Here is a 141,762-nt window from a genome sequence, read left to right as displayed (position 1 = left end):
TCAAGTGGTTCGGCAGTTAGTGAGTTTATACCCAATTTTTGGGTAAATACTCAAAATAGGGGTACCTTTGTATGGGGGCTACCAGTAAACGTGGACCTACATACATAAAATTTTGCATGGACATTTGGTACCCAAAAAGAATACTCTGTGCCAAATTACAGCCAATTTGGTTGTAAAATGTGTCTAATAGGCAAAAAATACCTTAAATCGGGAGATACGGTTATATGGGGGCTATATCAAAACTTGGACCCAGGGACCCCATGTTGGATTTCTATATTTGCTTTGTCATTAGAAACATGTGTGCAAAATTTTGACCGCCTATGTCAAGTGGTTCGGCAGTTAATGAGTTTTTACCCATTTTTCGGGTAAAAACTCGGGTATTTACCCAAGTATTTACCCACGTCTTTAAAGTATCGTACAACTATCTATTCTAAATCGATTTGATAACAGAAACCCGGAAATAAGGTGTAAGATGTTGTATTATTGGCCGCCTATGTCAAGTGGTTCGGCAGTTAATGAGTTTTTACCCATTTTTCGGGTAAAAACTCGGGTATTTACGTAGGAAATGCAACTTCAATAAATTATATAGTCAATATACCCATATATATATATATATATATATATGTCTAAACAAAGGCTGGTAAACACAAACATATGTACATGTATACATACATATTCACACAACTTATTTTTCCGCTGCATCTGAGAATGTAAATAAAAAAAAAGTGATTATTCACACAGCCAATTACTACAACAACAAAAAATTAAAAAAAAAGAAGATAAGTAAATAGAAGTGTGGTACTTACCTACCTTCCAGCACACAGCCCACCACTTGGTGCGAAAATATATATGGGAGCTATATCTATGTCTGGACCGGCAAATTTCATGCAAATCGAAAGATATATACCGCCATTGGTGCCCACTTACCATAAATCGGACGAAAATATATGGGAGCTATATCCTAATTTGACCCGATTTTTCGAAACTCGACACACATCATTCAAAACTCAATTCAGTACCCTATGCAAATTTTCGTGCAAATTGAAAGATATATAGGGACTTTGGTGCCCCTTTTACCTTAAATCGGGCGAAACTATATTCGGGAGCTATATTTAAATCTGAACCGATTTTCACGAAACTTATCACACATCATTCTGGACCTAATTTAGTACCTTATGCCAAATTTCGTGCAAATCGAAAGGTATATAGCAACATTGGTGCCCCATTTACCTTAAATCGGACGAAAATATATATGGGAGTTATATCTATATCTGAACCGATTTTCGCGAAACATAGCACACATCATTCTCGACCTAATTCAGTACCTTATGCCAAATTTCGTGCAAATCGGAAGATATATAGAGACTTTGGTGCCTCTTTTTCCTTAAATCGGACGAAACTATATACGGGAGCTATTTCTAAATCTGAACCGATTTTCACGAAACTTAGCACACACCATTCTGGACCTAATCCTGTACCTTATGCCAAATTTCGTGCAAATCGAAAGATATGTAGCGACATTGGTGCCCCATTTACCTTAAATCGGGCAAAATATATATATGGGAGCTATATCTAAGTCTGACCCGATTTTCTTCATTTTCAATAGGGTTCATCCCTGGGCCAAATAAGTGACTTGTGCTAAATTTCATTCAAATCGGAACATAAATGCGACCTGTACTTTGTTTACAATTTAACATCTACTGAGGGACGGACTGACGGACATGCATAAATCGACTCAGAAAGTGTTTCTATGCATATTCTCAAAAGGAACCATGGGTCTATTCTTCGAAAATATGGATTTTTTTTTTATACACACATATGTTTTCTTCAAAGTTTTTTTTTTTTTTTTTTTTGAATCCACATCTATTGCATGACTAATTTCATTTCCCCCATAATGTTAGAATTTAATTTGTCTAGCTTTTCAAATCAAATATTTATCTGAGGATGACCCATGGCGGTGACCCTATCTCACACCATAATTTTTTGTTAAACAGTGTAGTCTATTGTATTCCACGATGTTAAAAAAACTTCAAACCAAACCCAACAACCATGTTTAAAAAAAAAATAATCTGACTGCAGCAGATAAGGAAACAACTGATTCTTGCAGTGAATAAGTCGGTCATACAGTGGAGTTCAAAATTTTAGTAACAAGTAACAAAAAGATGGTGATCAACTTTGAAACTATCAATGAAAATTTTAAATTCTCCTTCCCCTTTATTGCAATTTCGTGGACATATTCAAATTCAAATTCTCCTTCCCCTTTATTCTCGGGGACACTTGCACCTTGCTTCACTTTTGCCCACCACTGTATGGTGGTGCTGTGTGCTGGAAGGTAGGTAAGTACCACACTTCTATTTACTTATCTTCTTTTTTTAATTTTTTGTTGTTGTAGTAATTGGCTGTGTGAATAATCACTTTTTTTTTTGATTTACATTCTCAGATGCAGCGGAAAAATAAGTTGTGTGAATTAATGTATTTATCATTTATAAACAAATAAATATATGTATGTATGTATACATGTACATATGTATGTGTTTACCAGCCTTTGTATAGAAATATAAATATATATATATGGGTATATTGACTATATAATTTATTGAAGTTGCATTTCCTACGTTCAAGGTCAGTCTAGGTGACTGCTTGTAGGTGTTTGAAAGCAGCGAAGAAGAAGAAGAAGAAGAAAAATTGATTAGCCAAAGATAACCGAGCTGATAAAAAGTAGGGGAAGACTGATAAAGCAAGGAGGCTTTTTCTTGGTAAAATATAGGCGTGTTGAAGGAAAGTACTTTAGTGAACTTTTGATCTTCAAAATTGGTAAATATCAGCTGTTTACACTGGGCGACTTTAATAGGAGCTATGAAAAAAATTTTTAAAATAAAATCCACCACTCAGATAGGAGCTTAACAAATTTAAAAAATCCATGCCGAAGATAGAAGCTTGAAAAAATAGTTTACCAAAAAACCATGCCTCAGGTAGGAGTTTGAAAAAAAAATAAAAACCCCCACCTTATATGGGAGCTTGAAAAAAGTCCTCCCTGTTATAGACTTTGAAAAAATATCCGAAATAAAAAAATTACGAAACCCCCTGAATTTTTTTTTTCAAATTGGATTTTGCTCACCTGATGAAATTACACAGCAGCGGATATTATTTTCTTTTCTACTTCTTGTTCTTCTGTCTGGCATGAATCACATCGGAACTTATCTAAGCAATAAACAAAAAATAATGTCATTTCTGAAGTGCAATGCTTATCATAATCGGTGTCGAAATATGAGGAGCGATTTTTTTTTCAAATGCGAAATTTAGGGGTTTCGCAGAACAAACGCTAAAAATTGAAAAAACCAGTATTAACCAGTATTTTTATATATCTGATCAATTACAACAATTAGGGAGCTACCCAGACAAATACATAAGATTCTATTTTTATATTAATGGGTACAAACAAAATTTATTTTAAAACATTAAAATAAAAAAGTAAAAAAAAATAAAAAATTACTAAATTTTTTGAATTTAAAAAAATTTTTTTTATGAAGTTGACATGGATTTTTTTAAAAATATTTTTTTAAGTTATAATTATCCACAGATAAGGATTTAAAAAAAAAAATATTTTTTGAAGTAACAATAGGCCTGGATTAAGAAAAAATATTTTTCTAATTTTTTTTAATAGGTGTGGATTTAAAATAATTATTTGTATACCCTTCACCATACTGCGGTACAGGGTTTAATGTCTTTGTGCATATGTTTGTAACAGGCAAAAGGAAACGAGATGGCTCATTTTGGGAATATGCATAGAATCACTTTTTAAGCCCGTCCGTCTGTCTGTTAAATTGTAAACAAAGTACAGGTCGCATTTATGATCCGAATTGGATGAAATTTGGCACAGCTAATTTGTTTGGCCCAAGGACGAACCCTATTGAAATTGGGTAAAATCGGTTCAGATTTAGAGATAGCTCCCATATATATTTTCGTCCGAATGGTGCACCAAAGTCCCTATATATCATTCGATTTGCACGAAATTTGGCATAGCGTACTGAATTAAGCCTAGAATGATGTGTGTCCAGTTTCCATACTTATGTATGCGATGTTTTGTTGGAACCGATTCAGATTTAGATATAGCTCCCATATATATAGTTTCGTCCGATTTTTTGTGAATGATACACCATACTCCCAAAATTTGTCCGATTTAGGTATAGCTCCCATATATATAGTTTTGTCCGATTTTGTATGAATGATGCACCAAACTCCCAATAATTGTCAGATTGGGACAAAATTTTGCACAGAGTACCGAATTAGGTCCAGACTGATGTCTGTGAAGTTTTGTGAAAATCGGTTCAGATTTAAATATAGCTCCCATATATAGTTTCGTCCGATTTTTTGTGAATGATACACCAAACTACCAAAATTTGTCCGATTGGGATAAAAAATTGCACAGAGTACTGAATTAGGACCAGACTGATGTCTGTGAAGTTTTGTGAAAATCGCTTCAGATTTAAATATAGCTCCCACATATAATTTCGTCCGATGTTATTTAAATTATGCAACAAACTCCCAATATTTGTCCGATTGGGACAACATTTTGCACAACGCACCGAATTAGGTCCATACTTATGTATGCGAAGTTTTATTGGAATCGATTCAGATTTAGATATAGCTCCCATATATATTTTCGTCCGACTTAATGCAAATGGTGCACCAAAGTCCCTAAACATGCTTCGATTTGCACGAAATTTGGCACGGCGTACTGAATAAGGTCTAGAATTATCTATGTTAAGTTTCGTGAAAATCGGTCCAGATTTAGATATAGCTCCTATATATATTTTCGTCCGATTTTATGCAAATGGTGCACCAAAGTCCCTAAACATGCTTCGATTTGCACGAAATTTGGCACGGCGTACGGAATTAGGTCTAGAATGATGTATGTTAAGTTTCCTGAAAATCTGTCCAGATTTAGATATAGCTCTCATATATATGTTTTCGTCCGATTTAATGTAAATGGTGTCGTCCGATTTTACACAAAATTGACACAAATTTTGCACAACGTACTGGAGTTAAAATAAACTAGAAGTTGGATATAAATGCTTCAGCAAGGTGGGTCCAATCGGCACAAAATTCTGAACTACGTCCTGAAGTTACTATAACATAACGTGTGGCAAGTTTTGTTCATAATTTTGTCCCTGGTCCTTCAAAAATTCGACATATGTTAGTATTCATCTGCTGGACATACCGAAAGTGGTGAAGGATATCATATAGTCGGCCCCGTCCGACTTTACTACTTTTCTTACTGGTTTTATGTTTTCAATATTTTTTTTTTTAAGTTTTCAATAGGCGTGGATTTTCAAAGTTGCTATAAGGCGTGGATTTTAAAAAATTAAATTTCAATAGGAGTAGATTTTTTGAAAAATATTTTTTTTAAGTTTTCAATAGGCGTGGTGTTAAAAAAAAAGTTTTCAATCTAATTTTTTTATATATGTCTATTTTAGAGAATTCAAAATAAATAATTTCCCTTTATTAATTTATCAATTATTACATCGATATTTCATAGAATTTCACAATTGATTGATAGATAATGCGGCATTGACGAGCAGTCAAACAGTCGCTCACAACTGCATTCTGCATTAGACCAATTAATAGTTTGCAGTGCACTGCAGGGCGGCAGCCTGTGGTGTGGGGTGGGGAGTGCAGTTCGAAAACAGCTGCAAAAAACACGTGTGGTCACTGACACATCGACAACCGGACGGTTAAAAGAAGCAAAATACAAATATCAGCTGTTAGGTTCCAATACCAAGCAGGGCATACAATATAGGTGCTGGTGTGTGTGTGTCTGTGTGCGACGAGTATCGGTGTGTGTAATGACGGATCCGCTGGTTTGTTTCATGTTAGACAGATAGTCGACGAATTCGAAAAATAATTATTTTTGCAAAATATGTGATTATTGTCAGGTAGGGTAGATTGTTCGATTTTTTCTGGTTACAAATAATTTCAAAATTATTTTCATCTCTGACATCAAGCGGCAATGCAACGGTATTTTTTTTGTTATTAAATGAATTCCTAAATTTCAGTTTCAAACCAGTTTCCAGTGGATAAAATTAAAAATTTGTCATGACATATTTTTGGTTTTTTGTTTTTTTTTTTTTTTGTTGGGGAATCTCCCCATAGAAGCTAAAAATTATAGTCGGCACGTGGATTGGATTTTTATATTTGACCTGAGAGATGTTAGGTCAGAAATTAAAACCTGTTTTGTTCAGGTTTCGTAGTTTGATCCTTAAAGAAATTGTGGGGCATTAGAATTGGATCTGATGTCCTCAAAAATATGGCTTTGAAATTTCGCAATTTTTCTTTCCTTCTTCCGAATCGAATAATTTATTTTTTTTTCAATTTTACAATTATACACATGCATACATACATACATACATTTGATTTATGGCTCTGAAACATTGTTTCAACTATTTTATAGGGGATCAATAAAAATTGTCGACTACTACTCTACTAATTTATGACAGTATATTTTTATTTATAGAAATAAAGAGCAATGGGTAATTTGATAAGATACAAAACCTAGGGCACTAAAATGTAATGAACTTGATGGAAAATATTTTTTTTAAAAATCCAAGCCCAGTTTCAGCCATGCCTGGGATAACTTCACTTCTTTATACCTTTCACCGCACTGTGGTACAGGGTATTATGTCTTTGTGCATATATTTGTAACAGGCAAAAGGAAACGAGATAGATCCATGGTTCCTTTTGAGAATATGCATAGAATCACTTTCTGAGTCGATGTATGCATGTCGGTCCGTCCGTCCATCTGTCTGTATGTCTGTTCATGTTAAATTGTAAACAAAGTACATGTCGCATTTATTATTCAAATTGGATGAAATTTGGCACAGCCCATCTATTTGGCCCATGGACTAACCCTATTGAAATTGGGAAAAATCGGTTCAGATTTAGATATAGCTTCCGATTTAAGGTAAATGGTGCACCAAAGTCCCTAAATAGCTTTCGATTTGCACGAAATTTGGCTCAGCGTAATGAATTGAGCCTAGCTTGATGTGTGCTAAGTTTCGTGAAAATCGGTTCAGATTTAGATATATCTTCCATATATAGATTCGTCCGATTTTATGCAAATGGTGCACCAAAGTTCATAAATAGCTTTCGATTTGCACGAAATTTGGCACAGCGTACTGAAATGAGCTTAGAATGATATGTGCTAAGTTTCGTCAAAATCGGTTCAGATTTAAATATAGCTCCCATATATACTTTCGTCCGATTTGAGGTAAATGGTGCACCAAAGTCCCTATATATCTTTCGATTTGCACGATATTTGGCTCAACGTACTGAATTAAGCCTAGAATGATGTGTGCTAAGTTTCGTGGAAATCGGTTCAGATTTTGATATAGCCCCCATATATAGTTTCGTCCGATTTTATGCAAATGGTGCACCAAAGTCCCTAAAATTTTTCGATTTGCACGAAATTTGGCACAGCGTACTGAATTGAACCTAGAATGATGTGTGCCAAGTTTCGTGAAGATCCGTTCAGATTTAGATATAGCTCCCACATATATTTTCGTCCGATTTAGGGTAAATAGTGCACTAAAGTCCCTATATATCTTTCGATTTGCACGATATTTGGCTCAACGTACTGAATTAAGCCTAGAATGATGTGTGATAAGTTTCGTGGAAATCGGCTCAGATTTAAATATAGGTCCCATATATAGTTTCATCCGATTTTATGCAAATGGTGCACCAAAGTCCCTAACTACCTTTCGATTTGCACGAAATTTGGCACAACGTACTGAATTGAGCCTTGAATGATGTGTGCTAAGTTTCGTGGAAATCGGTTCAGATTTAGATATAGCTCCCATATATAGTTTCGTCCGATTTAAGGTAAATGGTGCACTAAAGTCACTATATAGCTTTCGATTTGCACGAAATTCGGCACAGCGCACTGAATTAAGAGTAGAATGATGTGTGCTAAGTTTCGTGGAAATCGGTTCAGATTTAGATATAGCTCCCATATAGCGCACTGAATTAAGAGTAGAATGATGTGTGCTAAGTTTCGTGGAAATCGGTTCAGATTTAGATATAGCTCCCATATATAGTTTCGTCCGATTTATGGTAAATGATGCAAAAAAAAGACCCTATGTATACTTCGATTTGCACGAAATTTGGTGTATGGTGCAAAATTCAGTCTAGAATGATGTGTGCTTAGTTTTGTCAAGATCCGTTCAGATTTAGATATATCTCCCATATATATTGTCGTCCAATTTTATATAATCTTTGTCCGAATAACACGAAATTTTGCTCAACGTATCAAATTTAGACTTGAATGACGTTATTTGGTTTTGTTGAAATTGGTGCAGATCCAGCCATAGCTTCCATATGTATTTCGAACGGTTGTCTGATCAAGGGATCGAGGGAACATTGACATACAATTGTAAGGATACATATATACAATATACCCAAGTGGTGAAGGGTATCATATAGTCGGACCAGTCCGACTTTACTACTTTCCTTACTGGTTTATTTTTTTTAATCCCCGCCTAATGATAACTTCGAAAAATATTTTTCAAAATATCCATGCCTTTGAATACCCTCAACAAATATTTGTTAAAGAAATCCACGTCCGGGGATAATTTCAAAAAATATTTTTTAAAAAATCCAAGCCTGTGGATAACTTAAAAAAATATTTTTTTATAAAATGTCCTCTTTTAAAATACTAGCAGTGGTTAGTATTCGCTTCTTGAACTTGATAATCAATAACACTTTTCAACTATCAGATATTTATTTTCGATAAATAGGCCAATCGACCACCCCACTCACCCCTCTTTTGGTATACATTTAAACTGGAAGCAGGGCCGTAGAATAAAAAAAATATGTAGAGGGTTATAATGTCCAGAAAATGCCAACTACAGGAAATTTCCAAAATTCTTTAAACATTTTGTGACCCTCTTCTCAACCCCTATCGAAATCCGCCCCTGCCACCAAGACACCTGCACAAATATACCAGCAAAAATTTGCCAGACTTAGTGTCGTTATTGTTGGTCGATTTGCTTCTTATTATTGTTGTTGTATTTGCTGTTAGTACTTGTAATTACCCTACTTGTTGACAAGATGTCTGCCAATCTACTCGTCGCTTTTTATTGTTTTTGTTTGATTTGCTTTTCTCATTTTCATTTTTCCTCTGTTTCCATTTTGTGTTTTGTTTTTTCTATTATTTAATTGTTTTGCTGTTGTTGTTGTTTTATTTGTTCGCCTTTGTAACTTCGAAAAAGATTCTATCAACATTTGGTTCCTATCATCGTATTCGCCAACAAACAAAGACCCTAGAAGCTTAAGCAGCAGAACCACTAGCAGATAGGTTGTGACGGAGAGGCAGAATGGCGGGTTGGCTGAGGCAAATGTTAAAATGTGCAATGTCAATCATAAGCGTCATCATCAGCCATCATCTGCCACAAGGAGCGAGCAGAGAGAAGACGCACCAAGATCTTAGGGGAAAAAATTCTATAAAACTATCCAACCGCCCGTCAGTACCCGTCATACTGGGTACACGTGAGCAGCAGCAGCGGCAGTGCTAGTCATATGGCCCGACTAGGCCAATACAATTACGACTGTCATAATACCGCCAGCCAGCCAGGCAGCCATTCTGTCTTCCTTTTTTTTTTTTTGCTATTCCCCATTTGATAAGAAAACCTCAAGCATTTGTTTTTTTTTTTTATTTTATGAGGCGAAATATATTTATGGTTGTGAGTTTGTACAACCGACCACAGCAACACAATGATGAAATAGGTGAGGGACAGAAAAAAATGGGGTTAAACATAGATCATTATTTTTTAATTTAGGTTTTCAGAACTTTAAAATAAAAATTTTTAGGGGTCAATTCGTGGATTTATAGGGACTTTGGGGCATCATTTACCGAAAATCGGACGAAAATATATATGGGAGCTATATCTAAATCAGAACCGATTTTTACGAAACTTAGCACACATCAATCTAGGCTTAATTCCGTACACTGTGCCAAATTTTGTGCAAATCGAGAGATATATAGGGACTTTGGTGCACAATTTACATAAAATCGGACGATACTATATATGGGAGCTATATCTAAATCTGAACCGATTTTAAGGAAACTTAGCACATATCATTCTAGGCTCAATTCAGTACGCTATGCCAAATTTCGTGTAAATCGAAAGACATATAGGGACTTTGGTGCCCCATTTACCCAAAATCGGACGAAACTATATATGGGAGCTATATCTAAATCTGAACCGATTTTCACGAAACTTGGCACACATCACTCTAGACTTAATTCCGTACGCTATGCCAAATTTCGTGCAAATCGAAAGGTATATGGGGATTTTGGTACACCATTTACGTTAAATCCGACGAAAATATATATGGGAGCTATATCTAAATCTCAACCGATTTTCACGAAACTTAGCACACATCATTCTACACTTAATTCAGTAGGCTTGCCAAATTTCATGTAAATCGAAGCATATATATAGCGACTTTGGTGTATTTACATAAAATCGGACGAAACTATATATGGGAGCTATATCTAAATCTTAACCGATTTTCACGAATCTTAGCACACATCATTCTAGGCTTAATTCAGTACGCTGCGCAGAATTTCGTGCAAATCGGAAGGTATATAGGGATTTTAGTAAACCATTTACCCAAAACAGAACGAAAATATATATGGGAGCTATATCTAAATCTGAACCGATTTTCCCGAAACTTCGCACACTTCACTCTAGACTTAATTCCGTACCCTGTGCCAAATTCCGTGCCAATCGTAAGATATATAGGTACTTTGGTGCATCATTTACCATAAATCGGACGAAACTATATATGGGAGCTATAGCTAAGTCTCAACCGATTTTCACGAAACTTAGCATACATCATTGTAGACTCAATTCAGTAGGCTATGCCAAATTTTGTGCAAATCGAAAGATATATAGGGACTTTGGTGTACAATTTACATAAATCTGACGAAAATATATATGGGAGCTATATCTAAACCTGAACCGATTTCCACGAAATTTCGCACACATCACTCTAGACTTAATTCCGTACGCTATGCCAAATTTCGTTCACATAGAAAAGTATATAGGGACTTTGGTACACCATTTACATAAAATCGGACGAAACTATATATGGAAGCTATATCTAAATCTGAACCGATTTTCACGAAACCTCGCACATATCACACTATACTTAATTTCATATGCTGTGCCAAATTTCGTGCAAATCGAAAGGTATATATGGACTATGGTACACCATGTACATAAAATCGGACGAAAATATATGTAGGAGCTATATCTAAGTATTAACCGATTTCCACGAAACTTCGCACACATCACTCTAGACTTAATTCCGTACGCTGTGCCAAATTTCTTACAAATCGAAAGGTATATAGGGATTTTTGTACACCATTTACCCAACATCGAACGAAAATATATATGGGAGCTATATCTAAATCTGAACCGATTTTCACCAATTTCAATAGGCTTCGTCCTTGAGCCAAACAAATGAGCTGTACCAAACTTTATCCAAATCGGATTATAAATGCGACCTGTACTTTGTTTACAATTTAACACCAACAGACGGATGGACGGACAGACATGCATAAATCGACTCAGAAAGTGATTCTATGTATATTCGCAAAAGGAACCATGGGTCTATCTCGATTCCTTTTGTCTCTTATAAACATATGCACAAAGACAGTGTGGTGAAGGGTATATAAAATCCACGCCCTATATAGCAGCTTGAAAAAAAAAATTATAATTAAAATTAATGCGTATTTATTTTATATTTTTAGAAATAAAATTAGAAAAATCGTCCCATTATTTATAAAAAAAAAGTTTTTTTTTTTTGTAATAATTCCGACGCAGATGTCTCCAACGATTAATTAAATTATCAACAAATATAATATTATGTACATATTTACATACAACATGTGTACATACATATGTACTCCACACATGCACTCCTCCTACTGTAGACAACAGCGGATCGGAAAGGCAGGCCTATACGAAAACAAAAATTGTTCAGCCTATCTGAAAGTAAATATCGACGATGTCGAAGAAAAAAGTGCGAACATATGTTCACTTCGCTGTTGCATTTGTTTCGAATTGCTGTGTATCGTGTCGTGGAGGAGGAGGGTGAGGAATGGCCGACTGATTTTGTTTATAGGTCTTAACCAGACCTACGTTTAGATTTCATTTCTTATCGACTCGCGGAAAATAGGTGATTAGAGAAGGCCCCAACACAACCACCACAACTACTGGTGAATTGTTTTTGCTATTTAATTTTTTTTTTATTTATTGTTGTTGTTGGGTTCTTTCCAAGAGATAGTGGAGAAGCAACAACAACACCAATAGAAATTATGTGGTCTTAGTGGCGTTGATGGTGGTGATGGCGACGGACCGCCACACCACACAAAACTAAGTATAGGTCAGTAGTTGTCAGTGTTTGTGAATGAACGAATGCGAATTGTTCGAATCGAATCGACTCGGCTGCCTAGATCAGTGGCTGGCTGGCTGGCAACAGCTAGCCATTCAGTCGGCTAACCAGCCAGCCAGAGAAGTAGGCATTAACAACCTAGACTATGGAACCATAGATAGGCGATCATATGGCTTGGTTGTTTTTTATTCATATCGGGAGGGGGCCTGTTATTTTTTTTCCAGATAAAATCCCTCAATTGTTTTGAGTAGCTTGACACCGTTTTGTGTGGTTTCAAGAGGATTTGTTTTTTTTTTTTAATTTTTATGTCATTTAAATACGCATAATTTGTACCCAAGGAAGAGATACTGAAATTTGTGGTTAGATGTTTTGTTTTTGTGGTTTTATCATTTGAAATGTCATCAACAATTTTGGGTGACTTTTGGAGATAGCCTGAGAACTAAAAAAAAATAATTCTAGAAAGAATAACCTTACTTAAAAATATTTTAAAAAAATTCATGCCTTGTATGGGACTTCTAACAAATCTAAAACCAGTAGGGAAAGCACTAAAGTCGACCGATGGAATCCTAACAGACGTCGCATTTTTGAAGGTCCATTAACATATGGGAAATATATCTAAATCTGAACCGATTTTTTACGAAATTTAACACACATTTTTCTAGACTTAATTCAGTACGCTATGCCAAATTTCGTGCAAATCGTGCAAATATGTAGGGACTTTGTAAATCTGAACCGATTGTCACGAAATTTAACACAAATCGTTCTAGACTTAATTCAGTACGCTGTGCCAAATTTCGTGCGAATCAGAAGATATATAGGGACATTGGTACACCATTTACATTAAATCGGTCGAAAATATATATGGGAGCTATATCTAAATCTGAGCCGATGTTCAAGAAATTTTACACACATTATTCTAGACTCAATTCAATACACTATGCAAAATTTCGTGCAAATCGAAAAAATATATAGGAACTTTGGTGCACCATTTACATCAAATCGGACGAAAATATATATGGGAGCTATATCTAAATCTTAACCGATTTTCACGAAATATAACACACATCTTTCTAGACTTAATTCAAAATACTATTCGCGCAAATCGAAAATATATAGCGACTTTGGTGCACCATTTACATAAAATCGGACAAAACTATGTATCGGAGCTATATCTAAATTTGAACCGATTTTCTCGAAACTTAACACACATCATTCTGAACCTAATTTAATACCCTATACCAAATTTCGTGCAAATGCAAAAATATATAGGGACTTTGGTGGCCCATTTACCTTAAATCGGACGAAAATATATATGGGAGCTATATCTAAATCTGAACAAATTTTCTAGAAACTTAGCACCCGTCATTTTAAACTCAATTCAATACACTATGCAAAATTTCGCGCAAATCGAAAAATATATAGGGACTTTGGTGCACCATTTACATAAAATCGGACGAAAATATATATGGGAGCTATATCTAAATCTGAACCGATTTTCTCGAACCTTAACACACATGATTCTGGACCTAATTAAGTACCCTATGCCAAATTTCGCGCAAATCAAAATATATATAGGGGCTTTGGTGCACCATTTTCATAAAATCGGACAAAACTATATATGGGAGCTATGTCTAAATCTGAACCGATTTTTGCGAAACTTATCACACATCATTCTAGACTTAATTCAATACCCTAAGCCAAATTTCGAGCAAATCGAAGGATATGTAGGGACTTTGGTACACTATTTACCTAAAATCGGACAAAACTATTTATGGGAGCTATATCTAAATCTGAACGGATTTTCAGGAAACTTAACACACATCATTCTAGACTCAATTCAATACACTATGCAAAATTTCGCGCAAATCGAAAGATATATGGGGACTTTGGTGCACCATTTACCTTAAATCGGACGAAAATATATATAGGAGCTATATATAAATCTGACCCGATTTTCTCGAAACTTAGCACATATCATTCTAGACCTAATTCAGTACCCTATGACAAATTTCGTGTAAATCGAAAGATATATAGGGACTTTGGTGCCCCATTCACCTTAAATCTGAACCGATTTTCAGGAAACTTAGCACATATCATTCTGGACCTAATTCAGTACGCTATGCCAAATTTCGTGCAAATCGAAAGATATATAGGGACTTTGGTGCACCATTTACATAATATAGGACAAAACTATATATGGGAGCTATATCTAAATCTGACCCGATTTTCTCGAAACTTAGCACATATCATTCTGGACCTAATTCAATACCCTGTGCCAAATTTCGTGCAAATCGAAAGATATATAGGGACTTTGTTGCACCACTTATATAAAATCGGAAATAATATATATGGGAGCTACATCTAAATCTGAACCGATTTTCTCGAAACTCAACACACATTATTCTAGACCTAAATCATTAGGATGTGCCAAATTTCGTGTAAATCGAATGATATATAGGGACCGTTTACATCAAATTGGACAAAATATAAAGCTCCCATATATATTTAATCTGAGCCGATTTTCTTCAATTTCAATAGGGTTCGTCCTCGGGCAAAACAAATGGGCTGTACCAAATTTCATCCAAATCGGATCATAAATGTGACCTGTACTTTGTTTACAATTTAACATCTACAGACGGACGGACAGAAGACAGACGAACGGACATGCATAAATCGACTCAGAAAGTGATTCTATGCATATTCTTAAAAGGAACCATGTGTCTATCTCGTTTCCTTTTGCCTCTTACAAACATATGCACAAAGACATAGTACCCTGTATCACATTGTGGTGAAGGGTATACAAATAAGTTCGCGGTCCACTTCATCCCAAAATTATTATTTAATCATCACCGAAAATTATAGTCTGGATCCTCATGGAAACTTTCAAAGCGATCAGTGCTATATTTTCGCCCTCTAGTGTGGTAATGGGTTACTAAATAATGTGTGAATACGTAAGCACCTATAAATATTTGAGTTCAACTCCCACATCCGAGTACATACGACAATACCCGACAAAAATTAAGTATTTGGTCCATTTCATCCATTAAATATTAGCCTATCTTTACCAGAAACAATAGGGTCGTCATTGGCCAGGACCTATCCTACATGCAAAATTTAGTGAATATTGGTCCATAACTGTGGCCTGTATCGTGTTTACAAGTTATAATTACCGATCGTCCATTATAATTTGTAAACACGATACAGGCCACAGTTCTTCACGAAATTTTGCATGTAGGATGGGTTCTGGCCAATGACGACCCTATTGTTTCTGGTAAAGATAGGCTAATATTTAATGGATGAAATGGACCAAATACTTAATTAATAGACCAACTTTTTTTTTTTTTTTTTTTGAATCCCCGCCTCTTATAGACCTTTAAAAAATATAAGACATTAAATAAGAATGATTATCAAATCATTGCAATTTCCAAAAATAAATGCCCTCTCTCACCCTCCTGTGTGACATAATTTTTTTTGTTTTCAGTTCATCATCCAAAACAATTGCGTCAAAATTTCCAACTGGGTGTCTCTGCACTTTTTTTTAGAAGACGTTAAACGTTCGTTGCGCTTTGCTTATTTGTATTAATATTCTTATAATATAATATCCTATATAGTGAAGAGAGAGAGAAGAGTGAGCGACAAAAGGGGAGCCCACCGCCAATCGTCCCCATCCTTTAGTATATCAAAACAAAACCAAAAGTATAGATAGCCAACAGAATATAACAGATGTTTGCAATTGCAATGGTATTTGTATATACAACAACTATTAATGGGGCAACAGCTACAACAATCCAAAAACATGTATCAGCAGAACTATGGAGAGGAGAGAATTGTGTTTTTGTTTTTATTTCATATTTCAAATCGGCTGATTTTTGTGTTGGGGTTTTTTCACGACTATCTATCTATCAGCTGTTTCAGCTTGGAGAAGCAAAAATCATATGGTTTTTGTTTTGAAGAGAGAGGGAGAGAGCAAAATCGACAACACCTCAGTCTAATATGGCCACACACACACATATAAAAGGCAATTACGATGTGTGCGATGAAATTGGAGAGTAAAACACAAACTATATTCAATAAAAACTGCAAGTCAACAAATGTATCTGAGTATCTGTGAGATACATAAGCAATGAGAGAGAGAGTGTGTTTTAACATTTGTTTGTTTTAAGAATTTTTGTTTGTGTTTTTCTTAGCAGCAGTGGTGTCAACTTCTCAACAAATTTTCAAGCTCCTATATAAGGCGTGGATTTTGAAAAATATTTATCATGGTCCCAAAGAGCCTGGATTTTTTTTAATATTTTTAGGGGTCTATAATAGGTGTGGATTTTTTTTAATATTTTTGGGGGTATATAAGAGGCGTGGATTTAAAAAAAAATATAGGGGTTTTAAAGTTTCTATAAAAGTCGAGGATTTTTAAAATTTTTTTAAGGTCCATAAGAAGAGTGAATTTTTTAAATAATTTTTTAGAGGTCAATAATAGGCGTGTATATATTTAAAAATACCTTTTGGAGGTCTATAAGAAGCCTGGATTTATTAAAAAATTTTTTTTTAAGCTGAAATATTTGCGAGGATTTTTATACCCTACACAACTATGTTGTCAGGGTATTATAGCTTTGTGCAGCCCCAAGAGTTTGTAACGCCGCGAAATATTGGTCCTAGACCCACCTTCAAGTATACCAATCGTCATACCTCGACTAGCTGAGTTGATCTAGACATGTGTTCGTCTGTCCATTATAATTTCTAAACACGATACAGGCCACAGTTATGGACCAATCTTCACGAAATTTTGCATGCAGGATGGATTATGGCCAATGAAGACCCTTATTGTTATTGGAAAAGATAGGTTAATATTTAAGGGATGAAATCGACCAAAAATTTTATTTTTGTCTGATTTTCTGGTCGCTCCAGAGGCCGCAAATAGGGCCCAAACATCGCGAATTTTTACATGAAGAAGGGGATCGGTCCATAGAATGAGCATGCCAGCTTTGATAAAGATCGGTCAATATTTAGCGGGTCAAATGGAACCTGACTTTTTGTGTGAAAAATTACAAAATTTGTATTCTATGGCATATATATCTACTCCCAAAAGGACATAGACCCGAGAAGTTTATAATATATCCAAGAGGAGTTGTTGACCTTTAAATTGATACCAATTATATTGTCGTATGTACTCGGATGTGGGAGTTACACTTAAATATTTACAGGTGCTTATGCATTCAGATATTATTTAGTAACCCATTACCACAGTAGAGGACGGAAAGATAGCGTTGATCGCATTGAAATTTTCCATGGGGTTCCAGTTATGGTCAAGGACAGCGCCTATAATTTTCGGTGATGATCAGATAATAATTTTTGGGATGAAGTGGACCGTAAACATAATATTTTTGTATTTTTCGAATCGATCTAAAGGTCACAGTTATAAGCCGAACATCACCATACAACCCACGGTGAAGGCAATCTGGACAAGTAATTAGAAGGGCTGTGATGAATATTAGAAATATTCGGAAAATATGTCAGTGTATGGAAGAGGTGCTGTTGACCTCTAATCGGGCAAGAGGGTGCAAATGTCACGAAATATTCCCTCATGCACGGAATAAACATCCGCATAAAGTTAGATTTCCGTGGTAATTGTGTATGGTCGGCCCCGTCCGATTATACTCCTCCGCTCACGGGTTTTAAAATTTTTTAGAGGTCTATAAGTAGCATGAATATTTTTGGGAGGTGTGGATTTATTAAAAATATTATTTATGGTCTATAAGAGTCGTGGATTATTTAAAAGCTGAAATATAGGTTTTAAAGCTCTTATATTTTTTGATTTTTTTTTTATATTTGTTTAAGCTCCTATAAATTTTAGGATATTTCTACTTCTTATATTTTTTTATGTAGACATCACTGTCTCTTTTTTTTTTTTTTTTTGTTTTCCGTGTTCTTTTTTTGTTTTGTTTCTATGCATTACTAGTTTTTTTTTATTTTTGTTGGTGTTGTTTCAAGAAAAAAAATATATTGGGAATGGCGAATGACGAAGCACTTCCAAGTGAATTGTGAGACTTGGGGAAAAAGAACCAGCACCCCAAATAAAAATGCATTTCAAGACAGAAACACCAACTAAAAACGGCAATTAGGTGATTTTTTGTTTTTTAATTAATTTTTTATTTAATTTAAAATGTTTATTACAGTAATATCCGTATTATTTTTTAATACTTCTTCCATGTCCTCTTCCAAAATCTCAGCTCAAAAACAATTATTTTCCTACCTTAATTCTCTGTGTAATTAGTGGCTGACCGCTCGATGACCTCTCATGAAATGGCCAGACACCCCTCGCCCCACTGCCATCTCTGTTATTAACAATTTTAGCTGAACTAATCGAAAAATAGAAATCCTTCAAATTTATATTTTTATGCGATGATCAAGACCATATATTTCCGTCAGTTCTATTTTTTTGTTATGTTTTTAGTCGACGTCGTTGTTGTTTTTTTGTATTTCTTTTCACATGCATTTGGCAATGCACATGCAGTGAGAGTAGTTGGCTGGGTATTCTCACTTTTATTTGCACTCAACCAGATACACACAAACATTCAGCAAAAACAACAACCAAACAAATGAAAATGAAATGCCAGCAACAACAACAATATTAGCACAGAAACACAAACAACAACATTGCATTACCATCATTTGTTTACAAAATAATTATAACAATCAACAGCAGCAGCAAGAAGAAGAAGAAGAATACGTTAGTGATTCGTTCGTTTTGTTGACCTCTCTTAGTGTATTTCCTTCCCAGTCATGCACTCTCTCGCTCATAACACCCACATCTCAGCTAACAGAAAAAATAAAAACAAAACATGCAACTCACCCATGAGAAACAAAAACAAACAAGACCATGTTCTCTCTCAGTGTTTATGTTGTTCCCTCACAATGTATTTGTTGCTGTTCTATGTACTCTCGTATGCACTGCTCTGTTGCTGCCCTCGTCGTCGTCGTTGACTTGCCTCGTTCTTGTTGATATGATTTCGTGAAGTTATTGTTGTTGTTGCTGCATTTGAATGTAAACATAAACAACTCGTCTCGTCATATGTTCAGTAGTGCTACTGTGTTGTTGTACGTATTTCTGGTTTGTTGTATGTTTTAGCAACAACAACAGCAATTACTATTGGTGTAGCAAAAAAGGCAACGACTGAACAACATGGCAAAATCAATCAGGTTCATAATGTTATCATTTCGTAGCACGAATTAGGTTTTTATGCGGAGAGAGAGAGGGAGTGAAAAGGCAAAGACACACAAATACACTCATATTACAGTGCACTAAAATTTTGATTACAACAGCAACACCATTTTATAGTAAAATAAATCGGGTTTTTTAGTTGTTGTTGTTAAGTACGGGAAGACAAGAATGCAGTGAAGAACATATGCTGCAAACTCACTCCTATGGGTGCAATACAAAAGGGACTAAGTGGAATAAGACAATTTAAGGCGATTATTTCAAATGCCAATATGTATCTCCGGCAATTAGGGTCGTATTGAAATGAAATAAAAAACACATTTCAGCTGACAACCTCTAGTTTCTGAAAATTATTATAGATTTAGTTTTTCTACAAACTTTTTAAATTTTTAATATAAAAAAATTTAATAAAAAAATATACCCTATTGTAATTTTGAATTGAAAATGGTAGACAGAAGTAAAACTTAATGGTGGAACTTAATGACAGAAATTCGATTAATTTGCATACTTTTTTGGGGCAGACAAATTAATAAAAATGTTTTAAAATAAACATATTTTGTAGGCTAAAAAACAGTTGTGGATATGTATTTTTTTAAAGCCAAAAATCTAGGTATTTTTAAAAATTCAATCCTTACATGGAGCTGGAAAAATTCTCGTTAAAAAATCAACGCCTTATATAAGTATCTAAACAAATTTTCCTAAAAAGGCCATTGATAGTGAAAAGAAATTATTAAAAGTTTATACAATCCAACTTAATCCCTTTTCCACTTGCACCCATGACAATACACAATTTTATACTCTTTGCGTTTTGGTATTTATTTTGTTGTTGTTTTTTCCTTAACAAGTTTCGGTGAGTAAACAAATCGACAACTCAGAGTCAGACTCAAATTGAAGCACAACTTACAAATACAAATGCCAATACAAATATATAACTCTCGCATATATACAATGAGTAAAATTTTACAATTGAGAACATTTGATGTTTTTTTTCTGTATCTCATTTGTTTATTCACTCTCTCCCCAAACACGCACACACACTCACACAAACCATTGCTCCACCAAAACAGCAATTTGTATTTCCAGAAGGAGGAGCAGCGGAGGGAGCGATTGGCATTTGTTTTTATAATGAAAACCAAATGTTTTGAATTGTCAGCTGGTTGAACATACACTATCATGCACAGAATACCAACAGCAACAACAACTACAACAACACGAACCACAATAATTACAACAACATTGCTATGTTAAATGTCCCCACACAGCTGATATGTATCTGGTGGCGAGCGAACGAACGATGGTGATGATGATGATGCGTACTAAATAACAAAAATAACAATAACAACAAAACTACTACAACATATAATTTATAAGCACAAATTGTGTATATACAAATATTTATTAACTATATATACATGTATATTAGAGTGGGTCGCAAAAAAGATGAGAAATGATAAAAAATAAATTAAAGGAGGTTTTGGTTATTTTTAAAGAATATTTTTTCAAGGCCTATCGGAGGCGTGGATTTTTTTAAAGAATATTTTTTCAAGGCCTATCTAAGGCGTAGATTTTTTTAAAGAATATTTTTTCAAGGCCTATCTAAGGCGTGGATTTTTTAAAGAAAATTTTTTTCAAGGCCTATCTAAGGCGTGGATTTTTTAAAGAAAATTTTTTTCAAGGCCTATCTAAGGCGTGGATTTTTTAAAGAATATTTTTTTCAAGGCCTATCTAAGGCGTGGATTTTTTAAAGAATATTTTTTTCAAGGCCTATCAGAGGCGTGGATTTTTTAAAGAATATTTTTTTCAAGGCCTACCAGAGGCGTGGATTTTTTAAAGAATATTTTTTTCAAGGCCTATCAGAGGCGTGGATTTTTTAAAGAATATTTTTTTCAAGGCCTATCTAATACGTGGATTTTTTAAGGAATATTTTTTCAAGGCCTATCTAAGGCGTGGTTTTTTTTAGAAAGTATTTTTTTTTTAAGGCCTATCTAATACGTTGATTTTTTAAGGAATATTTTTTCAAGGCCTATCTAAGGCGTGGATTTTTTAAAGAATATTTTTTTCAAGGCCTATCAGAGGCGTGGATTTTTTAAAGAATATTTTTTTCAAGGCCTATCAGAGGCGTGGATTTTTTAAAGAATATTTTTTTCAAGGCCTATCTAAGGCGTGGATTTTTTAAAGAATATTTTTTTCAAGGCCTATCAGAGGCGTGGATTTTTTAAAGAATATTTTTTTCAAGGCCTATCAGAGGCGTGGATTTTTTAAAGAATATTTTTTTCAAGGCCTATCAGAGGCGTGGATTTTTTAAAGAATATTTTTTTCAAGGCCTATCTAAGGCGTGGATTTTTTAAAGAATATTTTTTCAAGGCCTATAAAAGTTCGGATTTTTTTAAAGAATATTTTTTCAAGGCCTATAAAAGTTCGGATTTTTTTAAAGTATATTTTTTCAAGGCCCATAAAAGTTCGGATTTAAAAAATATTCGTAAGAATATTTTTTCAATGCCTATCAGAGGTGATTTTTTTGAATCTTTGAAAAAATATTTTAAAAAAATTTCCATCATCCCAATCTATTACATAGCCTATATTTTATTTCTATGTAAATATGTACGTGGTATCCCCAGTATATAAGCCTGACTTTAACATAGTTTCATAGTTGGGACTATCTCAAAGAACAGGTCTTCTGCTGGTGGATGGAATATCCACAACCACAACGAAGTAAGGGAGAACGATGGAAAGATCAATCGTTGTCACGAAAAGGATGTATGCCGATGTTCCAAACCAAAAAAAAAAAAAAACATTGGTGTGGAGAGCTAAAATTGAAACGCCTAAACGATAATTGTGTGATCTGATGTGGTGTGATGAAGATGATGATCATGATGATGATACCGAGAGCCACCACCATGATGATGATAACTGCCGCACACTTTCTGTAGTTTATCTACACATCGTTTTTTGCCAAAGAGGGTATGTTACGGTTTGGTGTGATCTAAGAGAGATTCGTTTTGAACTCCTTCAGATGCATCTGTGTGTGGAGAAGAAAAAAATAAAAGATGCTGGTGTTGTCGTTTTTGAGTTGGTGTTGTAATATGGGTTAGGATCGGCGGCTGCTGCCGTTCCTCTCTGCTGTGTCAGTGCGTGTGCGGATGGATGGTTGGGTTTGGTGGCTGAGGGTAAATATGCCACAAAAACTCATAAAAATGCGGAATGGAAGACGCCATATGCCAGCATGCATGATTTGGACTTACACTCGACGAAAAAAAAACAACAACAACAAAATAATTGCTGCTTGCAATTATCGCAGGGAAAAAAGGAATTCTTTAAGGATGAGGATGGATGTCGGGAATGAAAGGACTTTTTGTGAGGCAAATCAATTTAGGCGTAAAACCATAAAAATTTCTAATTGCCAAAGGATAGGGAACTAGAAGAAGAAGAAGGGGGTGTGAAAAGGAAAATAAAAAAAACTTTAAAAGAAATTAAGAAAAAAGGTACAGAAAATTGATTTAAAATTTTAGAGGCCATTAATTCAGAAGCCGCCAGGAAATTAAACAAAAAAATCAATATCATAAAAATAAGGTGTAGGTGATTTCGAGCATTGTCATTGCCTCCAAGGGACCTTGGTCAAATAAAAATATGCGTTTCAAAATATTAAAAAAAAATAAATAAAAAATCTCCCATACAGACCTCCATTAAAATTCAAATTAAAAAAAATTTAAAATTTAATTTCAGAACAACCTTAACTTGAATTTTTTTTCTTCTAACTTCAGATTTCTAGGGGTTGTTGTTGTTTTACATTTTCCCACTTGATATATTCTAATTGAATTCTCCATCCACTTGGCTATTCACAATCCTTGAGCTATGGCCACCAAAATAATTGGAACAAATCGAACGGATGTCAATAAAAGAAAAAAAGTGCATGTGTTCGATCGTTCGTCGGTCGGATCGTTGCAAATCGTAGTGGCACCATGGCAGCACCTTTTTTTCTATTTTGCATGGTGCATTTTTTTTCTTTTTGCTACATCGTACAATGATGACGTGAATGATGTATTAGAGGCTAATTTTAGACATTTACTTCAGAGCGACGATGGCGGCATTCATTCATTATCTATGAAACACAAATGTGCGGCTGCTGACAAAAAAAAATAAATAAAAAATAAAAAAACACACATAGATTAACTTTAACTTTATCAACGAAAAATGAAAAAAAAATAAATAAAATAAATAATTACAACAATAGTGTTGGAAATTAAATGAGAATGACTGATTGGCTGAGGTGGCTGCTGGACTGACCGACCTTCGCTGAACAGATGTTTCAACTTGGTGAATATCAGTCGATATGTAGTCAATGCTGATTTTTTAAACAAAAAATAGGGCATTTGTTAAAAAAATATAAATGCATAAATAAAAACCAGTAAGGAAAGTTTACCTTACCATTAACCTTAAATCAGACGAAAATATATATGAGAGCTATATCTAAATCTGAAGCGATTTTTACGAAACTTAACACACATCATTCTAGACTCAAATCAGTACGCTATGCCAAATTTCGTGCAAATCGAAAGATATATAGGGGTTTTGTTACACCATTTACATTAAATCGGACGAATATATATATATATATATATATATATATATGAGAGAGATATCTAAATCTGAACCGATTTTCACGAAACGTAGCGCACATCATTCTTGACCTAATTCATTACGCTGTGCCAAATTTCGTGCAAATCGACATATATATATATATAGGGACTTTGCTACACCATTTACCTAAAATCGGACGAAAATATATATGGGAGCTATATCTAAATCTGAACCGAAATTTAACACACATCATTCTTGACCTAATTCATTACGCTGTGCCAAATTTCCTGCAAATAGAAAGATATATAGGGAGTTTGGTGGACAATTTACCTTAAATCGGACGAAAAAATATATGGGAGCTATATCTAATTCTGGACCGATTTTCACGAAACTTAAAACACATCATTCTTAGCCTAATTCATTACATTATGCTAAATTTCGTGCAAATCGAAAGATATATAGGGACTTTGGTACACCATTTACCTTAAATCGGACGAAAATATATATGGGAGCTATATCTAAATCTGAACAGATTTTCACAAAACTTAGCACACATCATTCTAGACTCAAATCAGTACGCTATGCCAAATTTCGTGCAAATCGAAAGATATATAGGGACTTTATTACACTATTTACCTTAAATCGGACGAAATTATATATGGGAGCTATATCTAAATCTAAACCGATTTTCACGAAACTCAACACACATCATTCTTTACCTAATTCATTACGCTGTGCCAAATTTCGTGCAAATCGGAAGATATATAAGGACTTTGGTACACCATTTACCTAACATCGGACGATAATATATATGGGAGCTATATCTAAATCTGAACCGATTTTTCCCAATTTCAATAGGGTTCGTCCTTGGGCCAAATAAGTGACCTGTGCCAAATTTCATCCAATTCGGATCATAAATTCGACCTGTACTTTGCTTGCAATTTAACGTGGGCAGACAGACGGTTGGATGGACGGTCCTGCATAAATCGGCTTAGAAAGTGATTCTATGCATATTCTCAAAAGGAACCATGTGTCTATCACGTTTCCTTTTGCCTGTTACAAACATATGCACAAAGACATAATACCCGGTACCACAGTGTGGTGAAGGGTACAAAAATAAATTTTTGAAAAAAATTTATATTTTTAAAAATTCCAAGACTTGGAAAGACTTCCAAAAAATATTTTTAAAAAATTCAGGCCTGGAAAGACTTCCAAAAAATATTTTTAAAAAATTCACCCCTTATATAGAACCTGACATTTTTCTTATTATTTCTTTGGCTGTAATCCCGAAACGCCATACGGCTATACATATGTTGCCAATTGGTGTTATATTTGAAGCATGCATGATCATGGACAGCTGGACAGACAAACGAACCGTTCATTGGATGGATGGATGATCGTTTGGCTAAAGTAAATATTTTTTTGCAGCTACTTACTGGGCGGATAAGCAGTGTCTCTCCGCATTGCGGTGGACGGACAGAATCTTATTTTTATTTATCCCCACACACACACCAAGAGTAACTCATTTGAACTGAATTGGGGTTGTTGTTGTTGTAAATTTAGACTTCTTAATTTTATTACAACAATAATAATAACAACAACAACAAGAGCAACAACACCAATAACAAATTAAAGTGTATAAATACAATAACAACAAAAAATAAACATGCAAAGGAATACCGGAATGCAGCCATTCAGCAATTTGTGTGTGTGTGTTTATAAACCTCCAGAGGGGCATCTGAGGTACGGGAAGGTATCGGGTAACTTGCTGATGGATACTTTAAAATTTGATTTTATTTATTTCTCGTAAATTTGTTTCTTGGCTGTTCTTTTTTATGGGCGTTTTGTTTTTCTTCCTCCTTCTTCAAGTGTTTAAGGCGATCGGACAGTTAGTCAGCCCGTCTGTCAGCCAACCATTTAGCCACTTCGTCAATCGTTCAATTATATTTTTATGACTCTGTCATTCGGTTTTCGATGAATGTGCACAATAAAAAAACTCGAACCTCTCAACAAAATCCAAACAAATAAATAAATATTTTGTAAAAAAAAATCCATTAGAGGTCCTCATTATAACAACAAAAGCCACCAAACCGAACAACAACAAAATATGAATATTAAAACAAAAACAACAACCACTCTACTATAAACAACAACAAAAATTAAAACCAAATCCAGTTCAACATTCAAAATATTATTTGGGGGACATAATTTATTTATCATCTGAGTAAAATACGATGGCTGTCCGCCCCGCTTGTTCGACATGTGTGTCCGCCCGTCTGTCCTCCAGCTCCAATGTGTGTTTTATGGGTGTCCCATTAAAACGGCGAAAAAAATATGCCGTTCCAAAGACGATATAAATCATGTCAAGTCACAATCATTGATACTACATTCCGTTCCGTCCTGAAGAACTTCCAAATCCCCAAGAGAGCAACCGTACCCCCTCCTCCCCTTTGACAATTCAACCGAACGAAACAAAATAAGTGCGTCGTTCCTTTGACTGTCTCAACTCAAAAATTGAAGCCTTAGTAGTTGTTGTTGGTGTTGTTTTAGCTGTTTCGAAATCATCCTCCATGCGGAATTTTTTTTCTTTGAAATTCGAAGATTCTGAAAACAGAAAACAAAACAACTACAAAGTTTTACAAAGACTGAAATGGGTAATTATGACTAAGTTATACAAATAAGAAGTAACACACAGCAACAACAACAAAAATAAAATTAAAAAAAAACAACAACAACGAATGTTGTGACATGTGGAGAGGCCCAGTGAATGAACTATTTTAAGGTCTTTACAAGGTGGGGATGTTTTTAAAGAATCTTTTTTGAAGGCTCTATAAAAGGCATGCAATTTTTAAAAATTGTGGTCCCATAAAAAATCCACGCCTTGTATGGGACCTTTAAAAAATCAACGCCTTGTATGGGACCTTTAAAAAATCCACGCCTTAGATAGGCCTTTAAAAAATCCAGGTCTTTGATAGGCCTTTAAAAAAATCCAGGCCTTAGATAGGCCTTTAACAAAATCCACGCCTTGTATGGGACCTTTAAAAATCCACGCCATGTATGGGACCTTTAAAAATCCACGCCATGTATGGGACCTTTAAAAATCCACGCCATGTATGGGACCTTTAAAAAATCCACGCCTTGTCTGGGACCTTTAAAAAAATCCAGGCCTTAGATAGGCCTTTAACAAAATCCACGCCTTGTATGGGACCTTTAAAAATCCACGCCTTGTATGGGACCTTTAAAAAATCCACGCCTTGTCTGGGACCTTTAAAAAAATCCAGGCCTTAGATAGGCCTTTAACAAAATCCACGCCTTGTATGGGACCTTTAAAAATCCACGCCTTGTATGGGACCTTTAAAAAATCCACGCCTTGTCTGGGACCTTTAAAAAAATCCAGGATTTAGATAGGCCTTTAACAAACTCCACGCCTTGTATGGGACCTTTAAAAATCCACGCCTTGTATGGCACCTTTAAAAATCCACGCCTTAGATAGGCCTTTAAAAAAATCCACGCCTTGTATGGGACCTTTAAAAATCCACGCCTTGTATGGGGCCTTTAAAAAATCCACGCCTTGTATGGGGCCTTTAAAAAATCCACGCCTTGTGTGGGACCCTAACATATATATTTTAAAAAATCCACAGCTTGTGTGGACCTTTAAAAAATATTTTAAAACCAGTAAGGAAAGTAGTAAAGTCGGACATGTCAATGTTCCCTCGAAGGAACATACTCATGCCTTGTCATACGCTATTTTCCCGAAACGTCCACACAGCATTCTAGGTTTAATTCAGTACGTTGTGCCGAATTTCGTGCAAATCGAAAAATATTTAGGGACTTTGGTACACTATTTACCTTAAATCGCACGAAAATATATATGGGAGCTATATCTAAATCTGAACCGATTTCCACGAAACTTAGCACACATCATTCTAGGCTTAACTCAGTACGTTGTGTCAAATTTCGTGCAAATCGAAAGTTTTATAGGGACTTTGGTGCACCATTTACCTTAAATCGGACGAAAATATATATGGGAGCTATATCTAAATCTAAATCGATTTTCACAAAACTTAGCACACATCATTCTAGACTCAATTCCGAACGCTATGCCTAATTTCGTGCAAATCGATAAATATTTAGCGACTTTTGTGCAATATTTACGTTAAATCGGACGAAAATATATATGGGAGCTATATATAAATTTGAACCGATTTTTCCCAATTTCAGTAGGGTTTGTCCTTGGGCCAACTGAATGAGCTGTGCCAAATTTCATCTTATTCGAATAATAAATGCGACCTGTACTTTGTTTACAATTTAACATGGACAGACCGACAGACTGACGGACATGCATAAATCGACTTAGAAAGTGATTCTATGCATATTCTCAAAAGGAACCATGTATCTATCTCGTTACCTTTTGCCTGTTACAAACTTATGAACAAAGACATAATACCCTGTATCTCAGTGTGGCGAAGGGTATAAAAATTAAAGCCCTAATATTTTTAGGAATCACTTCGAGGTCAAAGTACTCCCATCCATTATCTGTCACTCACACCACCATAACAAAACTAACATCTCAATTTCCTTATTGAACTCTAATTGGTAAAGCCATGACCAGAGTCAGACCAATTATCTTTATCAGTTCTTGGCTCCCATAAGAAATTCCACAACAAATTTATGGTCACTTTGGGCAGTGGCAGCAGTAATTAGAAACCTTCCTCCCTTTCCAATTTTTAAGAACGATTAGACTTTTGACATTTTTCGAAAATCACAAAAATTTGTCTAACAAAACGGAAACATTCTAAAAAATATTTTATGGACGTGACCTTTCGGTTGGCTACTTGGTTGTCATAAAATTCCGAAACAAAAAAGGAAAAAAAAACTACAACCGAACAATTAGTGCCAGACCATAAATCAACAGCTACTCAAATTACAATCAATAAATTTTATTTTCTAAAAAAAAGGCAGAAAATTTTATTTTAAAAATACACTTGGCTCTTGGCAGGGTGGAGTAAAGTGCAGATCTAATGGTCACTGGCATGGCTTGACTCGGCTATGGGTTTGTCGTACTTTGAGGTTCATTCACTTTTAAAAACAACACCAAAAAAGTTTACATTTCACCAGACCAGGGAAAATGTTGTTGTTGTTGTTTTAAATTGAGTCAGTAATTTGGTGGGTAGGAGGGAGAGGGGTCTGTTAGGCAAACAAGCCACTGAGCCCGACATTCTTGGCATAAGTGTCACAGCAACAAATTAAGCAACCGCACACAAACCTCCACACCACACACACACAGCCCCAAAAACAGACAGCTGTGGCATCATTCATTGGTTGGCGAAGCCTCCACCAAAATCAGAGCACAGCCTCCCCCAGAAGGAACTGTGCAAAAAACCCGATGAGGAATAAATGAATACAAAATGTGGTGAATAGCCGAGATTCTGCAGCAAAGGGGCCAGTGACCATAGCTCCACCTAAAAATCGCAAGGCCGTTAACCGGCTAAAAATGGTAACTGGGAACTAGAACAGCTAACAGCGGTCAATGACCGACCGGCAAGGTTATTTGCCAAAATAGAAATAAACACCTCTCCCCAAAAAGGATGGCAATGAACTTCAGAGGTTGTAAGCCGAAAGTGAGAGCTGGCAGCCGAACATCGTAGCATCGTTTTCATTTTCCTGCCACACCGACAGCACACACACACACACACACATCGAGAGAGATTCTCATCTGCAGGCCTCTACAAAGGCATTGCCCTATCAATGCTGTTAGTTGACCTTTGGCCTTGTCGCATCAAGTGTATGAGTGTGTGTGTGTGTGGGTGTATGTGTGTTTCTCCATAAAGTTCATAACCATGCAAGTAATTCTTCTGCTGATGCTTATTACGACCAATTCGTAATTCCTGTTCAGTGCTCCTGCTACTTGGGCCTATGATGACGACTCTATGTTTGAGGCAGTCGTTTAAGGGAGTGTGGGTGTGTGTGCCGGTGTGTGCGGTCGTGTCATTGCACTTTTAAGTTGTATAAATGCGTGCGTGGGCATAAGAACACGCGCAAATACTATTCACACACATTTCTTCACATGCACTCACTCACTCACACGTTCGTTCCGACAGTCATTTAGTCACTCACTCAGTCACATGATCTAAACTAAACAATTGGCATTTCCGAAGTCGAAGAAGCCAATGCTGATTGCTGGTGAATCATAGAAAAAAGTAATAAAAATTATATGGTTCCTTTCGAGGTTCAGGAAGATTAGGGCAAGGATGAGTCATGTCCTGGGATAACTAAAAAATATTTTTAAAAGACGTGGATCAAACAATGTTAGATTTTTTAAACATATTTTTTATAAGGCGTGGATTTTTTTTAAACTATTTTTTGAATGCTCCAAATAAAACGGGAATATTTTTATAATATTTTTTAAAGGTCACAACAAGGCGTGGATTTTTATACCCTTCACCACACTGTAGTACAGGGTGTTATGTCTTTGTGCATATATTTGTAACAGGCAAAAGGAATCGAGATAAACCCATGGTTCCTTTTGAGAAAATGCATAGAATCACTTTCTGAGTCGATTTATGCATGTCCGTCCGTCCGTCTGTCCATGTTAAATTGTAAACAAAGTACAGGTCGCACTTATCATCCGATTAGGATAACATTTGGCACGGCTCACTTATTTGGCCCAAGGACGAACCCTATTGAAATTTGGAAAAATCGGTTCAGATTTAGATATAGCACCTATAAATATATTCGTCCGATTTTAGGTAAATGGTGTACCAAAGTCCCTATATATCCTTCGATTTTCACGAAATTTGGCATAGCTTACTGAAGTAATTCTAGAAATATGTGTGTTAAATTTCATGAAAATCGGTCCAGATTTAGATGTAGCTCCCATATATATTTTCGTCCGATTTAAGGTAAACGGGGCACTAAAGCCTCTGTATATCTTTCGATTTGCACGAAATTTGGCATATGGCACTGAATTAGGTACAGAATGATGTGTGCCAAGTTTCGTGGAAATCGGTTCAGATTTAGATATAGCTCCCATATATATTTTCGTCCGATTTGAGGTAAATGTTGCACCAAAGTCCGTACATATTTTTAGATTTGCACGAAATTCGGCACAGCGTACTGAATTAAGCCTAGAATGATGTGTGCCAAGTTTCGTGAAAATCGGTTCAGATTTAGATATAGCTCCCATATATATTTTCGTCCGATTTATGGTAAATGTTGCACCAAAGTCCGTAAATATTTTTAGATTTGCACGAAATTCGGCACAGCGTACTGAATTAAGCCTAGAATGATGTGTGCCAAGTTTCGTGGCAATCGCTTCATATTTAGATATAACTCTCATATATATTTTCGTCCGATTTAATATAAATGGTGTACCAAAGTCCCTATATATCTTGCGATTTGCACGAAATTTGGCATAGCGTAATCAATTAGGTCTAGAATGATGTGTGCTAAGTTTCGTGGAAATCGGTTCAGATTTAGATATAGCTCCCATATATATTTTCCTCCGATTTTATGTAAATGCTGCACCATAGTCTTTATATATAATATTTCGATTTCCACGAAATTTAGCATAGCGTACTGAATTGCGTCTAGAATAATGTTTGCTAAGTTTCGTGAAAATCGGTTAAGATTTATATATAGCTCCCAAATATATTTTCGTCCGATTTAATGTAAATGTTGCACCAAAGTCCCTAGATATTTTTCGATTTGCACGATTCAGATTTTGGTATAGCTCCCATATATACGGCCCAGTCCGACTTTACCACATTCCTTACTGGTTTTAAAATATTTTTTAAAGGTCCCACACAAGGCGTGGATTTTTAGAGGTCCCACACAAGGCGTGGATTTTTAGAGGTCCCAAATAGTTTATTAAGTTCCCATACAAGGCTTGGATTTTTAGAGGTCCATATAAGGCGTGGGTTTTTTCATATTTTTATCCTCCTATGTATTTTTTTTTTTTTATTTTTAATGAGGCTTTTATGAACTTAATACCGCCGGCGAGATTATGTCACATCTAATGCCAGCGGGTGTTGTAAGTAATACAGTAATCTCTACCCCATAAAAATTGGATTTATTTTTTTTTTTTTCAGAAATTCTCCTCACATTATGTTAATTATCCAGAAGCTTTTGAAATAAAAATAATAATTTTGAATTATACAATTTAGTTGTGTGTGTGTTTTTTTTAAGGCAATTTATTTCCCCATAATCTATGAGAATGTGTGCCTGGACTGATAAAAATGAACAATTTTTTTTTCTTCTGTCGATGGCGATGACGACGAACTGCTAAGCTGATGTAAGCTGAGAATTTAAATGAAAAAAAAATGGAAAAGCGATTGCGGACCAACCATCAGCTTATCATCAAAAATGTGAAAATGTTTCGGAGCATAAGAAGTACACATTAAGAATGGGGACAAATGGATGAACCAACAGGCGGACAGACAGACCGACTGACATACGAATGCAGACATTGGTTGACAGCAATTATTGGCGCCAAGGCAATTTGAAGTAATTCGAAAGGGACAGATAATTCGGAATGGTATCAAGAAAAGAAAATACTTTGAAAGAAAAGTGAGGGAGGAGGGTAAACAAATTATTTTATAAAAAAAATTAAGTTTGGACTCGATTTTTGGAATTGGAAAATATTTCCGAGCCTATATATTCTAATTCCGATCTTATATCTTGTAGAATAAATTCACAAACACACATACACCTCTTCACACGTGTCATTCTATGCAGCCACCTATCCATCCATTTGCATGTCTGTTTGTCCGTCCATTTGGCCTGACTGCCAGCCTGCCTTTCTATGATTAATAACAATATGCGATTACAAATAAGCGTGTATGTAGTCTATGATAATAAATGCATACAACAACAACAAAAATTACAATTACATCCCTCAGCCAAATGACACTTGTCATACGAAGTGTATTTGCACGTTTACCGCTTACGTAGAGACCCGCGTAAATCAGCAAAAAACAAATGATGGTAGCTGCTGCTAACCTGCCAGCCAACGTAGTAGAGATTGACTGGTGTTTCCATGTTCTACCGCTACTGGTGTTGTTATTGTCGTCGTCAACGAACATCGAAACAGGTAAAACAGTCGACAACAACAACAGCAACAACGCCAGAATATTCTTTTCGTAAGCATTATTTGGAGTTAGGTACGGAGATGGCACAGTGGGGGAAATATTCTGAAAGGAATATTTTTTTCGGCTTAAGTCTAGTTTAGGGGCTCCACCCGGATCGCTTTGAAATTTTTACCGTAAGTAGTCTTGCTGATTAAAATATATATTTTAAAAAAATGCTTTAAAAAAAACTTGTTCCACACCCTTGGTCTGTGCTCCGAAAATATTCTTAAAAATCCACTCCTTAGCCTAAGAAAAATCTACCTCCTGGATAGGCCTACAAAAAATCTCCTTAAAAAATCCACGCCTTAGAAATGTCCTTAAAAAATACACGCCTTAGAAATGTCCTTAAAAAATCCACTCCTTAGAAATGTCCTTAAAAAATTCATTCCTTAGAAATGCCCTTAAAAATCCACTCCTTAGAAATGTTCTTCAAAAGACCTTCAAAAAATGTCCTTGAAAAATCCACGCCTTGGATAGACCTTCAAAAAATGCCCTTGAAAAATCCACGCCTTGGATAGACCTTCAAAAAATGCCCTTGAAAAATGTCCTTAAAAAATCCACTCCTTAGAAATGTCCTTAAAAAATTCATTCCTTAGAAATGCCCTTAAAAATCCACTCCTTAGAAATGTTCTTCAAAAGACCTTCAAAAAATGTCCTTGAAAAATCCACGCCTTGGATAGACCTTCAAAAAATGTCCTTGAAAAATCCACGCCTTGGATAGACCTTCAAAAAATGTCCTTCAAAAATCCACGCCTTGGATAAACCTTCAAAAAATGTCCTTGAAAAATCCACGCCTTGGATAGACCTTCAAAAAATGTCCTTGAAAAATCCACGCCTTGGATAGACCTTCAAAAAATGCCCTTGAAAAATCCACGCCTTGGATAGACCTTCAAAAAATGTCCTTGAAAAATCCACGACTTGGATAGACCTTCAAAAAATGTCCATGAAAAATCTACGACTTGGATAGACCTTCAAAAAATGTCCTTGAAAAATCCACGCCTTGGATAGACCTTCAAAAAATGTCCTTGAAAAATCCACGCCTTGGATAGACCTTCCAAAAATGCCATTGAAAAATCCACGCCTTAGATAGACCTTAAAAAATCCACGCCTTGGATAGACCTTAAAAAATCCAAGCCTTGGATAGACCTTAAAAAATCAACGCCTTGGATAGACCTTAAAAAATTCAGGCCTAGGATAGACCTTAAAAAATCCACGCCTTGGATAGACCTTAAAAAATCCACGCCTTGGATAGACCTTAAAAAATCCACGCCTTGGATAGACCTTAAAAAATCCACGCCATGGATAGACCTTAAAAAATCCACGCCTTGGATAGACCATCAAAAAAGTCCTTAACAAATCTACGCCTTGGATAGACCCTGAAAAATGTAAAAATTATACATATGTATATGTATATGAAAAATTTTTATAATTTTTTTTCTTCGATTATGTGTGGAAATACCTCAAGAATGATTCCTCAAAATTTGATCCAAATATCTCCATTATTAAAAGTTTTACAGCATTTTTATTCGAAAAAAGGGACAAATGTACTCGGTTATTGACCGTAGGGTTAAACAGACTTACCCATTTTTTATTTCACCATACTGTTAATAATGTCCAATAAGAATAACATTCTGATTTTTGTCACAAACACAGATGCTATGTTTAAGTAAATATTCTGTTTTTGTTGTCTGCTATTGTAGGCACTGTTAAGGCACGATGTTGCCCCAACGATAACAGAAAACGAGCACAACAACCCCACCTCTCTGCTAACGGAACGACCGCCCGACATCAACACAACAGAGCATCTCTCAAGTCAACCGACAGCAACACACACGACAACACGACGACCGCTTAAGCAAAGGGACAACACGAATAGCAATGACTTTGCTTGGCAGAGAAATAAACTTCATTTTATTTACTTTTTTGACATAAAACACTAAAAACCTTTTCATTTAAAAATTATTTTGTATTCTATGAAAGCACTTTGACATAATTCACACAAGTTCTATGATTTTTGACCGAATATTAGCATAAACTTACACAATTATGATGGACGAGTAAAATTCGCGACCGATCGTTTTTACAAATGTTTGATAACTGATGGAGACAACAGATGGGAGTAACAGTGTTGTCAATGTTAGAAAAACGCAAGGTGGTTCAATTATTAGTGCAGCTGCAGAAAAATCGCTAGGATGGCGTTTTGACAAAGAACAAGTGAAAAAGCGTTAAGTTCGGCCGTGCCGAACTTTGGATATTCTCCACCATAGATATACTGACAGGTACTTGAAATAAAAATATAGGGAACATACCACAAAAGTGTACCTATACCGACATTTCTAAAAATTGTTCTAAATATTGGTCCTAGACCCCATGATTCTTTGGACCCAATTTGTTTCAAAAATTTTGATTCATCCCACATTTGCCAATCTTATTATTTCTTCTAAAATTACTTCAAGTTCGAACATGGGGAATATCGGTCCACTGTTTCTGGTATCTCCCACACAGGGGCTAGGCCTAAATGCGGGTTACAGTTCATAGATATGAATATATATAAGGTTAATTATCGAACCTTATGTTCTAGTTTTTTTCGTATCCAAAATACCCAAAATTAGGGGTACCCTTATATGGGGGCTATTCGAAAAAATTGAGCTATATTTATATTTTTTTTTGTGGAGAGATTTGGTACCCAATAAAAACCCAATATACCAAATTTCAGCGAATTCGGTTGAAAAACGCGCTCAAGAACCCCAAAATACCGAAATTTGGGGGTACCCTTATATGGGAGCTACCAGAAAAAGTGGACCTATATTTATAATTTTTTGTGGAGACATTTAGTACTCAATAAGAACCCAATCTACCAAATTTCAGCGAATTCGGTTGAAAAACGCGCTCAAGAACACCAAAAATCCGAAAATTGGGGGTATCCTTATATGGGGGCTATCCGAAAAAATTCACCTATATTTATAATTTTTTGAGGAGAGATTTGGTACCTATTAGGAACCCAAATACTAAATTACAGCCAATTCGGTGGAAAAGTACGATCAAAACCCTCAAAATACCGAAAATTAGGAGGTACCGTTATATGGAGGCTACTAGAAAAAGTGGACCTATAATAATAATAATTTTTTGTGGAGACATTTAGTACCCAATAAGAATCCAATCTAGCAAATTTCAGTGTATTCGGTTGAAAACGCGCTCAAGAAACCCAAAATACCGAAAATTGTGGGGTACCGTTATATGGGGGGTACCAGAAAAAATTGACCTATATTTATAATTTTTAGTAGGGAGATTTACTACCCAGTAAGAACTCAAAGTACCAAATTTTAGCGAATTTGGTTGAAAAACACGTCCAAAATACCGAAAATTGGGGGGTACTGTTATATGGGACCTATGCCTAAATGTGTACTGATATATCCCATCTTCGAACGTGACCTGCCTGCAGACAAAAGACAAACCTGTGCAAAATTTCAGGACCCTATCTCAATTCCGTCAGAAGATAGCGTGATTACAACAGACGGACGGACAGGTCTAGATCGTCTTAGAATTTTACCCTGATCAAGAGTATATATACTTTATACTTTAAACGGAATGACAAAATTAATATACCCTCCATACTATGGTGGAAGACATCCTGTTTCTTCCAGTCTGTCAAAGCACAATCCCAGCGCTTTTTCTCCAGCTGCACTAATAATTGCATTACACTGAGTTTTTTCCAACATTGATAACACTGTTGCTCCCAGCTGTTGCTTCCATCAGTTGTCAAACATTTGCAAAAACGATCGGTCGCGAAATTTACTCGTCCATCATAACTGTGTAAATTAACACAATCATTCGGTTAATAATCTTAGAAGTTGTGTGAATTATGTTAAAGTGCTTCCATAGTATTCAAAATAATTTTTAAATAAAAGGGTGTTCAGTGTTTTATGTCAAAAAAAATAAAATAAAGTTTCTTTCTTTGCCAAGCAAAGCCACTGTCATTCGTGTTGTCCCTTTGCTTAAGCGGTCGTTGTTGTCGTGTGTGTTGCTGTCGGTTGATATGAGAGATGCTCGGTTGTTTTGTTGTTATCGGTCGGTTAGCAGAGAGATGTTTTTGTTTTGTTCGTTTCTGCTATCGTCTGTTACATCGTGCGTTAACAGTGTCTACAATAACAGACAGCAGACACTGAATATTTCCATTAACATAGCATCGGTTACAGTGTAAGCCTTACAGAGAACACATTTTAGAGTGTTTAGGACAAACATTGGCATGTTATTCTTATTGGACATTATTAACATTATGGTGAAATCATGATCGGGTAAGTCTTTTTAACAGAATATAATGTTATTGAAATAATTGTTTTTGATGTCTATCCAATGGGTGGATTTTTATACCCGTCACCACACTGGGGTACAGGGTATTATGTCATTGTGCATATGTTTGTAACAGGCAAAAGGAAACGAGATAGTCACATGGTTCCTTATGAGAATATGCATAGAATCACTTTTCAAGTCGATTTATGCATATCCGTCCATGTTAAGTTGTATCCGAATTGTATGAAATTTGGTACAGCTCATTTATTTGGCCCAAGGACGAACCCTATTGAAATTGGGATATATATTTCTGTCCGGTTTAAGGTAAATGGGACACAAAAGTCCTTATATATCTTTCGATTTGGACGAAATTTGGCATAGAGTACTCAATTAGGTCCAGAATGATGTGTGCTAAGTTTCGTGAAAATCGGTTCAGATTTAGATATAAAAATTTGGCATAGGATACTAAATTGACTCTATAATGACGTGTGTCAAGTTTCGAGAAAATCGCATCAGATTTAGATATAGCTCCCGTATATATTTTCGTCCGATTTAAGGTAAACGGAGCACCAAAGCCCCTATATATCTTTCGATTTGCACGGAATTTGGCATGGGATACTGAATTAGTTCCAGAATGATCTGTGCTAAGTTTCGTGAAAATCGGTTCAAGTTTCGAGAAAATCGGGTCAGATTTAGACATAGCTCCCATATATCATTTCGTCCGATTTAAGGTAAACGGGGCACCAAAGTTTCTAGGAGGTCTACCCAAGGCGTGGATTTTTTAAAGAATATTTCTAGGAGGTCTACCCAAGGCGTGGATTTTTTAAAGAATATTTCTAGGAGGTCTACTCAAGGCGTGGATTTTTTAAAGAATATTTCTAGGAGGTCTACCCAAGGCGTGGATTTTTTAAAGAATATTTCTAGGAGGTCTACCCAAGGCGTGGATTTTTTAAAGAATATTTCTAGGAGGTCTACCCAAGGCGTGGATTTTTTAAAGAATATTTTTTGAAGCTCAGACCAAGGCGTGGATATTTTAAAGAATATTTTTTGGAGCTCAGACCAAGGCGTGGATTTTTTTAAAGAATATTTTTTGGAGCTCAGACCAAGGCGTGGATATTTTAAAAAATATTTTTTGGAGCTCAGACCAAGGCGTGGATATTTTAAAAAATATTTTTTGGAGCTCAGACCAAGGCGTGGATTTTTTTAAAGAATATTTTTTGGAGCTCAGACCAAGGCGTGGATATTTTAAAAAATATTTATATATATATTTTAAAACATAATTAAAAAAATCCACGCCTTATATAGGACCATGAAAAAATTACTAAAAAATTCCATGCAATAAAAAAATATCCCCCACTGTTAATTATTAATTGTTAAAAAGCCATGTGCTGAATTTCATTCTATAGAACCACGACGACGACCAGCAGACAAACAGACAGACATACATGCATACGGAGGAGACCCAGCTCAGCGCCAAATGGAACGTTTATTCTTTCGTATTTGTATTTTCTCGCTGGCCCGTACGTGAATGTTGGCAGCATTTAATGCTTTAATGCGACAAAAGTGATTTCAATGAAAAATCACGAACATTTTGAGTGCGCAGTGAGTGTGACAGACAGATAGACAAATCGTTGAATAGACGGACAAACAAACCCGTGAACGGGAAATGGTTGACTTTATGCGTCAATTGCCGGTTTTTTGGTGAACACTTTCCCTCATACTGGGATCTAATGGCAGATATGGTGGGGAGATAAAGTGGGAGAAAGTTGGTATCTACATAGAGAAATATATATTACATTATATAGTAGACATACACACATATATACATGGGCTCAACAGAACATGTGAACATGTTGCCCGTGGCTGATCACTGCAACTGGATTTTTTTTTCAAAAAAATGTTGGTTCGATTAGCCAACCAATAAAGTGTGTCACTGGATGACAAATTTTTCCAGGTGAGGGGGAATGTTCTCCTCCTCATATCAAAGTCCATTAGTCGATTATCTAGATATATATTTTTTTGGTCACAAAGTCACATATCAACCTTCCACGAGTTGTAGTTGTGATGTTGTCGTCGTTTTCCACGCCATGGGCCGCCGGCTGATGCGCTTAGCCGGACTTTGATTTGCCTATTCATAAATGACAAACGTGATAATGTGCTGATTTGCTAGGCGGAAAATTGACCAACAATAAAACGTGTATGCGTTTCACAAAACAGGTCTGAAATTCATTCATAAAATAATTGTTGCGATTTTATTTAGTTTTTGTTCATTCATTTCTTTTTCTGAAATGGCCATTTCTTTTCATATCACGTACATGCGTACGGAGGGTTTTTTTTGCTAATCCGCAGTCGGCCCAACCGACACCATCATTCAACCACTGTAGCAACTTTTTTTGGCTCCAAAATTAATATTTGACAGATAAGTTTCGTTATTTTTTTTAACAACGAATAATAGGTCGGATGCAAAAAATCAGAGCATCTATATTAGCAGGGTGCGCAAAAATTCGCTCGCGAATAAATTAAAATACATTCTTTTCGTTTTGGGCTCATTTTACGAATGAATTTATGGCGATAAATTCTTTACCAAACGAGCATTCGCCAAAGAATGTTCGCACACATATAACAAACGAGTAAGAGCACACAACAAATATCGTTCGTTTCGTTTGGTGGTTGAAATTCTTTCTGACATTCGCTCACGAATGAAAACAAACATTCCCGAATTCTCGCGAATGCTCAAAACAACAATAACAATAACAACAAACTTTTTATGATACATTTGTTTGTGGCTCGCGAGCATTCGCGAATATTTTTTTTTTGAGTTTTTCAAAAGAATGTTCTTCAGCAAAGAATGCTCGCAAATGAATGAATCGACGACGCTTGCAGCGAAGTTTTATCGTTCGTTAATTGTTCGTGCAATGCGAACATTCGCGATGTTTGTTCATTCATTGTAACTATATCATTCGCGATAAATCGAAAAACATTCGAATTCTCGCCGTGAGCATTCGTGATAAAGAGTGTATTTTATTCATTCTAAGGTGTAGATTTTTTAAATAATTTTTCCAAGCTCCTATAAAAGGCGTAGACTATTTAAATAATTTTTTTCTTGACCTTTTATATAAGAAAATAATTCTCCTTCCCATCGCATATAAAGTGCCATCCAGCATGCTGTGTGAACGATTGAAGCCAATGGTCAATGACTTTATTGGACCATACCAATGCGGCTTCAGACTTGGCAATTCCACCATTGACCAGATTTTTACTCTGCTCCAAATCCTGGAAAACACCCACGAAAAACACAGCGAAACTTTCCACCTATTCGTCGACTATAAAGCCGCATACGACATCCCTATACGTTCAGAGGTGTTTTAAGTCATGTCTACGTTCGGCATTCCTGCAAAATTAATACGGCTATGCAGGATAACTTTAAGTGGCACAAGGTTAGCAGTTAAAGGCGGAAAGTACCTCACGGAGCCCTTCAACACCGAACGAGGATTCAGATAAGGTAACAGTTTGTCGTGTGACCTTTTTAATATCCTGCTGGAAAGGGTCAAAAGTGAACAGAAATGGCACTCTGTACACCAGTTACTCGCCTACGCCGATGACATCGACATAATGGGTCGAACATTGCGAGCGGTAACAGTCACCTTTGAACAAATTGAAAAGGAGTCTTCCAAAGTGGGTCTGACAGTAAACGGCGAAAAGACCAATCTGATGGTATCAACGCGCAAGACGTCCAGTAGACTCGGACCAACTGTGGAACTTGAGAACTACAGCTTCGAGGTAGTAAAAGATTTTATATACCTTGGTACCGCCATAATTATAACGAATGACATCAGTTTTGAAATTCGGAGGAAGATTGTGATGGCCAACAGATGCTACTGTGGTCTAAGTAAGCAGTTTAGAAAAAAGGCCACCTCCCGCCAGACCAAAATCACACTTTACAAGACGCTGATACTACCCGTGCTGTTGTAGGGATCTGAAGCATGGGTACTAAGGCAAGCAGATGAGGCAGCTCTTGGAGTGTTTGAGAGAAAAATTCTCCGAAAGATCTATGGACCGATCTGCGTTGACGGTGAATATCGCCGTCGAATGAACCATAAGCTGTACCAGCTATTCTCGGACATCGGCATTGTTAGGCGACTACGTTGGTTAGGTCATGTTGTGAGAATGGATGCGGATGGCCCAGCCCAGCCCAAAAGGCATATAAAAGCGAACCGGCTCCCGCAGAAGGGGAAGGCCACGAATAAGATGGAAAGATCAAGTGGAAGACAACATTGCCGAATATGATCTTTCAAAGTGGAAAGACTGTGCAAAAGACCGACGCGCCTGGAAATCTTTTTAAGCTCGGCTTATAGAACGAAAGTTCTGTCACAAGCCAGCTAAGTAAGTAAGTATATAAGGCGTATATTTTTTAAATAATTTTGTCATGGCCCTATATAGGGTGTAGATTTTTTAAATAATTTTTTTTTTCATGCAACATTAATTCAAATCAGTATTTGGCCTGTATCCAGTTTGTTACTGGTATTTCTTTTTTGTCAATCCCTCTCTTTGATATTCCATATGTTTCAAACATTTATGTTTTGAATTTAAAACACATCACGGGTTTTAATGATAGACAACCAACTGAAATTATTTTGAAAGATTGATACAATAAATCAACACTTTATCCTGATATAATCGGAATATTTCAAAGTAATATGGGAAGTGCGGCAGACAGCAGAAGAATAAGAAGTGGCGGTGGTTATTTAAAAAAAATCAAAACCTATTTCAAATTTAAATTGAATTGTTTTATTCATAAAAACAAATGAGTGGCATAGAAAACGGAAACCACGCACCAGTTTGTTGCCATGAACCCATTCGATTCCTAATTATTAGTAAAAAGGATTTTAAAAAAATATATTTTTATAACATCCACGCCTTTTTATAGGACTACGAAAAAAAATTGTTTAAAAGAATCCTCGACTCCATAAACAAATATTTTTTAAAAATCCACTCTTGAAAAAAATATTTTTATAAAATCCACACTTATTTGAAACTTCCAAAAATATTTTTAAACCAGTGAGCGGAGCAGTATAGTCGGACGGAGCCGACCATATGATACCCTACACAACTTCCACGAAAATCTAACATTTCTTCTCTTGACCTTCACCGTGGGTTGTATTGTTATGTTCGGCTTTCAATTGTGGCCTATAGATCGACTCGAAAAAACACAAAAAAATTATGTTTTCGGTCCACTTTATCCCAATATCCTTGACCATACCTGGATCCTCATGGAAAATTTCAAAGCGATCAGCGCTATATTTTCGTCCTCTATGGTGGTAATGGGTTACTAAATAATATATGAATACGTAAGCACCTGTAAATATTTAAGTGTAACTCCCACATCCGAGTACATACGACAATATAATTGACAATATCTTGAGCATACTATCAACTTATCGGGTCTAGGTCCTACAGGGGCAAATATATACGCTATAGAATACAAATTTTGTAATTTTTCACACAAAAGTCAGGGTCCATTTGGTCCGCTAAATATTGGTCATTCCTTATCGAATCAGGCAAGATTATTCTCTCGTCCGATCCCCTTCTCCATGTAAAATTTCGCGATGTTCGGGTCACAATTGCGGCCTCTGGAACGACCAGAAAAATGAACAAAAATTAAGTCTTTGGTCCATTTCATCCCCTAAATATTCACCGATCTTTACCAAAAACAATAGGGGTCCTCATTGGCCAGAACCCATCCTACATGCAAAATTTTGTGAAGATTGGTCCATAACTGTGGCCAGTATCGTGTTTACAAATTATAATGGACAGACGGACGGAGGGACGGACACACACGTCTAAGTCGACTCTGCTAGTCGAGATATGACGATCGGTATACTTAAAGGTGGGTCTAGGACGCGGCGTTACTAACTCTTGGGGCTGCACAAAGCTATAATACCCTGACAACATAGTTGTGTAGGGTATAAAAATCCAACCTTGTTGAAAGGTTTTTTATACCCTTCACCACACTGTGGTACAGGGTATTATGTCTTTGTGCATATGTTTGTAACAGTCAAAGTGAAACTAGACACATGGATCCTTTTGAGAATATGCATAGCTTCACTTTCTGAGTCGATTTATGCATGTCCGTCCGTCCGTCTGTAGATGTTAAATTGTAAACAAAGTAAATGTCGCATTTATGATCCGATTTGGATGAAATTTGGCATAAGTCATTTATTTGGCCCAAGTACGAACCCTATTGAAATTGACGTAAATCGGTTCAGATTTAGATCTAGATATAGCTCACGTATATAGTTTCGTCCGATTTAAGGTAAAAGGGGCACCAAAGTCCCTATATATCTTTCGATTTTTACGAAATTCGGCATAGAGTACTGAATTAGGTCCAGAATGATATGTGCCAAGTTTCGAGAAAATCGGTTCAGATTTAGATATAGCTCCCATATATATTTTCGTCCGATTTAAGTTAAATTGGGCACCAAAGTCCCTATATATATTTAGATTTGTACGAAATTCGGCATAGAGTACTGAATTAGGTCCAGAATGATGTGTGCTAAGTTTCGTGAAAATCGGTTCAGATTAAGATATAGCTCCCGTATATAGTTTCGTCCGATTTAAGGTAAAAGGGGCACCAAAGTCCCTATAAATCTTTCGATTTGTACGAAATGTGACATAGAGTACTGCTTTAGGTCCATAATGATGTGTGATAAGTTTCGTGAAAATCGGTTCAAATTTAGATATAGCTCCGGTATATAGTTTCGTCCGATTTAAGGTAAAAGGGGCACCAAAGTCCCTTTATATCTTTCGATTTGTACGAAATTCGGCATAGGGTACGAAATTAGGTCCAGAATGATGTGTGATAAGTTTCGTGAAAATCGGTTCAAATTTAGATATAGCTCCGGTATATAGTTTCGTCCGATTTAAGGTAAAAGGGGCACCAAAGTCCCTATATATCTTTCGATTTCTACGAAATTCGGCATAGGGTACGAAATTAGGTCCAGAATGATGTTTGATAAGTTTCGTGAAAATTGGTTCAGATTTAGATATAGCTCCCGTATATAGTTTCGTCCGATTTAATGTGAATTGTGCACTAAAGACCCAAAGTTTGGCCGACCTGCACACAAAGTCCTACGTCATATGTAGAATATACCCAAAATGGTGAAGTGGGTATCACATAGTCGGCCCAGTCCGACTTTACTACTTTCCTTACTGGTTTTTAAATATTTTTTTAATATATTTTTAAAAATATTTGTAAAAAATCCAACTCTCGGATTTTTAAAAAAATATTTTTTCATGATCGATCAAATTGTTATCGCCATTTCATTTAAGGTGCCACACAAACAACATAATAACAACATTAATGCCAATTATTATGCCCTCTGTACAAAATAATTAAGATTTACTTATAATGAATTGGACTTTCAAGTTGTATTCGCCTGGCCATGCTGTTCGATGCAGGGCAGTGCTGTGCAGTGCCATGAGTGACTTGACGGATTGACTGCCACTTGTTTTACAAATTCATAATGGATAGTAGTTGGAGCCAAACAAGTCAGTAATGTGCATACAAATTACGTGCCGCAGAGGCGGGGTAACAAGGGGGAATTTCAGATTATAATTTTCGAAGGGGTAGAGGGGTAAAATGGACCCCCATTTAAATGTTAAATTATATTTTTTGTTACAAAAAAATACATTTCTAAAATATTTCCCCCTCAGAAAATTTTTTTTCCACGTCCCTGCCTGCACACACATAATTCCGCTGTGTTCTGCCAAGCAATCATATAAATAAAAAATAAAATAAATTGAAAAAAATATGAATATAACTATGAGAATAATTAAAAGTGTTGTTAATTTTTTTTAATTCAATTCAAATTCAATTGTTGTTGTTGCTGTTGTTGTTTTTTTTTCTATTGCTCAAAAACCCCATTATGTGGAACAACGGCTCAATGCCCGCATTCGATACTTGGCGTATAAATCAAAACGGGTTAATTTTCAGCTTAGTAATGCAATTTGTTTAGCATAAAAATAAGGAACTCGATCCGAATACGACATTCATTTTAGCGGCTTAGTGGGGGGAACAGCAACAACAACAACAATTAAATAGAAAAACTTTAATTTAATATTATTTTGTATTTAAGGAAATAATGTTGTGTAGTAATTTTCACACATGGATTTAGAAGAGAGAGTGGGGAGGGGGTTCTAATTGTTTATACAGAATCTATAATTTAATTAAATATTAAGAAAAACATTTTTTTTTTTGAAAAAATTATTTAAAAAATCCACGCCTTATATAGGTGCTCGGAAAAATTACTTAAAAAAAATACTTAAAATTACTCGGACGGGACCGACTATATGATACCCTTCACCACTTTGGGTACATACAAGTGATGTTAATATCTACAATATCCTGTTGATAGGACAGACATCGAATCTTTGGAGGACCATTAAGATGGAATCCGCGCGAAATTAAATATACTATCTAGATAGATATTTGAAGCAATTGAAGAAAAAAACCCATAAACATACCATTCTGAAATCAATGAAAAATTGTATGTCAAACGGGCAGACATGGATTCTCTGGTGTACCATTTATATGAAATCGAGTCAAATTATGTATGGGATGTTATGTATATATGATATAAACACATGGACCTAACTGAGCAACGGTGGCATACACCATTTGGTTTTTGTTATCACTCTATATTTAATTCAAATACCCTCTGACAAATTTCATGTAAATCGAACAACCATAGGCCCTTCGGTTCACAATTTACCTTAAGTCAAACGAAATATAAGACCTATATCAAAATCACAACCGATTTCAACAAAACTTATCACACATAATTTTTTCCTCAATTGCATTCGCTGTGCAAAATTTTGCTCAATCGGATAAATATTGGGAGCTTAGTGTATCATTCATAAAAAATCGGACGAAACTATATATGGGAGGTATATATAAATCTGAACCGATTTTAACAAAACTTCGCAACCTGGACCTACTTCAGTTCTCTGTGCAAAATTTTGTCCCAATCGGACAAATATTGGGAGTTTGGTCCATCATTCACCAAAAACCGGACGAAACTATATATGGGAGCTATATCTAAATCTGAGCCGATTTTAATGAAACTTAACACACATCATTCGAGGCTTAATCCAGTACGCCATGCCAAATTTCGTGCAAATTGAAGCATATATAGGGACTTTGGTGCACCATTTATATAAAATCGGACGAAAATATATATGGGAGCTAAATCTAAATCTGAACCGATTTCCACGAAACTCGCCACTCATCATTCTATACTCAATTCAGTACGCTGTGCTGAATTTCGTGCAAATCGAAGGATATATAGGGACTTTTGTGCACTATTTTCCTAAAATCGGACGAAAATATATATGGGAGCTAAATCTAAATCTGAACCGATTTCCACGAAACTCGCCACTCATCATTCTAGACTCAATTCAGTACGCTGTGCTGAATTTCGTGCAAATCGAAGGATATATAGGGACTTTTGTGCACTATTTCCCTAAAATCGGACGAAAATATATATATATATATATATATCGAAATCTGAAGCGATTTTCACGAAACTTAACACACATCACTCTAGACTTAATTTAGTGCGCTGTGACAAATTTCGTACAAATCGAAAGATATATAGGGACATTGTTACACTCTTTACCTAAAATCGGACGAAAATATATATGAGAGCTATATATAAATCTGAACCGATTATCACGAAATTTAACACACATCTTTATAGACTTCAATCAATTCGCTGTGCCAAATTTCGTGCAAATCGAAAGATATATAGGGGCTTTGGTGCACCATTTACCTAAAATCGGACGAAAATATATATGGGAGCTAAATCTAAATCTGAACCGATTTCCACGATATTTAACACACATACTTCTAGACTTAATTCAGTACGCTATGCCAAATTTCGAGCAAAACTTAAGGATATAAAGAGACTTTGGTGCAATATTTACCTAAAATCTGACGAAAATATATATGGAAGATATATCGAAATCTGAACCGATTTTACGAAATTTAACACACGGGTTTATACACTTAATTCAATACGCTGTGCCAAATGTAGGTACTTTGGTGCACCATTGACCTTAAATCGGACGAAAATATATATATGGGAGCAATATCTAAATCTGAACCGATTTTCTTCAATTTCAATAGGGATAGTCCTTGGGCCAAATAAGGGATGTGTGCCAAATTTCATCCAAAGCGGATCATAAATGCGACCTGTACTTTGTTTATAATTTAACATGGACAGACAAACGGACGGACATGCATAAGTCGACTTAAAAAGTGATTCTATGTATATTCTCAAAAGGAACCATGTATCTATCCCGTTTCATTTTACCTGTTACAAACCTGTATAAATGCAAGAAACAAATTGGACACAGGCCAACTACGGGTTTGAATTAATTTCAACAATTTCAATAAAAATAGAGAAGAGCTTGAAAAATTATTTAAAAAATCCACGCCTTATATAGGGTCATGAAAAAATTATTTAGAAAATCCACGCCTTATATAGGTTCTTCAAAATCCCATCAAATGTGTTGACTTCAAAAAATATTTTTAAAAAATTCTCACTTATTTCCGCCTTTGTAAAATTTCAAATTTCCCCAATTTCATAAATATGCCTCACACACATTTGTCGTATATATATATATATGTGTACGCATATATCATTCTCAACAATTGTTATTTATTCCGCATTTATTAAATGTCAATGCCTGGCTTTTCAATGTTTCCCACCCCAAAGAAAAATACAACAACAATAAAATACTGTTTTAGAATCACATAATTCAAATGGACAGCTACTAAAAAAATCGAAAAGAAAAAAAACAACCGTTGCTTTTGACCAATTTTGGACGAGTCGATTCAATTGTTTTTCTGTTTTATTTTTTTTTTTCAAATATTTTTATTTCCAATTGTTTAACAACATTTTGCGTAGCATTTCCATGTACCGAGAGCGGAGTGAGTGGGTCCAGTCATTTTAATACGGCATACGGGTGACACAAAGCCACTTCACTATTTTTTTTTTTTTTTTGCTATTTTGAAAGCTCAAACGCTAAGCACGTTAGTTGATCCCACCATATTGGGAAAAACGAGACAACTAATTAATTATCCAAAGACAGCAACAACAACAACTAAATATAATAAAAATAAATATAATAAATACACATAGGAATGTAATGGGAATATACTATATAGAATTTCCAACATACATACCTATGTGTGCATGTCCGTCCGTCCCGCCTGTCTATCGATGATCTGTCTAGTTTAGCTACTTTGTAACACAATTCAATTCTAAGCCCCAAATCCAGCCTGGATGTGTGGCTGCCACCATCATCAGCAGCAGCACCACATTGGCGTGCCAACATCGTGGCGTTACAAGTCATGAGCAAGTGAGTGTGTGCGTATGTGTGTGTGTTCGAAAAAAAAATCAAATCATTTCCACGTTTTCTATGCAATTGGCAAATTGCATTTCAATTTTTGTTGTTGTTGTTTTTGTTGTTATTATGCACATTGAAACATGTGAACGAAGCTGCTGACAAGACCAGCGAACATGCGGGTATGTGCTATTTCAGATTCTGTGTCAGTTTCAGAATTTTAATTCAAAACCAGAATTGGAGATGGAAACGGCATTGAAATACTCTACAGAGCTAGAAAAAATTTTACAAAAAAATACGCCTCGGTTGGGATTTAAAAAAATGTTTTTTTTTAAAAACTAAAAAATCCAAAAAAAATATTTTTTTTTAGAAAATCAAAAAATCCAAAAAAACTATTTTTTTAAAAAATCCAAAAAAACTATTTTTTTTAAAATCCAAAAAAATATTTTTTTAAAAAATCCAAAAAAAATATTTTTTAAAAAATCCACGCCTTAAAAAAATATTTTTTTTTTAAATCCAAAAATCCAAAAAATATTTTTTAAAAAATCGAAAAATCAAAAAAAAAAATTTAAAAAATCCACGCCTTAAAAAATATTTTTTTTTTAAAAATCCAAAAAATATTTTTTTTTTTAAAAAACCACGCCTATATTATGCACCCCAAAAAATATTTTAAAAAAATCCACGCCTTGAAAGAAATATTATAAAAAAAAACCACGCCATGAAAAAAAATATTTTAAAAAAATCCACGTATTGAAAAAAATATTTTTTTTTTAAATACGCGCCTTGTATAGGATCATATCACATCAACACAAAATATTTTTAAAAAATCCACGCCTTGAAAAAAATATTTTTAAAAAAATCACGCCTTGATTTTTTTTTTAAATCCACACCTTGAAAAAAATATTTTTAAAAAAATCCACGCCATGAAAAAAATATTTTTAAAAAAATCCACGCCATGAAAAAAATATTTTTAAAAAAACCTCGCCAAAAAAAAATTTAAAATCCACGCCTTGAAAAAATATTTTTAAAAAACCACGCCTTCAAAATATATATATTTTTTTAAAAATCCACGCCTTGAAAAAATATTTTTAAACAATCCACGCCCTCAAAAAATATTTTAAAAAATCCACGCCTTCCAAAATTTTTTTTTAAAATTTGTTTTAAAAAAAAAATAGATCTCAAAAACTAGACCTTTTTAAAAAAATCCACACCCGTTAAAGGTCCTTCAAAAAATATATATTTTTTTTAAATATATTTTTTTAATCCTTCAGAAGTATTTTTAGCCCTTTGAACCCCAACCCCAATTTAAAGAAATTAAAACAACAATAAAACTATGTCAGTGTTATTTTCCAATAACAAAAAAAATCCACCAACAAGTATTCAAAATACAACCCCCATGAGGTAGGGTGTCATTTGACATGACTCCCGACACAACACATGACTTGATTTCAAATACATGTTTCGGATTTGATTTTTTTTCTCAATTTCTTTCTGATTTCTTGATTTGGTGTAGCCAGTATTTGGATTTGGATTTCTAATGACATTCAGTATTTTATTACATGTTTACAGTTACAATAACACTTAAAAGTAGTTGTAGTTTTTTTTATTTTTTTCTTTTTGTTGTTGTTGTTAAAAATAAAGATACGATGTACGGATAGATTTACATTTACGATATTTCATGGTTGGATTTTTTTCCGCTGCTGCAGTTGATTTTTTTTTCTGTATATATTTAAAATTTCTATACATTTTATATATATTATTTATATATGTTATACATATAATACATTACATTACAATATATATATTTTTGTTTCCTTTATATATAAATAATTATTTTAGTTATGATATTTGTGTGTATATATAATTTTTTTTATTGGGAGGTTAGATTCGATTTTGTCACATTTTTTGTAGTTTCCCCACTTTTTCTGAGGCAACTTTGGATAGGAATGGAGGTGTTAGAGATCTGCGGATACGGAAAATATCCGGATCCGAGTAAAAAATTATTTCGATCCGGAAAAATTCTTTCGGATTCGGATAATATTTTTTATAGAAAAAATTTATCCGGACCGGATAATATTTTTTTCTATGGAATAATTTTATCCGGACCGGATAATTCTTTTTGTAAACATTTTATCCGCATCGGATAATATTTTTTATAGGAAAATTTTATCCGGACCGGATAATATTTTTTATAGGAAAATTTTATCCGGGGATTTTATCCATGGGGATAATATTTTTTTATAGAAAAATTTTATCCTGACCGGATAATATTTTTTTATAGAAAAAAATTTATTCCGACCGGATAATATTTTTTTATATAAAAATGTTATACGGACCGGAGAATATTTTTTAATAGAAACATTTTATCCGGACCGGATTATAATACTTTTTATGGGAAAAATATTTTCTCGGATAATTTTTTATGAGGACCGCTTAATATCTTTTTATAGAAAAATTTTATCCGGAGCGGATAATATTTTTTTTATAGAAAAACTTTATCAGGACCGGATAATATATTTTTATAGAAAAACTTTATCAGGACCGGATAATATCTTTTTATAGGAAAATTTTATCCTGACCGGATAATATATTTTTATAGGAAAATTTTATCCGGACCGGATAATATTTTTAATAGGAAAATTTTATCCGGACCGGATAATATTTTTTATAGGAAAATTTTATCCGGACCGGATAATATTTTTTTATAGAAAAATTTTATCCGGACCGGATAATATTTTTTTATAGAGGAATTTTATCCGGACCGGATAACATTTTCTATAGGAAAATTTTATCCGGACCGGATAACATTTTCTATAGGAAAATTTTATCCGGACCGGATAACATTTTCTATAGGAAAATTTTATCCGGACCGGATAACATTTTCTATAGGAAAATTTTATCCGGACCGGATAATATTTTTTATAGAATCATTTTATACGGACCGGATAAAATTATATTTACCGGATAAATTATATTTCTATTTTTTCTACAAAAAATGTTTTTCAATATTATAAAATATACGGATAACTTTTTCTATAGGAAAACTTATTTTTCTATAGGAAAAACTTACCCAGATAACTTTTTCTATAGGAAAAAATTATCCGGATAACTTTATCTATAGGAACAAATTATACGGATAACTTTATCTATAGGAACAAATTATACGGATAACTTTTTCTATAGGAAAAAATTATCCGGATAACTTTATCTATAGGAACAAATTATACGGATAACTTTATCTATAGGAACAAATTATACGGATAACTTTTTCTATAGGAAAAAATTTTCCGGATAACTTTTTCTATAGGAAAAAATTATCCGGATAACTTTTTCTATAGGAAAAAATTATCCGGATAACTTTTTCTATACGAAAAAATTATCCGGATAACTTTTTCTATACGAAAAAATTATCCGGATAACTTTTTCTATAGGAAAAAATTCGGGGCCTCAGCTTCTGAGGCTATTTTTCTTTTTCTATAGGAAAAAATTATACGGATAACTTTTTCTATAGGAAAAAATCATCCGAATAACTTTTTCTATAGAAAAAATGATTCGAATAACTGTTTCTATAGGAAAAATTTTATCCGGATAACTTTTTCTATAGGAAAAACTTATCCGCATAACTTTTTCTATAGGAAAAAATTATTCGTATATTTTTTTCTTAAAAATGTGTCCGATATTTTTTTTATTATCGAAAATATCCGTATGTTTTCTATAGCAAAATAATCCGCTTAATTGTTTCTCCCTGCTTTCTCTATTGCCCTATTTTCTCTTTCACTCTCACTCTCTCTCTCGTAGTGTTGCCAATTACAGTTCTCTTTAGATTTTGTTAAGGATCCCCGATTTTCAATTCCCTTCCACATTTTTTAATTTATAAATTACTTTTTTTTGTTTCTACTTCCTCCTCCTCTTTGTCTTCTTCTTCGTCTAATGATAAGTTTCCATGATTTGCACATGTTTGTCCCTATTTTTCATTTTTCTTTTGGTGATATTTTTTTAACAATATTTGTCTTTCTCATATGTTTTGAATTTTCTTCTAATGTTGTTGGTTTTCAGGATTTTTGTTTTTGTTGTTGTTATTTAATAATAGTATAAATAAAGCTGTTTGTTTTTTGTTGATTTGTGGTTGTTGTCATGGTTTGTCTGCCTTTGTCGCCAACGTCTCATTCTCGCTCCCCAGGCTATCCTTACAATGTGCTCGCCTCCTTGTGCGGTATATTGTTGAGACCCACATCGGGATTACGCCAATAATAGTTGGGAGGTCCCTGACTAAAGCAGTATTTCATGTTCAGCGGTTCATCATTCTCCACATAGTACATCAGATAGAAGTTGCACATTTCATCGTTGTTGGTGGCGCTGCAAAATTTTACAAAAGAGCGGGGTGATTTAGAAAAATTAAAAAAAAATGAATTGTTTTCCTTACCCAATTTCCGTTACCCGTTTCCTATGACTCTCCATGGTACATCTCGCCGCAATAAAATCACCCTTAACTATGGGTTCATTATTCATGACGGGATAAAACATTTGAGGTGTCAAAGGATCCCTTTTGCCCAGCAAAGTCCAATGATTCATGCCATGATCATCGGTGCGGACCCGGTAACCTGATACGACCTTGCCCAAACTATGTGTATGTGTCCGATAGGCAATCGGATGTATGGTTTTATTTTCATTGATTTCGCACGCGGTTTCCATATGTTCAATAGACATGGGTGGGATGACACCAGCGGTACCCATAAGCAGGACACCAGCCAATTTGTTCATGCTATGGAAAAGACAAAGAAAGAAATAAAAATTAATTTGGTGGAATTTATGAAGAACATTTTTCTTTCAGACTTACGGTTTCTCGGTGTAGCGTATAAACACTCCAGAATCATCGGTGCTGCCATCTATTGGTAGAATCAGATTTTTAGAAAATTTCGTTTTTCTTTTAAAAATTTCTTAAAACTCACCCCTAAACTTGGCTATACTGGCATAATGGACCTGCAGAACAATATATTTAATGGGTGAGTCATATCCCACCTTAAAACCCACACCCTCAGGTAACTCCAGTTTGGGGGCATCTCTGGCCCAGGCATATAAAATCTGGAAAATAATTATATCAAATAATTTTTATTTTTAATTTGAGAAAAAAAATGCAACAGATCCATACCTGGGAATGTGATTGGACCCCACAAGGACTAGCTGTTTCTTCGGAAGACTTTTTAGCCATTTCACCGCAATTCCTGAAAAGAGAAAATGAGAGGAATCTTTTAGAATAAAGAATAGTTTTTCAAGGTCCATCCAATTCGTGGATTTTTAAAGAATAGTTTTTCAAGGTCCATCCAAGGCGTGGATTTTTAAAGAATAGTTTTTCAAGGTCCATCCAAGGCGTGGATTTTTAAAGATTCGTTTTTCAAGGTCCATCCAAGGCGTGGATTTTTAAAGATTCGTTTTTCAAGGCCCATCCAAGGCGTGAATTTTTAAAGATTCGTTTTTCAAGGTCCATTCAAGGCGTGGATTTTTAAAGAATAGCTTTTCAAGGTCCATCCAAGGCGTGGATTTTTAAAGAACAGTTTTTCAAGGTTCATCCAAGGCGTGGATTTTTAAAGATTCTTTTTTCAAGGTCCATCCAAGGCGTGGATTTTTCAAGAATATTTTTTCAAGGTCCATCCAAGGCGTGGATTTTTCAAGAATATTTTTTCAAGGTCCATCCACGGCGTGGATTTTTAAAGATTCTTTTTTCAAGGTCCATCCAAGGCGTGGATTTTTAAAGATTCGTTTTTCAAGGTCCATCCAAGGCGTGGATTTTTAAAGAATAGTTTTTCAAGGTCCATCCAAGGCGTGGATTTTTAAAGATTCGTTTTTCAAGGTCCATCCAAGGCTTGGATTTTTAAAGAATAGTTTTTCAAGGTCCATCCAAGGCGTGGATTTTTAAAGAATAGTTTTTCAAGGTCCATCCAAGGCTTGGATTTTTAAAGAATATTTTTCCAAGGTCCATCCAAGGCTTGGATTTTTAAAGAATATTTTTCCAAGGTTCATCTTCATTTCCGTATCAACTTACCACACAGTTTTACTTGATCCAGGTTCACCGCATCCATAGACCAGCATGTGATGCGCCGTATTCATCGTAGCATTGGGTTCATAACCAACTGGAAAAAAGTTAAAAAAATGAATAATTAATGACCCAATAAATCGTGAATATTCATTCGGACCATTTACCTATATAGTAGCTTTTTGTATAGTCCACTTTTATCGGTGTACAAAGATATAGTTCAGGCTGTATGAAATAAGAAATGCGAGAAAATATAAATGTTAAAAATATGGTACAAAATTGGTCAGGAGCCAATTTTATAAAATTGGTTATAACTATTGAAAGTCAAAAGGTGTCCATATTATAATTCTTGTTCTCTAGAAGACCCGTAACAGCATGGAAATCTATTCATGACAGAAATCAGATTACTTGTCAATGCAAATCTAAATATTCCACCCTCCTTCCTTTCTGCATTTCTTACTACAACCTCAAATTATGCCCCCACATCATTCTTGTCCCTTTTTACCATAGCTACCTCCCTTATCGCACATTACTGCCACTAATTACCGATTAAAGCCCTCTTTGGATTATCACGCATTATCGCTGTTTCTCAATTAAATCCTCTTTTTATTATTTCCCTCACTTAACGTCACGTCACATCACTCTTATCATCGTCATCGAACTCAGCTAATATTTTTCTTTGAACTTCGTACGGTATTCAAGTAGCCGACTTGACTCTACAAAATACCTCTTCACTTAGCTCAGTTACTTGCTTGCAGAATAACAATTAAAACGACACTCTCGATTCTCAATTAAAATCACGATTTTGTTGCAGACTACGAAATAACAACAACAACAGCATAAAAAACAACAAATCGTTTCTCGAGTGATAAGAACCAAATGGGAATTACCTCTCAACACCAATACAATATAAGCGAATGAAAATAACAAAATAAAGTGAGAACGTGTAAGAATCGATGAACATCATCTAGAAGATGATGGGGACAGTAGGATGTATCGAAAAAAATATAGAAATAAAAAAAATTTAAAATCCCCGCCTTTTTTGGGACCTCTAAAAAATATTTTTAAAAAATCCACTCCTTGTGTGGGACCGGGTGGCGTAGGGGATGATAGATACCAAGCAACGGCTCTTATTGCCTGTAACATGCCGAAGTCCAGGTTTATCTTGGTCCCTCTTTCATCTCAATTCTGGACACTGACCTCCCCGCGGTGTCACCTGGGGTAGCTATTTTTCATCACCCGTTGAAATAGTGAGCGTGCCGTGAGTTCACACATAAGACCTATAAAAAATGGGTTGAGGCGTCAGGTTAGTTGTCCACACTCGGAAAACCGAACCTACCATGAAAAAGCAAAGAAAAAGTAAACCAAACCCCCCAAATGTTAACGACCCCCGCAAATGTGCGCACGTTGTATAGAACAGGCGTAGTTTTCGCTTTGGCTGTATGTACTCAAGAAGTACAAAGCCGATATTATTGCCTTACAGGAAATTCGATGGAAAGGGACTGGCGTAAGTAAATCCGATGATTACGCCCTGTATTATAGCTGCCATGAAACGAGACATGAATTTGGCTGTGGATTTATGGTTAACAGAAGAATAAAAGACCTCGTCTCCAGATCCACTCCAGTAGATGAGCGAATTGCTAGATTCCGCATAAAAGCGAAGTTCTTCTACATCAGTGTTATTTGCGTCCATGCTCCGACCGAAGACAAAGATGAACAGACCAAAGACATATTTTTTGAGCGCCAAATCCTGGAAAAGACCCACGACAAACACATCGACACATACCACCTATTCGTCGACTATAAAGCCGCATCCGATAGCACTATCCGTTCAGAGGTGTTTAAAGCCATGTCTTCGTTTGGCATTCCTGCAAAATTAATACGGCTATGTAGGATAACTTTAAGTGGCACAAGGTCAGCAGTTAAAGTCGGAAAGGACCTATCGGAGCCCTTCAAAACCGAACGAGGATTTAGAAAAGGTGAAAGTTTGTAGGGTGACCTGCTAACATCCTGCTGGAAAAGGCCATACGAGACGCAAAGGTCAAAAGAAATGACACTCTGTAAACCAAACAACACTCGAACATTGCGAGCGGTAACAGGCACCTTTGAACAAATTGAGAAGCAGTCTGCCAAAGTAGGTCTGGCAGTAAACGGCGAGAAGACCAAGCTGATGGTATCAATGCGCAAGACGTCCAATAGGCTCGGACCAACTGTGGAATTTCAGAACTACAGCTTCGAGGTAGTTAAAGATTTTATATACCTTTGGTATCGCCATTAATAAAACGAAAGACATCAGTTTTGAAATTCGGAGAAGGATTGTGATGGCCAACCGATGCTAATATGGTCTAAGGAAGCAGTTTAGAAACAAGGCCAACTCCCGCAAGACTAAACTCGCACTTTACAAAACGCTGATACTACCGGGCTGTTATATGGATCTGAAGCATGGGTACTTGCGCAAACAGATGAGGCAGCTCTTGGGGTGTTTGAAAGAAAATTTCTCCGAAAGATCTACATCGAATCGAATGAACCACGAGTTGTACATTTATACGCGGACATCGACATACTCAGTCGTATTGAGCTGCAGCGACAACGATGGCTAGGCCATGATGGACGAATGAATGAGAACTACTGATGGTTCCCGTAGAAGTGGAAGGCCACGAATCAGATGGAAAGACCAAGTGGAAAACAACATTGGAACATGGTCTTTCAAATTGGAGGAGGTGCGCACAAGACCGACGCGCTATATTTAATCCATGCCTTGCGACCTTTAAAAAATATTTTTAAAAAATCCAGGCCTTGGGACCTTTTCTTTTTTCCGATACGACCTATTGTATTTTCCTATATATTTTTAAATTTCTACATGATTAGTAAAATAATAAATTTGCGGTGTGCATTTCGAAGTAAAAAATCCGTATTCTAGTCATGAACCCGAACCATTAGTAACAAAATTAATTATTTTTTTCGAATTTTTTGGAAGAGGTAAGGGAAGGAAGAAAAACAAATAAAAGAAAAACACACACAAAAATACGGGATACAGACACATTTCAAAAATCCAATAACAGGTACCAAAAAACGAGAATTCTAATTGTGTGGGTCGTCTTCCACCTAACAAAACCAGGTGAAAAGAGGTGGCGGTGCATTTAGGGTTTTCACCGGAGTGTGTGCGTGTGTTTCGCTCTTATTAACCGGGCATAGAACACAATACACCTTATGGAAATAAAACACTTGTCAGTTATTGTCAATAATCATCGAACAGAAAAATAAAATAAATAACTGAAGTTCCGATAAATAAGTCTAGATAACCAGCTGCTGTTCGTCGTTGACTATTTGCATACGTGTGTAATGTGTGCGGATCCCATTGTTCTATGCCCTGATTCTCTATACAATATCTGGAAATAATAAAAACTGCCACCTGTTAAGTTCGAGGCGGCCTACAATAATTGCAAAAAAGTTTTAGTTGTTGTTGATTATTAGGGGGTAGGAGGGATGGGGGATTTTGTGGCAGTTAGTGGAGAGATGTTGGGATTTGATTACTCTGAAGAATTTCCAGGAGGTCAAAGTTGAGCCATATTGTTCTGTTGCGCGCCTACTGCTGTGATTCCCTTTGCAAATTAAAATTTGCCTCTCTGTGTGTGTGGGTGCACATCTATGTGGGTGTAATTTTTTTGCCAAGGGGGTTGGAGTTTGGGAGGAATTAATTTTAGTTATGTTTGGCTGGGTGTTTGACTTACCGTTTTTGGCCGCACATTTGGCATCAGAAATGGAAATTTCCCAACTTCGTGATTTAACTGCTCCCGCATCTGTTCATTGTAGACGGAATTATATTCATCGTCATCCAAGATACCATATGTTGGCTGCCAGCAACTGGCGGCCAATACCATTAAAGCTGTTAACACTTGTAGCCATCGTAGATGTGACATCCCTGAGTAAAGTGGCATTTTTGTCGTTCAAGAGTGTGTTGATGTGTGTGTGTGTCTGTGTAACGTTGGAAATTTTTTTGTTGTTTCCCTTTGCCTTTGGCTTTTCTTTTATTTTTGTGTATTCCAAACAACAGATGGGGAATTTTTTGAGGGAGATTTTTTTTAGATTTTTGTTTAGTATTGTTGTTGTATTTTTTCTTGTTTTTAATTTTTTTACAATGTAACACTTTGTTGTTGTTTTGGTAATTGTGACTATTATTGGCTTAAACCATAAATTTGTTGTATTGACATTTGTGTGTGTGTGTTGAAAAATTGACACTAAATTTTTATTTAATTTCTATTCACTTTTCGTTTCTCCTCCCTTCGTATGATGTGCGTAAAATAGTATGTCCACCAACAATTATTAAAAATAATTTTACAAAATAATAATTTGTTTTTTGAAAAACAATATGTGCACTTTTCTATAATTTGTTTTCTAAATATATAATTTTTTTTTTCTTCTCCTCCGTTCTCTGTTCTGTGCTATGCGTTACTAAGAGTTTTGTTATTTCCAGCCTTCCGTCCGTAGTCTGTGGTCGGTCGTTCGTTGATTTATTTGTTATGTATAACTCTCAGTATTCTCAGAGCTCAGTGGTATATATATGAGCTCAGAGCCAACCAACCAGCCAGCCAACCAACCGATGTGTCAAAAAAGATAACCAAAAAGATGCTAAAACGGAACAGTGTGGGAAATGAAACCGTTGATGTGAACATGAAACACTGTCAAAACATATAGCCATGCCAACAAACAGCGAGGCACACACACACACATACCCATGCATTAATGGTGGCTTAGCCAACATACCGGGGTTGTTATCAGGCTCTCTCTCACACAGAAAGAGAGAGAGAGAGACAAACAGAAAACAAAACAAGAGGCTTGAATAATTAGACAGCCAACCAACCTGTTATGGTATTTCCAGTTTTTGACTGGGGAGAGTTGTTGTTGGCTGGCCTACCACAACTCACCACTTATTGTTGCACTCTTTGGCCCGTTATTTACAAACTCTCTCATAATTAACTCTCAAACAGCTGTTGCCACTGCTTTACCAAAAGCAACAATGTAATGGAATTTTAATATCCGGTTCCTTAAGATAAACATACATGGTTGCATTTGAAGAAGTGGCATTTTTAGAACTTCTCAAGAAGGCTAGAAGAATATATGCCCAATGATTGGAACATCCTGTGTCCCCTACACAAAAAAGGAGACAAGACGATATGTGCCAACTATAGAGGAATAAGTCTCCTTCCCTTCGCATATAAAGTGTTATCCAGCGTACTGTTTGATCGACTGAAGCCAATAACATTATTGGACCATACCAATGTGGCTTCAGACCTGACAAATCCATCATTGGCCAGATTTTCAAACTGCGCCAAATCCTGGAAAAAATCCACGAAAAACATATCGACACATTCCACCTATTCGTCGACAATAAAGCCGCATTCGACAGCCCTATTCGTTCAGAGGTGTATAAAGCTATGTATGCGTTTGGCATTCCTGCAAAATGAATACGGCTATGCAGGATAACTTTAACAGGCACAAGATCGGCAGTTAAAGTCGGAAACGAGCTCTCGGAGCCTTTTAATACCGAACGAGGATTCAGACAAGGTGGCAGTTTGTCGTGTGACCTTTTTAACATTCTGCTGGAAAAGGTCATACGAGAGGTAAAAGTGAACAGAAATGACACTCTGTACACCAAACAACACATCTTACTCGCCTACGCCGATGACATCGACATAATGGGTCGAACATTGAAAGCGGTAACAGCCACCTTTGAACAAATTGAGAAGGAGTCTGCCAAAGTGGGTCTGGCAGTAAACGGCGAGAAGACCCAGCAGATGGTATCAACGCGCAAGACGTCCAGTAGACTCGGACCAACTGTGGAACTTGAGAACTACAACTTCGAGGTAGTCAAAGATTTTATGTACCTTGGTACCTCCATAACTAAAACGAATGACATTAGTTTTGAAATTCGGAGAAGGATAGTGATGGCCAACCGGTGCTACTATGGTCTGAGCAAACAATTCAAAAGCAAAGCCACCTCCCGCCAGACCAAACTCACACTGTACAAGACGCTGATACTACCCGTGTTATTATATGGATCTGAAGCATGGGTAATTACGCAAGCAGATGAGGCAGCTCTTGGAGTGTTTGAGAGAAAAATTCTACGAAAGATCTATGGACCAATCTGCGTTGACGGTGAATATCGCCGTCGAATGAACCATGAGTTGTACCAGCTATTCTCGGACATCGACATTGTTAGACGTATTGAGCTGCAGCGACTACGTTGGCTAGGTCATGTTGTGAGAATGGATGAAGATGCCCCAGCCCAGAAGGCATTTAAAAGCCAACCAGCTGATCGTTCACGCAGAAGGGGAAGGCCACGAATACGATGGAATGATCAAGTCGAAGACAACATTGCCGAAAATGGTCTCTCAAATTGGAAAAACTGCACAAAAGACCGACGCGCCTGGAAATCTTTTCTAAGCTCGGCTTATGGATCGAAAGTTCTGCCACAAGCAGGCTAAGTAAGTAAGTAAGTAAAGAAGTCGTGGATTTTTTAAAAAAAATATTTTAGGGGCCCACCAGAGGCGTGGATTTTTAAAAAAAATATTTTTAGAGGCCCACCAGAGGCGTGGATTTTTAAAAATGGATTTTTATAGGCCCACCAGAGGAGTGGATTTTAATAAATGGATTTTTAGAGGCCCACCAGAGTCGTGGATTTTAATAAATGGATTTTTAGAGGCCCACCAGAGGCGTGGATTTTAAAAAATGGATTTTTAGAGGCCCACCAGAGGCGTGGATTTTGAAAAAAAGTATTTTTAGAGGCCCACCAGAGGCGTGGATTTTGAAAAAAAGTATTTTTAGAGGCCCACCAGAGGCGTGGATTTTGAAAAAAAGTATTTTTAGAGGCCTGAAATGTTTTCCAGTTGTACATATTTTTACCCTAATTATGGGGATATATTTTTTTCTTGGGGGCGTATCCGGTTACCCGGTTATTTGACCAGGAAGTTCGGGTACGGCTACCCGGTTATAACCGGTTCTACGGATCCGGTTAATATAAAATGGGTATTATTTTAAAGGCTATAAAAATACCTTTCTATGGTCAGATACCAACACCGGCTACGCGACAGAATTTCCTTGTTTTTGTAGGGTTCTAAGGCCCATATCTTTTGATCCACAACAGATACAGCCACATATCGCACCATTTTGGAAAGGTAAAATTGTGGTCTATCATGTGCGACAATAGTGGACCCAAGTTCGACTTTTAGGGTGTTTTTCAAAAAAAAAAAAAAAAAAAATCGGGTACCAAAACCCAGTTGTTTGACTGCATCTCCAAAACAGTTTGAGATAACCCCATCAAATATTAACCGGATCTGTAGAACCGGATATAACCGAGTACCCGTACCCCAAGAAAAAAAAATATCCCCATAATTAGGGTAAGAATACCTACCTCTGGAAAAAATTTGAGAAAAATCTGATCGTTTTTACTAAACAAGAGTTGTTCCAAAATATTTTTTAGAGTTCCTTACTACGGCGTAGATTAAAAAAAAAAGTATTTTTAGAGCTCCTAAATAAGGCGTGGATTTTTTTAAAGCTACTTTAAAAGACAAAAAAGCTGTTATTATTTTTTTTAAATTAATATTTATTAAATAAATTAAATATACAATTTTAATTGTTTTTATGTTTTTATTTTGTTTATAAATAATTTTAATTTGAGTATTTTTTTTTATTTAAAATTTATTTGATTTTTCATAATTTTTTTAAACAAAAATTTCCATATCCAATATTTAAATATTTTTGTTAACAAATTATTTTTTTAGATTTAAAGCTTGGCTTTAACAAAAACAAAAATCAAAAAAAATTAATTTTCTATACAAATTTTTAATGATTAATTTCTTCTTCTTCATCCTCCACCTCCCCTCCTCTTCGAAAAAAGAAACTAGGAAGGTTCACATGTTTTGAATTAGTTGTATGATATGTTTTAAGGTTTTTAGTTTTCCATTTCCTTGGTTGAAATGTTCGTTGTTTGTCGTTGTTTGAAATGTGTGGACGTGTTGTGTATGGCGGCGGTTTGGACTGATGATGTTGAGAGATGTTGTGAAATGTTCTGAGTTGTTTCCTGTTGCAGGTTACCACTCCTTCCCCTTCATCATTTTTTTGCTCCAGAATTACAAATTGTTAATTGTTGTTCTTGTTGTTGTTATTATTATAAATTAAATAATATTATTAGAAAAAGTTAGGTTAATGCATGGGTTTAATAGGTGGTGAAGAGCTCCTCCTGTATGCTATTGGATCGCAGCAGCTGTGATGGTGTTGGTCCACCTTGGATGGAGGCCAGTTTGGGCGAAGCACTGGAAGATTTTTGTGAATGATATTCATCGCTGAATTCCTTGAGGCGATTGCCCAAGAAATGTGCCCGCTCACGTTTCTTCACCATATAGTCGGAGGACATCAGCCATCTGTGTTCCTGACAGTCTTCGGTGTATGGACGTTTGCTGGAAGTGGGGGAAAAAGAAGAAGAAAATGAGGGGAAATGTTAAGAATACTGGACATACGACAAAAATAGAAAAATATATGTATCTAAGTGATATAGATAATGTATCTATGGTGTTTAAATGGTGTAGATATTTTATTTATGTTGTTTAAATAATCTAGATAATGTATCTACGCCGTTTAAATGACTAGTTAACTTATCTAAGAGTCGTAGATAATGTAGTTAATTTATCTATGATTTGTAAATAATGCACATAATTTATCTATGTTATCTAAATGGCGTAAATTATTTATCTATGGTGTTTAAATGACATAGATAATTTATCTATGTAGTTTAAATAACCCAGATAATGTTTCTACGCCGTTTAAATGACTAGATAGTTCATCTATGAATTGTAAATAACGTAGATAATTTATCTGTGACTTGTTAATAATGCAGATAATGTAAATATGTTGCCTAAACGACGTACATAATTTATCTATGTTGTTAAAATAATGCAGATAAATTATCTATGTTATCTAAAAGACGTAAATTATTTGTTTATGGTGTTTAAATGACGTAGATAATTTATCTATGTTGTTTAAATAACCTAGATAATGTATCTACGCCGTTTAAATGACTAGATAACTTGTCTATGAGTTGTAGATAACGTAGATAATTTATCTATGAGTTGTAAATAACACAGATAATGTATCTACGTTGTCCAAACGACGTAGATAATTTATTTATCTTGTTAAAATCTAAATGACATAAATTATTTGTCTATGGTGTTTAAATGACGTAGATAATGTATCTACGTCGTATAAATAACTTAGATAATTTATCTACATTATCTAAGTAATTTTTCTACATCATTTGAATGTCATAGAAAATATATCGACATAATTTTAATGATGTAGATAATGTATATACGTTATCTAAGTATCTCAGATAACGTATTTACGTATCTAAATGAAATAGATAATATATCACTGTACTCTAACTAAATCAGATAATTTATCTAAGTTATCTAAATACCTTAGATAATGTATATACGCTATCTAAATGCCTTAGATAATGTATATACCTTATTCAAGTACCTTAGATAATAATCTACGTTATCTAAATAATGTAGATAATGTATCTGCATTATCTAAACAATGTAGATAATGTATCTACATTATCTAAACAATGTAGATAATGTATCTACATAATCTAAATACCTTAGATAATGTATCTACGTCATCTAAATACATTAGATAATGTATCCACGTTATATAAAAGTCTTAGATAATGTATCCACGTTATCTTAATACCTTAGATAATGTATCTACATTGTTTAAATACATTTTTGATAACGTATCTACGCGATCTTAATTCATTAGATAATGTATTCACGTTATCTAAATGTCTTAGATAATGTATATAAATTATCTAATTATGTTAGATAATGTATCTATGTTATCTATATGCCTTAGATAATATATCTTCATTGTCTAAATACATAAGATACGTTATCTAAATACCTTAGATAATGATCAAAGTTATCTAAATACATTAAATAATTTATCTACGTTATCTTAATGCCCCAGATAATGTGTCAGAGTCATCTGAATTGTTTAGATAATGTATATACGTTATCTAAATAACATAGATAATGTGTATACGTTTTCTATATACCTTAGAAAATTTATCTAAGCTAGATAAATAACATAGATAATTTATCTACATTATCTAAATAACCTCATTCCTTTCAAAAATATCTTTTTTTCGATTTTTCTCAACTTACTGTGGTTGACGTTTGAACAGGAACATAATAAATCTCGTAGCTTCGGGTGTCACCTCACTGAAGAGGTTTTCAAATCTATAACGGACATAGGCAATATTCTGCTTAGTTTCATGTTCATCGACACCACGGAAAGGACTAGTGCCCGATAGCAGCAAATAAGTGAGAACGCCCACAGACCAAATATCAGTTTGTGGGAATACTGGCTCTTCCATAACCATTTCGGGGGCTTGGAATTCCAAATTACCGCATGGTCGAACTTGAACGCCGAGTTTATTGACACGCTTCGTGCAACCGAAATCGATGAGTTTAACTTGTACCGAACGCACCGAAGCCATCACGACATTATCGGGTTGAATATTCAAATGGGCATAACCACGCCAGTGCAAGTATTGCAGAGCATCCAACAGCTGGAAGATAACGGTCGCAACCATTTGTTCGGTGTATTGATGACGTGAGCTGAAATAGGTCAAAACATCAGCACCCTGCAATTTCTCCATAATGAAAATGGCAATGGGCACATTCAATGGTTTGTAGGCGGCAAACAAGGCAGGAATACGTTCGTGTCTCAGTGTCTTAAAGTTATCGAATTCCGCAACGATATCCTCTTCATTTTGATCGGTGATTTCAAAGATCTTGGCGACAACAACGGCGTCACTGGACTTCTGGATACCCTTGACAATGGTGGAGAATTCACCGCGGGCAATTTCCGAAATAAAGCTGTACTTTTCATTGACCGAATGATCGGTTACCCAGTTGGGTGGTTCGCGTTCGCAGTGATAATCGGTGTGGACACGCTCCTCCTCGGGCAAGACTTCGTGACCACTTTCGGTCATCTGTTGTAAATGTTTCATGGCCTTGGTAATGTGGATCTTGGCGGCATCGTGGCCACCGGTGGAGGCGCTAATTGGTATACCCATATCACTCCAGCCAATACGATTTCTGGAGGCCAAACGGAATTGGTATTGGGTGTTTGGCTGCAAATCATGCACCAAATAGAACTCGTGATCGATGTTATCGGCAATTGTGGTCCAGGCATCGGCATCAGCTCGCTTATATTGCAAACTGTAGCATAGAACGGAGGTGTGGCCATCGTCACGTGGTTGTTTCCAACGCAACAGAATCTCGGTGGCGCTGACCGCAGAAATTTCAGGCGAATCTGGAGCATCGGGCAGCGTGGCAATGACGACACGACATCTAGCTACAGTCTGACCAACCTTGTTGCGAGCTACACATTTGTAGACACCGACATCGAACTGCATGGCGGGCTCGAAGCGCAAAATCGAGCGACCATCCTCATCGGTGTGGAACTTAATGCGGCTGCTTTCAATCAACACCATATCGTTCTTGAACCATTGGACACTGGGTTTTGGATCGCCAACGGCGAAGCAGTGGACATGGGCAGGTTGACCCTCAGTGATAGCCAGCGATTGTGGCTTCTCGCGGAAGAATGGAGGATAACCTTCACGTTTCGATGAAATCATAGCCTCAGCTTCGGTATATTCATCGAGACGAGGACCCAACTCTGTACGCAAGCGGCGAATGGTATAGGAGTCTTGAGCTGAATACATGCTAATACGACTACGAGTACGTTCATCGTCGATTTCTTCATCCATGATATCGGTGAAGCGACGACGTTCACGAATAATGGGCAGAGACCAATCCAAGCTTTCATTGGCTGCGAAAGATGGCGATCTGCGGTGGGCCACCTTCATGTATTCACGCAAACGTACTGGGAAGCTGACATCACGCAATTGCAGGAGATAGGTATCGGGACCATATTGATAGCTAGAGAAAAAGCGATGGGAGAGAAGAATATTAATTAATTGTTCTCTTTCGAAATTCAGATCAAACATTTGAAGCCAGCGAGCGAAAACAAAGCTTAAGTCGTCCTGCAACCGACTTCTTCATACCCTCGCAACTCAGCGGGGTGTAATTTGGAACTTTGGGGGATTTTTGAACTCCAAAAAATAGATAATTTATCTGCACTATACAGATAAATCGAAATAGCTAATTGATGTATATCATCTACAAAATCTAGATAATGTATCTATGACATCTGAATCGCATATATTATCTATGCGATTCGTTTTTTTTTTCTATGTTATCTAAATACCATAGAAATTATCTACGTTATCTAAATAACGTATCTATATAGCGTAGATAATGTATATATGTTATATAAGTAGCGTAGATAATGTATCTATGTTATATAAATAGCACAGATAATGTATCTATGTTATATAAATAGCGTAGATAATGTATCTATGTTATCTAAGAAATTTAAAAAATATGTATGTTATGTAAATAGCGTAGATAATGTATCTACATTATGTAAAAAGTACAGATAATTTATCTACGTTATCTTAATAAAGTAGATAATGTATCTAAATAGCGTAGATAATGTATCTACGTTATCTAAATAGAGTAGATAATGTATCTGCGTTATATAAATAGCGTAGATAATATATCTATATAGCGTAGATAATGTATCTACGTTATCTAAATAGCGTAGATAATGTATCTGTGTTATATAAATAGCGTAGATAATATATCTATATTATCTAAGAAATATAAAAATTATCTATGTTATCTAAATAACCTAGATAATGTATCTACTTTATCTAAATAACACAGATAATTTATCTATGTTATCTAAGAATACTAGATAATGTTATCAAGATAACACACAAGTTGTATCTACGTTATCTAAGTAACGTGAAAATTGTCTGCGTTATCTAAATAACATAGATGGTGTATCTGCGTTATCTGTGCAACGTAGACAATGTATCTATGTTATCTAAAGTACGTAGATAGTGTATCCATAATTTATCTATGTTATCTAAACAACGTAAATAAACGAAGCACAGAATATACGGTATCAATAATATCTAAATGAACATAGATAATTTATCTAAACACATTTCGATGAAAAAAATCCATTTCCTCCCACTGAGTTGAGAGCAATCTCATTAGGCCCCTTAAAGCAATCTAAAGCAAACAAAAAACTGCTGCCATAAAAGCTGTAGCAAAAACAAAGCTCTGCTCCTTTCCTCTTTTCCGAGGAAAGGTGATCGGTCCCCATACTTACTGACTCTCCGATTGTATAATACCCAATTCATAATCCGGATGCAAGAATTTCGAATATGTCTCCACGCGTTTAGTGCGTACTCTTGGTTCGGGAGTACGTTCGGGAGTGTTCTCCGGCGTGTACACCAAACCGGGAGGATAGACCATTTTCGAGGGATGAGTCCAGCAGCCACTCAAACGGCGACGTCTGAAGTAATGTTTGCACGAAGCATTAGCATACCAATCACGGAAATCGTTGTAGTAATTTCTCAGACGATCGGTGTTGATACGATACTCATCGTCGGATACCTTGCGATCCAACATAAAGAACCATGGATGTCTCAAAGCGGTCTTTACATCCATACGCTCTTCAGGGCTGTAGACCAGCAGACGTTTAATGAAATCACGACCATCATCGGAAATGTGAGTCCAAATGGAATCACTGAAGTCCCAGTGGCCTTCCTTGATGCGTTGCAGAGTTTCACGATCATTGGCACCGCGGAAGGGATTATGTCCGGAAAGAAGGACATAGGTAATGACACCCACAGTCCACATGTCGTGAGAGAAGCTGACACCTTCCTTGTTGACAACTTCGGGAGAGACATACTCGGGCATGCCATAGTCCAGGGTGGTCAAGGCATGGGTGTGAATGCGGCGAGCCAAACCGAAATCGGAGATTTTCAGGTAATCACCACCCACAACGGAGATGAGGAGGTCCTTGATCTGAAAGGGAGAGAAGAAGAAGGTATTTTATAGACAACATAGGATATAGGAAATTTATCTTTGTACTCACAGTCAAGCCCATATGGCCCACACCATTTTCATGCATGTGCTCCAGGCCCCACAGGACTTGCCTGATGTAATGGGCAATATCTCTTTCACGATAATAGTCACGTCTCAACAAATTATCCCGCACCAATTCTCCACCAGCAGCCAGTTCCATAATCAGCGTAACATTGCGCTCCGTATCGTAGGCATCATGCAAGCGGATCAGGTTCTTATGGTTCAACATATTCATCATTTCCAATTCGTTCAACATGAATGGACGGATCTCCGATTTGCCATACATAATCTTGGCAGCATAATTGTCACCGGTTGCACGCTCCACAGCGTGATAGGTAATACCCTGAGTACCACGACCTAACTCATCACCGATATCGTATTTATCTTCGAAGCGGAAGTTCTTGGGACGAACATAAGGATGACGTCCATAGGTATTGAAGATATATTGATCCTCATTATCCTCAATGTGGACCATGACGGAGGAGCTGACACTACCGGCAATGTTGCGGGCACTAATCGAATAGAGGCCAGCATCCTTGAGGATACAATCGCTCAGCGACAGGATATATACATTGGGTTCAATGAAACGCATCTTGATGCGGCTGGTTTCGGCCAATGGTTGCCAGTCCTTGTACCAGCGGATCTCTGGGTGGGGAATGCCCACAACATGGGCCTCAATGCGGCCATTCTTGCGGGACATGATAAAGGTTTCCTCGGGACGCTTGGTGAAGCGGGGATATTCGGCAATTTCCAAACGGACACGTTGACGGGCCTCGCCATGTTCATTGGTGGCAACGGCTTCATACCAGCCAACATCGCGATCCAACATCCTAGAAAATAACAAGAAAATTAGTATCTCCAGTTCCGCACACCCTTCCTTCCTCTCTACACTTACTTATTAATGAACAATGTAGCCTGGCCATTACGGGTATAACTGTAATCGAAGCGGCCGCCGGGTTCAATCAACATATCATCGAAGTAATAGGTCATCTTGGGCTTAGGATAACCATAGACGAACCACATAAGTTCGGCATTGTGACCCTTGACGCCATAGCTGACATCATTTTCACGACGCAAGAACTGAGGAGCCTGTGCCATACCATCATGGGGTGGACATTCAATATCAAAGTCCTTGGGGAAGTAGGGCGATGTCTCTGGTCTAAAATCTACACCTGGTGCCAAATAGGTATAAGTCTTTGGTGGTTCGGGTACCAATTTCGATCTATAAGTTTGTACATATGGACTTGGATCGCTAACGCCAAATTTATTCTCTACACGCACACGGAAACGATAATCTCTGAAAGGTTCCAAATCGCCAACATTACAGGCACAGCTGCGAATGCCGGTGCGAATGGTACGCCAATCACCATCGGGTAAATTCAACATTTCCACTTGATAAGTGACGGGATAGCGGGGCATATTGGGCACAGATGGGCGCCAGGCCAATTGCAAATAACGATCGGTCATTTTCAAAATGACAGGAGCATCGGGCAGTGGGTTGGGCACTCCGGTGTGCTTGTATTTCTTGTAGTCACGATACTGATCGGCAATGGCACCTTGCAGAGGGCTGTCGACGGCTGTGGGATAAGGAAGAAATTTGGAAATGAAATAGTGGTTAAAATGGATAATGGTTATAAATCGTTTGGATACAAAGGATACTGATTCTATATGTTTCGGATAACACGGATAAAGGTTTTATATTACTCGGATAACATAGACAATTATTTTAGATTACTTAGATAAGCTAGATAATACATATTTTATATTAAATGACACAGATGAAGATGTGGATAACACGGATAATGGTTATATATTCGGATACAACGGATAATGGTTTTATATTGTCCGGATAAGCCGGATAAAGGTTTTATATTACTCAGATAACATGGACAATAATTTGGGATTGCTTAGATAACGTAGATAATGCCCGGATAATATGGATAAGAGGCTTTCTTTAATTTGGATAACATATAAAGGATTTTTATGTTTTATCCATGGTATGTGGGTAACATAAAACACCTATCCACATTGTCCATACGCCCTAAAACACCCTTTTATGATATACCCTTTTATGATATATATGTTTTCTATAAAGGATAATTGTTTTTTGGTTTCTCGGATAACGCGGATAATGATTTAGGTCATTCAGATAATGTGGATAAGGCATATTTGATGACTAGCTAATGTTTTGACGTCATCTAGATGACGTAGATAATGACAGCTGACATCTGGATAAGGTAGATAATAATTATACGTTATCCAGATATCGTAGATAATGATTCCACGTTATCCAGATAATGTAAATAGTAATTCTACGTTATCCAGATATCGTAGATAATGATTCCACATTATTCAGATAACGTATATATCGATTCTACGATATTCAATTAACATAGAAATTGATTTTACATTGTTCAGATAGCGTAGATAATTATTCCACGTTGTCAGGATAATGTAGGTAAAAATTCTAAGTTATCCAGATAACGTAGATAAGGTTTCTAAGTCATCCATATAAAGTAGATAATGATTCTATGTTATGCGGAGAATTTAGATAATGACTCTACATTATCAAGATAATGATACTAGGATATCTAGATAACGTAGATAATGAGTATACGTTACCCAGATAACATAGATAATGATTCTACGTTATTTAGATAACGTAGATAATGTCTATAGATTATCTAGATAAAGTGGATAATTATTTTATATTATTATTATTCTACGTTATCCAGATAACGTAGATAATGTCTCTACATTATCTAGATAACGTAAATAGTTATTTTATATTATCCAGATAACGTAGATAATTATTCTACCTTATACAGATAGCATAGATAATTGTCCTATGTTATTATCATAATGTAGATGATGATTCTACGCTACCCAGATAACATAGATAATGTCTACATATTATAGATAACGAACATAATTACTTTATATAATCCAGATAACGTAGATAATTGCCCTATGTTATTATGGTAACGTACATAATGATTATACGCTACCCAGATAACGTAGATAATGACTCTATGTTATGTAGACAACCCAGATAATGATTCTATGTTATGTAGATAACCCAGATAATGATTCTATGTTATCCAGATAACCTAGATAATTATTCTATATTATCCAGATAAAATAGATAATGATTATACGTTATCCAGATAACGTAGATACTTATTCCATGTTTTCCAGATAACGTAGATAATTTTTCCATTTTATTCAGATAACGTAGTTAAAAATTCTGCATCGTCCAGATAATTGATATTGTTGCGACATTATCTAGATAACGTAGACATTATCTAGATAAACTAGATAATGTAGATAATGGATATATGTTTTCCAGATAACGTAGATAATGTTTGTACATGATCAAGATAACGTAAATAATGATCCCTCATCATCCAGATAACGTAGATAATATCTTCAAGTTCACTAGATAACGTAGATAATTATTCTGCGTTATCCAGATAATGTAGATAACGATTTTGTGTTATTCAGATAGCATAGATAATGATTTTACGTTGTCTACATAATCTAGATAAGATTTTGATGTCATATGTATAACGTAGATAATACCTATATATTATCTAAGTAATAAAGATAATTTTCCATATTATCTAGATAACATAGATAATTATAATTTTATAAAATTTATTCTGGACTTACTGTCGAACAACAGCTCAGCTTCACACTGTTCATCGCCATGGGGATTGAAGACACGGCAGGTGTAGCGGCCAACATCCGATTCGTCGGCATTCTTGATGCACAGACGCATCAAGCCATTACCCTCAGTCTCGATGTGGATTCTATCGGTGGGGAATAATTTCTGGCCATTTTTGAACCATTCAACCTCGGGTTTGGGATAACCGGTGGCCATGGCGGTGAATTTGGCATCCATGCCGGGGTAGATATCACAATCGCCAATTTTCTTGAGGAAAACTGGTGGTTCGGAACGGGCATGTTTTTTGCTGCAAGGTGGAGAGAATGTTTTATTAGATGACGGATTTCTTTTAGGGGGAAGTAGGTTGGGGGACTTACATTTCATTGACAATATCCAAACGTCCCTGGGTAATATCCTTACCCTCCCGATTGGTGGCAATGCATTTGTACACACCCTTATCGCCATCGTTGCAGTCACGCACGGTCAGCGTGTGATGGTCACCATCATGTTTCATGTAGTACTTATCGCCATCCGCAATGGGCTTATCGTTGAAGAACCAGGTCAATTCCGGATATGGTACACCAGATACACTGACGGATATCTTGGCATCACCACCGTATACCTGCTGTTGGTCGGTAATCTTTTGTGTGAATACGGGCTTCTTGTAGACCTTGCGAACGTTGGCGTTGCAGGACGAAGTGTCCTCACCCAAAGGATTTGCCAACAAACAGCTGTACACACCGGAATCCGAAGTTTCGGCAGGGTTGATAATCAAGCCGACATGTTTGCCGTCACAGGTCATGAGGATACGCTCACTGGGTTGCAATTGAACGCCGTCCTTGGTCCAAATTGTCTCGGGCATGGGGTTGCCCAAGAAGGGAGCTGAAAGGGAGAGTTCTTGGCCCTCATCGGCATTGACATCGCGTAGAGCGGAGACAAAGCTGGGTGCCTCTTCGGCGGCATTTTCATCGGTAACGGGAGCCACAAAGAGTTTCGCCTTGGAGGCGGCACTGCCCTTGGGATTGGTGGCAATGACTTCGTAGAGGCCAGAATCGGCCACGGAAGGTTTTTCAATGATCAAGCTATATGTATGATCGGGATTTTCAATGATGGCATGATGTTTCTTGTCTTGGGGTGACAACTCGGTGCCATTGTGGAACCATTTGACTTCGGGTTGGGGATAGGCCACAACCTTGACATCCATTTTGACGGGGAAACCTTCAATGCTGCGGGCATCGGTGAGCTCGGCAACGAATTCGGGTTTGGTTTCCTTGGGCAATACCTGGACCTTGGCGACGCCCTTGATTTCACCTTCCTTGTTGCTGATGAGGCACTTGTAAATGCCGGCATCTTGGGGAGTGGTGGCATCGATGCTGGAGGGAAGGAGAAGAGAGGAGAAAATTGGGTTAGGGGTCCCTGGAGTATGGTGGTGGGGAAAAGTCGCCTTACCTAATACCAATCTGGCCATTGGGATTGTTGATGAAATTAATGGCCTGGCTGGGACGCAACAAGACCTCATCCTTGTACCATTGGATTTCGGGGGCAGGGAAACCGACCACGGTGGCTTCCAATTTCAAAGGTTCGCCCACGGTGATCTTTTGGTCCTGGATGGGTTTTACAAAGCTGGGGGTCAAGGGTTTGGCTGTAACGCAAAAAAAATTAAATTTAGGGAGCCTGAGAAAGATGTGGGGCGAACTTCGCTATACTTACGGCTAACAGCCACGGCACAGAGGGCCACCTTCTTGCCATGCTCATTGGTAATGGCCAGTTTGTAGGCTCCCGAATCATTGGGCTGGCATTCCTCAATTTCCAATTTGCACAGACCCTGGGGAGTGGTGGTGATTTTGATGCTAAAGGGAGGAAAGATGAAGCGGATTAATTAAAAAATCCCTGTTTAACCCTATTCGGTTCCACTCACTGTTCGGTAGGCTTAACCTCTTCATTATCCTTGTACCATTGCACAACGGGCAATGGACTGCCATCGACCACACATTGCAATACCAATGGCTCGGTTTCATGAACCTCCTTCGTGGGTTCCAAATTCTTGACGAACACTGGTGATAAGTCCATCATGGTTAGCTTGAATGGAGCCTCAGTGGTACCAATGTCATTGGTAGCCACAGCAGCATATTTAGCCACATCGGATAAACTGAAATGTAGAACCTCAAATTCGCTGGAAATTTGATCGCTGGCCACCACTTTTTGGGTGATGCGATACAAAGGTTCTCCAGTGGTCTTATCCTTGGCATTGACATCGATCGGTTTGCCATCCTTGGTCCATTCCAATTTGGGCAATGGGACACCATGGACGACGACTTCAGTCAAGGCTGGATGATAATCATGGACCACCTTGTCTTCGGGTGGGGTGATGAAGGTGGGTTTCTCAACTGGAAAAAATGAAGAGCGGATTTGTTAGAGAAGACTCCGAACATTTCTTAAAAAATAATTTGGAGGATTTGGAACTGAGGCTATTTTTTTGCTATAGAAAAAATTCGGTCCTCAGTGCTTTGAGGCCATTTTTAAAGAAAAAAAAACGGCCCATGTTTCTATAAAAAATCGGACCTCAGCATCCTGAGGATAGTTTTTCTTATGTAACAAATTCTGACCTCAAAATACGGACCTCGGCTTCTCAGATTCTATTTTTTATTTTTATTGAAAAAATCGAACCTCTTTTGTGTAAAAAATCTGACTTCAATTTCCTTCTACAGGAAAAAATTTGGTCCTCTGTTCTCTTTCAAATAAAAATCTCCTGGGAAAATTCTACTCACCATGCACATTAAGTTGGAAGTCCTGGGCGGTTGTGCCTTCATTATTGACAGCAGTCAAAGTATAGGTGCCACCATCATTCGAAGCAACGGTCTGGAAGACCAGACGATATTTGTTGGCATCAACATCGGCAATGACTTCGCAATTTTCATTGTTGCACAAATTCTCATTGCCACGGCTCCAGGTGACCTTAGGCTTAGGATTGGCCTTGACCACAACATCAAAGCATACCGTTTGTCCTGGCATGCAACCTTGGTCCTTGAGGCCAATAATTTCTGGTTTCGACAAAATATCAGCAAAGCAGCCAATATTGACTTTGCCGTATTTGTTCTCCAATTGCAGTTCGTAGCGGCCATTATCCTCATGGATGGCTGTAAAGAGAAATCGAAAAACAAAATTAGAAAAAATGGGGTGAGGATAACCCTATAAAACTTACTCTCATCAATGTTCAGGGTACAGGTGTACTCCATCAAGCCATGTTGCAGCTCCTTCTTGTCGACACTGATCTTGACATGACGATCATTGCTATCAATTGGCTTGCCATCCTTGAGCCACACCATTTTGGGTTCAGGATCAGCGGTAAAGACCACAGGCAGATGCAAAGGTTTACCCTTGTGGGTACTGATGTCTACCAAGCCCTTCTTGACAATGGGTTTGCGATATTCGGCAACACCTATAGGGGGTTTCCAGGGAGTTTAGAATTTTATTTTTTATGTGAGATCGAAGTCTTCTTACCCGACAAGGAGAGTACACCTTGGTGGGACTTTTCTCCCACCTTGTTCTTAATGACTACCTTATAGGTACCGGCATCCTCCAATTTCAAGGATTTCTTTTCCAAACGGTATTTGTCCTGCAATGAGAAGGAAGAAAACAATAAAGAAAAATTCTTAGGAACTGAGGTCCAATTTTCTCTATGGAAAAAGTAGCCTCAGGAGAGTTGATTTCCGCTGAGGTGTCCTTTTCTATATAAAAAAAATTCTTAGGCCTCCTGAGGTGTCTTTTTTTATAGGAAAAAATTCCTCAGGTCTCCTGAGGTGTCTTTTTCTATAGAAAAAAAATCTTCAGGTCACCTGAGGTCTCTTTTTCTATAGGAAAAAATTCCTCAGTTCACCTGAGGTCTCTTTTTCAATAGGAAAAAATTCCTCAGGTCACCTGAGGTCTCTTTTTCTATAGGAAAAAATTCCTCAGGTCACCTGAGGTCTCTTTCTCTATAGAAAAAAATTCCTCAAGTCACCTGAGGTCTCTTTTCCTATAGAAAAAAATTCCTCAGGTCACCTGAGGTCTCTTTTTCTATAGAAAAAAATTCCTCAGGTCGCCTGAGGTCTCTTTTTCTATAGAAAAAATTTATCCGGTCTCCTGAGGTCTCTTTTTACAGAAAAAATTCCTCAGGTGTTTTTTTCTATCAAAAAAAATCCTCAGGATCCTTCAGGTCTCTTTTTTTATAGAAAAAAAAAATCCTCAGGTCCACTGAGTTCTCTTTTTCTATAGAAAATAATTCTCAGCCCTCTGAGAACCTATTTTTCTAAAAGTTGGTCCTACTTACCCCATCCACAATAATGGCGGTATTGGCATCTGGCTTAATTTCCTTGCCATCCTGATACCAAATAGCCTCTGGCTTGGGTATGCCATGGGCAATAACCTCATATTTCAAGGGCACGGATTCATAGGAGTGCATCTCCATAATATCCACATGGTCAATGGTGGGTTGGGCTGTAAAGATAAAATTATAATTAGATATTCGTTCCGCAAGCTCCCTCCCCCATCCGCTACTTACTTAACACATTAACTTGACACTTGGATACACTTTCGCCGACCGAATTCTTGGCACGAACCTCATATACACCGGTATCCTGAGGCTTACACAAATTCAAGGTCAGGTTATATTCCTCATAGCGCTTCGTATTGTGGCTGATCTTCAAACGGGCATCAGCCGAGCACTCCTGGTCATTGATATACCATTTAACGGTGGCCTCGGGCTCCGAATAGATTTCAGTATCCAGAGTCAAAGTGTGGCCCTCCTCAATTTCAACATCCTTCAATTGTTTCTTGATCTTGGGCTTGCCTGTGGATAAAAAATCATAAGTTCCCATTCTCAGCCCCTCCTGATGTCACTTTCTACTTACAATTCACGGTAACAATACACTCATTCTGCAGTTTGCCATAATCGTTCATAATGACCACACTATAGGTACCCTGCAGGGCAGTGGTGACCTGTTTCATAATCAACTTGTAGTCATTGCCCTCTTCTTGGCGGCGGAACTCGTTGCGCTTCTCATCGATCTCAATGCCATCGATGTACCATTTGATGCCCGGTTTGGGATAGGCATCAACGGCCACATTGAGGGTCACATCAGTATCACCCTCGGTGACAATGATATTCCTCAAGCTCTTGGTGATCTCCGGCGTACACTTGATCAGCAAATTAGTTTTGCTGGTGGTAGAGCCATGCTCATTCTCAGCCTTTACCGAATATTCACCAGCATCGACACGGGTCACTCCGGTGATTTTCAAAGTATACGAATTACCATCCTGGATCACGGAGTACTTCTTATTGTCGATGGTGATCTGCTTACCCTCCTGGTACCAGGTCAACTTGGCCTCGGGATAGGCATCAATGCGGCAGCTCATCAGCACCGTTTCCTTTTCACCATGGACATATTCCTCTTCAAGGGACTTCACGAACACCGGCTTGGAGTGCACAGTGCAATTCCAGTATTCCGATGTTTGACTCAAATCATTGGTGGCCCTCAGGGAGAAGTTGCCGGACTGAGACAACTTGATCTTCTCAATTTCAATGGTGACCTTTTCGGTACTCTTGCCCACAGTGGTGGAGCTGATCTTGACATTCTTCTCCGTGGTGATGTCCTTACCATTATTGGTGAGATTCAAAATGGGCTTGGGATAACCCTCAACCTCCACTTCGATGCGCACCGTCTCCTCTACATTGCAAACTATGTCTTTGACCTTCTTAATTTTGGGTGGTGCCTTCACGACCAAAGTGATCTCCGAACTATCCTCGCCCAATTCGTTCATGGCGTGGATGGTGTAGAGACCAGCATCTTCGGTGGTGGCATTCTTGATCAGCAAAGACATACTTTCGTCACTCTCGTACAAGAACTTGTGGCGATCGTCGATTTCGATCACCTGACCCTCGTGCTTAACCTGCACGGCGGGCTTGGGGAAACCCTTGCATTGCATTTCCAATATGGCAGTGCCTCCTACGTGCGTGTTAGCTTCACGGTGTTCAATGACCAGGGTGGGTTTTTCGGGTTCCCGGTACAGGGTCTGTACAGAGCCTTGAACCGAAAGCTCAGCACTACAGGAGATATTACCAGTACTGGTCTGTGCAACGCAAGTGTAGATGCCGGCATCCTCAGGTTTGACATGCTGGAAGACCAAGGCGAGGGAGTCTTCATCTTCGCCGAACAGGACCTTGAAACGTTCCTCCGGGTCGAAGGGTGCGCCATTGCGTTTCCATTGGAAGACAGGTTTCTCGCCGGGTTGCAATATTTGACCGGCCAACGAGCCGAAGGGATTTTTGTCCTCTGTGAGAAAATAGGTAAAAATTAAATAAAAATTAGAAGTCCAAAGAATAATCTATAGAAAAAAATTCCTCAGACCTCTCAGGACTCTTTTTTCTATAGAAAAAATCCTCAGAAATTTAAGGACTCATCTTTATATAGAAAAAAATTCCTCAGACCTCTGAGGACTCTTTTTGCTATGGAAACAAATTCCCCAGACTTCTGAGGACTCTTTTTTCTATAGAAAAAAATTATTAAGACCTCTGAGGACTCTTTTTTCTATAGAAAAAAATTCCTCTGAGGACTCTTTTTTTCTATAGAGAAATTCCTCAGACCTCTGAGGACTCTTTTTTCTATAGAAAAAAATTCCTCCGACCTCGTAGGACTCTTTTTTCTATAGAAAAAAATTTCCTCAGACCTCTGAGGACTCTTTTTTCTATAGAAAAAAATTTCCTCAGACCTCTGAGGACTCTTTTTTCCTATAGAAAAAAATTCCTCAGTTCCGCTTAGGACTCTTTTTTCTATAGAAAAAAATCCTCAGTTCAGCTGAGGACTCTTTTTTCTATAGAAAAAAATCCTCAGTTCCGCTGAGGACTCTTTTTTCTATAGAAAAAAATTCCTCAGTTCCGCTGAGGACTCTTTTTTCTATAGAAAAAAATTCCTCAGTTCCGCTGAGGACTCTTTTTTCTATAGAAAAAAATCCTCAGTTCCGCTGAGGACTCTTTTTTCTATAGAAAAAAATTCCTCAGTTCCGCTGAGGACTCTTTTTTTCTATAAAAAACTTCTTTAGACCTCAGAGGGTGCTTTTTTCTATAGGAAAAACTCCTCAGATTTCTGGGGACTCTTTTTTTCTATAGAAAAAAATTTCCTCAGACCTCTGAGGAACCTTTTATCTATACTCAGACCTTCGAGGACTCTATTCCGAAGGATATTCCATCCTATATTTTTTATTATTTTTTTTTCTTTTTGATTCCCCACTTACCCACTGTGGTGACCTGAGCTTCGCACAAGGCCTCACCAAACTTATTCACGGCCTTGCACATATAGGCGCCAGCATCCTCTTTCAAGACCTCATTGATTACCAATTCATAGTAACCCAAATAGTCCTTTTCACGGACAATGTTAATGCGATCCGATTCCAAAATTTCTTGGCCATCCTTGAAGCTGTGCGGGAGTCAAAGGAGAGGAGATTTAAAATTTCTACTTTATTTCAGATGTGTCGGAACTTACAATTGCACTTTGGGCTTTGGGTCGCCCATAATTTTAATCAAGAAACGGAATTGGGTATTTTCCAACATCTCAGCATCCTTGAGGCTGCAGAGGAAAATGGGGGCCACATTTGTTTGGCTTTCATCGTGGCCGGCGGCTGGAAAAAAAAGAAATTTAAGGAAAATATTTTTTTTGTTTTGAAAAATTTACTTACCTTGGCCTACAGCCAATTGGGCGGTACATGAGGTGACTTCGGCACCTGTGCTGGCCTTAGCAGTGTAAGCGCCAGAATCGCGTTCACTGCAAATCGGAAAAATAATATAATTTAATAAAAATTAATATTCATGAAAACCCCTTTCCGCTTACCTGCAATTTTTAATGTCCAAACGATATGAATTCATTGGAGCCTCGGTTTGTTGTATGCGATCGGCTAATACGTCATCCAAGGGTTTATTGTCTTTTAGCCAAGTGACTTTGCCAGGTTTTTCTTTGTATTGGATTTCAAAATGGGCGGGTTCGCCAGCTGTGGTTAACAAAAATTTTTAAAGGAAAGGGGGAGGGGAACAAAAACAACAAATTAAAAAAAAATGGGAATAAATGATCCGAGGGTCATTTTTGTTTCTTTTTTTAATATTTAATAAATATTCTGGAGCTCTACAGCATTTTTAACTACAGCACTACTACTTGTGGTTCTTGTGGTATTTTTTTTTTCGTTTTTAACAAAAATCAAAAACAGGTTTCAAAAAATTGTTTCAAAAAAATTGATATTCAAAAATTTGATTTTTTTTTTTTTTTTTTTTTTTGTTTTTCAAAATTTGGAATTTTGAAAATTGTTACCACTTACGTTGAACCTGTACGCATCGTAGCATACGAATGACGAAAGGTTTCTCAATGGATTTAGGTGCACGGCCCTCCATCATTAAGGATGTGGTGGAGCGTGCTCCGATGGTACGATTAGATGCTACAGAGAGACGGGAATAAGGACGATCTTCTAATTGACTTTCAGGACGTAGTGTAAGTGTGCTGCCAACTAATGCATTTCTTGGTGCCTTTAATGCATCTACATCGGCTAGACTATCGTAGGAGGCTCCTCTCGAAAAATCGCGTGGTCTACTGCCTTGGGTGGCAATTTTGTTTTTCGTTTTCAAAAGGCAATTGACCAGGCAATTTTTGTTCAGGACCAAAAAATAGTGTTCACACCAGCCAGCCAGCCAGTCAGTGGAGGCACATGTGCAGGAGCGGGTGGTACGGCATTGAGGAGGTGAAGCAGCAACAGCAGCAGGGTAGCAATTCAAAGCCATTCGGTTTTTTTGTAGATAAATATGTTTGTGTAGGTGGATATGTATGTGTGTAAACGTGCATGCCGCGCAAAAAATATAATTTTGGTTTTCAGGATCAGGATCGAATTTTTGGTTTTCGGATTTCATAGCATAGGCAGATGATTTAGCATGGTTTTTGTTTTGGTTTTCAAAAATAGAAAAAAAGAAAAGCTTAGAGTTAGAAAAAAATATGGGAAAAGGATTTCAGGACATTGTTTGTTAGTTATAAGGACCATAACCGCAGACATAGTTCACCACTTGAGACAAACATACAAACATTTTTTTATAAATAGACAATTCCGATTTTTGTAGACATACACAATGACAAATAAAATTATTAATAAAAACGATATGACATTTTGAAACAAAACACACACACATAGAGAACTATAAATTTTCGTAAGACAGCACAAACATGAGAAATTTTTGTCCGATTTTGACAACATAAATTATGTCAAGGTTCAGAGGAGACCTTGAAGAAAATTCCAAAAGTGAGAAAACACAGCAACAATCATATTTACATTTGAAAAAAAAAATAAACTTTTCTAAGAAATAAAAAATTTCGTTGTTCGTCCGGGCCGAACTCTTTATACCTACCAGAACTATCGCAAAATTTGGACCGATTTTGATAATTTTTGGTAGGACGATTTAACTCCCAATGAGAACCTAATATACTAAATTACGGCAAATTTGATTGACAAACATGATCAATCTCCCCAAAATTCCGCATTTTGAGAGGTTCCGTTATATGGGGGGTTACCATAAAAATTTGAGCAATATTTATAATTTTTGTTGAGAAGTTTTCCTACCCAATGAGAACTCATAATACCAAATTACACCAAATTCGGATGAATAACGTGTCCAAACTGACCAAAACATCGAAATTCGGAAGGTACCCTTATATGGAGACTACCCTAAAAAGTAGACCAATATGGATAATTTTTGGTGCGAAGTTTTCTTACCCAATGAGAACTCATAATACCAAATTACACCCAATTCGAATGAAAAACGTCCCCAAACTGACCAAAATATCGAAATGCGGAAGGTACCCTTATATGGAGACTACCCTAAAAAGTAGACCAATATGGATACTTTTCGGTGGGAAGTTTTCTTACCCAATGAGAACTCATAATACCAAATTACACCAAATTCGGATGAAAAACCTGTCCAAACTAACCAAAATATCGAAATTCGGAAGGTACCCTTATATGAAGATTAACCTAAAAAGTAGGCGAATATAGATACTTTTTGGTATGAAGGTTTACCACCCAATGAGAATTCATAATACGAAATTACAGCCAATTAGAATGAAAAACGTGTCCAAACTGACCTAAATATCGAAATTCGGAAGGTACCCTTATATTAAATAAATTAAAAAATTAGGCCAATATGGACATTATTTGGTTGGAAAGTTTACCACTCAATGAGAACCCAATATACCAAATTACAGCCAATTCGGTTGAAAAAGTGCCCAAGCTCCCCAAAATATCGAAATTTTGACTGCACGCTTATATGGGGAGTATCCTTAAAAGTGTATCAATATTGATAATTTTTGGCAGGAAGATGTTCTGTCCAATGAGAACTCAATATACCAAATTACAGGCAATTCGATTGGAAAATGAGCCCAAGCTCCCCTAAATACCGAAATTTCGCGGTACCCATATATGGAGGCTACACAAAAATTTTAACCAATATCAATAATTTTTGGTGAGAAGATTTGATACCCAATGTTTACTCAAAATACCAAATTACAGCCAATTAGATGGGAAAATGAACCCAAGACCCCAAACATATCGAAATTTTCGGTGTAACGTTATATGGGGACAAGCCTTAAAAGTGTACCAATATTGATAATTTTTGGTAGGAAGATGTTCTGTCCAATGAGAACCCAATATACTAAATTACAGCCAATTTGGTTGAAAAAAGTGTCCAATCTGCTTATAATATCGAAAAATTAGGGGTATGGGGACTATCCTAAAAAATGGACCAATGTAAACAATTTTTGGTAGGACGATTTTCTACCCCATGAGAACCCCAAATACCAAATTACAGACAATTCCCTTAGGAAAAAGTGACCAAAACTCCTAAATTCTGAATATTTAAGGGTACTTTAACATGGAAGCCACCCTGAAATTTGGATCAATATCAAGAATTTTTCGTAGGAGAGTTTACCACCCAATGTGAACTCAACACACCAAATTAAAGCCAATTCGTATGAAAATAGAACCCAATCTACCGAAAATCAGAACAACAGAACAATTGGACCAATATCGATAATTTTTTGTAGGAAAAATTGTAACTCGAAGATAATCGAAAATAATAAATTAGAGTCAAATCGGTTGAAAAACGTGTTCATTCTCCTCAAAATAACAAAAATTTAGGGGTACTGTTATATGGGGGCTACCCTTTATAGTGGACCGATATCGACAATTTTTGGTAGGGAGATTTGGTACCCAATGTGAACCCCAAAATACCAATTTACACGAAATTCGGTTGAAAACTGTAAACAAAATCTACAAAATACCGAAATTCGGAAGGTACCTTTCTATGGGAGCTACCCTAAAAAGTGAACCAATATCAATAATATCAAGAATACTGTCATAAGGTGTTCTAGATAAGATGCTCAGAAGGTTTTCTAGTTATTAAAAATTCTTAGAAGCTCTTTAGAGACATTTCAGTTATAGCATTCTCAGAAGATTCTCTAGCTATAAGTAACCTTTACAAGCTTTTCCAGCTGTAGGGTTTCTATTAGCTACACTTAAAGGTATATTAGACATTTCAGTTACAGCATTAAGATCAATTATCAAGGCTCAAATAACTTCTAAACATCTTCAGAGGATTCCTTGGAAGTCTTCTCAGCTATATATCTAGATCTGACCTAAGAATTTCTAAAAATCTGGAAAATAAGCTATCATTTCTTATGAAAAAATAGGTCTTTGAGCTTTTGGGTCCCACAAAAACCCCCTACACACAGAGACACACCTCCAAAAACACAGAACATAGAACAAAAAGAGACTCGCACACACATGACTACATGTTTTGCTTACTGTCACGTTGTCTACGCGATGTGACCGACAAATAATCCTCCGTACGGGCCATACTATGTTCTCGAGTACGAACCCCACTATACATCGATTCGGGATAATCATCCTCATAATCACTGAGACGTGAAGGTTCCTCAACAATTTCATAAATCGGACGTTTGTGCTTTATCGGCGGAGTGAAGATGTGAATGAAATCACGCGATGAGGCCTTATTCACGGTATCCACGGCATATTTGGTGGAATCTTTCGATTTCATCACCGTCGATTTAATGGAGCGGATTTTTTTCTTCGCATTTCTCAGCGAATTATCAAAATCATCTGAGACATAGATACCCTCGAGGAAATTGGCCGATTTCATTTCCAGGGCTTCGTTGTGGACCACAACTCGAGGTATTAGAGTTATGGGTGGTGGAGGTAAGGGTACGGACTTGACCAGTAAAATTTCAATAGAGGTTTCATAGGCAATGCGTGGCAGGGGTTGAAAGAAGCCGGGCATGCGTACATAATGCGGCGGGAGAGGTGGTAGCGGAGGCTCAGAACCATCACTAAAGCCATCACGATTCTGTTGGATACTGGCCAAGCGACTGTTCCATTGGGCAAGCGAAGCACTGTCGCGTATGGTATAGACATTGGAGGCGCCTGAACCACCAGCGGTGTTACCTTCACCGCCAGCAGTTTGGCGCATAGATTCCTGATAGCCAGCAATGTCCGTAAGCTCTATGGGTTTGTGGCGGGGTACTAGTTCTTGTGTAACTGTAATTCGAGGCAAAACAATGGGCTGGGGTTCCTCGGCCAGAGAAGCGGCAGCGGGAGTAGCAGCAGCAGCATCAGCTGTAGGTGGAGGAGGATTTTCTTGTTCAGGCATTTCGTTCTTACCAAGATTTTCCGGTTGTTCGGGTTCTGGTTGTTGTTGTTGTGGTGGTTCTGATAATGATACAAATGATGTTTCGATTGAAGCTTTGATGTCTTCGGACCTAACCGTTGTCTGTTGTTCGGCGGTCTTGGCAACAGCCTCTGACTGTTGCAGTTGTTGGGCAACGGATTCAAGGGTTTTCTGGGTAGATGAGGTGGTGGTGGAAGTGGCTGTGGTTTGGGTTAGGGTTTGTTGTTGACTAATTTCCTTCGAAGTTTGCTGCTGAACTTCGGAGCTTTTCTGCACCTGCGAAGTTGTTTTGAATTCCTTGAGTTTGGCTTCGAAGATCTTGTGATCCTCGGTAATTTGTTTGATTTCCGAAGCTTTTTGGGCAGCCTCAGCGGAGCTTTGCTGCTGGGTGCTTTCCTTTAGCCCTCTGAGCTTGGCCTCTAAAGCTTTTTCGGCTTCGGTGGCTTGTTTGTTTTCGGCAAACTTTTGAACTTTGGTTTCCGTAACAGTGGAGATCTCTGAGGTTTTTTGCAATTCCCCTTGAGTGGAGGCGGGAGCAGCAGCAGCAGCAGCAGGGGTGACTTTGGCAACTGTGGTGGTGGTGCTGCTTGAAGGGGTAGCTACTTTTTTGGGTTCTGGTGATTTGACACCCTTCGAGGGGACTGTTGGCGGTGGTGTGGGTGTTGATTTCTTGGGTGTTTCCCGTTTAATGGGTTCGGGACTTTTAACTTTTTCGGGTGCGGGAACCTCAGGCTTTGGTGGTTCCGCAACACTTTCAGTTTTGGTTTCCTGACTTGCGGAGATATTCGACTGCTTTTGCTGATCTACAATCCGATCATTTTGTATCAACACTTTTTGTTGTTCTTGGACCGATTGACTCTGTGTGGTGGTGGTTTGTTCTTTACCATCCGATTTTTGCGTGACCTGGGTAACCACCTCGGATCTTTGTTGCACCTGCTGTTGTTGCGTTTCCTGATTCGATGCAATGGATTTTTGTACCAATTTCGTGCGATTATATAACTCTATGGATTCCTGTTCCAAACGTAGAAGTTCCTGATATTCCGCCTGGTAGCGTTCCTTTTCTTCTTTGGTCAAGAAATAATCCTTGGCCACATCTGAGGCCCGAACACTACTATCCGGATTATAGGCCTCCGCCTTTTGCGGTAAACCCAAACAAGTATCTTCCAAAACTTGCGACGAATCTATGCGAATATCATCGGCCTTATGCTCTTGCAGGGTAACTTCCTTTTCCAAGTGGGAACAGATCTCATTAAACCATTTATGTCGTAATTCCTTATCGTCCTTGTGGGGTTTCAGGCAAATCGGTAAATTTCCACAATCTTTGGCATTCGGTTTGGCTGTGAAGCGTATTAAATTCTGTACTTCATCCTCTTCCACAAGACAATCTGGCAGTTTGATAAGGTCCTGCAAAGCGAATATTGATTTCTGATCGCTGACCTTGCGTACCTTGCAAATGAGTAGCCGAGATTTGAAGTGGAAAATGTAACGTTCGTGTGCCTTCGCCTCCTTATCGATCAGAGTCCACCATTCGTGTTGCAGCAGACGTCCGAGTTTACCGATATTACCGCGATATCCTTCGATGCTATTCAATAGTGCACTGTCATAGGCCCGACTGGGGACGCTAAGCATTAACTCTAAAGCTTTTTGGATATCTTTGATGTTTTCTTTTAAGCTCAGTGAGAATTTAAGCAAATCCTGTGAAGTAGAACAAAGTTTTTGGATTTCTTCAAGTCACTTTTATTCGTAAGATCTTGAGTGTGAGGGAGGAATATTCTGGGGAGTTTGGGGTAGGAAAGCGTATACTTTTGTTCACTAGTGTGAATTTCTTGGAGGATATTTGTGTGATTCTGGTTTTGTAAGTGTGGGAGGATTTTTAAGGTGCGATATTTAGGAGATTTTGTAGTAGTAGGTATATACTTTTGCTCGCTAGTGTAAAAATTCCAGGGAGAATATTTTTGGGTGTCTCTGATTTTGTATAGTGTTTTTACATGAGGAATGGTATTCAAAAGTGGGATATTTATGGATTTTGTGTGTTTATTGGAGGATATTTGTGTGGTTCTGATTTTCTAGAGTTGTTGTAAGTGTGAGAAGAGATCAAAGGTGGGTTATTTAACAGTTGAAGGCATATACATTTACTCGCTAGTGTATAATTCTGGGGAGGGGGTTTCCTTTGTGAGTCACGAATTTTCTGGAGTAGTTCTAAGTGTTGGAGGTAGTAAAAATTGGATATTTTTGGGAATTTGGAGTAAACATCCTATACTTTTGTTCGTTAGTGTACTTTTCTGAATACTGTTAATTGTGAGTGTGTGTGTGTAGAAGTAATGTGTCAATTGGGAATTTTTCTTCTAAGCTGAGAGGTTTTTGGAACAGTGTTATTGGTGCTGAGGGGAAAAGTGTGTCTAGTTTTGTACAATACTGTAAATTGGTTTTATAAAATGAAATTGGAACATTTGTGTGTGTGCACAATAATGTTAATGGATTTTTAATGGAAACAAATACATTCTGATACATTTATGCGGAATTTCTCTTTAGGTTCGGTTATGGTAACTACCCCTTTTCCATTTCGCTACTTTAAACGTAAATTTGTTGTAAAGTTTAAAATACCCTCGGTACGGTAAAATCCGCCACAAATAACCCGATTCATAAGTACCACACTTGTGTACGGTAAATAGCTTTGGGTTCTATTATGGTAGCTACCTACATTCCCCTTCAATTCTTTTATTGACGTCTGATTTTCCGTTGACTACTTTTGGTGTAATTTTTTGCAGAAAGGACACTTATGGCCGTTCTGTTATGGTAGCTATTCCTGGAGAAGAACATGAAGAAACCTAGACAAAGCACCTAGTCGAGTTTCAAAAGCAGTCAAGAAAACGATACAACTCATAACTTCTTGACGCGCCATTGACTCTTCACATTGCTTGAATTCACTGCCAAGGGAAGCATAGAGAGAGAATCGCTCAAATTGCTAAAGAGCTTCACGCCCTTCGAACTAAAGTATTGAACTTTCACATGTATATCGGACTAGGTAATTAAGGCAAAATGGGCAAGACTTCTAGAACACTACAAGCACTGCAGAAAAACACGTCGGTATAAGGTCTATAAAGGCCTCTATCTTCGACAAAAGGCCTATTAAAGCTTCTATCGTTGATATAGGTCATTTATCAAGCGTAGAAGCGTCTATCGTCGATAAATGCCTGCAAGGGCTTCTATTGTCTACAAAAGGATTCTATTGCCCACAACAAGGAACCATTTGATATGACAAAGGTAAAAGATGAATGTATGTGAAATATTATGAGAACTTTTACAATTTGCAAATAGCGAGCAAAAGCCACATTGGTTGTTCCAGAGGTACACCAGCAGATAGTCCTTGAAACGATGAACATCGAGTGAAAGGAACATCCAGCAACTTTACGATTAGTCATTGAAATCCCAAGGCCATGTCAGTTGGTAATCCACAGAGCCATCTACAAGGAAACTCTTCGCAAGAAGTGGAACATGCAGTTTCCGGGCAAACACCTTGAGAACTTTGAATATCATATCAAATTATGTCGATTACGCTCAACTTAAAAATGCGCAGAAGGTCTCCAGAAGGTGAGGATCAATTGTAATGGTAAGGGAAACAAGGGGAAAGAGATTGACTGAGGAGTTTCCCACCCTACTCACTCGTCTTGTTCGCCACTTCACCTGAGAGTAGTGAGAACCCTTTGGTAAAGTTGCTGGAGCTCTTTCTAACTCTTCTTGTGTTTATTCTGATGCGTGAAACCTGAAACAGGTCGAAATATTTTTTGCTCATTTCTCTGAATGGCTAACCAAACGCTGTCAAATACTAGGAAAATAGTATTTCCCTAATCAACATTGTCCGAAGCAACCAGTGCTGTGTAAGGTTCAAAGCCACTATTCCGCCAAAGGAACGATCGGTACTAGATTCCTTTCTTTCGTTTATTTAGTTCCTTTTGTTACAGTAGTTCATATTTGCTACGGTTCATCTAGTTTATTTTGTTCCAACCGGACATCTAGGTCTAGGTCTTTCCGTTAATTAAACGAATAAGCAGACATGAGCCAATGAACTATGGAACTAAATGAATGACCTTGTTTATTTTGCAGAGCAAACCAGAGGAACGAAACTTCCATACTCTAATTCTATGTCTTATACAATTCCTGCCGTAAGAGATTCATCCTCTCCAATGACAATACAGCATGTGTTCAATTATTTATCTGCTTATGCTGCCAGGATTTTAGGTTGTTAAAAAGGTATACCCCTAGTGTAAAGTTTTGCTCTTTTGTGTGAATTTCTACGTCCGATTATTTCAAATGTTAGTTAACTTATTATTGGGGAGTCGTAGGGGAAAGTGTGTTAACATTTTACAAATTTTTTTGTGAAAGTGCATAATTTTGTTCGCTAGTGTAAATTTATTGAACGATTTCTAATGTGTAGATTTGGATTTAGTACGTATTTTTAAACACTACTGTATTTTTGCTCTTTAGTGTAAAGTGTTTCATAGAGGTAAGATTGAATATTTATTTTTTCACTTTGATCGTTGTATTTATGAGATGGATGTGCGTCTAGTTTTGTACACTACTGTAATATATTTTGTTCGTGTCTACTGGGATGGATATTTTAATTCAGTGTATTTTCAGCATTGTAAATTTATGTTCTTGTGGCTGTGTATGATATTAATAATTAATTCAATGGAAGTGTATTTATGTCCTCTAGTGTAAAATAGGATTTTATGAAATATTTCCAAAAAGGGAACATTTAAAATATTATTCTTTTTGGAGACTGTTATTAAGGATTTGGTGTATGGAATGTGAATAATTTTGTACACTACTGTTAATATTCAACTACTTGCTTAGAATGGAAATTTGGAGGAGTATGGAAAGTGGGCATATATTTTTTGTTGGACTAACGATATTTTTTCTTTAAGGATGGTTTGTATTTCGAATACAATATTTTGTGTGTTTGTTTCCAAATGTCACGCGTTGGAGTGTGTGTGTGTGTATACATGTAAGCTTTTTGATTGCGTACATATGTATGTGAAGACAAGCTTTTAAGCAAGCTTTCTAAACATATGTGTATTTGGAGCTACACTGTGAAAACGATGTATGTTTGAATGTTGTTGATGTGCAAACGCGTGATTTGTGCTAAATTTTGTTGTACAAGTGATATTTTTATTGTTGTTGTTGTTTTTTTTTTTTTTTGTAATGTTTGTTCCAAAAAGTAATGGTTTTTTGTGGTTATGTTTTAATCTGCTACGTTCTATGTAAGCCATTGAGGCGGTTTTTTATTGTAGATAGTAGGATAATCGGGGGTATTTTTTTAGAAAGACTATTGAAGTTGTGGACATACATTTCTTACAATTAAATTTTAAATTTTGTTGGTAAATATAATAAATAACTTGGAGCTGCTGTTCTTGGTACCAAAATAAAGTTTTTTTTATTTAGATTCAATAATATATTATTTGAAAAGATATACGATTCAAGAATGTCCACCATATACCATCAAAAAAATATATTTGGGAAATATTTTTCTGAAAGTCAGAAAAAATTATAATGCTCTTTACAAAAAAAAACTGATACAAATACAAATCAATACATTCCCAAATAATTTTTGAAAAACTTCACGCCACGCCATGAGAAAATATTTTATAAAAAAATGTAAGCTTTCAGAAAATATGTTTTGAAGTAAAACTACACTTACAGAAAATACATTTTTAAGGTCCAACAAATTTGAAAATATAAAAGAAAATCTATAAATTTCTAAATGTTAAAATAAATATGTTTTTTTTAATTTTTTATGGCATCAGAAAAATTATTTTATTATAATTCATGCCCTTGGACACTACTTGAAAAATACATACATATATTCCTCCAACAAACCTCTTACCTGAAGGCCTATCATCCTATACATCGACTTTAGGGACTCATTTTTTTATTCTTTAAATATTTTATACATTTAATTAAAAATATATATTTTCAAATATTAGTATTAAAAATTTAAAAATTAGGAAATTCGAAATTTTTATTTTTAAAATTTTTTAATCTAATTTTAAATTTTCTAATTTTGAAACATTCCTCCATTCATATGTCCATAGTTTCAATAGTCTTTCCATTGGGTAGAGGATATAAATAAATTGTGCTTAAATAACTAAATTGTAAAATGCTTGTGTAATTAAAATAAATATTTCAGAATACGTAAATATATAAAAATATACGTTTATGTGTGTATGTAAATATATTTTCAACGACATATAAACAAACAAAAAAAAAATTTCATTTGATTGACTTACCTTCAATAAGAGCTGATAGTCGTTAATTCGTTGAATGGGCAATTTCAAATGATCACTTAAAGATTTCTCGTCGTTATATCTAGTCGAAATTTCCTATAAAAAAATTTCAAGAAAATATTTGAAATATTTTTTTCAGTAGTCAAAAAAATAATTTAATTAAATTTCAAATTTCATTGATTTTTTGTAGAGGTGGTAGTATGGTAGAAATTGTTGTGATGGTATTTATTTTGTGCTTGTGTGTGTGAGTGTTTTTTATTTGAGTTGAAATTTATTTGACAGTGTCCATTGATTTTTTGATTGATGGCATTCAGGCATTGCAAAAATTTTGTTTTGAAATTTTTTCGAAGACTAAGGTTAATTAATTGTTTTTTTTTCATTTTCCTCATTTTCATATATACAAAAGAATTTTATTTTGTTTTTACACATTATTTTTTTAGACAGCATATTTTATTATTTTTTATTTATTTATTTAAATTTTTTTCTTGATTTGAAATTACTTGACTTGTGAATTTGTTTTGTGCTTCTCTTCTTCATGTGTTCTCAGTCCATTCATTTAATGATCTTGAGGATGGCAAAGAAGATGATAAAGATATCGCTGATGATGCTGCTGTTTCTGGCGGTGGTGATGGTGCTGCTGGTTGGTAATGGTTGTTTGCTGCCCACCCACACCATCCGCACCAGAATGTTAAGGTCTATTTTTAATTTTAATTTCAAACTTTGTTTACGATGTGATTTTTTTCTTTTCTCTTTTTACACCCACAATTTGCCAATGTGTTCACACAAAAAAGCAAAAAAAAACAGAAGAAAAACAGCAGCAATAATCATTTGGCAAAATTTTCACTCGAACATTTTTCATTTCAATTTTTTTTTTGTCTTTTTTTCAGTATCATTTTTCCTTGCTTTAGCACTGTTCTGTTTCAATCGAAATGTTTTTTTTTTTTTTTTTTTTTGCTTTTGTATTTTCTGCAACAATTTTCTTTTTGGCTTTAATGAGTTTGCATTTTCATTTGAACTTTTCATTATATTATTTGTTGTTGTTGTTTTGCATTTTCTTGTTGTTAAGTAATTTTATTTTCAGTTTTTTCTGTTTTTTTTTTTTTTTGCAGGAATTTTTGTTTTTGTTGTTTTTATTTTGTCGGCAATTAACAATGACATAACTCATCAACAGATTGTATTTTCCTTTTCAACAAACTTTTTATTTTTCTTCTTCACGAAATGTTGATGTATTACAAAGATAATATTTAAATTTATCTAAATTCTTTCAACACGGTTGGAATGCGTTCAAAGAAATATTAATGTGTATATTTTATGGATAGCAATGTCATTTAATTTTTATTATTTTTTGTTTTAATCCTGAAATAAAAATTCAAACTTCATGTTAAAATACATATTCTAAAAAACTCAGATCTATATTTGAAAAAAAGTAATTTTTTTTTTTTTAAATTCGCAGTTTTTTTTCGTAAGAGACATCATCGGCTTAGCGATTCTACAATTTAGATTTGAGATATATTTTCCATTTCTATGCGAAATCGTAGTCTATTTTCTATATTGAAAACAATATTTTTTTCAAATCCTCAGTAGCTATTTTTTCCATAGGAAAAAAATCAGAAGCACTTTTGAAATACTTTGTTTTTTTTTTTTTTAATTGAGAACCTCAGCCATTTTTGTCTATAAACAATATCGAATAACCTCAGGGGCTATTGAAAAGAACGATAGTCCTTTACAGACCTAATTACCTTTTTGTCCATAGAAAAACAATTCATAGATCCTCAAATGCTGTTTTTTTTATAGAAAATAAATGGTAGGGCATCGATGACTATTTTTGTTTTAAAAAGAATATCTCTAGAAAATCGTAAGTCTTCTAAGGACTGTATATTTTTCCAAATTCTCGCATCTATATTTCTTTAATATATTTTATTTCGAAGGAAATTTTTTTGCTTAGAAAAAAATAGAAGTATTCAGAGACTATTTGATTTTATAGATAAAAATCCAAGAAACTCATATATATTTGTCCAAGAAAATGTTTCGTAGACCCTCAGGACCATTAGGATCCCTAAATCCAATTTTTACTATAACAATGATATTTACAGTTCTCAGTGACTGTTTTTTTTTTTGTCTATCAACTAAAAACGTTAATGTTAGAGTTTGTATCGCCGCGAAATATTGGTCCTAGGCCCATATTTTAGTATAACGATCATCATGTATCCACTAGCTGAGTCGATCTAGACATGTGTGCCCGTCTGTCCATTATAATTTATAAATACGATACAGGCCACAATTCTGGGTCCATAATCGTAGGACGGGTTCTGGCCAAAGAAGACCCTATTGTTTTTGGTAATGATCCGTCAATATATAGAGGATGAAATGGACAAAAAACACTTTATTTGTATCTGTTTTTCTGGCCCCTCTAATTATGGCCCAAACTTCACGAAATTCTACTCAGATAAAGGGAATAATGCTTAGCGGGTCAGAAGGATACAGACTTGTGTGTGAAAAATTTAAAACAAAACTATTTTACGGGGAATATATTTACTGCTTTAGGATATTGACCCGAGAAGTTGATAGTAGTATACTAGAGGAGTGGTTGACCTTTATATTGATACCAATTTACAATTGCTGTACTCGGATGTTGAAGTTATACCTAATTTTTTACAGAGATCTACTCGTTCTGATTAACATTACCACACTAGAGGGTATATATTTCGCGCTGATCGATTTGAAATTTTACATGAAGTTGGGCTTGTCGATTTGAAATTTTACGTGAAGTTCGGATAATGGTAAAGGACGACGCCTTTCGGAAATTATGAGATGATATTCAGGGGATGAAATGGACCAAAAATTTAATGTTTGTATGTGTTGCTTTTCTTCAAGTCGCTCTTTAAACCACAATAATAAGCCGAACACCACATGGGAAGGTAATCTGGCCAACTAATTAGAATGGTTGTTTTTATCGGTCAATATTCTCATCTTATGGAGTAAATGTTGACAACGTGAGAAAATATTCGGAAAAATATACCAGGGTGCGAATGAGTAACTGTTGATCTCAAATCGTTCAAGAGGATGCAAATATCGTGAAATTTTGTTCAGACACGGAATCCGACCGGTCCCGGCTCCGTCCGACTATACTGCTCCGCTCACTGGTTTATATTTTCAGTGCTGCTTACTTCATGCCAAAAGTCACTGATCGAACAGTTGACAAAAATTAACGAGATCTATTTTTTGTTAATTTTGTTTTAATAAAAAAATTCAATTTTTTAGTAAGGTCTTGAGAATATTTTTTTATTGAAAAATATACCCTTATTTTTACAGAAGAAATAGCAATAGGCAATTTTTTATAAAAAAATAGTTGAAGTCTTAGGAGTCTTCATTAGTCCCCAAGAGGGGGACTATTTTTTATAGAACGGAACGGTAAGGGACTTTTTTCTATAGAAATGTTCGGTTTTGAGTCCACTGACTAAGACGAAATCTCAGCTAATTTCATTTTATACCACGAAAATGTGCCTCATAAAAATATCGGTGTTAGACCCTAAGTGTCTTTTGACAAAAAATGTATCAAACTTTTGAATCGATTTACAAATGTCCCTCCGTTTTGATGCGCACTATAACTATCGAGGGAAGTAATCGATTTTAGGCACATCATAATATATATATGTATATATATTCGAATTGAAGCCAAGTTCGAAGTTATATACTTTTCCCCACTACACATTCTCAACACTTTTTCCTGAAAAAAATATAAACCCTGTATTTTGTTCGAAGATGAAATTTGCTGATAAATTCCGCCTGGTATCTCTCCCACAAAGGGTTAAAATTTTTTATAAAATTTGTGAATTTCATATGAAGTGATCTGAAGCTAATACAGAAGTAAATTCGATGTGATCCAATAAAAAAAACTTGCACCGCATTTATAGGATTTTGAAGGGTGTCTAAATTATTTTATCTTTTTCCTTTTTTTTTTTTGGTTCAATTCTGGGAATTTGTGTCCTGATCTAAATGATCAACAACATTTTTCCAACAAGATTTTCAATTCCACATTTTTTTCCTATTCCAAGAATGTATGTATGTATGTATTTGACATTGAACGAGAACGATTCGGCAATTTGTTTCTATCAAAAAATCAATGTAGAATTTCCAGTTGACTGATGGCCATTTCGAACATGTTTGACAATATTGCGCCAAGAATCTGTTTCTCTTTGTGTGACGAGAAAAATGACAAATATTGACATTAATTTATAACAACATTGAAAATATTCAATATACATATATATAAAAAAGTATTAGATATACCGTTTTGCAATCAACAGCACTGGGCTGCAAAATGTCTGTTGTGCCCATGTGTAGTTATGCGAAACGGATAATTTATTCAAATCACCACCAATATTTTTATATCCTACACACACCTAAAAGATCCATCTTAGTTAGTCGATACATCTGCGTGTCCGTCCTTCCCTCAGCTTGTACCTTATAATTTTTAAACAATGTACAGTCCGCAATTATGAACCAATCGTTATGTGGGTTCGATTCTGTTCAAGGAAAACACAAATTTGGTAACAATTTTCGGATATATCTCTCTGATCGTTATATAGGCCTCAATTATACTCGAACACCACAAAATTAACAGCTCATTTGGGACCAGACCAAATTACATCAAAAACGTCTTTATTCTAAACTCAGCTATAAATTCATTTTAGAACTAAAATCGTATTATCTATATTCCTGGAAGGCCAATTTTTAATATATGTCGATAACAAAGAGAGTTATCAAAGTGAAAAATATTCTAAACGAAATTACAGTGTAACTCAGCGAACAAGAGTTAGTTGTAGTAATTATTAATTTGGACAAAATTCAAAATATATTACATAGTCAATATCAATCAAAATTTCTGAGAGATTCAAACAATGACCTTCCACAAGGCGGATATATTAAGTATTGTCATAGCACCACCTTGGCCCCGATTTTATGGAGAATTCAAATAAAATAATATAAATTTATACTCTGATGTCTCCAACAAGATGCTGCAACATCTAAGGTCGGTATAATAATTTATGACCCGCTCTTAGTTAGACCTTCCTCAAAAAACAAAGTGCGTGTGGCACAGTGTTCCAATATTTAATTTTTTATGGCCAATAATTTGTAACACACATTCCTGCTGCCTCTCACACCCACCCTCCATCTCCCCCTCGGTGAATTGCTGCCACTGGTGTTCCATGGCCTTCAAAAGAAAAGTTAGATAACCACAAAAACGGATTGATGGCGGCGGGCGGCCAATGACAACAACAGAGACACGGGCCGGGCCACTCAACCAGATGAAAAGAAAAACATATTTACATAAATTTTCAATTTCATCATAGGCACGTAAACACACACTCGTACATATAGCTCTGCTATATATCACTGATCCTCACATTTTTTTTTTCAAATGTTGTCTCTTTTAAGAAAATAAAAAATAAATAGATAATATTAAAAAAAACACACACACACACAGGCAGTTGCGTTTATAAATAATTAAACGAAACAAAAAAACCTTGCACGAGTTTAACGCAATAAATTATAAGCAAAACCAAGAAGAAGAAGAAGAAGCAGAGGAAAATATTTTGTAATTATTCTTAAACTGTCCGTTGTGGAATCAAAAATAAAATCATTCAGCTGATTTTTTTTCTGCTCGAAATTCAATTCAGTATTTTTTAGTTTTTTTTTTTTCTTCAAATGTTTTTTTGGCAAAGATTTGTTGCTTTCGACATTTTGTTGTAGATATTAAATACAAAAAAAATGAAATAAATAAAATTAAAAGACTATATCATGTTCTCAAAGCGCACAGAGCAGAGATATCAAATAGGCTGTATGTGGCAGTCCGTAGCAGTGTCTGTCTGTCTGCCGCCATTTTTCATTTGGTCGATATTTCTTTTTATTTTGTTTGTGTTTAAATATTGTTGTTATTTTTTGTTAACATTTGTACAAATTAAGCTTTAATATTTTTGTTAATTGACTGCAAAGGCCAGGGCCGTAGACGTACCACTTTAAAGTGGGGGCCAATTTATTTTTTTCAATTTAAAAACATTTTGTGAATTTTGAACATTTTTTGAAATTTTATTTGCCGCTACACTGAAATTTGTTAATGAAGAGCGGTAAGGGGAATATCATACCTTCCTTTTTTCGCCAAATAAAAACTGAAACTAAAAAATTCTACAAATAAAATTGTCAATTTAAGCTTTAAAATATTGTTCTCAAATTCATTGCTCTAGCTGATTTCAATCCGATTTAGATTTCATACATATGGTGATGAGCATGTATGATTCGGAAAATTTGTTTCAATCAAAAAATCAATTTAGAATTTCCAGTTGACTGACCGTATTTTCGAACATGTTTGACAATGTCGCGCCAAGAACCTGTTTTTTTTTTTGCTTGACGAAAATTTGGATCATACTCCAAGTATTAAATATTAATTGAGTCCCAATAGCTCAATCCACCATGAAATTAGTGGGGTCATTTATATAGAGCATTCGTCATTGTAATTTCCCTTTTAGTACCTTTTTTAACCTTTGAGAAAACTAAGTACCAACCTAGAGACACTTTGGTTTGAAAAAAACATTTGGAAATTGGGGCGGAATCTTTGCAGTCATAGACATAATTAATCTAGGTCATGGTCTGTAACGCCGCAAAATATTGGTCCTAGACCCACAGCTATGGACCAATCTTCATGAAAATTTGCATGTAGGATGGATACTGCTCAATTAAGTTCTCTATTGTTTTTGGTAAAGATCGGTTAATATTTAGGGGATGAAATGGACCAAAACTTTATTTTTGCCTGATTTTCTGGTCGCTCCACAGGCCGCAATTATGACCCGAACATCGCGAATTTTTACATTAAGGTGTATGATATGGTCGGCCCCGTCCGACTATACTGCTTCGCTCACTGGTATTGTTTTATATATATGTTTTTTTTTTTAATAAAGCAAAACATCAAAGTGGAAATTCTGAAGTGTGTTTTTGCTTAGTAGCTACCTGTTGGGTATGACTTTTTTTAATAGAAACTACAATTATGATATTACGGTATATAGCCACCATAAATCAGACCATTGGCTAGGTCATGTTGTGAGAATGGATGAAGATGCCCCAGCCCAGAAGGCATATAAACGCGAACCAGCTGATGGTTCACGCAGAAGGGGAAGGCCACGAATACGATGGAAAGATCAAGTGGAAGACAACATTGCCGAAAATGGTCTTTCAAATTGGAAAAACTGCGCAAAAGACCGACGCGCCTGGAAATATTTTTTAAGCTCGGCTTATGAACGACAGTTCTGTCACAATCCAGCTAAGTAATGAAATAAGACCATTCATAAGTACTGAACACGTGTAGGGAATATAGTCCATACATGACAGATCGATTTGCGGCACTCAAAAAGTCCCAAACAGCCCGAAAAGTACAATTTTTTACAAATGAATTAAAACCAGCGAGGGGAGCATTATGGTCGACCTTATGATACACTACATTTTTCTCGATATTGCTCCTTATTCACCGTTAAAAGGTCCACAGCTCCTTTTTCCTACCTTGGCAACTATTCCGAATTATGTTTTCCCGGAGTGAACATTTTCATCATAAGCTTCAAATGTTGTTATTCTACCAATACAATGTTCTTCGCCAATTTGAACCCGCAAAAAATTGGCCGATCATTATTTAAAAAATCCTTTCTAAAAGTTGGCCAGATCCCCTGTGCATTCTGATTATAATTGTGAAGAATATAATCTGATCACCCCCAGAGAACAATGGATGTCATCATTGGCCATAAGCGGAACACTTCATGATAAATTTCATAACAACAGCGAGAAATTGTTGGAAATTGTGGAGAATGGCAATACTGAACAATATCAGAATACGTAAACCCTTTAAAAAATGTCCGTCCATATGGCTGGCCGAAGGGAACCCCCAGGTTTCAACATTGCAAATTTGAAAATCCAATATCAATCAAATTGGGGGTCCGTTTTTTTTTTTTAAATTTTGTTTTCAAACCTTTATACTAACCATTGATTTAGTGCTACTATAGCCTATAGGGATCCATCCTCCGGCACGATTTTGAAAATTTAATAAATAAAAAAATATATTCATCTCAAACCAATCCCTTTGAAAATTGGCCCAAAATTAGATATATCTCCCATATATATTTTCGTCAGACTATGGTGCATCAAACTCTCCAAATTTATTCGATTCTCACAAAATTTCGGAAAACATACAGAAATGAGTCTACATAGACATAGACTTTGGTCGCAATCGTTTGAGTCTACATTAAGTTTGGTCGCAGTCGTTTGAGAATTAGATATAGATATAGCTTCAATATTCGTCCGATTTTCGGTAAATGGTATACCAATGAAATCTGTTAAATTTTATGGAAATCAGATCAGATATTTATATAAATATTGTAGAAATCGGATCCGAATTATATATAGCTCCCATAGAGACAAACATTTTTATAACATACCGAATTGAGTATAGGCAACTATGACTATGTCAAGTTTTGTAGAAATCGGTTCAGATTTAAATACTGCATTCTCATTCTCAAATACCAAATTCTCAAGTTTGAGATAAAATTTTCTTTTATTGAAATCGTTCACGATTTAAATATAGCTCCCATATACATCTTCGTCCGATTACCTGTAAATGGTGCGCCAAATACCTAAAGTGTGTCCCATTAATATTATATTTAGTACAGAAATCGATACAGATTTCATATATATTCCATATAAATTTTCGAGCGATTTCATATAAATGGAGCACCAAACATCCTAGATTTTTCTGGTTTAGACGAAATTGTGCATTGCGTACTAAATATAGTGTAGTGACTACACTGTGTCAAGTTTTATTGAAATCGGTTTAGAATAAAATATAACTCCCTCTGACTTCCTATTAATGGCGCACCAAATACAAACGCAAATTGTGTATTGTTTGTACTTTGGAATTTCATGTTTTCGACCTTAGCCTTGTAGCCCTTTATTTTTTTATAAATAAAAATTTCTCCATCTCCCCCCACCCCCATCATTAACTACGCCCATGTTTATTGCTAATTTCCTAAAGCAAATAAAAAAGTTTATTAACAAATTTTTTTGTTATTTTTTAACAAAACGTTTTGACCTAGAAAAATAAAACACATTTGAAGAAAATTTTGCTGGTGGGCGTTGAATTTTATTTTGCTTTTTCAAAAAATATAAAAACAGGCAAATAAAAATTAGACATTATTTAGAAAAGGAAAAACATAATACTGCCCCTCGAAATGTTCAATTCAGTTTGCTAATATATTTTTTTATATACATACATACAGATGAATATCCAAATCACACAGCACACAGATAGCAGTCGCCTCCAAATATATATGACTGTGCTGACGTGCGTATGTGTGATATTATTTATGAACGGGGAGAGAGAAAAATATCCAAAAAATATGAAATATTGGAAGGTAGTGGTGGTATCCAAACTGTGATTTTTTTGGCGAAGAAGCAAATCAATTTTTAAGGATTTGTATAGCACGTCACTGGGATCCGATTATGTGTTAATTATTCAAGGATTTTTTTTTTTTATTTTTACAATTTTTTTTAATGTTATTTTTTTTAATATATTTTTTATGAAATTATATATTTTTTAATGTTTCAAATATTTGTTTCATTATTTTAAAATAATTTTTAATTGATTGACAGCAGCAGTGTTTATATATGTATGTACGAATTTGTCATATTTTGTGGGTGTATATATATAAATTTTTTTTAATTTTTTGTGAACTCACTTTGAAAAAAAATAAAGATCTGTAGTGCAATGTAATTCAAACTAATCAATACTTTTGAATTTTATTTCAATTTTTATTTTCCTTCAAAAATTCAGTTGAATAAAAAATATATTTCTTTATATAATTCTTTGTATTTGTTGTTGTTGTGCTTTCTGATATATAATTTTTAAATTTCAAATACATATATTTTTGTTCAAAAAACCCGAACACACTCTCAATTCAACTCACACACGCACAATTCAAATGTTACCGATCTCCATTGAAATCTTTTCAAAATATTTTTCAAAAAAAATATATATATATTTCTTTGTTTTGTCATTCCACAAATTTTTATATATATTTGTTGTTGTTTTTTCCTTTTGGAAAAAATATTTTTTTTAAATTATATATGCACCTAAAAAAATTTATCCACCACGTTAGATCCCCACAGATAGACAGATACAGTGTTACAGCGCGACACGAACACCAGCACGTCTAAAGAGTGACTGAAGAGCTGTGACGGAACTTTCAGAAAAAGCTTCCAAGACGATCGGTCGGTCAACTAAGCAAAACGGCCAAGCACACACCAACCAGCCACCCAATCACCAATCCCTCCCAACCGATCCGATCCTCCAACAAACGCGTCAACAAGTCATGATCTTCATCATCATCATGATCGTCATGTTGTTGGCGGCGCGTTTTTTTTTTTCTTAGTTGTTGTTTTTTAAGTCGTACGAAAAAAAATTTTCTAAATATAAATATTATGTCTTTGGTGGCTGTATTTGAAAAAAAAATCTAAATTGCAAAAGAAGAGAGAAAGAGGAACTTTTTTAAAGTCTAAAAAAATCGTTGAACTTTCCTTCATTTTATTATTTCAAAGTACTTCTAAAAACTCCCGGTTTTGTTCTATTTTAAATCCTTTGAAAAAATTATCTCTTAATTGTTTTTGTTGTTGTTGCTCTCTGAACTTGCTTGAAAAGCTTTTTTTATTTCTGTACCATCGTCCATTTAATTGCTTAACAAATTACATTTTGCAATTTAAATATTTCTGTTGTTGTTGTTTTTGTTTCTTTTTTCTTAATTATTTTTAGTAAAATTCAACAAGTGTTTTTTGTGCTTTTCTTTTTTTATTTTGCTATTGTTGTTGCCGTTAATTTTTGCGCAAGGATGGCTTCGACCGACCATTAAATGCCTGACGCCCGTTCATTCATACCACGCTGAGACAGACAACAATCATAAATTATTTTCATTATAAAAACGGCGAACAATTTACACCCAGCAACACGAACCGCCATAGGTTAGGTTAGATTAATGAGGCTGCAGCACTCTAAGTCCATCCGGTCCCTTGAGATCATCCATGACCACTTTAGGTTCAGGATTAGTTGAAAAGAAGCTTAGATGCTCAATTGTCTCCGTTTCCTCCCCGTCAACTCATGTTCAACAGTGAGTTTGTTCTCTTGGTTGACTGAGTGGGACAGATAGATATTGACACATTGTACCTAGGTTCGTTGTGCCAGAGTTCATTGGTTCGCTCGTCGAAGAACGCATCAAAGTTCTGAAAAAGGTGACAGATGGGCGGCATATTGAGCCATCGATTGCTAGATATTTAGAATAGGATCCTTGTCTAGCTAATTCGTCTGCTTTTTCCTTACCGATGATGTCACAGTGTCTTTGTAGCCAACACAGCCGATCGCTGTAAAACGGCATTTACATTAGAACTTTTTACCGGGATAACCTACTTTCTGAGGATTTATTTGATATATATGTAATGGAATTGACAATTTTAATCCACTGGGTAAACAAAATCCAGAACAATGTAAACGTACTCTAAATAAGTATTTCCAAAACTGTTCTACACTCGAGGACAAGTTCAGATTTGATGTTACAGGATTTGATGGCCTTAATAGTGGCCTAAGCTCAAAGATAAGCTCAAAACCTATCATTTCACAGTAGACGCCAGCCCCTGTACCTTCTTCCATCTTATATCCGCCCGTACAGAAAATATAGAAAACTAGACCGTCCAGAGGGGGGTTACTACGGTTCTAGTCGTCTCTACCTGATATAACGACATCTACATCGTCAAATGTCAGGATGATATGTAATCGCGAACCGCCCAGCATTAACAAAAAATATTAATCTGACTCGAAGGACCAAATAACAATTTCCATTTTTCGAAAAGCTAACAAAATTCTTTTCACGATTTTTCAAAAAACTGATTACCAGAGGATCCTTAACATAAAGTTCGATTAGAAGTTTATTAGAAATGTACTATGTCATTCATCTAGTTCCATAGTCACTTGTAGTTCAATTGTTCATTTACACGGCAGACTATTTACTAAGCTTCTTGTCATAGAATGACCGAGGAGCGAAGAGGTTGATAAGATGGTGGAAGGAGTGGGCAAAAACATTGCTAAACTCACGACAAAGAAAGAAGTCGATATCTGGGGCACAATGGCGGAAACAGTGTCTAGATGAACCGGAATAGAAGTGCGAACAGCAAACTCTGGTGCCCACTGGTGCCGCTTTATGGAAAAAAACCTCCCGTCGGCTGATATAAAATGAAAGCTGAACCAACCCATAGTTAAAGGAGACTGTCACGAGAATTCACCGACTGAAGGCTCTAATAACCAGAAGACGAGCCATAAGAATTCGTAAATACTGGGAATATCAAAACGACTAACCGGACTTTACGAAAGTGGTACATATCTCCTGGTAAAATAAAAAGGGATATGGATGTGATGAATGCTGTCAATTATAAGATCACCTGCTGCACCATCGACCTGAACAATTGAAGTTGACTTATCTGTGAAGACCGGTTTTGGGCGACAAAAAATTATAACGCCAATTAAAATTAATTTAACATCTAAGGTCAAGTATCTAATCTGTAGTTACAACGTTGATAACCCCTAGTGTCAATGACCAACATTAAAATATCTTACTCCGATGAAAATTAAACAAGACGACATCGAGATAACAGCCACCAGCAGCTCAAAAGAATATACTTTAGTGATAATCGGACAGTCTTCTGTAGATGACTTGACTCCACAAGTGGGGTTGAAAAAAGAGCCTTTGGCTGGTTGTAGTTTGCTGTCTAGTCGAGTGGGGTTGAAAAATGAGCTTTCGGCTGGCACAGAAAGGAGATCCTCGCTGTCTTCTGGAACAAACGAGGTTGAAAAACATGTACTTGACTTTAATACGAAACATCGGGCCAAGCTCCGGTGCCGTAACCGTTCTTCGAACAAAATCTGACTCCAACCTACTTACAATAAATGCCGACAGAGTATCTATAATACAAAAACATCTGCCAACAGTCGTAACTTATATTTGATGCTATGCCAAAACTACTTCTAACTAGTCATTTGTCGCTCCTGAAAGACCTAGTTCAATTGAACTAGTCAGTCCACTGAACGAGTGAACGACTTAGTTCAATGTTTATTACTGTCGTTCATTGAACGATTTTGTTTATCAACAATCGTCGGTTGCTCACTGAACGGCACAAAATTTCCTTTTACACCTTCAGTGTCGTTCAGGGGTGCTCTGGTGTACACCCGAATATAACGGAGTGTAGAAAATAGTAATGTTCTTTTCAAATTTTTGGGAAAGGTCATAATTCTTTGCGGTTGATATAACTGGCAGCTTAAATGCAAAACCAATTGAACTAAGTGACCATTTGAACGATATAAGGCAACGGAACGAGGTGAACGACCTAGTTCAATTAAAAAAAATGAGAATTTGAGTCCTCAAAGATCATAGAATACCTAAGAAAATTAGTGGCTAGCAATGCTTCCATAAGCGAACCCCTTAAACCGAAGCTGGAGAGGAAACGGGACGTTTTTCAACTTCACAAGCAACCATCTGTGTCAGAAGGTTGGGGCAGTGCAATCACGACGTAACGCATGTTCGAAGCCTTTGGTCTGCAGAACAAGATATTGCTGCTGCTAAAGAAGTTGGTAGTCTTCAAAAAGAATGACATGTTTAGCCAAAATAATAGGTGTCCAGCGCTGTCTACTTCAAGATTGGGATGGCAAGGATTCGATAGAAGGAAAGTCTAAAATCTCGACTAACAAAAAGATCGTTTATTGAGGGCGACTGATTAGGAACACTTAAATAAACCTCTAAGTGATGGATCTGATGGTGATATTTGTCAAAAATAATGTTGTGAAGATGACAATTAACTATTTTTCCAGATCGGCTAGCACTTCTAACGCGACTTTTTTGTTACATCTTAACCGTATTATTTTTATTTCGCCATTCATTCGTCACTAATTCTCCAATATTGATTTGGACCTCAAATCCTGGCCTTCAATTATTTTCAATCTCTTCATCCCGTTTAACATAGCGTAGAATGGCTATTATCTTCCTTTACGGCAAACTTTGACATCTTTAGCTGTGTTCAGGACACCTTATTTTTTTGTTACATTATGCGGTGAATAGTAATCCAAACTACAAATCTAGTTCTAATCCCACCGAAAGAAGTAAAATAAATTATTTCGTAGTGATAACACACTAAGTAAGCATAGACACCAACCCATGCTTAAAATTTAAGAAGGTGTTCTTTCTAGGCAATGATAGATGGCAGTCCGATCATAGAGGACATACTACAGCAGGCCAATCATCTACTACTACGGGAATAGTAAAACAATGATAAGGACTCGAACACAAGGGCTAATCGATAAAGTGATGGATGCTTTGTAAAATCTCTATGCTTCCAAGAGGAGTAACTGGAGGAGAAGAAAACATTAAAATTAGTCTAACTTGAAGGACCAATTTTTCCAATGGAATTGATTATAATTTGTCACTGCAGTTTCCAGTGTGTAACAAGAAAATTATGAGTACGCATATCTTCGTTTTAGATAGGCGTTGCTTTATATTGCCGCACAAAGAGCGTAGATGTAGAGTTGACAATTTCGTCCTGAAGCAGTTCGCTGAGGAAATGAACTTAATTTTGTCAATAAATAAGTCTAGATGAATGATTGGTTCAAATGGACCTAGATGAACGAAAGAATCGGAGATGTCTGTAATTTGGTATCTTATTATTTCAGGGAATAATAGCATAAAATTCCGATCGATTTCAGATATTTTGAATGCGAAGACCATGAAGAAGAAATTAAATACCTTAAAGATATATATGCAGAATCTTGTTGTACATCCATAAAAACGATTAACAATCGCATCAATTAATTTTTTCCTTGTTAATTAGTGTTGTTTTTTTCGCTTTTTCAATATTTTGTTTCAATTTTCGTTCGGATTAATGCATACAAATTACAATATTTGCGGTTGTTTTTTTTTTATTTTCTTATTGGTTTACTACAAATTGGGTTGACCGCAATGAATTTTCAAATAAACAGTCACGGGGCTACATACATATAGATCCGACTATATGTACATATCTATGAACTAAACTGAGTGTGTGGCATGTGTTCATAGCACATCCATCTATTCCCCTCCCTCTCAGCTTTGTACATATGAATAATCCTCCCCACAGTCATACCACTACTGATACAGAAAATGCCTTCGTCAATAATTATGAAATTGTGTTTATTTCACTTCGTCTAGTTCTCAAAAAAGCTCTAAAGATCATCGACAAACAAAAGTTCGCTCACAATAAGTTCGGCAAAAGTTTCCAACGCATCTCAGTGGTATTGGCGAACAAACGAATGATATACCACTGATCCGACCAGCCGAGAGAATTGTTTACGCATAACGAACGGAAATGAAAGCTTTTTTTCGGTTTAGTTGTTTTTGCTATTTTGACCAATTAATTCCCGATATTTATTCTAAACAGATGGGGAGACGACGATTCGATGGATCGACAGACGTCATATCTGCAAAATTTTTTTATTACCAAGTTGCAGGAATTTCCAATAAATCTTCTAAACAAAAATTATTTCTCCAAAGCAGCTGGATGAAAATTGTATGAAAAAATTCTTAAAATGAGGGGAAATTTTGTTTTTTTTTTTCTTTAAATAATATAATCGGTTACTAAATATTCGAAGTCAATATGGAGTTTTTTTTTTCCAGAATCCACCAGAAAATAAAAATAGTTCTGGATTTATTAATTATGTGAATTATAAATAAAAAATAAACAAATTATAAACAAGTGAGATAAACATACATACATATATACACGGGTATGTGAGGAGAATGTGAGCTGGCATAGACACTAGGGTGGAGGGTATTATTAGACTAAGTGTGGTTAGATTATGTAGTTATTAAGTATTTTTTTTACAAACAAATCGAACAATATCGTTCCTGAAAGGTACGATCTTCGGATTCGTTCCGTTATGAATTCGCTGCAAAAAAAAAAGAAACTAGGTAATTTAGTTTGTTCAACAGTCTCTAAAAGTTCAATTCAATATCTAGCTGAACAATAGGATCAAAAGGAACTAGGTGAGCGAGAGGGAAAAAAGAAGAACCGGACCTAGTATCGATCGCTCCAAATTCAGAATCGTTATGAACTAATTCAACTTTTCTCTAGACAGAAAAAAATTACCATATGTCGTCCAGGGGAATATTCTAGGTTCATTCGACAATTCCTCTTAAGATAGAACACGGTTATGCTCTCTATAGGTTTACTTTTAGGTATAGGCCACATATAGATTTACCCTCCGATTTTCGTTATTTTGTGGATTTAAGATAACGTTTATCAACCGAAGTTTGGAATTTTGGGCTGTAGTTTGGTATTTTTGATTCTCCCGAGGTAGTAAATCTCCATACCAAAAATTATCAATATCGGTTTACTCCGATTTTCCTCCGATTTTCGATATTTTGAGGGTTTAAAATACGTTTATCAACCGAATGGGCTGTATTTTGAGTTCCCATTGGGTGTCAAATCATCCTACAAAAAAATATAGTTGTTAGCGTTTTTTTGGGGTAGGTCCCATATAAGGTTACACTCCAATTTTCGGTATTTACAAGATTTTGGACAAGTTTTTAAACCGAATGGGCTGTAACTTGATAATTGGGATTATCGTGGGGTATGAAATCTTTATACCAAAAATTATCAATATCGGTTAACTTTTTGGTATAGCCCCCATATAACGATAGCCTGCGATTTTCGATGTTTTGAGGTTTTTCGATGCGTTTATGAACCGAATGGGCTGTAATTTAATAATTTGAGTTCTCATTGGATGTTAAATCATCCTAGAAGAAACCATTGTTGTTAACATATCTTTTAGGGTAGGCTCCATATAAGAGTGCCCTCCGATTTTCGATATTTTGAGGATTTAGGACAAGTTTTTCAACCGAATGGGCTGTAACTTGTTAATTGGGATTATCGTGGGGTATGAAATCTTTATACCAAAAATTATCAATATCGGTTAACTTTTTGGTATAGCCCCCATATAACGATAGCCTGCTATTTTCGATGTTTTGAGGTTTTTCGATGCGTTTATGAACCGAATGGGATGTAATTTAATATTTTGAGTTCTCATGGGATGTTAAATCATCCTAGAAGAAAATATTTTTGTTAACATATTTTTTAGGGTAGGCTCCATATAAGAGTACCCTCCGATTTTCGATATTTTGAGGATTTAGGACAAGTTTTTCAGCCGAATGTGCTGTAATTTGTTATTTGGGATTCCCGTGGGGTAGGGAAACTTTATACCAAAAATTATCAATATCGGATAACTTTTTAGTATGGACCCCATATAACGGTACCCTCCGATTTTGTTACCTATTTTTTAATGTAGTCTCCATATAAGGGTACCCTCCGATTTTCGGTATTTTCAAGATATTGAACAAGTTTTTCGACCAAATTGTCTGTAATTTGATAATATGATTTTTAATTGGGAAGCAAACCTCCCTGCCAAAAAAGATTAATATCAGTTTACTCTTAGGTATAGCTGCCATAAAAGAGTACTTTCCGATTCTCGATATATTGACGATTTAGGATATGTTTATCAACCGAAAAAGTTGTAATTTGATATTTTATGTTCTCATTTGGTGTGGAATCATCTTTCAAAAAAATATTGTTATTGTGGTAATATTTAGGATAGGCCCCGTATAGCGTCACCCTCCGTTTTTCGATAATTTGAGGATTTTAGATGCTTTTTCAACCGAATAGGCTGTACCTTGATATTTTTAGTTCTCTTTAGGCCTTCAATCATACTACAAAAAATTTTTGTTATTGGTCTAATTTTTATGGTAGGACCCATATGAGGGTACCCTCCGATTTTCGATATTTGGATGATATTAGACACGTGGCTGCAATTCCATAGTTCGGTTTGTTTATTGGATAGCAAACCCCTTGCCAAAAATTATCAATATCTGTCTACTATTAGGTATAGCTTCCATATCAAAGTACACTCCGATTTTCGATATTTGGAGGATTTTAGACTCGTTCTTCAAACCAGTTGGCTGAAATTTGGTATTTTGAGTTGTCATTAGGTGGCAAATACTCCTACCAAAAATTATAAATATTAGTCCACTTTTTAGAGTTGGCTCTATTAAGGGTGCCCTCCGATTTTCGATTTTTTGAGAATTTTCAAACGAGTTGGCTGAAATTTGACAAATACGCCTACCAAAAATTATAAATATTAGTCCACTTTTAAAAGGTTATCCTCAGATTTTCGATATTTTATAAATATCAATCGATCTTGGGAAGTAGCCCCCATGTAAAAGTATACATACGTCATTTTTAGTCCTGTTGAAGTCCCTAGCCCAGTTTTCGCAACCTGGGTGTCTATAGTTTGATCTCCTGGCAACAATTTACTATGACATAGCCCTCTTATAAAAATTTTGAATGTCCACCTCATGTTCGGCCCTGCCGAACATTCTCCCGTCTACACCTAACCTAAGGAAATACAGTTCATTTGTCGATTCCGAAACTGAAGGGCAAACAACAAATCACTTTAGAAAATAACCTAATCACAAACAAAATGTTTGTTTATTTTTCGATTAGAAAAATCTTTTTTTTTCAAAATCAAATTAGGAGAGGGGAGAGACCCCATATGAATGAACTTTCAATATCAACAAATTAAAGCCCCCACTAATTGGAAAATCTACATCAGAACTAAATAATATAAACAATAAATAGAGAAAATGAAAACATAAAACCCGAACAAACATTTTAGATACTCGAAAAAATATTCTCTAGGTCAAATCGAATAATTTATGAGGTTTTTTCTCTTCCCCATATTTGGGTAACCTTGAAGAAAAAGGGCCTCCAATAAAAAAAAACACATCACATCATAAATTAAATTTCAATTCACACCTAATAAACTACCAAGTCGAAACAAAAATTAGGTGTTCTGATGAACTTGAACTTGTTTCTCTGCAGCGTGGATACTCAACAAAAATGTGGAACAAAATTTAGGAAGAAGAAAAAAAATAATAAAAAAATCCGAAACAAAAATATGCAGGTGTATTTGAATGTCTTTTGGGCGGATAATGAGTTTGGCTGACTGCAGTAAATTTCCCCTTCACTTCGAGAGGACACACCATTGTGGGAGTCTTGATCTTCCTCGAAACGCCAACAACAGCATCATCACCATTCACCTCACCTTCATCACGATGATGATCATCATCATCCACAAAAATAGGTGAATGGGGGCGTTATTTTTAAAAATATCCCACAGTAAAACATTTTCTATTTTTAAAAATAGAATTTTTAGTGCAGATTTTTTTTCGATTTTTTTCTAATTTGTATGGAATGGTGTTTTTTTTAATGATGCACAGTTCTAGGAGAAGATGAGGTGGGCAAATTCAATCTTTTTTTTCTATTAAAAAAATATTTTTATTCAATTTACCTGAAAAAATGTAAACGCCTCTCGATTCGATGTTAGAAATTCTTGAGCCAGCGGTTCGGTTTTACAATATTTGACATGCATATCGAAATCACGTTCCAATCGCAAAAAGGTCTTCACTACCATATTCGGTTTGTCCGCATAGTATTTGACGCCATCATTGAAAACCCTGATCAAGCATGTGCAATCAAAATTATTTAATTTTTGGAAACAAAAATCGGAAAATTGAGTGAAAAAAATGATTCGATTCAATTTTTTTACAATTAATGCGTTTAGAAACATATTTTTAGTTCTTTAAAATTTAAAAAAAATGCTTTATAAGAAACCAGGCCTTGAAATTTTTTTATAAAAATCCACGCCTTGCATTTTTTTTTTAAATCCACGCCTTGCATTTTTTTTTATAAAAATCCACGCCTTGCATTTTTTTTATAAAAATCCACGCCTTGCATTTTTTTATAAAAATCCACGCCTTGAAATTTTTTATAAAAATCCACGACTTGAATTTTTTAATAAAAATCCACGCCTTGAATTTTTTTTAAAAAATCCACGACTTGAATTTTTTTTTTATAAAAATCCACGCCTTGAATTTTTTTATAAAAATCCACGCCTTGAAATTTTTTTTATAAAAATCCACGTCTTGAAATTTTTTTAAAAAAAATCCACGACTTGAATTTTTTTTTATAAAAATCCACGCCTTGAATTTTTTTATAAAAATTAACGACTTGAATTTTTTTATAAAAATCCACGACTTGAATTTTTTTTATAAAAATCCACGACTTGAATTTTTTTATAAAAATTAACGACTTGAATTTTTTTATAAAAATCCACGACTTGAATTTTTTTTATAAAAATCCACGACTTGATATTTTGAATTTTTTTATAAAAATCCACGCCTTGAAATTTTTTTTTTCATAAAAATCCACGCCTTCATTTTTTTATAAAAATCCACGCCTTGCAATTTTTTTTATAAAAATCCACGCCTTGAATTTTTTTTTTATAAAAATCCACGCCTTGAATTTTTTTTATAAAAATCCACGCCTTGAATTTTTTTTTATAAAAATCCACGCCTTGAATTTTTTTTATAAAAATCCACGCCTTGAATTTTTTTTATAAAAATCCACGCCTTGAAATTTTTTTATCAGAATCCACGCCTTAAAAAAAATATTTTTTTAAATATCCACGCCTTAAAATTTTTTTTATAAGAATCCACGCCTTAAAAAAATATTTTTTAAAAAATCCACGCCTTAAAATTTTTTTATAAGAATCCACGCCTTAAAAAAATATTTTTTAAAAAATCCACGCCTTGACATTTTTTTCTAAAAAAAAATTATAAAAATTGAAAAAATTATAATTTTTATAAAAATATACGCCTTGAAAAAATATTTTTAGTTTTTTTATCCACGCCTTAGGTGGACCTCTAAAAATATTTTTTTTAAAATCCACACCTAAAGTGGACCTTGCAAAGAAAATATTTTTTGGAAACCAACACCTTGTGTGACCTAGAAATATTTTTTAAAAAATCTAGGCCTTAGGTGAACCTTGAAATATATTTTTTTAAAAAATCCACGCCTCAATTAAACCTTTAATAATATTTTGTTTAAATCCAGGCCACAAATAGACTCGGTATCTATCTAAATATAGGGATGTACTGCACCCCCAAACGCATTAATTGTAAAAATTGAAAAAAGGAATGATGCGGAATGGAATAAAATGCAAAAAAAAAAATAGAACAACAACTTACTTATTGTGAAATTCGGCTATTTGTTGGAAATTACCAAATATGATATCCTTACTATCACGCACTGTCCTTGGCGCGGTGGCACTATCCACAGCCTTTATATAACGATCCACAACATTTTGTAGATCTCTACCGTAATCCTCCTCAGTATCTAAAAGTTCTCGTATAATGGCCCTAAAATAAATGAGAAGATAGAGAGAGAGAGAAAGAGAGAGAGAACGATATTATTATCAGAGAAATGAAATCAGGCGTGAGCGAGATTGAATGGAGAAAGGAGGAAAAGCGATAAAGCGTCATGCATGCAATATTAAATGAAGCGAGCAAAAAGAGAGGAGAAAGAGTGAGAGAGACATAATGAAATGGCGTGATAGGATATCATCAATATCATCATAATCGTAATACATACTTCTTTTGTAGTTCGGCACTTTCTTTATCGTTGCCATTCAGCATGGACGATACCGAACTGTCCTCCAAAATGTTTTTGGGTACCCAACCCTCTTTGGCATTGTCACCGAATACACGTACCAAATATTTAGCTGTTGCATCACTGCCCTGAACACCTCTACAAAAAACAGTGCAAAGAGAATTTTAATTAATTCTTGAGAGAGTAAAGAGAGAGAGGGAGAGTTTCGACGACACCTACTTCTTAACACTACTGGTCGTTTCGCTTGTCGTTTCCGTAGATGTTTTGAGAACCTCAACTATATCACCACGTTGCAAGGTAACCGAATCACTGGCTTCTGATTTAAAATCCTGATTAACAACTAAAATATCAAATGCCTGTAAAAAGGGTGAGAAAATGTGTTAGAGTTTGTTTTTCAGGTTAAAATAATTGGGGAAACTTTTATAGAAGTATCCGTTATAAAATGTTTGCAATTGTATATCGCGGGAATAGAGAGGTGTGTAGTTTTATTCTCCTTTGACTCGTAAACTTTTATATATTATGGTTATCTACTTTATTGGGGTGTTCTTTTTTACTTACCTTCCTTCCATATATACTCCTTAAATATATTAAACAAATAATTCAAAAATATTTAAAAACCTGTGTGCGGAGCAGTATTCGGACGGGGCCGACCATACGATACCCTACACAACTACCACAGAACTCTATCTTTCGGCGGATTTTTATTCCGAGCTTGGGTAATATTTAGTGATAATTTCAACCTCTTGCCCGATTAGAGGTCAACAGCACCTCTTCCTTACACTGACATATTTTCCGAATATTACCAATATACAGTACAGCCCTTCTAATTACTTGTCCATAATCCCTTCACCGTGGGTTGTGTTGTGATGTTCGGCATTCAATTGTGGCCTATAGATCGGCTCGAAAAAAAACACACAAAATTAGGTTTTCAGTCCACTTCATCACCGAAAATTATAGGCGTTGTCCTTGACCATAACTGGAACCTCATGGAACATTTCAAAGCGATTTGCGCTACATTTCCGACCTCTAGTGTGGTAATGGTTTATTAAATAATATCTGAATACGTAAGCACCTGTAAATATTTACGTGTAACTCCCACATCTGAGTATATACGAAAATATAATCGGCGTCAATTTAAAGGCCATTCACTCCTCTTGGATATACTTCTCGGCTCTATGTCCTTCAGGAGTAAATATATACGATACAGAATACAAATTTTGCCATTTTCCACACAAAAGTTAGGGTCCGTTTGAACCGCTCAATATTGGGCGATCTTTATCAAAACATGCATGCTTATCCTTTGACCCGATCCCCATCTTCATCTAAAATTTTCGCGATGTTCGGGTCATAATTGCGGTCTCTGGTGCAACCAGAAAAAAACGACAAAATTAAGTATTTGGTCCATTTCATCCCCTAAATATTTACCGATCTTTGGCCAGAACACTTTTCTACATGCAATTTTTTTTATAAAAATGCACGCCTTGATTTTTTTTTTATAAAAATCCACGCCTTGAAATTTTTTTTATAAAAATCCACCCGTTTAATTTTTTTTTATAAAAATCCACGCCTTGAAATTTTTTTTATAAAAATCCACCCCTTTAACATTTTTTTTTATAAAAATCCAAGCCTTGAAATTTTTTTTATAAAAAACCACACCATGAAAACCTTTTTTTTATAAAAATCCACACCATGAAAAACTTTTTTATACAAATCCACGCCTTGAAAAAAAATTCTTTATAAAAATCCACGGTTTGAAAAAAAATTATTTCTAAAAATCCACGCCTTAAAAAATTTCTTTATAAAAATCCACGCCTTGAAAAAAATTTCTTTATAAAAATCCACACCTTGAAAAAAATTTCTTTATAAAAATCCACGCCTTGAAAAAAAATTCTTTATAAAAATCCACGCCTTGAAAAAAATTTCTTTATAAAAATCCACGCCTTGAAAAAAATGTCTTTATAAAAATCAACGCCTTGAAATAAAATTTCTTTATAAAAATCCACGCCTTGAAAAAATATTTTTCATAAAAATCCACGCCTTGAAAAAAATTTCTTTATAAAAATCCACGCCTTGAAAAAAATTTCTTTATAAAAATCCACGCCTTGAAAAAAATTTCTTTATAAAAATCCACGCCTTGAAAAAAATTTCTTTATAAAAATGCACGCCTTGAAAAAAATTTCTTTATAAAAATCCACGCTTGGAAAAAAATTCTTTATAAAAATCCACGCTTGGAAAAAAATTTCTTTATAAAAATCCACACCATGAAAAACTTTTTTTTATAAAAATCCACACCATGAAAAACTTTTCTTTATAAAAATCCACACCATGAAAAACTTTTTTTTTATAAAAATCCACACCATGAAAAACTTTTTTTTTATAAAAATCCACACCATGAAAAACTTTTTTTATAAAAATCCACGCCTTGAAAAAAATGTCTTTATAAAAATCCACGCCTTGAAAAAAATGTCTTTATAAAAATCCACGCCTTGAAAAAAATGTCTTTATAAAAATCCACGCCTTGAAAAAAATGTCTTTATAAAAATCCACGCCTTGAAAAAAATGTCTTTATAAAAATCCACGCCTTGAAAAAAATGTCTTTATAAAAATCCACGCCTTGAAATAAAATTTCTTTATAAAAATCCACGCCTTGAAAAAATATTTTTTTATAAAAATCCACGCCTTGAAAAAAATATTTTTTTATAAAAATCCACGCCTTGAAAAAAATTTCTTTATAAAAATCCACGCCTTGAAAAAAATTTCTTTATAAAAATCCACGCCTTGAAAAAAATTTCTTTATAAAAATCCACGCCTTGAAAAAAATTTCTTTATAAAAATCCACGCCTTGAAAAAAATTTCTTTATAAAAATCCACACCTTAAACAAATATATATCAAGAAATTCTGCATAGAAAAATTAAAAATCTGCACTTAAAAAAATTAAAAAAAAATATTTTTCCTAGGCCACCACACACGTCGAATTTCAATTAACCGTTAAAATAAACAAAACATATTGATAATTTTCAATAGATGTCGCTAGCATACCAGAATGTTGCCAATCTAACAAAAAACCAAACAAATACCCACACACAAACACACACTCACCGCAATTCATAAAATTGCACAGTGGGTTGCTTGCCAATTGTTTTTTTATTTTCATTTTTGTTTATCAACAAAACCGAAAACATAAACATATTTTTGTCACTCTGCAGGACGTTTGATGTTTTCACGTCTAATTACTGGACGTTACCTTGACGCTCGGCCCAGCTGGCGTCGCTGCATAAATTATAAATTCATTAATCTTTGAAGAGCGTGAAGCTATAGCACCAACAAGGTTAATGTTGGGAAATTGTTATTTTTCTTTCACGAACGAAAGACGGACACAAGTTAGCCCGACTATAAATAGTTTCGACACGAAGTGTTCGGTGAGAGAAAGTGTTAAGAAAACAAAAGTCAAAGAAAGTGACAGAATGCCAATAAAGCGAAAATGAAAGAAGAAGACAAGAATCTGCTGAGAGTGCGGGAGGAGGAGGACAGTAGCTTCGGTTCTGCTTGTCAAGAGATCATTAGAATATCAACGTGGATGCTGTCTGTTGAGAGGGAGGTGCCTAGGAAGGGTACCACAAAATGTCAACAGAGCGAGCCTCGCCAAAAAGAAAAGCACTGCAAAAATTGCCTAATCATCTGTCAACAGTTTTCTGCTGTCATGATTATCAACGGCGTGAGTTTTGGTGACAGAACACCGCCACGATGCTACCACTAAAAAGCATTACAACATTTTTGTTGTTGCTCCCATTGTTGTTGTCGTGGTCGACGTGTTTTGGGTATTATAAACAAACAACAACCGCCGATCAATGTATTCCTATATACACTATATACAAATATATAAGACCAAAAAACTATACAAAGCACACATATACATACATAATGCATATGTGTGTGTGTGTAGGATTGACTACATGTGTTGCTGCTGTTCTTGTTGTTGTTTTTTATCATTCGCCTTCTTCTACAAATTTTACCATCAATTGTTTTAAGTTTTTTTTTTGTTTTCACTTTTTTCGTCAACATCCTCCTCCTTTCTCATGTTTTTTTTATTTATTTTTTTTTCTAAAGGAATGCAAGAATTTCTTTTTTTTTTTGGTATTTTTGTTGTTGTTATTTTTGGTACATCTATTTCAACTTCTGCTCACTGTGTCATTGGTTCATAACAGCAGCAACAACACCACCAACAACAACAACAATAGAATGTAAAATAAATTTTATCACAGAAGCAAAAAAAAGTTTTGAATTAAAAATAATTTCTGCATTAGTTTTTCTAAATCGAAATACAACAACAACAGAAAAAACGAATTAAAATAAAATAGCAAAGAAAAAAAGTAACGAACCACTAAATTAAATTAGAATCAAATTTTGCGCAAGATTTTCATTTCAAAAAGGCAAATTGTACACTGAGAAAAAATATTTAATAATTTAATTTCAAAACGTAATTCAAGGATAATTTTAAGGCGGGGAATTTTATTTATACCCTACACAACTATGTTGTCAGGGTATTATAGCTTTGTGCAGCCCCGAGAGTTTGTAACGCCGCACCTTTAAGTATACCGATCGTCATATCTCGACTAGCTGAATCGATCTAGACTTGTGTGTCCGTCTGTCCATTATAATTTGTAAACCCGATACAGGCCATAGTTATGGACCAATCTTCACGAAATTTTGCATTTAGGATGGGTTCTGGCCAATGAGGACCCCTAAGATTTTTGGTAAATATCGGTTAATATTTAGGGGATGAAATGAACCAAATACTTAATTTTTGTCCGTTTTTCTGGTCGCTCCAGAGGCCGCAATTATGACCCAAACACCGCGAATTTTTGCATGGAGAAAGGGATCGGGCCAAAGAATAAGCATGCCTGTTTTGATAAAGATCGGTCAATATTTAGCGGGTCAAATGGACCCTGACTTTTGTGTGAGAAATGACAAAATTTGTATTCTATAGCGTATATATTTACTCCTGAAGGACATAGACCCGAGAAGTTGATAGAGAGAGAAGTTTCCTAGAGGAGTGGTTGACCTTTAAGTTGATACCAACTATATTGTTGGATGTGCTCAAATATGGGAGTTATACATAATAAGGCAATTGTGACTATGTGCATAGTATTACTATTACTCCATTAGAGGACGGAAATGTCGCGCTGATCGCTTTGAAATTGTAAAGAAGGTTCCGATTATGGTCAAGGACGACGCCTACAGTTTTCGGTGAAGTTGAGATTTCATTCAGGGTATCATATGGTCGGCCCCGTCCGACTATACTCCCCGCTCACTGGTTTTAAATATATATATATATATATATATATTCCTCAATATGACTTGATTTTTATAGCCCTTCACCACACTGTGGTACACTGTCTTTGTGCATATGTTTGTAACAGGCAAAAGGAATCGAGATAGACCCATGGTTCCTTTTGAGAATATGCATAGAACCACTTTCTGAAACAATTTATGCATATCCGTCTGTCTGTCCGTCTATGTATTTTTGTGAACAAAGTACAGGTCGCATTTATAATCCGAATTGTATAAAATTTGGTACAGCTCATTTGTTTGGCCCAAGGACGAACCCTATTGAAATTCGGAAAAATAGGTTCAGATTTAGATATAGCTCCCATATATATATATATATATTCGTCCGATTTCGATTTGCACGAAATTTGGCATAGTGTACTGAATTAGGTCTAGAATGATGTGTGTTAAGTTTCCTTAAAATCGTTTCAGATTTAGATATAGCTTCTATATATAGTTTCGTACGATTTTATGTAGATGGTGCACCAAACTTCCAATATTTTTCAGATTGATACAACATTTTGCATAGCATACTGAATTAGGTACTGATTTATGAATGCGATTTTTTTTTTTTTGGTTCCGATTTAGATATAGCTCCCACATATAGTTTATCCGATTATATGCAAGCGGTGCACCAAACTCCCAATATTTTTCTGATTGAGACAAAATTTTGCACAGCCTACTAAATTAGGTCCTGTTTGATATTTATGAAGAGTTGTTGAAATCGGTTCAGATTTAGATATAGCTCCCATATATATATATATATATATATATAAAGTTGATTACACATTTAGTTTCACCCCATTCCATTTCAATGGTCCTTTAAAGTTTATATGTATGTTCTATCTACAGGATATTGTATATATTAGCATCTCTTGTATGTATCCTAAGTGGTGAAGGGTACTTGAACTTTCCCTACTGGTTTAATCCTTTTCGTGGGGAAGTGCCAGATACGATAGAGCTATACAACGGATAATTGCACTAAATCTAAGTTTCGTGCACATATTAAGGTCTGCTAGGGTTTTTTACCAAAACGGATACTCCAAAAAAATGTCCCAATTTTTAAAATGTTTACTCTATGGGAAAAATATCGTAAGCCCCAACTAGGTTAATTATTATACATTGAAAACTTTGTTTCAATTTGGAATAAAATCGTGTCCCTTTTGTGGCGGAGTCACCGCAATGAGTGGTCCGATATTTCCCACCTTCGAACCTAATGTAGGTTTGGACAGACAGATTCACTTACCCTGTCGTTTAAACAGTCGTTGATGACTGAATACCTATTGTCAGCAATCATACCCCATTTAAAATTCAAATAAAAATATGTATATACATATGTTTCATTAATATTTTTATGCATGTCCGTCCGTCTGTCCATGTTAAATTGTAAACAAAGTACATGTCGCATTTATGATCCGAATTGGATAAAATTTGGCACAGCTCATTTGTTTGGCTCACATATGTTCGACCGATTTAATGTAAATTTGGCATAGCGTACCTCATTAAGTCTAGAATGATGTGTGCAAAGTTTCGTGAAAATCGGTTCAGATTTAGATATAGCTCCCATATCGTTATCTAAAATGCAAAAAGGCGTAACTAACAAAAAATTGAAAATTGAAATTGACTTTGACTTTGTCAACACATTTAGTTTATTGACATTCACAATATTCATTCAAAAAGTCAATTTTCAATTTTTTGTTAGTTACGCCTTTTTGCATTTTAGATAACGATATATATTTTCATCCGATTTTAGGTAATTGGTGCACCAAAGTCTCTGAAAATCATTCGAATTTTCAGGAAATTTGTCATAGCGTACTGAATTAAGTCTAGAATGATGTGTGCAAAGTTTCGTGAAAATCGGTTCAGATTTAGATATAGCTCCCATATATATTTTCGTCCGATTTTATGCAATTAGTGCACCAAAGTCCCTATATATCCTTCGATTTGCACGAAATTTGGCACAGCGTACTGAATTAAGTCTAGAATGATGTGTGCTAAGATTCGTGAAAATCGGTTCAGATTTAGATATAGCTCCCATATATATTTTCATCCGATTTTATGCTATGCTAGGCTAAATATATAAAAAAACGCGACGTCTGTTAAGCTACATATGTAGAATATACCCAAAGTGGTGAAGGGTATCATATAGTCGGCTCCTTACTGGTTTATTTTAAATCCACACCTAAGAATAATATTTTAAAAAATTTCCCATCTTTTTCAGATCCTTGAAAAAATATTTGTTTAGAATTCACTCATTTTTCACAATCTCAAGAAGATGTAAATCTTTAAAGTCCACTCCGTTTTCATATCCTCAATAATCCACGTTTTTTCGATCCTTAAAAATATTTTTTTTTCAAGTCCTTTTTCACATCCTTAAATTAATTCGCCGCCTATAGATATTCTTTAAAAATATTATATAAATTCACGCCTAATAGGCGTCCACTCCTTTTTCATATCCTCAAAAATCCACGTTTTTTTTAGATCCTTAAAAAATATTTTTTTAAGTCCTTTTTCACATCCTCAAATTAATTCGCCACCTATAGATAATCCCTAAAAATATTATAAAAATTCACGCCTATTAGTGGCCTTAAAAATATATATATTTTTTTTTTAATTCCACTCCTTTTTCACGTCCTCAAAAATATTTTTTAAATCCCCGCCTATTGATAATCCCTAAAAATATTATAAAAATTTATGTAGGTCCTTAAAAAAATATTTAAAAAAAAATCCAACTCTTGGGTATGTCCTTAAAAAATATTTTATATATTAATGGTCATTAAATCCATGGCATACATCAGTGTTTCATTGATATTTAGGAGTATTGACATATCCTGGAACAGAAAATATTTTTTTACACACTTAATTTGAAGAATGGCGATTTACAATAGTGGGTGTAGAATATAGGATGGTATTTCTGCATAACAATTTCTTCCATATCAGCATTTGCTATTTTTTTTAATATTTTTTAAATATATTTATTAATTAAATACATTTTTTCCATTTTTTCTCGACCCCAATTGAGAGTCTGAATATTGAAAAAAAATCCTTTATCAAATTTCGATGTTGGTGATTTTTTTAATTGAACTATTTTTTTTATTAATTTGTGCATTTATATATTTTTATAAATATTTATTTTTAATTATTCATTATTATATATTCCATGTTTAGGATATATCCTTTATTGCAAACATTTTATATTGACACAAACTCACACACACACACACAATTTTTTCAAGTGTATTTTTTCGAAGTGAACATTTTTCTATGCAAATGTGTTTTTCCTATTTTTTTTCATGACAACTTAAGTGATTCACTTGGCTGTCAGTCAGTCACACTCACCGTTTCCATTTTAAATTTCACGTTATTATTTGATATTTTGAGTTGTTATTTGACTTCTAGCCTTGTTTTGGTTTTCTAAATAAATTTTTGTTGTTGTTGCTGGATTTCTATTTGAATTTTTTACATTTCATATTTTTTGTCGATTATTTTTTTTTATAAATTTCACTAAAAATATAAGAAGAAAATGAAAAAAAAATATGAAAATTATGAATTTCATATGGTAACACTGTGCATCATATCACTAAAAAAATATTGAATTCCTTTTTTAAGTAATTTGGATTTTAAAGTAATTTTTTGTGGGATTTTTTGAAACTTTTTTTCATAAAATTGAAATTCTCAAAATTCACTGGTGATTATGTAATATTTTTTTTTTTTTCAATTTAAATTTTAAATCTTTTCATGCTTAATTAGCAAATATTTTTTCGAATATTTAATTTTTTCTTCTTCGAAACACTTTGTTTTGATTTCAAAAAAAATTCTGTTTGTTCGGATTTCGGCCTTTATGAATTATTCATCATTTTTGAAAACCGTTGTAATTCTGATTTTTTTTTTTGTCAAAGTAATTTTTTTCTTTAAAAAATTTTCTTTGGGTTCTTGGGCAATACGTGCGTTGCGATTTTCGTGCGGATACACTTTGCGATGGCGCCGGCGGCTGCGAGTAGACCAACTATAACCGAAAATCGAAATGAGCAACGTTTTTAACAACCAAGCAAGCTGCTGCTGTTGTTTGGCGACGACAAAAACAAGAAGAAGAAGATGTCTTCAAATCTGGCCACACGATGCACTCTCGTCGCGTCTCGTCGAGATTGGAATTGTGTGCCACTCGAACACTTCGATCGATTCGAGTCACCAACTGATTGATATTTTATCACAATTGTTTTACGATCGACAACGGCGGTGGGTCGGTAGGTAATGTTTTTTTCGACTTGTTTCGATTTTTTTGTTGTCTTCTTGGACCTGCTGCTGGGTCTCTTTAGCGCTGTTCGACAATTTCTTCTGGTCTGTTAGCTTTTATTTCATTTCAATTTTTTTAGTGGTTCGCCATTTGTTCGCTCTCTAGTCCGTCCATCCGTCCGTATCATCTATCGTCAAAACGGTTGCCACTGTAAATCACCGAACGACATGAATGCCGCGCACACACCACAAACCGTCTTACAATCAACAATGACAACAACAGCAGCAATAACAACACCAGAACCCGGTGATGCTGTGTGGTGGTGCCTGTTGAGTAAAGTCGGTCGATATATTTTTTTACGAAATTCTACCAGATATTTATAGCCCACCACCAAATCTATATAGGTTTTGTTGTAGTTGTTGCAGTTTTTTTTTTTCATTTGCTTTGCCTTAATACCGAATAACATGTGCAAAACTCTTCTTTCTCTAAGTACACAATGACTGGCGGACTGAATGACTGCCTGGCAGCACGAGGAAAGGGATAGCCAATGGTCGAGTGATATGGGGTAGAAATTGAACTAAAAAGTACCCTAAAAAAATAATTTTTTAAGGACTATCAATAGGTATTTTTAAGGACTCACACAAGTATAGACACCTTGTATATACCCCGAAACAAAATTCATTCAAAAAAAACCACGCCTTGTATAGACCCCGAAACAAAATTCTTTAAAAACCACTAAGGAAAGTAGTAAAGTCGGACGGGGCCGACTACTTTTGGTATATTCAACAGATGAATCCTAACAGACGTCGCATTTTTAAAGGACCAGTAAAATGAAATTGGATCAAAATTCTTCTGCAAAAAAATTTTTCATTTGGTCAGATATAGAAGCTATACCTAAATCTGAATCGATTTTCACAAAACTTTTCACACATCATTCTATACCTAATTCATTACGCTGTACCCAATTTCGTGCAAATCGAAAGATATATAGGGACTTTGGTGCACCATTTACATTAAATCGGATGAAAATATATATGGGAGCTATATCTAAATCTGAACCGATTTTCACGAAACTTAACACACAACACTCTAGACCTAATTCATTACGCTGTGCCAAATTTCGTGCAAATCGAAAGATATGTAGGAACCTTGATGCACCATTTACATTAAATCGGACGAAGATATATATTGGAGCTATATCTAAATCTGAACCGATATTCACGAAACTTAACACACATCATTCTAGACCTAATTCAGTACCCTATGCCAAACTTCGTACAAATCGAAAGATATATAGGGACTTTGGTGCACCATTTACATTAAATCGGATGAAAATATATATGGGAGCTATATCTAAATGTGAATCGATTTTCACGAAACTTAACACACAACACTCTAGACCTAATTCATTACGCTGTGCCAAATTTCGTGCAAATCGAAAGATATATAGGGACTTTAGTGCACCATTTACACTAAATCGGACGAAAATATATATGGTAGCTATATCTAAATGTGAATCGATTTTCACGAAACTTAACACACAACACTCTAGACCTAATTCATTACGCTGTGCCAAATTTCGTGCAAATCGAAAGATATATAAGGACTTTGGTGCACCATTTACATTAAATCGGATGAAAATATATATGGGAGCTATATCTAAATCTGAACCGATTTTCAGGAAACTTAACACACATCATTCTAGACCTAATTCAGTACCCTATGTCAAACTTCGTGCAAATCAAGAGATATATGGGGAAAGATCGAAAGATATTAAGGGACTTTGGTGCACCATTTACATTAAATCGGATGAAAGTATGTATTGAAGCTATATCAATATCTGAACCGATTTTCACGAAACTTAACACATATCATTGTAGACCTAATTCAGTACGCTGTGCCAAATTTCGTGCAAATCGAAAGATATATAGTGGCTATGGCGCACCATTTACCTTAAATCGGACGAAAATATATATGGGAGCTATATCTAAATCTAAACCGATTTTTACGAAACTTAGCACCATCATTCAGTACCCTATACCAAACTTTGTGCAAATCGAAAGATATATAGGAACTTTGGTGTCCCATTTACCTTAAATCGGACGAATATATAGGAACTATATCTAAATCTGAACCGATGTTCACGAAACTTTCCATACATTATTCTGGACCTAATACAGAACTCTATGCCAAATTTCATGCAAATCGAAAGATATATAGGGACTTTCGTGCGACATTTATCTTAAATCGGACGAACATATATATGGGAGCTATATCTAAATCTGAACCGATTATCTTTGACCTTGGGCCAAATAAGTGACTTGTACCAAATTTTATCAAAATCGGATCATAAATGCGACCTGTTCTTTGTTTACAATTTAACATCTACAGACGGACGAACGGACAGACGGACGGACATTCATAAATCGACTCAAAAAGTGATTCTATGCGTATTCTCAAAAGGAACCATGTGTCTATTTCGTTTCCTTTTGCCTGTTATAAAAATATGCACAAATACATAATAACCACACCTTGTATAGACCCTGAAAAAAAATATATATAATGAAATATATATTTTTTAATTTATCTTTTATTTTTAATTTCAGACTAAATTGTGCTGTATTGTATATAATCTGATTTCCGTATGATGGCAATCGAAAACGATTTAAAAATAAGTTGGAAAAATTGACAACCCGGCCTATAACGATTTAGATACATTTCGGAATCGTGGAATATCCTGTTCTCTCAGTCACACAAAATTCTACAAGGAAGGATGGCAGCAATGCAATAAGCAAATTATTACTTATAAAAATTAATATTTTATATATTTTATAAATGTATATTGTGTGATTTTTTTTACAAAAATAGTTAATAAAAATGAAAATTTAAAAAAAAAAATTACTAAAAATATTATTTTGTTTTTTTATTTACGGATACAAATACGGCAAGTATTTTTATATAAATACCCCTCATGTCTGATGACGTCACACGTTTTATTCACCTCTGATTTTGTGCATTTTTGGGCAAATTTCACAAAAATAACAGGCGCCCAGCATGGAATAGAAAGTAGCCCGCAAAAAAAACGAAAATAAAACAAGTAGAAAAAATTGCATCTGGCAATGCCGTACTAAGAAATTACAAAAATTGTAGCATACTTTTAGGTGCTCGAATTTTTATTTTTGACGGGCAACTTGCTATTTTTTCTGAGCGCCTGGTATTTTCATGAAATTTGCCCAAAAAATGCACAAAATGTTTGGGATTTTTTTTAATTCATTGGGAGCCAGGGGATATTATTACTATGAAATTAATATTTATAACTCCCACTATTTATAACCCACGGGCTACTTTCTATTTCATCCTGGGCGCCTGGTATTTTTGTGAAATTTGCCCAAAAAATTCACAAAATGTTTGGGATATTATACTAAGAATCTAATACTTATAACTCCACTAACTGCTTTTTATACCTCCATATAAATCAAAAAAACTTTTTTTTGTGTTTGTTTTTGAATCTGTTTATTTGTTTTATTTTATTCAATAATTAAGTACATACAAAATTTAATACACAGTTTAGTTATTTAATAGTATTTTTATTAATGCAATAGTGGTGGTATACAGGAACGAATGATGAACGAAGTCAAGCTTAGGGTATTTTCTTTTGGAAATATCTCAATCATACCAGGCATCCAGAAAAAAAAACGAATTGGCAATCAGCGGCCTTTCAGATCCGAAACATGTAGCAGGATTAATGTTCGGATCAACATTTTGGGCACATATCAAGAAACAATGGCAGCGAATTGCCAACTCACTACAAACTGCAGCAAAAGCAACACATTGGTACCAAAGACCACTATCAAGAAATCCGTGGTACGATCAGGAGTGTCGTAATGCTCATATCAGTAGCATTACCCTGCGGACAGTAGCAACACGTAATGCGATGGAGAATTATCGGCAGAAAAGGAGAGAGAAATATTTTCAGAAAAAAGAAGAAAGAACAAGGAAAACGTGAGTGTGAGCAAATCGAGATATACAGGAGTCCGAATGAATTCCGAAAATTTTACCAACGAGTAAAACACCAAACCGAAGGCTTTGGTGCAGGCACTTCCTCATGTACAGATGAAGAAGGAAACCTGGTAACAGATACAGACAGCGTGCTGAGTATCTGGAAGGAACATTTTGAAAATCTTCTGGTATCAAATTGTAGCGGTGAAGAGGATACCCCAGAACCAATAATAGATGACCGTATAGAGTATATACCACCTAGCCAAGATAAAGTCAGAATAGCAATCAATCGACTGAAGAATAAAAAAGCAGCAAGCCGAACTATTCAAGACTGGCGGTCAGATGCTGGTAAGGAGCATGCACCAGCTGATTAGTACAATTTGGCTAGAAGAATGCATGCCCAATGATTGGAACCTCAGCATCCTGTGCCAACTATAGAGGAATAAGTCTCCTTCCCATCGCATATAAAGTGCTATACAGCGTACTGTGTGAACGACTGAAGCCAATGGTCATTACATTACATGACATTATTGGACCATACCAATGCGGTTTCAGACCTGACAAATCCACCATTGACCAGATTTTCACTCTGCGCCAAATCCTGGAAAAAAACCCACGAAAAACACATCGACACATCCACCTATTCGTCGACTATAAGGCCGCATTCAACAACCCTATCCGTTTCAAAACTGAAACTCCGAATTTCAAAACTGATGTCATTCATTTTATTTATGGCGGTTCCAAGGTATATAAAATCTTTCTTTACAAGACGCTGATACTACCCGTGCTGTTATATGGATCTGAAGCATGTGTATTTACGCAAGCAGATGAGGCAGCTCTTAGAGTGTTTGAGAGAAAAATTCTCCGATAGATCTATGGGCCGATCTGCGTTGACGGTGAATATCGCCGTCGAATGAACCATGCGTTGTACCAGCTATTCTCGGACATCGACATTGTTAGACGTATTGAGCTGCAGCGACTACGTTGGCTAGGTCATGTTGTAAGAATGGATGAAGATGCCCCAGCCCCCAGAAGGCATATAAAAGCGAACCAGCTGATGGTTCACGCAGAAGGTGAAGGCCACGAATACGATGGAAAGATCAAGTCGAAGACAACATCGCCGAAAATTGGAAAAACTGCGCAAAAGACCGACGCGCCTGGAAATCTTTTCTAAGCTTATGGAACGAAAGTTCTGTCACAAGCCAGCTATGTAAGTAAGTATCTAAAAACTTCTTTGATTTTTAAGGACCACCAACAGGCGTGGATATTTTTTAAATGCTATATAAGATATTTATAAATTTATATATAATATTTATAAATTTTAAGATCATATATAGGGTACACATTTGTGTTTATCTTTTCAAAACAACGTCTTCTTTGGTTTACATTTAAATTTCTATTTTATTTCCCAATACTTGTCTTTTTTTTATTTTTTGTCTAATTTCTAATTTATGTTTCAAAAAAATACATTTTATGTTGCAGAACAATAGATATGATATGTCATGTAACAAACAAAAATACAATATATTTTAATATGATTTTGAAAAATGTTTATCAATTTATTTCAAATCATTATTTAAGGTTGGATATCTTCATCTTCTTCCTCTTCTTCTGCTATATAATCGTAATTAAAATTGTTGTGTAAACAACATATTTTCAAATTAAAACAACAGCGAATTTAGTATATTTTGAAAAAAAAAAAATATAAATATCAAAAACTACTATATAGGGATATGTGTGTGTGTGTGAGTGTACATGCTATAGGCATAATTCGTAGAATTGCGATCGGGTGTCCCATTATCAACAGTACGCTGCCGTAGAGCAAATGAAGTGATAATGGCGTGAATTGAAATCTGTAATAGGGTGGGTATTAAATTGGTTACTTTAAAAAATTGTTTAAAAAAAATAAGAAAATATGTATTTAAAAAAATGTTAAAACAATAAAATTTGAAACAATTCTAAAAAAAAAAAAAAATTTAAAAAATCCTTAAAAAAAATAAGAAAATATGTATTTAAAAAAATGTTAAAACAATAAAATTTGAAACAATTCTAAAAAAAATATTTAAAAAAAATCCTTTAAAAAACAAAAATTCTTAATGAAAATTTTTTAAATTTAAAAATTTGAATCCTTAATTTTTGCGATGTTAAAAAAAGTCTTAAAAATATGTTTCAAAAATTCACACCTTATATAGGAGATTAAAAAAATAGGTTTCAAAAATTCACGCCTTATATAGGAGATTAAAAAATAGGTTTCAAAAATTCACGCCTTATATAGGAGATTAAAAAAATAGGTTTCAAAAATTCACGCCTTATATAGGAGATTAAAAAATATGTTTAAAAAATCCACGCCTTAAATGGGACCATGAAAAAATACTTTTTTTAAAAAATCCACGCCTTATATAGGAACCTTTATTTTTTTTAATTCACGCCTTATATGGGACTTTGTCCTAAAAGTATGCTCTGCTTTTCTCTACACACGCGCAGCCAGCAGAACGAAAACATACCTTATGTAAAATAGCCATTTTTGTGGGGTTTTTGATTTTCTGGTAACAGGTGCCCAGCACAGAGCAGTGGGGTTATTTCGGAACATCGTTGACTTCAAATGCAAATAACTCAGTAACTACTCGACCGATTTTCATAAATTTGACACCAATAGTTCGAGGAAACTCTAAAGTTTTATTGAAATTGAAGAAAAAAACATATAACCTAATGTTATATAAGAAAAAATTGGCATTATATTAATATTCAAAAATAGGTTTTAAATTTCGTTTTTTTTTTTTTTTTTGATAAACGATAAAATGGAAAGAGGGTGCCAATTCAAATCAAATCAGATATTCAAAACTTATATGACACCATGAAAAAATAGGAGCCTGAGAAAATATTTTTAAAAAATCCACGCCTTATATGAAGCCATGAAAAAAATCGGAGCCTGAGAAAATATTTTTAAAAAATCCACGCCTTATATGAAGCCATGAAAAAAATAGGAGCCTGAGAAAATATTTTTAAAAAATCCACGCCTTATATGGGACCGTGAAAAAGTAGGTGACTAAGGAAATATTTTTCATAAATCCACGCCTTATATAGGAGTCTGAAAAAATGTTTTAAAAAGTCTACGCCTCATATACTTACTTACTTAGCTGGCTTGTGACAGAACTTTCGTTCCATAAGCCGTGCTTAAAAAAGATTTTCAGGCGCGTCGGTCTTTTGAGTAGTTTTTCCAATTTGAAAAAACACATTCGGCAATGTTATCTTCCTATCTTATTCGTGGCCTTCCCCTTCTGTTTGAACCATCATGTAGTTAACTCTTATATGCCTTTTGGGCTGGGGCATCTTCATACATTTTCACAACATGACCTAGCCAACGCGTAGTCGCTGCATCTCAATACGTCTAATAATGCCGATGTCATGGTTCATTCAACGGCGATATTCACCGACAACGTATATCAGCCCATAGATCTTTCGGTGAATTTTTCTCTCAAACACTCCAAGAGCTGCCTCATCTGCTAGCGTAAGTACCCATGCTTCAGATCCATATAATAGCACGGGTAGTATCAGTAACTTGTAGAGTGTGAGTTTGGTATGGCGGGAGGTGGCCTTGCTTTTGAGTTTGTTTGCTCAGACCATTGTAGCAGCTGTTGGTTTTCTCGCCATTTACGGCCAGACTCACTTTGGCAGACTCCTTCTCAATTTGTTCAAAGGTGGCTATTACAGCTCTCAATGTTCGACCCATTATGTCGATGTCATCGGCGTAGGCGAGTAACATGTGTTGTTTGGTATAAAGAGTGTCATTTCTATTCACCTTTGCCTCTCGTATGACCTTTTCCAACAGGATGTTAAAAAGTTCACCCGACAAACTATCACCTTGTCTGTCTGTTCGGTATTAAAAGGGCTCCGAGAAGTTCTTTCCGACTTTAACTGCTGATCTTGTACCAGTTAAAATTATCCTACATAGCTGAATTAATTTTGCAGGAATGTCAAACGCAAACATGGCTTTATACACCTCTGATCGGATAGGGCTGTCGAATGCGGCTTTATAGTCGACGAATAGGTGGAATGTGTCAATGTGTTTTTGTGGATTTTTTCTCCAGGATTTGGCGCAGAGTGAAAATCTGGTCAATGGTGAATTTTTTCAGGTCTGAAGCTGCATTGGTATGGTCCAATAATGTCATTGACCATTGGCTTCAGTCGCTCACACAGCACGCTGGATAGCATTTTATATGCGATGGAAATGAGACTTATTCCTCTATAGTTGACACCTATCGTCTTGTGTCCTTTTTGTGCACGGGACACAGGATGCTAAGGTTCCAATCATTCCTCTAGCCAAATTGTATTAATCAGCTGGTGCATGCTCCTTGCCAGCATCTGACCACCAGTCTTGAATACCTCGGCTGGTAGCCCATCGGCTCCTACTGCTTTATTGTTCTTGAGCCGATTGATTACTATTCTGACCTCATCTTGGCTAGGTGGTATACACTCTATACCATAATCTCTAATTGGTTCTGGGGTATTTTCTTCACCGCCACTATTTGATACCAGAAGCTTTTCAAAAGGCTCTTTCCAGATCCTCAACACGCTGAATGTATCTGTCATCAGTTCTCCTCCATCATCTCTACAGGAGGGTGTGCCTGCACCAAAGCCTTCGGTTTAGTGTTTTACTCGTTGGTAAAATTTTCGGACTTTATTCGGACTCCTGTAACTCTCAATTTGCTCACGTTTTTCTTGCTCTTTCTTCTTTTTTCTGAGAATACGTTTCTCCTCTCTCCTATTCTCCCGATAATTTTCCATCACATTACGTGTTGCTACTGTCTGCAGGGTTGCCCTATACGCTGCGTTTTTCACATCAGTAGCATTACGACACTCCTGATCGTACCATGGATTTCTTGGTGGTGATTTTTGGTACCCAAGTGTTGCTCTTGCTGCAGTTTGTAGGGAGTGGACAATTCTTTGCCATTGTGCTTCTATACTATTATCGGGACAAGAAGTGCTTTCGTCAAGCAGGTGGGTAAGTTGAGCGGAGTAGGCTTTATATGGGATCATGAAAATTGTTAAAAAAAATCACGCCTCATATAGGAACCTCAAAAAATATTTTTTAAAAAGAACCCTCGCCTATTGATGGGCCAAAAAAATATTCGAAAATTACCCACCTTGAGCTACCTATTGCTTATAGGCATGCTACTCATATTTATATTATGTTGTCAAAGTAGGTATATATATATACATTATTTTAAAATACCCACAAGGAAATGTATAATCTATTCATAAAAACTTGTCATTTATATATTTATAAATTTCAAAAAAAAAAAACATATTTTTTGTGTTTTTCACGAAAAATATACATAGAAAGCTAAGGCTCCGCATCACCTTCGTCTTCTAATGAATAATGTCAAATTAAGAAATTTTGAATGTTTTTAATAAATTTTCAAATCAGATGTTTGTACAACATGACATTTTCTATTGCAATTTTGAGTGCATTGCATTATTCAAAACAAACAAAATTATATATATTAATAATTACATACATATGTACATATGTATGCAAATTTCCCTCTATAAAAATGCCCTTGTCATGAATGGGATGCTTGGTTAGTTTGCTGAATGGTTATAATGAAGATCGGTTGTGGATCGAGTGGGGTTTTTTTTATTTCGTTGAGGGGTAATGTCTTTTAGATCATTTGTCGTCGTCGTGCTGATCGTTATGAAATGATATGACAGCATGGAAGACAAATTGAAAATGCCTCGAGGCACCCTACTCCCCCCCACCCTCACAATTTTGGCATAATTCCGCCTAACCACAAAAATTATGATGACCATAATTATTGTGGTGGGAGTGCGGTAAGGAAGGAAGGATGGAAACTAGGTGACGAAGACAACGATGACAATTCAGAGGTAGCAGCTACCAGCAGCTACCTCGTTTGTAAACAAAACATATTTTTGAATTTAGTCACAAAAACAACAACAACAACGACAACAACATGGCCAAAAATAATCAGGGAAAACACACGACGACGACAAAGAAGAAAAAAATCAGCAGCAAGCAAAAACATGCCGTAAACAAAAATAATAATAAAGAAAAACATGGGAAAATCGAAATACACCTGTGTGATAAGGCGGAACATGTTGTTGTTGCGGGTCTTTTTTCTCAAAAGCTAGGTAGGTAGGTAAGTATATATTAATTCAATTGAAAATATATACACACATGTGCATATATATATATATATATTATTTTAAAAAAATATTACAATTTTAAAATTTTCTATTTCTATGTTGTCAAGATTTTTCCTCCTTTGGCCTTCGAATTGACAAAAACTGAATCAAATCAATCGGAATTTTTGCGGAAAACCAAATATTTTGAAGGTTAATTTTTAATTAATTCATAAATAATGATTGACATATGTGCACTTGGGAAGGAAAAATTGGACTTAATGGTGGTATTAAATTAATAAATAAAATTAATAAAAAAAACTATTAAACAACAAAGTATTTAAAAAAATAAATAAAGATAAAAAACTTTGACCCTGATGGAAGGTCCCCAAATTTTGTACACCCTTCATCACACTGTGGTACAGGGTGTTATGCCTTTGTGCATATGTTTGTAACAGGCAAAAGGAAATGAGATAGACACATGGTTCCTTTGAAGAAAATGCATAGAATCATTTCTGAGTCGGCCGTCCGGCCGTCCGTCTGTAGATGTTCAATTGTAAACAAAATACAGGTCGCATTTATGACCCGATTTGGATGAAATTTGGCACAAGTCACATATTTGGCCCAAGGACGAACCCTATTGAAATTGGTGAAAATCGGTTCAGATTTAGATATAGCTCACATATATTTGTTCGTCCGATTTAAGGTAAATGGGGCACCAAAGTCCCCATATATCTTTCGATTTGCACGAAATTTGGCATAGGGTATTGAATTAGGTCCAGAATGATGTGTGCTAAGTGTCGTGAAAATCGGTTCAGATTTCGATATAGCTCCCATATATATTTTCGTCCGATTTTATGTAAATGTTGCACCAAACTCCCTATATATCCTTGGATTTGGACAAAATTTGGCATATCGTACTGAATGAAGCCTAGAGTGATGTGTGCCAAGTTTCGTGAAAATCGTTCCAGATTTAGATATAGCTTCTATATATAGTTTCGTCCGATTTTATGTAGATGGTGCACCAAACTTCCAATATTTTTCAGATTGAGACAAAATTTTTCATAGCGTAATGAATTAGGTCCTGATTGATTTATGCGAAGTTTTGTTAAAATCGGTTCAGATTTTGATATACTTCCCACATATAGTTTATCCGATTATATGCAAGTGGTGCACCAAACTCCCAATATATTATGATGTGCAAAATTTGGATCAAATCGGACTTTCCATTCGACTAATATTGAATTAACAAATTTTCAAAATTGCCGACCATTTTGTGTGGGAGGTACTAGAAGGAGTAGGCCGATTTGTTCTTTCTTCGGACTTCATCTAGCCAAGATAAAAAAATTATGATGTGCAAGGTTTGGATGAAATCGAACATTCCATTCGACGAATATTGAATGAACAGATTTTAAAAATTGTGACTATTTTGTGTGAGAGGTATCCGAAGGAGTTGGCGGATGGGTCCCATCTTCGGGCATGGCCAAGGTTTGGTGAAAATATTATGATGTGCAATGTTTGGATCAAATCGGACATTGCATTCGCGTTATATTGGGTTTCAACAAATTTGAAAATTTTTACACTTTGTGGGGGAGGTACCCGAAGGGGTGGGCGGATGGATACCATCTTCGTGCATGGTCAGGGTTTGCTGAAAATATTATGATGAGCAAAGTTTGAATCAAATTGGACATTTCATTCGCGTGGTATCGGTTCAACAAATTTTCAAAATTGTGACACTTTGTGTGGGAGGTACCACAAGGAGTCGACCAATGGGTCCCATTTTCCAACAATATACAGTTATGGTTAAAATATTAACTTGTGCAAAATTTGATTCAAATCGGATGATTCATTCGCATGATATTGTAAAATCCTTTTTCGGTGAAATATTGGCCATTTTGTGTGGGAGGTACCAGAAGGAGTGGACCGATGTGTCCCATTTTCGAGGAAGAATTAAGCTTGAAAAAAATGTTGCGATGTACAAAATTTCAATGAAATCGGTTACTCCCTTCGAGAGTTATCGTTCACTCCACATAATGCTAATTTTCTCTTATATAACATGCCATTTTTGTATGTATGTCAATGTGGAATAAAACTACAGAATTTCCTCGAACCATTGGTGCAAAATTTATGAAAATCGGTCGAGTAGTTGCTGAGTTATTTGCATTTGAATTCAACCATGTTCCGAAATACACCCTACTGTTTGATGCTGGGCACCTGTTACCAGAAAATCAAAAAACCCACAAAAACGGCTATTTTACAAGAAGGTAAGTTTTCGTTCTGCTGGCTGCGGGTGTGCAGAGAAAAGCAGAGCATACTTTTGCGACAAACACAGTCTGTACGCATGGCTCCTAAAGAATTTTTATAAGCCCTTATAAAATGCCCTATCACATATTAACTTAAAAATCGCACTACATGCGTACAGACTGTGTTTGTCGCATGACTATGCTCTGCTTTCCTCTACACACCTGCAGCCAGCAGAACGAAAACTTACCTTCTTGTAAAATAGCCGTTTTGTGGGGTTTTTCATTTTCTGGTAACAGGTGCCCAGCTTCAAACAGTAGGGTGTATTTCGGAACATGGTTGGATTCAAATGCAAATAACTCGGCAACTACTCGACCGATTTTCATAAATTTTGCACCGATGGTTCGAGGAAATTCTGTAGTTTTATTCCACATTGACATACATTCAAAAATGGCATGCTATATAACAGGAAATTAGCATTATGTGAAGTGAATGATAACTCGCGAAGGGAATAACCGATTTCATTGAAATTTTGTACATCGCAACATTTCTTCCAAGCTTAAATCTGGTTCGGAGATAGGACCCATCTTTGCACTCCCTATGGTACCTCCCACACAAAATTGCCAATATTTCGCCGAAAAAGGATTTTACAATATCATGCGAATGAATCATCCGATTTGAATCAAATTTTGTACAAGTTAATATTTTAACCATGACTGTATATTGTTGGAAGATGGAGCCCATTGGTCGACTCCTTGTGGTACCTCCCACACAATGGGTCACAATTTTGAAAATTTGTTAATCCGATACCACGCGAATGCAATGTCCAATTTGATCTAAACTTTGCACATCATAATATTTTCACCAAACCTTGACCATGCCCATAGATGGGACCCATCCGCCCACTCCTTTGGGTACCTCCCCCACAAAGTGTAAAAATGTTCAAATTTGTTTAAATCAAATTTTACGCGAATGGAATGCCCGATTTGATTCAAACTGTGCACATCATAATATTTTCACCAAACCTTGACTATGTCCGAAAATGAAACCCATCCGCCCACTCCTTCGGATACCACCCACACAAAATAGTCAACATTTTAAAAATTTAATTCAATATTCGTCGAATGGAATGTCCGATTTGATTCAAACTTTGCACATCATAATATTTTTATCTTGGCTAGATCAAGTCCGATGATGGAACTCCTTCAAGTACCTCCCACACAAAATGGTCTACATTTTGGAAATTTCTTCATTCAATATTCGTCGAATGCAATGTCCGATTTGATCCAAAATTTGCAAATCGTAATAGATTTATCACACCTAGATTATGTCCGATGATGGAACCCATCGAACCACCCCTTTCGGTACCTCCAAGGGGCTTCACCAATTTTTGTCTATAGGAAAAAAATTGCCCATGGGGCTTCACGATTTTTTTTTTCTATAGGAACAAAATCGACCAAGTGGCTTTACGAATTTTTTTCTACAGAAAAAAATTGCCCAAGGGCCTTCACGAATTTTTTCTATAGAAAAAAAAAAATGGACCAAGGGGCTTTACGAATTTTTTTCTATAGAAAAAAAATGGGCCAAGGGGCTTTACGAATTTATTTCTATAGAAAAAAAAATGGACCAAGGGGCTTTACGAATTTTTTTCTATAGAAAAAAAATGGCCCAAGTGGCCTTACGATTTTTTTCTATAGAAAAAAATGGCCCAAGGGGCTTTACGAATTTTTGTCTATAGAAAAATATTGTCCATGGGGCTTTACGAAATTTTTTCTATAGAAAAAAATGGCCCAAGTGGCCTTACGATTTTTTTCTATAGAAAAAAATGGCCCAAGTGGCCTTACGATTTTTTTCTATAGAAAAAAATGACCCAAGGGGCTTTACGAATTTTTTTCTATAGAAAAAAATCGCCCAATGACTTCACGATTTTTTCCTATAAAACAAATAGGCCAAGGGCCTTCATATTTTTTTCTATAGAAAAAAGAGATCCAAGGAGCATTACGAATTATCTCCGCAAACCATTCCTCAAACTATACCTCTCCAAATCTCCTAGTAATCATTACCCAAGAAATTATTTCAATATATTTTTTTTAATATATTTCGTTAAATTATTTTTAATATTTATATTTATTTTTACTTTCTTTTCTCATTGCTTTAGGTACAATCTCTCTCAGCAGCATCAACAACAGTTAGTTTGGAACCCATTTTTTTAATTTTTATTTTTTTTTTTTCAAATTTAAACTGTTGTTTACAATTGGGATTTCAAAATTTCCGCCTTCGTTTCTTTTACAATAGAGTTGTTTGTTTTCTTTTTTTATTATTATACTGTGATTATAAGAATATATTATGTAATGCTATTCAGTTACATTGATTGTACCATATATATATGCATATACATATGTATATAGGATGGAATGCACTGCCAATTCAAAAAATATGAATGGTATCCAAAGATGAATTTGCATGAAATGGAATAGAATATAATTTGGATCGTTCTCCTTTTTTGTTTGTTCCAGGAAAGTGCCATGGAAAAAAAGCAAGCTAGGATGGAGTTGGTTTGTATGCATAGGTGGAGAATATACACACTGAAGAAGCCTTATTTGAAAATGTTTTATAATAATAATTTTATACATTTGTTATATTATTATAAATAATTTTGTAATACTTCTTCTTAAGAGTAGACATTTTTTCAGGAGAATTAAAAATAAATGCATTTTAAAATCTCAATAAAGTATTACTAGATATGTTTCGATTTTTTCATTTCTCTTATTATTTGAAAGGAGGACTAGCTACTTTTTTTGCAGATTTCTTCTGTAGTGGGGGTGGGGAGGGGGAATAACTAATTTTTATGCACATTTGTTTAAAATGTTTTCCATTTTTTTAATTATATATTTTTTCGGTTTCATTGTTTTGTTTTTAATTATATTATACAATTACAATTATAAGAGTTGGTTGGATTGGTTGTTATAGTTTTCTCTTGTTCTTCTTTTTTTTGTCTTATTACAATTATAGTTTATATATAGTGTTATATATTTGCTCTATTTACTGGTAGAATATTACATTCTAGTGACGGGGTATTTAATCAAAAAATTTAAAAATTAATTAAAAAATAAAAGAAGAAATATTAATTAAATTCTATAACACCTTTACATTGTTTGTAGTTGTTTTTTTCTGGCAGTCAATTAAAAAAAAATCAAAAAATAAAAAGAACTAGAAACTCAAATCTGTAATCATCATCATCGGTTTTTTTAATTAAATCAAGTGAACGCTTTATCCAAAAATTTCCTAAACAAAACCCCCAATCAAGATTGTTGTGCCCGTTGTTGGCGTTGACGTTGGAAAATGGAATCAATGTGGGAGAAGACATCACTGGATTTGCGGGCAGCATCAACAGCAAAATGCAAACCGCGTAGGGCATAGTAATCAACCAAGGGTTTGGTTTGTCTGTGATAGGATTCCAAGCGCTTTTTCAAGGCTTCGGCATTGTCATCGCTACGTCTCATCAAGGGTTCACCAGTGACCTAAAGGCAAAACAAAATATATAAGAATTAAAATTCAAATCTCAAAATTAAAATTTATTTCCCCATACATCATCCTTCATTGGCACTTTGGGTGGAGCAAATTCTTCATGATACGAACGACCACTGGCGGCATGAATCAAACGGCCAGTAATACGTCTAACCAACAGGCTATCATCAATGGCAAATTCAATAACGGCATCCAATTCACTTTTTCTCTTGGCCAATAATTCATCCAACTGTAACGCAAAAAAATTAACAAATTATTTCTATTTTTATTTAATTTTTTATTTATTTATTTTAGGTGACCCCCTTACCTTTTCGGCTTGTACAACTGTGCGTGGGAAACCATCCAAAAGGAAACCATTTTTACATTCAGGTTTATCCAAATTCTTATCAATCATATCAACGACCAATTCATCGGAAACCAATTTGCCCTCATCCATGACCTTTTTCAAGGTGGCACCCAATTCCGAACCGGAACTGATTTCAGCACGCAACATATCACCGGTGGATAAATGGCAAACGCAGTATTTCTCCTTCAACAAGGGAGCCTGGAAATGAATAAAAAAAAATAATTGTCATTAATAAAAAATAGAAAACATCGATAAATGGTTGCTCAACGAATTTATTTTTTATAGAAAAAATAAATTTTTATAAATTTTTTTCTATAGAAAAAAATAGCACAAGGGGCTTTACGATTTTTTTTTCTATAGAAAAAATAGCCCAAGGGGCTTTACGAATTTTTTTCTATTGAAAAAATAGTCCTGATGGGCTTCACGATTGTTTTTCTATAGAAAAATAACCCAAATAGGATTTACGGATTTGTTCTATTAAAAAAATAACTGAGGTGCTGCCACCACTTTTTTATCTATAGAAACAAAATCATCCCTGAGGGGCTCAACGAATTTATTTCTATAGAAAAAAATATCAAAGGGTGTTCCATGAATTTTGTTTCTATATAAAAAAGCACCGGGGACTTTACGATTTTTTTATAGAAAGAATAGTCCAAAGGGCCTTCACAATTTTTTTTCTATAGAAAAAAATGGCCCAAGGGGACTAACGATTTTTTTTCTATAGAAAAAAATGGCCCAAGGGGACTAACGATTTTTTTCTATAGAAAAAAATGGCCCAAGGGGACTAACGATTTTTTTCTATAGAAAAAAATGGCCCAAGGCCCCTAACAATTTTTTTTCTATAGAAAAATATGGCCCAAGTGGCCTCTTGTTTTTTTATAGAAAAAAAAGCCAAAGAGAAATTTTTTTCCTATTTAAAAAATAGCCCTAGTGGGCTTTACGATTTTTTTTTCTATAGAAAAAAGCCCAGGGGGCATTAGCATTTTTATATAAAAAAAATAGCCCAAGGGACATTCTACAAATATTCCCAAGAGGCTTCAGAAATGTTTTCTATAAAGGTGTTTCAGGGGTTTTCTATAGAAAAATTAGCCCAAGAAGTCTTTACGATTTTGTTTCCTATATGAAAAAAATATTCTATTTAAAATACATAGAACATAATCAAATTTGCTGACGCTGTTGTTGTTAGTTCCCAAATGGTCAAGGGTCAATCAAAAAAATATATATGTATATATAAATTTTATTTTTATATTGTATGTGCAGCAGTAGTAGAACTTTGTCTTATCAAACCTCCTCCAATTGCTTGAGGGAATAACTTTATCAACTAAATTAAAAAAGAAAATAAAAAGTTTCCCAAAAAATATTGGGTGTCATAATCAATAAATGGTCATGCACGTAATTTTAATGTATGTCGGGTGGTCGGTATTTTTTTCAACCGACCAATCAATTATTAACAAATGGTTATAGATATGTGAATGTATATAAAAAATAATATAAGGATGCCTCACGTGAATGCACCCAGAAATTGAATTGACGTGGTAACCGATAATATGCAGTTTTGAATGGAATATAGGATATGTTTGTAAATTGAGTGATTCTATAACAACATGAAATGTGTTATGAAGAAAAATTTGCCACAATTTTAATAGACTCTCATAAGTAGTTTATAAACAAAGTCTTTAGCATATTTGTTTATCGATATGAATAATATGTAAAGTCATTCAATTAAGACATAAATATCAGACATGACAATCAGATTATTATATACATATCTAGGCTGATAAGCGTGTATGGTGTTAAAAATTAATGATGAACAGTACACGAAACACGAAGTACATACCAGGAGAGGTTGCTCTATAGAAATATATGTTTGAATGTTTGTGGGGGAGGTACCAGAAGGTGTGGATCGATGGATTCCATTTTCGAACTATATCTAGGATAGGTAAAAATATTAAGATGTGTAAATTTTGGGTCAAATCAGACATTCTATTCGTTTGATATTGAATTTAAAAACATTTCAAAATTTTGACACTATGTGGGAGAAGTTCTAGAAGAGAAAGATAATTTATTACGATATTCGATTTATAAATTTTGACATTTTGTGGGGGAGGTACCAAAAGAAGGGGGCCGATGGGTCCCTTCGGAAAAGATCTAGGTTTGGTACAAGTATTACGATTTGCAAAGTTTGGATCATATAGAGCATTCCATTCGTTTGATATTGAATTTATAAATTTTCAAAATTTCGACATTTTGCGCGGGAGGTATTAGAGAGAGTGGATCGATGAGTGTCATCTCCGAACTTAATCTGCAGTTGGTAAAAATACGACGATGTGCAAAGTTTGGATCTTGGTTCAAGCTTGGTTCAAATCGGAGAGTCCGTTCACATATCATAAACACAATTTTCAGCAAACGGT

The 141,762-nt window shown here is 35.4% G+C and overlaps 4 protein-coding genes across 4 annotated transcripts in view; all 4 read right to left on the bottom strand.

The window, feature by feature from the left end:
* Positions 1-53,264: 53,264 nt before the first annotated feature.
* On the bottom strand, positions 53,265-59,014 carry LOC133332391 (peptidylglycine alpha-hydroxylating monooxygenase). The gene is made up of 8 exons (XM_061540792.1): positions 58,840-59,014; positions 55,276-55,333; positions 55,118-55,205; positions 54,227-54,299; positions 54,027-54,159; positions 53,915-53,963; positions 53,501-53,839; positions 53,265-53,433 (listed from the first exon to the last, which is right to left on the bottom strand). Exons 1-8 carry the CDS (start codon positions 58,987-58,989, stop codon positions 53,265-53,267), a joined length of 1,059 nt encoding a protein of 352 aa, XP_061396776.1. The 5' UTR covers positions 58,990-59,014.
* Positions 59,015-63,320: 4,306 nt separating this feature from the next.
* On the bottom strand, positions 63,321-81,402 carry LOC133332403 (obscurin-like). Its single transcript, XM_061540805.1, has 21 exons — positions 81,188-81,402; positions 80,710-80,866; positions 80,558-80,643; positions 80,365-80,500; positions 80,117-80,298; positions 77,737-79,158; positions 77,388-77,675; positions 77,157-77,323; positions 76,349-76,463; positions 76,050-76,286; positions 75,616-75,984; positions 74,766-75,234; positions 74,558-74,697; positions 74,297-74,489; positions 73,225-74,220; positions 72,853-73,154; positions 70,076-70,757; positions 69,191-70,010; positions 68,420-69,120; positions 65,332-67,116; positions 63,321-63,564 (listed from the first exon to the last, which is right to left on the bottom strand). Exons 1-21 carry the CDS (start codon positions 81,261-81,263, stop codon positions 63,324-63,326), a joined length of 9,564 nt encoding a protein of 3,187 aa, XP_061396789.1. The 5' UTR covers positions 81,264-81,402; the 3' UTR covers positions 63,321-63,323.
* Positions 81,403-84,692: 3,290 nt separating this feature from the next.
* Positions 84,693-129,617, bottom strand: LOC133332438 (obscurin-like). The gene is made up of 7 exons (XM_061540839.1): positions 129,600-129,617; positions 113,753-113,889; positions 113,516-113,671; positions 113,113-113,283; positions 111,375-111,540; positions 91,877-91,969; positions 84,693-87,284 (listed from the first exon to the last, which is right to left on the bottom strand). Exons 1-7 carry the CDS (start codon positions 129,615-129,617, stop codon positions 84,693-84,695), a joined length of 3,333 nt encoding a protein of 1,110 aa, XP_061396823.1.
* A 9,131-nt stretch (positions 129,618-138,748) lies between these two features.
* The window catches only part of LOC133332390 (adenylate kinase), a 3,935-nt gene continuing 921 nt past the window's right edge, over positions 138,749-141,762 (bottom strand). Inside the window, exons 2-4 of the mRNA XM_061540791.1 lie at positions 139,313-139,549; positions 139,067-139,234; positions 138,749-138,998 (exon numbers count right to left, since the gene is read on the bottom strand). Of these exons, the coding sequence (XP_061396775.1) occupies positions 138,780-138,998; positions 139,067-139,234; positions 139,313-139,549 (624 nt within the window). The 3' untranslated portion in view covers positions 138,749-138,779. The remainder of the gene's footprint in view (positions 138,999-139,066; positions 139,235-139,312; positions 139,550-141,762) is intronic.

This window comes from Musca vetustissima, unplaced genomic scaffold (genome assembly GCF_032173495.1).
Source record: "Musca vetustissima isolate MV318-11 ecotype Yass unplaced genomic scaffold, APGP_CSIRO_Mvet_v1 utg698, whole genome shotgun sequence".
In the NCBI taxonomy this organism is placed as follows: Eukaryota; Metazoa; Arthropoda; class Insecta; order Diptera; family Muscidae; genus Musca; species Musca vetustissima.
The sequence above is the reverse complement of the archived record's forward strand: the minus strand, read 5'-3'. Positions and strand labels throughout refer to the sequence as shown.

Excerpts from the sequence above, each read along its gene's own strand:
- LOC133332391 (XM_061540792.1), bottom strand. The coding sequence starts at position 58,989 with ATGGTATTGGCCGCCAGTTGCTGGCAGCCAACATATGGTATCTTGGAT. Across the intron at positions 54,300-55,117 it reads GGATCAAGTAAAACTGTGTG|GAATTGCGGTGAAATGGCTA; the intron begins GTAAGTTGATAC and ends TTCTCTTTTCAG. Across the intron at positions 53,840-53,914 it reads ATACGCTACACCGAGAAACC|CATGAACAAATTGGCTGGTG; the intron begins GTAAGTCTGAAA and ends TCTTTTCCATAG.
- LOC133332403 (XM_061540805.1), bottom strand. The coding sequence starts at position 81,263 with ATGATGGAGGGCCGTGCACCTAAATCCATTGAGAAACCTTTCGTCATT. Across the intron at positions 77,676-77,736 it reads GTGTATTGTTACCGTGAATT|GCAAGCCCAAGATCAAGAAA; the intron begins GTAAGTAGAAAG and ends TTTTATCCACAG. Across the intron at positions 70,011-70,075 it reads GCTACATTGTTCATTAATAA|GATGTTGGATCGCGATGTTG; the intron begins GTAAGTGTAGAG and ends GTTATTTTCTAG.
- LOC133332438 (XM_061540839.1), bottom strand. Across the intron at positions 113,672-113,752 it reads ACGACCAGTAGTGTTAAGAA|AGGTGTTCAGGGCAGTGATG; the intron begins GTAGGTGTCGTC and ends TGTTTTTTGTAG. Across the intron at positions 111,541-113,112 it reads ATAGCCGAATTTCACAATAA|GGTTTTCAATGATGGCGTCA; the intron begins GTAAGTTGTTGT and ends ATGCTTGATCAG.